Source organism: Macaca nemestrina, chromosome 11 (assembly GCF_043159975.1).
Source record: "Macaca nemestrina isolate mMacNem1 chromosome 11, mMacNem.hap1, whole genome shotgun sequence".
Classification (NCBI taxonomy): Eukaryota; Metazoa; Chordata; class Mammalia; order Primates; family Cercopithecidae; genus Macaca; species Macaca nemestrina.
In genome coordinates, this window is record NC_092135.1 from 130565587 (window position 1) to 130696182 (window position 130596).

At 52.1% G+C, this 130596-nt stretch overlaps 6 protein-coding genes and 1 long non-coding RNA gene across 18 annotated transcripts; 4 read left to right on the plus strand and 3 right to left on the minus strand.

Moving 5' to 3' along the window:
- Window positions 1-2909: 2909 nt before the first annotated feature.
- LOC105473915 (endothelin-converting enzyme-like 1) lies at window positions 2910-9849 on the minus strand. Its single transcript, XM_011728116.2, has 17 exons — window positions 8963-9849; window positions 8286-8354; window positions 8067-8177; window positions 7887-7979; window positions 7557-7681; window positions 7086-7308; window positions 6492-6590; window positions 6186-6260; window positions 5932-6035; window positions 5631-5689; window positions 5499-5550; window positions 4862-4929; window positions 4585-4709; window positions 4171-4236; window positions 3798-3893; window positions 3479-3555; window positions 2910-3335 (listed from the first exon to the last, which is right to left on the minus strand). The coding sequence occupies exons 1-17, from the start codon at window positions 9746-9748 to the stop codon at window positions 3236-3238; spliced, it is 2328 nt and encodes a 775-aa protein (XP_011726418.1). The 5' UTR covers window positions 9749-9849; the 3' UTR covers window positions 2910-3235.
- Window positions 9850-42125: 32276 nt separating this feature from the next.
- LOC139357247 (uncharacterized) lies at window positions 42126-44119 on the minus strand. The gene is made up of 3 exons (XR_011610139.1): window positions 44002-44119; window positions 42783-43160; window positions 42126-42500 (listed from the first exon to the last, which is right to left on the minus strand). It is a non-coding gene; the product is annotated as an uncharacterized lncRNA (long non-coding RNA).
- On the plus strand, window positions 44008-49107 carry LOC105473914 (serine protease 56). Of its 2 annotated transcripts, none has more exons than XM_071073555.1 (13): window positions 44008-44115; window positions 44733-44840; window positions 45217-45267; window positions 45372-45561; window positions 45915-46014; window positions 46102-46261; window positions 46460-46602; window positions 46816-46978; window positions 47169-47345; window positions 47439-47603; window positions 47708-47770; window positions 48138-48244; window positions 48607-49107. In XM_071073555.1, exons 1-13 carry the CDS (start codon window positions 44019-44021, stop codon window positions 48895-48897), a joined length of 1815 nt encoding a protein of 604 aa, XP_070929656.1. In that variant the 5' UTR covers window positions 44008-44018; the 3' UTR covers window positions 48898-49107. The 2 variants fall into 2 exon arrangements, with proteins under 2 accessions (XP_070929656.1, XP_011726417.2); XM_011728115.2 differs by having other exon boundaries at window positions 47172-47345.
- Window positions 49108-49463: 356 nt separating this feature from the next.
- Window positions 49464-58668, plus strand: LOC105473913 (cholinergic receptor nicotinic delta subunit). 2 transcript variants are annotated; one of them, XM_011728114.2, is made up of 12 exons: window positions 49464-49671; window positions 49935-50080; window positions 50802-50846; window positions 51670-51779; window positions 51909-52064; window positions 52270-52379; window positions 53320-53520; window positions 54711-54822; window positions 54902-55016; window positions 57291-57495; window positions 57580-57698; window positions 58486-58668. In XM_011728114.2, exons 1-12 carry the CDS (start codon window positions 49581-49583, stop codon window positions 58666-58668), a joined length of 1593 nt encoding a protein of 530 aa, XP_011726416.2. In that variant the 5' UTR covers window positions 49464-49580. The 2 variants fall into 2 exon arrangements, with proteins under 2 accessions (XP_011726416.2, XP_070929657.1); XM_071073556.1 differs by lacking the exon at window positions 50802-50846.
- A 4477-nt stretch (window positions 58669-63145) lies between these two features.
- On the plus strand, window positions 63146-69605 carry LOC105473912 (cholinergic receptor nicotinic gamma subunit). The gene is made up of 12 exons (XM_024790289.2): window positions 63146-63200; window positions 63390-63529; window positions 63778-63822; window positions 63999-64108; window positions 64754-64909; window positions 65813-65910; window positions 66276-66476; window positions 66669-66783; window positions 66977-67091; window positions 67748-67958; window positions 68150-68280; window positions 68896-69605. Exons 1-12 carry the CDS (start codon window positions 63146-63148, stop codon window positions 69067-69069), a joined length of 1551 nt encoding a protein of 516 aa, XP_024646057.1. The 3' UTR covers window positions 69070-69605.
- A 1818-nt stretch (window positions 69606-71423) lies between these two features.
- On the minus strand, window positions 71424-74535 carry LOC105473910 (tigger transposable element derived 1). Its single transcript, XM_011728105.2, is given in 2 exon segments — window positions 71424-72209; window positions 72212-74535. Coding segments are annotated over 2 exon segments (1761 nt in total). The 5' UTR covers window positions 73865-74535; the 3' UTR covers window positions 71424-72101.
- Window positions 74536-74558: 23 nt separating this feature from the next.
- LOC105473911 (eukaryotic translation initiation factor 4E family member 2) lies at window positions 74559-107456 on the plus strand. 10 transcript variants are annotated; one of them, XM_071073560.1, is made up of 8 exons: window positions 74560-74715; window positions 80421-80535; window positions 81892-82026; window positions 88064-88168; window positions 90311-90463; window positions 90560-90696; window positions 97757-97835; window positions 104817-107456. In XM_071073560.1, exons 1-7 carry the CDS (start codon window positions 74696-74698, stop codon window positions 97800-97802), a joined length of 711 nt encoding a protein of 236 aa, XP_070929661.1. In that variant the 5' UTR covers window positions 74560-74695; the 3' UTR covers window positions 97803-97835; window positions 104817-107456. The 10 variants fall into 10 exon arrangements, with proteins under 10 accessions (XP_011726412.1, XP_011726408.1, XP_011726410.1 ...); XM_011728110.2 differs by lacking the exon at window positions 81892-82026 and having other exon boundaries at window positions 74559-74715; XM_071073561.1 differs by lacking the exon at window positions 97757-97835.
- The last annotated feature ends 23140 nt before the right edge of the window (window positions 107457-130596 follow it).

Below are 130596 nucleotides of genomic sequence, written 5' to 3' on the forward strand. Positions count from 1 at the left end.
CCCCAACATCCTAGGCCCTGAGAACTCTGAGGCAAGCTCGCAGCCAAGGTGGGGGAGCTGTGCAGACCGGGGGAGGAAAGAGGGGGGCAGGCATGCCGATCCTTCATCGTGGCAGCTGCAAGCCAGCGCTTGGGCACCCCTCACCTCTCATCTGCTGATGGCAACACTGGAGACCATAGAGGGCTCCTCCCTTGCCAAGGTCACCTGGCAGTAACCCCTGGGCTCAAGGCCTGATGACAAAGCTTTGGATGACAGAAGCAGGACCCAGTGCAGAGGCCAGCCCCTGAGGAAACTGCTGGGGACAGCATCGCCTGCTCAACTTGGGTACACAGGTGGAATCTGGAAGATTTTTTTTCTCAGGTTTTTTTGTTTGTTTGTTTGTTTGTTTGTTTGTTTGTTTTTTGAGGCAGGGTCTCAGTCTCACCCAAGCTGGAGTGCAGTAGTGCAACCATGGCTCTCTGCAACCTCTGCCTCCCAGGCTCAAGTGATCCTCCCACTTCAGCCTCCCAAGTAGGTGGGACTTCAGGGGCATGCCACCACGCCCAGCTAATTTTTGTATTTTTTGCAGAGATGCGGTTTTGCCCATATTGCCCAGGCTGGTATCTTAACTCCTGGACTCAAGCGATCCACCTGCCTCAGCCTCCCAAAGTCCTGAGATTACAGGCCTGAGCCACCTCGCTCGGCTAGACGCCTGGAAGTTTAAGCACAGCTGTAAACCATCCCAGCTCCTTTATTTCCCTGCTCTTAAGTGCTTGGCCGAAGGCTGCTTTCTGTCATCCCAGTGAGCTGTGCCCGCTGTGTGGGAGAACCCACCCTTGGGGATGGATGGAGCCAGCCCAGCAACAACCCGCCCCTCAGCCACTTCTAGAATCACCCAGGAGGGCCTTCACAGCCGGGCTGATGTCCCCTCACTGAACACAGGGGAAACGGAGGCCAGGCAGGTAGCTATGCTGAGCTCATTCTCATTCCTCGACCCCAGTAGAATCACAGTCTTCGACAGCCCAATGCGGATCCTAGGATGGGGCCTGGTAGACAAATAAATGGCTGGGACTAGGCCACGTGCCTGGTCTCCCAGCGGAACACGTGATGCACCCATGCTGACACCTGCTGACATCCGAGCTCCACAAGACCCTGACATGAGCAGTGTGACCTTGGGGGACATGTGGCCCATCTGTTAAAGGGGCTCCCTGCCGCTCTGTCCATCTCATTGGGGTGCAGTGGGGATGCTCCTAGGGCCTGTCTGAAAAAGCAGTTTGGGAACTAGCAGGTGATGCACAGTGCTGCCGGGCATCAGGCCACTTGCTCTGGACCAGCCTGGAAGCCAGGAACTTCATGTCTTTTCCCAGGCACCTCGCTGCACCCATCCTCACTGCATCCTCAGCAGGGCACAGAGGGAAGGGGCCTGGCCCCAGGAGTGTCCCGGCCTCATTGCATTTCCTGAGCTGGGCAGAAGGGACCCCTGTCTGCTGGTTTTGCTGGCTGCTCACCCTACAGGCTCCCCTGATGCTGAGGCCTCCCCTAAGCTGGTGTGGACACAGGAGGGATTGATCATGGGTAAAGCTGGGAAACTGGAGGAGTCTGGGGTGAGGGCAAGAGGGCTGGGCCTGCAGATTCCAGTTCCAACCAGGATCCCAGGTCAGAGGGACGGGGTGGGTCTCGGGGTATGGAGGGTCCCAGACACCAGGCCCCACCCAGGAGGGTGGCAGGAAGAGGACTGTTTTTCTGCTCCAGCTGCCCAAGGGACACGTGTGTGCCCAGCTCAGGAGGAAAGGTCTGGAAACAGCACCTGCATGGGGCCTGGGGTCCTCCAAGGAGCACGCGGTAAAGGAGCCCTTGACAGGCAGCTCTGAGCCCGGCTTGGTGCCCAGGACTGAGCCTCTGCCGTCTTCCCTGACACATCGGAACCCAGTGTCAGCCTCCTGCAGACTGGGAGGAAGGGCCCTGCCCCATCCCGGATTGGCCACTCCTGTGGGTATCCTTCTCAGTTCCAGCCTCCTCTGCAGGACCACGCATGGCTGTCCTGCCCAAGGCTCAGATGACAAGGACTTCTTAAAGGTGTCTGAAGGCTGGGGACAGGGTGCAGGCAGGCGTTGTCTGAGCAGAACGACAAGAGCTGGGCTGGCAAGAAATTCACCACTTCCATTCAAGAGATGGGGATGGCCACACTGGGTGGTGCCCAGGGACGGGTTAACCCCTCTAGGCCACCCCCGAAGGAAGAAAAGCAGACCTGGGAGGAAGGGCAGGCGCCTGCTGGTCCCCCTCAGTGCAGACTCGGGATCCCTGAGTGGGGCCGCCCGATAGGAGAATTCCCCCTCCCCCTGCCGCCCCTCCACGATCGGGCAGGGCCAGTCGGCAGCCTCCAGCCTGGGCAGCACTCCCTGCCTCTGTCCACCCTCCTCATGCCAGGAGCCTATCATTCCTACCAGTCCTCTGCTTTCTGCGCCCCAGGAGCCTGCCTCCACACTGGAGGAGAGGCTGAGATGTCCTGTGGGCCGGCCCCACCTCCATGTAAGTGTGGGTCACTATCCCCCTTCTAGAGAGGCTGAGGCCAAGGGCCAGGCTGAGACAAGGCAGAAGCTTCTCCTACTTCAGACTTGCAGGGGACATAAGTCCCAGCATCACCCTGGAATGTGGGTCACCAGGCCATGAGACTGAATTAGGGGTGCCCCAGAACTGGGCAGGAAGTCCCAGGCAAGGCTTTGGGGGAGGGCGGCTGGGCCAGGGAAGTATTGCCGGTTGGTGGAAAAGATAGAAGAGTCCAGGAGGGCTAGACACAGGCGGCTGAGCCAGGGCAACCAGTAGACAAGAAGGTCCTCTCCAGGGTCCCAGTTGTGCTAAGTGCCCTAGCCTCCCTGCAGACGGCTATCTCCAGCTCCGCCTGCCCTGGGGACCCGTGAAGAGGCCAAGGCAACCATACAGTGATTTATTGACCAGACTTTGCAGCAAGAACACAGCGAAGGTGGGTCTGTACAATCCAGCCTGGCAGAGGGGTCTGGCCCTCTTAGAGCAGAGTCTGGGGACCCCAGCATATTTCCCCCACAGCCCCCGGAAGTCCAGCCTCATCCCTGCTCCAGGCCCCTCCTGAAGTGAGGGGCAGCGGGAGTCCGGGTCCTGGAGGGGCTGGAAGGCAGGTGGTGCCCAGAGCGGGGCTGGCACCGGGTGCATGCCTGCCCTGGTAGCCGGCAGGAGGTGATTCGTGCGGGGGCAGTGGGGGCGTGCAGGCGGGCAGCCAGGCTCACCACACGGAACACTTGTGGGCAGGGTTCATGGGCGTGTCCTTGGGACAGTGGAAAGCCCGGCCAAACTCCTCAAACTGGGACACGCTGCCCAGAACCCTGGGGTGGGGAGAGACCCACACAGTGAGGGGCCCTGCAACCACCCCAACCCCAGCAAATGAGTGAGTTTTATTCCTTCCCGTGCTCCCGATCCCACCCCAAACACAAGGAGCTGACGAGGCCAGGCGGGCAGCTGGGCATACCTGTAGTGCTCAGGGGCATGCTTGTCGGTCAGCACCTGAAGGTAGATGGACTGAGACCGCCGCTTGATGCACCAGTTCTGGGTCCAGGAGCCGGGTGGAGGGGAGGAGGGGGAGATGAAGCCAGGCATCCAACCCCTAGCCCCCCACCCAGGACGCAAGGCCATAGGCCCCCTCAGCACCACAGGGCCATCACCTCTGAGGGGACAGGTGATGAGAGACAGGCTGGCCATGCGATGCCTGGGCAAGGCAGAGCTGGGACTGACCCCGGATGCTGTGTCCCCACCCCAAGGCTCCCAGTCCAATCCCCCACCCCGTCCACCTGGGCAAAGGCAATGAAGAAGAGCTGGTCGTGTGTGTACTTGAGCCGGGGCAGTGGGTGCTCTGGGCCGTGCTCCCGCACCCACTTCTGATAGGCCTGGGGACAGAGAGAGCATGGACCTGCTATGTCCACCCACCCTGGGCACTGCTTCCTCTCTGTCCTCCATCCAGGTAGCCCTCCCTGCTCTCCCTGTGAAGGCAGGCCTGTGAATCCTTCCTCTTCCAGTGGACCATGTCCCCAGCACATGCCCTGCCCCACCCCAGGCCAGAGCTCAGCAGGGTGGGCAGGGAGAGGCAGCTCTGTCCCTCATCTGGAGTCCTCATCAGCCCCCACCCCTCCCGCAGCTGGGGTGGAGCGCAGGCAGGCGGCTCACGTGGTAGGCCAGCTTGAGGCCACCCATATCTGCGATGTTCTCCCCAAGCGTGTGTTTCCCGTTCACCTGCCGGGAAGGGAAGAGGACAGGGGGCTGCTTGGGGCCCAGCTGGCCTCCCTCGGGCATTGATACCTTGGGCCCCAGCCCCTAATTCCCACCACCCCTCTCCTTCCCTTGCCCAGAGAGTTTGAGGGGGGGCTCCAACTCTACTCCTTCCCCCTAAACCCCTTGTCCTCCGTAAGTCTACAGACACTCATTGTGTGTCCACATGAGTGTGCGGGAACCAAGTGTGTGTGCAGGGACCTGGGCACAGGTTTTGTTTAGACATGTGCATGTGCACAAGGGTATGCGTGATGCTCCCAGCCCGTGCCCCACCAGGCCCGAGGGGCACAAGGGGCAGGTGGGGGGTCTCACCCGCTGGTTGTAGACAGTGAAATTGTCATAGAGACGGACGATGCACTCGGCCTTTCGCAGGAAGTGGGTGTAGGAGGCCTCAGTCCACCAGTGCAGCAGGTTCCCTGAGCGGTCATACTGGCCCCCTGTGGGCAGTGCAGCAGGATGAGACCCACCCTCACCCTGAGCGCCCTCCCCTTCCCACCCACCAGCCCCAGTTAGCCCATCCCCTACCCTGCCTCTCCACTGCCTGTCCTGCCCCCTCCCAGCCATCCCCTCGGGCCCCAGCAGGCCTCACCCCAGTCGTCGTAGCCGTGGGTCAGCTCATGTCCAATGATGGTACCGATGCCCCCGTAGTTGAGAGACCTGGGCCCACAGCAGCAGCATCAGGCCCTAGCCCTCAGCACCCTCTGAGAGCCCCATGCTGCTGCCCAGGCCCCGGATGTCCCCTGGGCAGGCCAGGAGGTGGCCCAGGGAGGCCACAGAGGCATCCGTGTGGTCTAGGGGCACTTGTGCCTCAGCTTCCTCATGGGCTGTGTGAATGCCAGTGGAACCTATCCAGCCGCTTTTAGGAAATCCCATCTAACAGAGCTGGCTGGGCGGTGAAACAGGGCTGGAGGAGACAGGAGGGAAACAGAGGCACCCACGAGGGGGTCTGGCCTCCTACCTCATCGTTAGTGTTGCGCCACCTTTGAAACATTGAAATGAGCCTCAAACAAGTAAGGAAGACCCCAGGAAGTTACAAATAACAAACCTACACATTTTTCTAAATAACCAAGGATGCAGTGGGGAGCCAGGGTCCACAGCTGTCCTGACTCCTGAACCCAGCTGGGTCTGGGGCGATTGGAGCCACAGTACACCGACACACACCTGGTAGACAAGGTCTGCATGCCAGCCCTGCCCTCAGCCACAAACAGGGCAAGCTATGTACTCACTGTGGGAAGTCAGGGTCATACAGGGTGGGCTGCAGGATGCCCGCGGGGAACACTACAAGAAGGGGGTGCTCAGTGGGAGACACACCCACTTTTAGACCCTGCCCCGCCCAGTGTAGGGACACATCCCCTTACCCATTTGGTTCTTGTTGGGTAGATAGTAGGCATTGAGCGCCTGTGGCGGGAGTAGCCACCTGTGGAGGGAGGCTGGGGTGAATGGGGGGCACACACTCCCTCCCCCACTACCCTCACATCACAGCTTCCTCATCAGCCATCTCCTGACAGTCTGGGGGTCACCCTGCCAGCCTCCACCCCATGCTCTGTGCTGGCCTGTGTGCCCCCCCATATCTGCATGGCTGTGAGATGATTTGCCCCACCAGCTCCTGCCCTTTCCCCACAACCTTCTCTGACTCCCAGCTCTGGACCAGGTACCCACGTGGACTTGTCCACCTCCTGCCGAATCTTCTTAACTGAAAGCTGGATGCTGAACCGGATGCTGTTCAAGATGTTCTTGAAGTAGGTCTTCTCGTGGACCTCAAACTGCAGGAGGCATGGGCGGCACTCAGCCACAGACAAGGGCAGGGCTACCTGCAGACTGGGCGACATCCTGGCCATGCAGGCCACCTGCCCTCCTGAGTGCCGTTAGTACAGGGGCTGTGGATGGGCAGGGCAGGCAGGGTCAGGGCCCACCTCATATTCCTTGTCCACAGCATCAGGTTTCAGCAGGAAGTCTGGGTAGCCGACCATCACCATCATGTACTGGAGCTGCAGGCCGAGGGCAGGTGAGGGTGGCACGGGGCTTCAGGAGACAGCCTCCACCCCATCCTACTCACCAAGGAAGGGAACACTAGGCCAGCCTGGGAGTGGGCTTCACAGTTGGGGAGGCAGGCCTAGTCAACTCTATGAAGCCCTTTTTGCCCCTTTTGTTCTCTTTCACTGGCACACAGTAGGTGCTCAATGTATATAGGACCAACCAATGGCACAGGGTCCCCTCACCTTGGCCCGAGCGGCAGCCCTGGTCTCAGCATCCATCCAGTCCAGCTCGTCCAGCCGCTGGCCCAGGATGTACTTGATGTCTTCTACCAGCTGCTGCACCTGCAGGGTCAGAGGTCAGGGAGCAAGGGTCAACCCAGCAGCCTTTCACTCTGGTCCATCACTCCTGGCAGGAGGGGTACCCCTGTCTTTAAGCACCACTTTCTAAGCCCAAACCTCAGTTCTGAACACCAAGAGGATACTTTGGAGGTGGGGATCCAGGCCCTGCACCCCCGAGGGCTCACAAGACAGAAGAGGAAACTGCCCCCGCAATGACCACGGACATCCCTAAGGCCACGCCTCCTGCGTGTGCCTGAGAAGGAGGGCTGGGGCCTGGCAGGGAGGTCCACCTGCAGTTGATAGTCCACATGAGCTTCCTGGAGGAGGAGGCCTGTGGAGGAGTAGCCTGGAGCCTCAGAATCAGCTGAGTACTTAGCAGGGCCTGGTCCCCCTGCCTGCAGGGGGACATGTGGGGCTCCCCATGTTAGGACCATGGCCTCGGGAGGGCTTCACCCTCAGTTCAGCACCATCCTCCCCACCCAAACAAGGGCAGCCCACCTTGGCTTTGCTGGCAGCTGAGAAGTGCTCGTGTACAAAGAGGGCACCAAGCGCCATGCCAAAGTGGCGGTTGGCCTGGCCCAGGCAGACCCGGGCCAGCTCCTGTGGCTTGTCGCTGCCCTCCATCTCCCGTGCCAGCTCATGCAGCGCCTCACGGAATGGCGGGGACAGATGCTCACTCAGGACCACCACCACGCGCCACACCAGGTAGTTGTGCAGGACCCTGGGGGCCAGGTGAAGCCAGTGGGTGTCCAGACGGACATGCATGTGGGCCACCAAGGGCACCACCCCCACCTGTGCCCCCCAACCTGCGGCTGGACCCAGGACCCAGACAACCCCACAAAGAAGGGACAAGGGGTCATCCCAGATATGCAGAGCAGAAAATGTAAAGCCCACCCAGCAGATAGGTCCAGCATGCAGGGCAAGGATCTAGTGGCCGCTGGGCAGAAAATGCCAGATCTGCAGCCATACCGGCGGGGTGTGGAGCGGATGAGCTGGGACACCTGCTGCATGTAGTCTGTCGCCAGCAGCACCACTTCCTCTTCCTCTGAGAAGTCCTCCTGGAAGATCTGGTCTAGCAGCCACTTCCACCGCAACTGTGAGGCCAAGGACAAGGACAGTGAGGCTGGGGGTGGCAGGGGCCACAGAAGACAGGGAGAGGGGCAGAGAGAGGCAGCAAGGGGACATAAGAGTCCATGGCCAAGGAAGGGTTTGCCCATCTCTGGGGAGAGATGACGCTGTAGTCCCAGCAGCAGCATTGCCCCCAACCCTGCCTGCCCACGAGGACTGGGCCACACTCACATGGGGGGTGATCTTCTGCAGCTGCCCCAGCGTCACCTTGTTGTACATGGAGCTGACATCTCGCCGTAGGTCATCATACTCTGACACAGTGATCTGTTGGGAGAGATCACAGCTGACCCAGCCGTGCTCCATGATGCCTTCTCTCAAGTCCAGGGCAGCCGCCAGCCCGGGTCTGCTCACGTTGGCCAGTCGCTGCTCCACCTGCAGGATCTCCTGGGCCTTCTGTTCCACAGCATCCGCACCCAGGAGGCTGAGCACTCGCTCCATGAACACCCTGTATGCTGCCAGAATCTGCACCAGGGGAGGGGGGCTCATCCAGGGACAGAGACAGGCCTAGCCTGGATCCACCCCTCCTGGGGCCCCAGGCCTTCCCTGCCTCCCCATCCCATGCCCCAGCACCTTCTCACTCTCCTCATCCTGAGCTAGGTACAGGGTCCTCTCTGGCAGGGTGAGCCCATCCTGGTCAATCTGGGGAGGGAGACAGGGTCCAGAGGTCAGAGGTCCACACCTCAGGTTCCCTAAACAAAGGGAATTCCCACTCCAATGCCCAGAGAGCAACCAGACATCCATGAGTACAGTCCCAGAAGCACGCAGACCCCAGCCCCTCTTTCCACCAGGACGAGATGGCCAAAGCCCCATCCCTGACTGTCCCAGCCTACGGGCGCCCAATCTTACCCCTGTACGTCTGCACTTTCCTTATCTGTCAGGGGCATTCCTAGTTCCCCCACTGACAGTTGGGACCCCTAGTTTCGGGGCCAGCTCCAGCCCTTGCGGAGATGTCAACCCAGCCCGCCGGCGCGCCCCTCCCTCCTGGTCCTCACAGCCTGCCAGAGGGCTGGGAAATTGCGGCTCCCGCGGCTCCTCTAAACACCGCAATTACCCCCAGGGAAATTACTTGCGCCCTCCTCCCGCGCTCTGCCGCGGTGCGTTCCCCTCCCCTCCCCTCTCCTGCTCGCCTCTCCCCTCCTCTCCTCTCACGCACCCGCCTCCCGCGCACAGGGACCCCTGGGCAAAGCCACTGCGCCCCGGATCCGCGGCCGCCGGCAGGGCGCTCGGGTGGTGGGGAGGGCACTCACGCGGATGACGTAGCGCGAGGAGTTCCTGTCGTCCAGGCTGACCGTGAGCGAGAAGAGCGCGGCGGCGCTGTACACGCCCTGCGCCTTGTACAGCAGCCGGTTGAGGTCCCATCGCGCAGCGACCCCCGGACGCTCCTCTGCGCCGCCCAAGTCCCAGCCCCCGCAGTCCTCGATTACCTCCAGCATGGGCCGCGGGCCCAGTCGCTCGATCTCGTGCATGTCTAGGCAGGAGCGGAAGAAGGCGCGCACCTTGCGCTGGGCCGCGCCGCCGGGCCCACCCCCGGGCCGCGCCAGCAGGCGCCGCAGGCGCTCCTCGTTCTGCTCGCCGATGGCCGCGATGGTGCCATAGGTGAGCTTGTCGTCGGGGATGGCATGGCGCCGCAGCCAGCCACCGCAGGCGAACGAGTAGAAGTCTTGGCATGGGTCGATGCTGGCGTCCAGGTTGGCGGCTAGGAAGCGAGCGGCACGCGCGAAGGCCTTGCGCTCAGGGCAGCCCTCGGGACAGGCGCCGCCGCCGGCAGCGACCGGGCCCAGGTACTTGAGAGCCAGCATAGCCGCCAGGATGGCGCAGAGGCCGGCGGCGAACACCAGCCCCGACAGCAGGCACACCTCGCGCCGGTTCCAGCGCGGCAGTCCGGACCGGGCCCCGGTGGCGCTGCGCGCAGCACCCAACGGGAAGCCCGGGGGCAGGGAGGCCCCACGCGCGCCCCCCGCACCGCAGCGGCTCACGTACTTGACCTCTTGGAACTCATCGTAGTGCGCTGTCAGCGAATACGGGGGCTCCATGGCGCCGAGGCCGCCGCGGTGCAGCCCTGGGCCACCTGGGCTACGGGATGCGCGTGGCCGCCGGCCTCCTCGTGGGCCTCCGCATGGCCCCGGGGCCGCAGCTGCGGGAAGGGCAGAAGCTGGCTCTGGAGGCGCCGCAGCCGGATGGGGCTCAGGGGCACCGCGAGGAGGCACACAGGCCTGGGTGCAGAGGCCCCAGCCTTGGGCCTCATTCACTGCGGAAACCAGGGATTAGGAGGGCTCGGCGGGGCCACCACCCCCGCGTGCACAGTGTAGTCTTCTCCCCTGTCCCCTCCCTGCGCAGGCTTGAGAGCCGCAGGGTTGGGAGGGCTCTTATTGGAAGCAAGAGGCGCCAGGCAAGGGGCCTGGCACGTAGTGGGCCTTCATTGAAAGGTCGTCCCTCTTCCCTTCGCCTTTCTTTCCCACGACCTGCCCCAGCCAAGGTCGGGTGGGGTGGGGGAAGGAGCGGAGGCTGGAGTGAGGAGGTGCAGTCAGGGGCGCGTCTATGCGGCACTTTCAGCTCTCCGCTCTGGACCCAGACGCTCGGCAAAGCGGCCAAAGAACCAAACTTTGTCCTCGTGGAAGTCCGCGGGGTTGACCACGCCAATCCCGCTCGCTGGCTCCTTCTGCTCGGTGGCCCGACGGCCCACTCGCCCCTTCCCTAGAGGCGCGCGCCAACGCCCCAGGGTGGCAAACACACAACCCACCCCTGGACGGCCCTGATGGAGAAGCCGAGACGGGTGCCCTCCCCCCACTCCCACCATCTCTGTCCCCGCCCCGAGCCACTCCTGGCTTCAACAGGTTCTCCCCAGAACCCAAACTTGGGCGAAGTTTCACCCCCGGCGGGGAGCGAGCTGGCCGGCGAGCCCCGAGCCCTGACGCTGTGCCGCGCAGTCCGCTGAGCCCGAGAGCCGAGCCCGGGAGCCGCAGCCGCAGCCGCAGCCGGAGCCGCAGCCGAGAGGACGCAGACAAAGCCGGGAGGCTCCGCGCAGTGGCGGCGGCGGCGACGGAGGTGGCCGCGATGGTGGCCTCAGCGACAGGGACTCGGGCGCCACTTACCCGGCAGGTGCGCGCCCGAGCCGGCGGTGACAGAGCGGGTCGGGCCCGAGCAGGGGCCTGAGCCGGAGCGGAGTGGAGCTGAGCCGGCGTCCGGTGTCTCCCAGCGCCCGCCGCCTCCTCTGCCGCCGCGCCGAGCCCGCCGCGCCGCCCGCCTGCCGGCCCGAGGGAGGGGGCGCGCGGGCGGCTCCACCCTCCTCCGCCCGCCCCGCGCGCCCCTCCTTCCTCCTGCGTCTCTCGGGCCACCTGGCAGCGGGGCCGCAGCGCGGACGTGGGTCGGCGGCCCGCGGAGACGGGTTCCCGGGGGTCGTGCGCGGGCTGCGGTCTGGGACTCCGGGTCCAGCCGCGTTCCAAGACGAGTGAGGGCAGCGAGTACTGCCGTGAGGGGTTCCCTCCGATCCAGTGTCCCCACTCCCAGCCGCCCACTAGCCCCTGGTGAAGGGAGCTCAGTGGGGACCCCTGCAAGAAGAGGGCTTGCAGCCCCCCTTCCCCATCCTCTCCAGCCGTGGCTAGCCCTGGCATCACGGCTCAGGAAGTCCCTGGCCCAGGTAGGAAGAAAAGGAGCTGGAGCTGGAGATGACGGGCCAAGTACTCCTCTGAAGGGCTGGGGGCGGTGTCAGTAGTGCCTGTGTCTGCCGGCACAGTCCCTGGCGCAGAGCGCACCTTCACTACCGGCTTCTTTGTCCTCCTTGGAACCCCTGTCCTGGATCGGCTCTCCACCACGGCTTCTGGTTGGCCTCGCTCCCTTCGCCTAGCCCCTGGTGAAGGGAGCTCAGTGGGGACTCCTGCAAGAAGAGGGTTTGCAGCCCCCTTCCCCATCCTCCCCAGCCGTGGCTGGCCCTGGCACCATGGCTCAGGAAGTCCCTGGCCCAGGTAGGAAGAAAAGGCCAAGAGAAGAATGAGCGAAGTCTCCCTGCTGGAGCCAGGGAGGGCTGGAGCCTGCCTCCTCTGGCCAGCAGCCTCCGGCCTCAGACAAGCCCTGAGCCTCAAGACCCTGGTATGTGGACTGATGGGAGGGCAGGCTGGGTGCCGGGACTCTGAATTTACCCACCCCCTGCCTTCTTCCAGGTGAACTGGCTTTTTCTTTTTCTTTTCTTTTTTTTTTTTTTTTTTTGAGACGGAGTCTCCCTCTGTCACCCAGGCTGGAGTGCAGTGGCCGGATCTCAGCTCACTGCAAGCTCCGCCTCCCGGGTTCACGCCATTCTCCTGCCTCAGCCTCCCGAGTAGCTGGGACTATAGGTGCCCGCCACCTCGCCCGGCTAGTTTTTTGTATTTTTTAGTAGAGACGGGGTTTCACCGTGTTAGCCAGGATGGTCTCGATCGCCTGACCTCGTGATCTGCCCGTCTCGGCCTCCCAAAGTGCTGGGATTACAGGCGTAAGCCACCACACCCGGCCCGAACTGGCTTTTTCAATGCGGGATCTCCCCACTGCCTGGAGGCAGAGCCCTCTTGTACCTGCCTCCCTGCCTTGGTCAGACAGCCTGGCCCTCATGGGACACAGAGAACTTGGGGCTCCTTGGAAGACTGATACTGTTTCTGGAATCTCTGCTTTCTCTACCCTACCGACCTCTGGTGTCTCTAGCAGGGGACCCCACAAAGCATCAGCCCTCCCAGGTCTGCCGACTCCAGCCTGTAGGATTGGCCTAAACAATGTGTGAGAGCCATGGAGAGCCATCTGATAAAAATCACGACAAGGTAGGGACTCTGATAAACTATCCATCATCCTGTTCCCCTCCTTGGGGGCTGTGCATCTGCCCAGCTCCTGAGCCCTGGCCCTGAGTGCCGGCCTCTGCCCCTGTCTTGCCTCTCCCCTGCCTGTTCATCTCTCCATCTCTAAGCCCCCACTCTGGATACCCTGCCTCCATCTCTGGCCACCCCAGGGTCATCCTCTTCCCCAGGCATCCTTCTTGGGTCCTATTAATTCTAAGGAGGAAACATGGAATTACTTATAATGTGGTGATTCCATGAAGGGGGGAGGGGAGGGCAGGGAGGTGGCAAAGTGGCTCTTTGTGCTTTTAATCTGCATTTTTCCCTCAATGTTCCCGTCTCCAGGAGGATAATTTTCCAGCCTTTTCAGGCCCTGATTGGTATCATTTCTCCAGCAATGACAGCTTTTATTTTCCCCGAAATGAATGCCGTGAAATTTCCAAGAAATATAAAAATGGATATTGTCTCAGAGAGCCGACTCTTCCGACAGAAAGGCACAGAGGCAAACATGCTTCCCTAGGGACTCTTCTGCTCCAGTCACGGTGCTGGGGTGGGGGCAGTCCCAGGCTCTCAGTCTCTCCTCCCTCCTTTTTCCCTCCGTTGTCCCTTCCTCTTCCCTCCCAGGTCAGCTCTGGGACCCCCCTTCCAGCCACCCTCTCCCAGACTCAGCTGCTATTGATCTGTTCATGGGCCTCCCGACTCCCTGTCAGGCGACCTGCCTGGCTCCATCTCACCTTTTCTGTTCTCATCTCATCCCCCAGCCCCGGGCTGAGAGTAGCAACCAGGACCTACAGGAGTTGACTTGGAATTGGCCCTCTGACCCCTCAGTCCTGGCCACCCCGCACAGACTGCCAATAAAGAGAGGTCGGAGGCCCACCTCCTTGATTCTCCGGCGCCTTCTCTGTAAGGGAATCTGGTGCTCTAGGGGAGTAGGGCACCAGTGATCTGACCTGTAGCTTGCTCACTCTCTTGGGAGATCTCTTCCTATCCCCATATTACCAAGGTGACCCCATGACTCATGAGCAAGAGAATGACAGGCCACAGCAGTGCCCAGCTAAACCCAGCCAAGCCATGAGTGAGGCAGCTGGGTGCCCAGCTTCAGGGAGCAGTAGAATGCCGCCAGAGCTGCCTTGAAGAGAAAAGGCCTGAGGGGATGCAAGGGGCAGAGATGAGGGGTTCAGAACCTGACTGTCTGTCTCCTCCCTGACCAAGGGTAGATCTCAGCCACGCTGCCGAACAGGGCATCACTTGGTTTAGGTTCTGGGCATGGAGCTCTCCCTGGGGACAGCGTGCTCTCACCAACAGCTTGCATCTGTTGCACATTCACCAAGTGAGCTGGTAAGTGCCTTGATCTGAGGTAGGGCTGCCCACCCAAATGCCAGGCCTGGCCCTGCCTAGAGCCCACTTGTGGTCAGACCCGCTTCTCTCCTGCGGCCTGCATGTGGGTGGGGATGAACCCCTTTCCCTGCCTCAGTGTGCTGCAGCGGGGTGTCAGCTCCAGAACGTGCCCTGCCAGCCTCCACCCTGTGCAACCAGGCCCCACTCCTCCCCTGCAGACCTGTGCTATCTTCTGAGCCCTAAAAACACGCCCCCAACCAGTTTCCTGTCCTCCACCCGGCCTCTCAGGGCTCATTCCATCTATTATTCACAACACAAAATGGATTTTTAATTTGAGAAATGAAATGACTCTCCCAAGTGGCCGGGGTGGGAGGGAGGGGGTGAAGGAAGGCCGGAGCCGCCGCGGCCGCCACAGTGCTGACTCAGGTTCGTCTTGGAAATCTCGGGGCCCACAGCCTAACTGAGAGACCCCCAAAAGCCCAGTACCCCACCACTCTGCCCTGGGCCTCCACTTCTCCCCACTGCTGTGACCAGGTGGGGTGACTGGCTGCCCGTTGGTTCTACCTGAGCCTCCAGTGAGGCCTGCCTCTGGCAGGGCGGTGCGGGGGACAGCTGAACTCTGTTCTCCACTGGCTTTCCTGTGCCTCAAAGGCAGCCCTTGGGCTCCCTGGCCTGGCCTATCACCTCCCCACACTCCCCGGCCCTCCTGGCCTGGCTTCCTCCCTGCTGTCCAGACCTCTGGCTGAGCTACTTTGCTAGGTCCTGACCCCACACTAGGCCCACTCCAGCCTGGACTGCTGCCCTGGCCTCCACTCTGGCCTCCACGCTGGAACCCCTCCTCACCCCTCACGGTGGAGCTCAGGCACCTAGTGTGGCAGGGCCTCCTCCTGGCTCTTCTCTGTCTTTGTCCCTCTCTGCCTGCCTGCCCCCATACCTTCCCCTATACCTCCCTTTTTCACTCTGTTTCCATTTCCCAGGACATGGCTGGCTCTCTCATCCCTCAGGCCTTAGCACTTGCTGTTCCAGCTGCCTGGAACATCCTTCCTCCATCCGCTCTTACAGTGGCCAATTGCCAACCATCCTTCAGGGCCACCTGGGAGTGGCCTCTCCCATCTGGTCAGGTGCTGCCTCCACAGGCCCCTACTCCACTGAATGCAAAGTCTGTCCTATGGCAGCCCCTGTTCTTCACCTCCAGGTAGCCCAAGGTGTCTTCTGGAGCCCAGGACAGGGGATGCATATGATGAACTCAGGTGACGACTGTGATCAGCTCATGGAGATACGCTGCGTGAAGTATCTCTCAGCGCCAGGCCATACACCAGGCACAGCACCCAGGCAAACCTGCCCAGACTCTTGGATCCCGAACACCTTTCCTTTGCTCGGAACCCACCAGATGACAAGAGGGGGCCATTTTTCCACCCTCCTGCACGCCTCACCTCCACTCTGAACCCCGTGGTGGGCTTTGTCCCCGCCAGGCACAGACTCCTCTCGGGGTCACCTCCCAACCTCTAGAGCAATGTTGTTTTTATATAAGAAACGTGTAAATATTCTCTCGTTTTAAAATATTGAAGCCACACAAGTCTGTAGAGGACAAACATGAGAGCCCTCCTTCACGCAGCCCCAGCCCTCCCAAGGTAAGGCCAGGTAGGCTCTGTGACCAGTGCAGGGTGAACATCGAGGCCCACCTGGGTATCTCTTTGTTTTACTGTGTTTTTGTTGTTTTAGAGATGAGGTCTCGTTGTGTTGCCCAGCGAGAGTGCAATGGTACAATCATACCTCACTGCGGCCTGGATCTCCTAGGCTTAAGTGATCCTCCCACCTTGGCCTCCAAAGTAACTGGGACTACAGGTGTTCCCACCATGCCCAGCTAATTTTTTTTATTGTGTAGAGACTGGAGTCTCGCTATATTGCCCAGACTGGTCTTGAACTCCCAGTGATCCACCTGCCTCGGCCTCTCAAAGTGCTGGGATTACAGGTGTGGGCCACTGTGCCCAGCCCTTATTGATTTATTTTTAATAAATAGGACACAATAGGATGGATGGTTGAGTGCCTCTTCTCCCCCTGTGGTCTGTGCTAGTGTTTCCCAGCCAGAGGTCCTCAGGGTCACCCTCCCTGACTGAGGGACACTTAGATAGTCTCACTCACCCCGTCTGGTCTCCAAATCCTAAGGCCTTGGCCCAGAGTTTTTCCTCCCACTTTCCCTCTCTGCCCGCCCTGTCCCACCTTCCCTGCCTCCTGCCCTTCCTCCACCCCCCGATGCTGTGTCCAGGTGTTTGGCTCTGGTCCCAGGTCCTACCCACACCTGCTGGCACTGGAAACTCACTGCATTTCAAACCCAGCCTTGGAAAGACTTCTCACCTCCTCCTCTCATTCCCATCCCTTTCCTGTCTCCAGCTCTGGCCCCTCCTTCTCCCTTTCTTAGTGGAGCAGGGGGTCTCTCTCTCCTTGCCCACCCCAGTGCTGCTGCAGTTCTGCCCGTTCCCGGCCACAGCCTCTGTGTAGCCATGGCCACTGTGGCTTCTGAGGCCTCCTGGGTGTGGTCCCCTGACACTCCCCTGAGTGTCCCTCCTCTACCAGCACGGCATACTCACAGCGCAGCCTTTGTTCGAGCTGTCCCCTCTGCCTGAGTGCTGTGTCCCCAGACTTGTGTCCCTCCTTTAGGTCCATCTCAGGCTTCCAGGATCCCCCTGACAGGCCCCCACCTGAGGAAGCTGCCCAAGGGCCCCTGGCAGGGAGAGATGCACGCCCCCCAGTGCCCAGCCTGGAGCCTGACACGTGACCTCAGAGCAGGGGTGCCCAGAGCCTGGGCTAGGCTGAATGGAGAAGGCCCCAGCTCCAACCTGGAAAGGCTGTCGCAACTGTGGGCGGGACACCCACTGTCACATGCGGAGCGGCTCCTAAGCGCCATGCTCTGTGCCAAGCCCTCTATCTCCTCCACACTGAGCCTCACGCTGAGTTATCCCACGAGGGAGCCCTGTCGTTGGCCCCTGTTTACGGAGGAAGAAACGGATGCATAGAAGGAAAGGAAGATGCCCAGGTTCACACGGAGACTCAGTACTGAAACGGAGACTTGACCCTGTGTCTGCTGCATTCAGTCTCGGGGCCATGCACACTGCGAGCTGGGAGATGGAAGAACAGCTCTGCAGGGGGCAGTAGGGCACTCAGGAACCCAAGCGACGGCAGCCGGGAGCCAGGGGCCCAGCCTGAGACCTCAGGCCCAGAAACTGTGTCAGAGATGCCAAGTGTAGCTTTGCTCAGCGACCTCAGGAGGCATCTCAGGGCCTGCAGCCGGGACTTTGACCTCCTTTCCAGATGTCGCCACCTCCACGGGACCTTCCTGGATTTCCCTAGTTGAAGAGGCCAAGCCGTTTTCTGTCTGTGGCACTGGGTGCATCCCATACTATATTTGTCTCTACCTGACGTTATCTTGTGACTCGGTATTTTCACGACAGCCTCTCTTCCTCAGCTCTGCTGGAACCCTAGATTTTCCTATTGCCTTGTCCTTCCTACCCAACCTTTAAGTGGCAAGGCCTCGGCCACAGGCAGGGGGTCAGGAGTGGAGGTCAGATTTGCAGAGCCAGAGTCTGTGGCTATGGGGGACAAGAAGGAGGGGGCAGTGGAGAGTCTCCGGCCAGTGGCCTCTAGCGCTGACAAGCAGGTCCCTTGGGCTCCCCATCTGATGGGCAGGCCACGACAGGAGCTCAGCTCCTGCTGCAAGAGGGATGCAAACGAGGCTGTGGGGGCTGGGGACACCCCTTCCTGTCAGGATCTCCTTGGCACATTGCCTGGGACTGCAAGGAAGGGCGAGCCTGGGACAGGCAGAGAAGCCTGAATGGCCTGAAGGGCCTCTTCCTTGGCTCCCAGGGTCCCTGGGCCTGCAGTCCCCTCCCCCAGCACTCCATCATCATTTCAAGTGATTGGAGCTGAAGGGGATCGTTAGCTAATTAAAGCTGAGGCCACTAATTGTCCCTTTTGGAGAGACAGCAGGGCTGTGCAGGGAAGGAGATAGAGGGTCTGGGGAGGGGGATATTGGCAGGTGGGGGGCTGGGCACAGGGCCCCGGCCCCTAGTGGGGCCTCCTTCCAGACCGTATGTTTGGGGGTTCAGACATTGTCAGAGGCTCCTTAAAGTGGGTAAAGGACTAGAGAAGCAGATTTGGTGCTCCTGTGATTCACCCTGCATCACTGTGACTATCAGTGCCCACCTCTGCCCACTGCCACCCACCCCGGGGCTGTGGTCTGGACAGCACATGGCAGGGCCTCCCACAGGCCTCCTCCTCTGTTGTGATGATAGATCAGATTGGAGGATGGGCAACCGGGTACAAGGTTCCCCCAACTCCAGGACAGCCAGAGCAGGAAGCTGGGTATCAAGTTTCTGCCTTCCCTTCCACCTGTGACAGCCTCTTGGGCAGGTGCTCAGGCCTGCCAGGAGTAGCCAGCAGCAAGGTGCCTATCCACGTATCACTGGAGAGTGCCAGCTATGCCTGGGGCTGCCCTCAGCCTGGCACCAAGATCCCCTCTTGGCAAGAGGTCCCAGAGCCTGTGACAGAACTACCAAAGAGGGTTATTAGTTTTCTATTGCTGCAAAACAAAGTAGCACAAACATAGCTACTTACAACAGCACACTTTTATGACCTCACAGTTTCTGTAGTCAGCGGTCCAGGCACGGCATGCGATTCTCTGCCCGTGGCCTCACTGGGCCAAATCGAGATGTTGGCTGGAGATGTGGCGCTCATCTGGGGTTCAGGGGCCTTCGCTAAGCTCAGGGTTTGTGGCAGAATTCAGTTCCTTGAAGTGCCAGAATCAAGGTGTCCACTTTGGGGTTCTGCTGTCAGCTCCCAGAGGCCCCCTCCACTTCCAGAGCCAGCAATGGAGAATCCCTCCCACCAGTGAAATCTTCCACGTGCTTCAAGTTTCTGGTTTCCTTACATTGACCAGCCCAGGAAACGCTCTGCTTTTATTTACTTATTTTTTAAGAGATGGGGTCTCGCTGTATTGTTCAGGCTGGTCTCCAACTCCTGGGCTTAAGCAATCCTCCCACCTTGGCCTCCCAAAGTGCTAGGATTACAGGAGTAAGCCACTGCACTTGGCAAAATTCTCTGATTTTGAAGGGCTCATGTGCTTAGGTCGGGCCCACCCCAATAATCTCATCTTAAGGTCAAGTCATTTGGGACCTTAATCACATCTGCAAAATCCCTTCATACCGGTCCCCGGATTTGTGTTCAGTTGAACAGTGGTGGGATGTGCGTGTGCACACCAGGGGCCAGGAATCTTGGGGGCATCTTAGGATTCTGTCTACCACAAGGATGTGGGTCAGAGAACAAAGACAGTGCTGAGAATAGAAGCAGCTGACTTCCAGGCCAGGCCCTGGGCATTAGTGCTGATTTATTTCATTCACTCCTCAGGACAATCGTAGGAGTGACTGCTACTATTATCCCATTTTACAGAGGAAGCAGCTGAGGCCCTGAGAGATTAAGTGACTTTCACAGTCACACAGCTGGTAAGTGACCATGCTGAGAGATTAGGGGTATGTGGGGTCTGATCCAGCCCTGGCTGTGTGTTCTTAGGGAAGTCATGTACCCACTCTGGGCCTCTGGGAAATGGATGCTGAGGTCTGTTCCCCATGGACAAGTGGGTGAGACTTGGGGCCACGTTACAGGGACTCACCAGACTAATCTGTGCCCCCACCACAGGTAGTTGGCATCTGTGACACCCAATGGGCTGGGGTCCCTGCTGTCAGCTGTTCATTCACTGCCAGTCTGACTTTTTTTTTTTTTTTTTTTTTTTTTTTGAGACAGAGTCTCACTCTTGTTGCCCAGGCTGGAGTGCAGTGGTGTGATCTAGGCTCACTGCAACCTCTGCCTCCCAGTTTCAAGAGATTCTTCTGCATTGGCCTCCCGAGTAGCTGGGATTACAGGCACCCACCACCATGCCCGGCTAATTTTTGTGCTTTCAGTAGAGATGGGGTTTCACCATGTTAGCCAGGCTAGTCTCAAACTCCTGACCTCAGGTGATCCACCCTCTTCGGCCTCCCAAAGTGCTGGGATTTCAGGGGTGAGCCACTTCACCTGGCCTGTGACTTCTACAACCCAGCGATGATATTCCCTGACATTGAGGCTGGGAGGCTTCACAGTACAGGAACCTCAAGATGAATGGCCAGGAAACTGCTGCTCCTCCATGGGGGCTGGGCCCCTAGACAACTGAAGTGGAGGCTTGCAGACCTTTGCCCAGGGCTGGTCATGTGTGTCTGTGGGACAGCTCCCTCCTACCCCTGGGGCCTGGCTCTCCCTGCTCCTCTGGCTGCAGCTCTGGAAGGTAGGAGACTGCAGAGGTGTCAGTGGCTGCCCACTCCCCCTCCCATGAGAAAGGCTGTCAGCCCCCCATAGGCAGCCTCCCCCCCAGCCCCACCTCCATGCTCCAGCAGCCTCCCTCAGTAATGGGGCTTTATCATAGCATGCATTAGCTAAGGCCTGCTGCCTGCAATTATCCCTTCAGTCAGCCACCCGCCACCCGCCACCCCCAGCCTCAGGCCACCCATGGGGACACCTCACCCGCCCTCCCTGCCCCATCCCCAAGTACAGCACAGGTGCCCAAGTCTCTGCAGATGGACAGAGCAGTGACCCCTGGCAGCAGGGGCCTGGGGCAGGGGCAGCCAGTAGACAGAGAGCTACTGCTCAGGGTCACAGGCAATTATTTTAAAAGCCTGTTGCAGGAGAATGCACTGCCTGTCCAGCGCAGCCTGCTCATCCTGAGGGTTGCACCACCCCAGGTTGCTGCCAGGCTCACATGAACACACGGTATTCCCACGTGCCAGCCATGCACACAGGGACGGGCACTGCCAGGGCACACGTGGTGTAGAGGCAGAGCCCGGTGGTCTGCACACAGACCCCAGAGAGATGGGGTCATGGCCATCCTCGAGGTGTGTGCAGAAGGAGGCCCCACTTGCCCAAGCAGCCCTCGTCATTTGGGGGCTTTCCCTATGGCCCCTGGCACCCTCCCGCCCCCATCCCCAGCACAGACCACCTCCTGACCTTTGGCTCGCCCACCCCACGCCTGGGGTACAGGGACGGGGCCCTGAGCTAAATGGGAGGACTTCCTGTCACATCCAGCCTCACGCTGGGGTTGCGGGGAGAAAAGGCGAGAAGGCGGACCTGGCTGGGGGAGTGGAGGAGGGGACCGCTGTTGTGCTGTGATTCTCTCTAATTGCTGTTTTGCTGAGAGGTAATTAAAATCTCTTTTTATTTCACACGTCAGAGCCTTCGCCAGCCTGTGGAGAGGGCGCAGGGGGAGGCTGGGGGGTGGGGGCAGTGGAGAGCTGGCGCATGAAGGGGTCAGGGAGGTGAAGCATCTGAGCCCAGCCTGCCTGCCAGGAGCCCCCAGCCCGGCCTGGGCCTGGCCCATGACTGTCCTGGGTGCAGCCCAGGCCAGGGTCTATGCAGCCCGTCAGAGCCAATGAAGGTCATGGTAACGAAGTCAGCAATGTCTCTGGGGTTCCTCCTAGGTGCAGGTGTTCTGCTGACCACCCAACCTGTGAAAAATGCAACCATGACCCCATGTGTCGGGACAGAGATAAAGCTGAGACTCGGGGAGATTACAAAACAGCCAGGGTTTCTTAATCTCTGGCTTGTCAGTGGTGGAACTGGATGTGAACAGGTCTGACTCCAAACTCGGAAGCACTGCAGCCGCCTGCCCATCTAACCCACATAACTGCCTCCTCCTGTGGACCCCACCTGAGGTCCACAGCCCTACCCCGACCCTCCTCAGAGCCCATGGGATGGGCCACAGCCTTGGGACTCCTGCTCAAGACCCACGCACCAGTCCATGCCTGCCACTCTGGACCCCATGACCACCTGCTGACAGGTCCTTTGGGTCCGGAGAACCGGGACTCACACTGGCCACCAGGACTCGTGGATGCTTCCCAAAGACCTAGGTGTGGCCAGGGGGCCATGGCGAGACCAGAGCCCAGACTAATGCGCAGCCAGGTTCAGGCAGGAAAGAAGAGAGACCTCTGCCTTCTCCTGGGCTGGCTGGAGGCAAGGGGGTTAACAGCAGGTGGGGTAGGCACAGGATCCACAGAGAAGCACCCTTCGGCTTCATATCCCTGCATCACCAAGCTTCCTATCTGTCTTGCTGTCTTTCTTCACTGGGCCTGACTTGCAGCACCCCATCCTTGTCATCCTCCCCTTTTCTACCACCATCAGCACCATCACCTTATCTAGATCATCCTTTTCACTGAATTCCCCATCGTCATCACCACCACCATCATCATCATCATCATCCCTTTCAACAAAATCATCACCACCATCATTGCCATCAGGACTCACATTGTACCAGCACTGTTGCATCTCACTGAATCCTTGCAACACCTCCCAAGGGGCAGGTACCATTATTATTCTCCCACTTTGCAGGGTGAGGAGACCACAGCTTACAATGAAGGGGCTTTTCCAAAGTTATGACCAAGAAGTGTCAGAGGTAGGACTTGAACCTAAACTGCTTGACATCAGAGCCCAAAGTCATAACCACTGTACTTTACCACAGTCCATTAAGGGGTTCTAAGGAATCAAGCTGGGGGATGGGGGCAAGGAGGAAGAAAAGTGGGAGAGAGCAACTTGCCACTTGCCACCTGGACTACTCAGGAGCAGCAGCATCAGAGGCAGGCCCTGCCCGCAGCCAGCCTGTGCTCCACCACTGCCGGTGCGTGGCAGTTGTGCCCGAGCCTCCCTGGCTGAGTTTTCCACCCTGCAGAGTTGCAGAGAGGGGATGTTAAAAGGGACTATTTGACTTGAGAAGCTGAATCCTAGTTTTGTCTCCAGCCAGATGGAGGCCGGCTTGCCCCATCTCCCTCAACATCCCCTCACTTTCAGCCATGGCTGGCTCTGGGGGCGCTCATTCACCTCTCGTGGGTGGCAGCCAGGCTGAGGATGGACGGTGCATTCATTCGGGCTGCTATAGCAACATGATGGGCTGGGTGGCTTCGAGAGGGTGTGTGTGTCCTCACAGTCCTGGTGGCTGCGCAGGGTGAGACCAGGGTGCCAGCGTGGCCGGTTTGCAGGTGCTGTCCCCTGGTTGTTTCCTCCCACGGCAGAGAGAAGAGGGAGGAAGCAAGTTCTCTCCCATCTCTTCTCAGAAGGGCACACATCCCATCATGAAGGATCCACCCTCAAGGTCTAATGACCTCCCAGAGGTTCCACCTCCAGATGCCATCCCACTGGGAATTAGGGCTTCAACATGGGAATTTGGGGGACACTAATATGCAGTCCATGATAGACAGTGAGGCCGGGGCCACGCCGTAGCCCAGCCAGACCCTTGGTGGTGTCTCAGGACAGGTTATGGCCAAAAGAAGAATTTCCCCAGCCTGCCAGCCTCCCTCTCTTCAGTCTTCCCTGTCCCCAACCACAGCCCAGAGCATTGGCCTTGAAGTACTGTTCCCTTAGGGTGGCTGGAGTGGGCAGCTACATCCCCAGACATGAGCCATGTCCCTACTACCCATCTGATGGGGGTGCTGGGGTGGGAAATGGGGGGCCCGGGGGACTGCAGAGTAAGAATTGGGGGTCCTGAGGCCCACTAACAGGTGCTCACCTCTTACAGGCAGGGATGGGGACCCGTGTGTGCAGGCAGCTGGGTGGACTGACTCAGAATTAAGCAGATCCGGGAAGCAAGGGACAGAGGGAGAGGGGAAGAGGCGAGGATTGCCGAGCTGCCCCGAGAGGAGACGCAGGGGATTCCTAGGGCTGCAGGAGTCGGGTAGGGGCTGTCTCAGCTGTGTGCAGCAGCCTGGGCCTGGGGATAGCGAAGGAGCTGGTGCATCTCTGTGTCCCCAGTGCACAGTGCTGGCAGTAGGAGGTACTTCATATGTATGGAAGGAAAGAATGAATAAACACATTCTCAGGATTCAAACAGTCCTGATAGGACACGACACCCAGGGAGGTGCTCCCCATCACTGAAGTGAAAGGATTGAAACCCCAGGCTCTGGAGTCAGAGTCATCTGCATTCAATCCCAGCGCCACCCTCCACTAGCTGTGGACATGTTACTTTGCCTCTTTAGGCCTCAATTTCTTTGCCCCTAAACAGGGACAGTAATATCTACCTGGGCTAGACTTCAGTGAGATGACTTCCAAAGAGGGCAGAGAAGAGCCTTGTCCCCGTGATGGGCAGCCAGGGAGTCGTGGGCAGCCCTTGTCCAAGCCCATCCCTCCCTCCAGGAAGGAAGTCTGGGATAGCCAGAAGGCCTGAGCTTCCCTCCCCATCCTCCTCCAGGCACTGATCACTTCCCACACCCATCATTTCTCCCCACAAGGAGAAACTGGGCATGGCTGACCCCAACGAGATGAAGTTCCCCAGCCAGCTGCTCCAGGGCAGTGAGAAGCCCCCAGGGCAGGGCCAGGAGGCAGACAGTGTACACGCATGTATATGAGGGCAGAGACTGCAGGATCAAGGATCATGGGGTGTTTGGGGCCCCTGGGACATCTGGGAAGGGGCCCCACAGAGGCCAGTGGAGTCCCAGAGCAGAGGGTGAGTTCTCTCCCTGACACCTGCTGAGTGACCCTGCTTGAGCCCTTCTGGTCTCTGAGCCTCCATTTCCTCATCTGTAACATGGGAGTAATAATAGGACCAACCTCTCAGGGCTGTCATGGGGTTTATGAGATGATGCTGTGAACGTCCCGAGTGGTAGCATGTCTAGCGCACAGCAGGGCCTCAGCCACACAAACACATACACACACATGCATGCATACACACATGTGCATACACATATATGCGCAGAAACACACACACGGCTGGCTCTGGAGCCCCTTCCCCCTGCCCCTGGCACATCTGTGGTGGTGATGCTCTCCGCTCTCCCCTCCTGTCAATGTTCCCTGACAGCTAATGGACCAATTTTTTAGCATTACGGAGATTTGGCCAATTTTGCGGCCTTGACAGAAAGGCGCATGGAGTGAACTGATGCCTGGGGGCGGGGCGGGTGTGGAAGCCAGGGTGGAAGAGGAGGAGGAAGATGGGAAGGAGAGGGGCTGTGGGCTCCACCACCTTTGGCCTACTGCCAGCCCAGCCCCTCCTAGTCCAGGCAAGGCGGGGTGGAGCCACTGCGGAGATTACAAAGATAATTAGCCCTACTTATGGGCCCCTCCTGTGCACTGGGCCCTGTGCTAAGCACTTTGCATATATTTTCTCTTTTAATCCTCCAATAACCCTATGAAGCTGGTTCTATTATTTGCTCTATCCTTCCTGGTGTGGAAACTTAGACACAGGAGGCTCGGAGCTTGCCCAAGGTCACAGAGCCAGGAAGTGAGGGAGCTGGAATAGAAGCTGAGGCTTGAAGCCAGGCCTCTTAACCATTACTGAGCTCAGTTTTTAACTAAAGGCTGAAAATTAGGGCAGGACACCCTCCACCTATCCACTCAACCCCCACCCCCCACCCACCTATCCATTCCTTGGCCCCAATACACGCAGTCTCCAGGAGCCTTGGCTGTGTCACCAGCCTCTCAGAGCTCCAAGGGCAGGGGATCACAATCAGTGACACATGGGCCTCATTTCCTTCTCGGGCTGAGGATGCTGTCACACCTCAAAGACCCCCAGAGCCAGCTCTTTCTCTGCAGGGGGAGAGCCCTGGGCACCACAATTGCTGGGCATGGGCAGGGTTCCCATCTCCTGGCTGGACTGTCCCCTCCTGCGAAGGCTGTGGACTGGGGTGTCCTGGCCAGCTGTGGCTTTCAGGACCCCTCCTGGGGTCAGTGCCAGGGTGGACGTGGGCATCAGCTGTGCCCTCCATTAAACATTCAGGACCCTTCTGGGAGCAAGGAGGCAGATCGGCCAGGGAAAGGGGGAGGGGGCGAGAGGAGGGGGAGGGGAGGGTCTCTCACGGGCAGGGGGAGGGGCTGCGGAGTTCCGTGCATTAAGCGATCAGAGAGCACAATATTTCATTGCCGGCAATCGCAGCCAAGACATCAACTACTTGGGGAGAGCAGCCTTAAAAGCCTTTTGATTTTATTTCTTCCACTTTATTTTTTTTTTTTTCCTTTCCCTTGCTGGTGTCCTTGACAAGGCTTCCCTTCCCCCATCCTGCCCCTTCTCCAACCCCAGCTGTAATGCTCCTCAAGGGCCCAGAAACCTGGCTGGGGAGGGGCTGAGGCTATGGGCTCGGCTTCTCTAAGGCTGAGAGGGCCCCCCGGGGCCTGCATCACCCCCAGCCAGACCCAGGGCTGTGTGTGCGCACGCGTGTGTGCAGGTGTTGCTTGGAGACTCCTGTGCCCTTGCGTGCATGCATGTGTCCCTGGGCACCACGGTGTCCATGTCTGAAGTATGCTCCGGCTGACACACACCTGTGTGCGCACAGGCCCCCGTGTGTATACGCGTGTGCATGCTTGGGTGACAATGTACACGCATGTATGCGTGCGTCCTCACTGTGCAAGCGCCCACAGAAAGTAACACTGAAGTAAGAGACGGAAGAGACGGGAGGTGGTGGGGAGTGGAGGGGGGTGGTGTTGGGGGCGGAGAGGGAGCGGGGAGGCAAGATCAGACCACAAAGGGAAGGCAGAGGCGGGGGCGGGAGGGAGGTTTATCCGTAGGAGTCAGCCCAGTTGGGTCAAACTAAGGACCCAGTGCAGACCCCGAGGCCCAGAGACACAGGTGTGCGCACAAACACGCACTCTGCGGAAGGACCGGGCGGGCCGGGCCGCTGCGGGACTCCTGGCCCGGCGCCCTTGACGTCAGCGGCTGGGCCGTGACGTCACCTCACCGCCCCCACCGCACTCCCGCCCCCGCCCGCGGGCACTCAGTCTCCGCTAATGGCAGGCGACGGGGAATGGCACATCTGTCTTGCCGGGAATTAGTTCATTGAATCAGGCGGCCCGAGCTGCGGCAGCGACCTCGGCCCTGGCCCCAGGGAGGAGTCTGGGCGGGCGGCTGGGGGAGGTTCAGGCTGGAGGGCTGCGTGCGGGGAGGGGAGGAGGGGACTCACCTGGACTCGGGAGGGGGACTGAGCGCTCTCCAAATATAGATCAATGTCCCGCTCAGCCTCCCTCCCCAGCACCATGAGGACCGAGGCCTGGGGCCTGGCGCCCGCCTGGTGGACCTTGGGGACTGGCTGCGGACCGGGGCCCTGCGGACGCGGCGCGGCAGGACGCTCCCTACGCCCTTCTTTCTGCACCTGCCCCTCGGGGTGGGTCCCCCTCTTCTACCCTCGCTTCCCTCCGCGGGTGTCGAGAAAGGCGGCTAATTCCCGGGCCCGGGGAGGGAGGGGGCGACTGTTCAAGTCAACACTTCCCCGCGCTCTTCCCCGACCCTCCCAGAGCGTTCCCCCTGCTCAGGGCGAGGAGCCCCGCGGGCAGTTTGTCCTAGCGGTTTATGAGACAGAGAGGTTTACTCTAGCCTGGAGCTCTGGATGGGGCTGTCGGGCCCCAACACCTTCCCGCTGAGACCGCGGGATCTGTCCCTGGGTCCCTCTGCCTCCCTTTCCCCCACCTCCATTCTGGTTACCCCTTCTCCCCCACTCTTTCCTTCCTAACTTGAGAGCACTGGAAAGATGCTAGGAAGTTGGGCTCCCAGAGCCCCAGCCCCACCTCTTGTTCCTGCGAGACTGTGGGCAGGTAATTTAGCTTCTCATCCCCTTTCATCTGACACTGGGAAGTAATGAGGAGACCCCACTTCTCTGGGAAGTTCAATGATATGTGCGAGGGGCTTAAAATTCGCAGATTCTGGTAGCCAGTACGTTGAGGTTTTACACTGGGGAGGCAGAGCTGCCGCAGGAGTGTGGCTTCTCTAGAAAGATCCCTGGGCACTTAAGTGATGGAAGTACCACAGTGAGGACTGTGGTGATGCAAAGGGTGAAAGAGTCTGTGGGGCTGCCAGGTGGGCCAGGCTGGGGTCCCTGGAGATAGGGTCCCTTGAAATGGGGAGGCCCACCCACACCAGGGATCCCACCCCAAACCCAGGCTTTGCCTCCCTCTGCTCCTACCAGGTTGCGACAGTGACCCACTGGGCCTTTCACATAACTCCCACACCTTTGCCTGGCCCTTCCCACTTTCACCTTAATTTTGGCAACTTAATTTTGAATGTTTAATCCATGAACAGTATCACCCCCATTTCACAGACAGGAGAAGGTTTAAAAAGGCCGAGTTTCAGAGAGGTTAAGTGACCTGCCAAAGACCTCACAGCTATGACGTGGCATAGCTGGGATTTGAACCCAGGGCTCTGGCCTCAAATGTCAACTACTCTCTAATACTCTGCCTCGCCTCTGAGAACCACTTAGTTGCTAGGAGACAGCAAACTGGCAGTTACTATGGGAACTAGGCTGATGTGGAAAGTGGAGAGTTGGTGTCCAGGCAGCAATAAGGCTCCAGGTAGGTTTCGCACCCCTCCCCTGCCCCTTCTGTGGAAGCAGCCCTTGGTGTTCAGCTCTGGGTTCCAGATGGCACATGTCCTGATGGGACCTGAGGGAGGTTCTATGATGGTGAGTTATGCTGGACACTGCCCTGACAAGCCAAGAGCCCTGGTGGAGGATGTGGTCCCAAAGACGGGTCAGAGGGGCGAGACAGGCCAGAGAGCCTCACCATTCTACTTGCCGGACATTTGCTGCAGTCACACCTGCCCTGCAGACAGCAGTGCAGAGCAGATCCTCTCCTTGCAAAACAAGAAAAAGGGAAGACAGGACCATGGTGGGGCACAGACCCATGCCAGAGAGTTCTGGACCCAGGAGAACACCTCGGTTCTCTCACCTATAAAATGAGGATGATCCAGCCCCTCTCTCATACCGTGCTGAGAAAATTGACAAAGATACAAAAAGCACTATGCCTGACACATAGACTTCACTGGCTCTATGGCCTAGTCACTTAGCCTCTCTGAGCCTCTGTGAAACAGGGATATTTATAGGACCTGCTTTATAGGGTTGCTGTAGGGATTCAATATGTGAATACAGGTAAAGGTCCTCCCAGGCTTTAAGGACTATCTACAGTGTTTGCTGTTCTGTTTTTTTGTTTTGTTTTGTTTTGTTTTTGGTTTTGTTTTGGTTTTTTTTTGTTTTTTTTGTTTTTGTTTTTGTTTTTGAGACAGAGTCTCGCTCTGTCACCCAGGCTGGAGTGCAGTGGCACAATCTCAGCTCACTGCTGCAACCTCCGCCTTACAGGTTCAAGTGATTCTCCTGCCTCAGCCACCTGCATAGCTGAAATTACAGGATCACACCATCATACCCAGCTAATTTTTGTATTTTCAGTAGAGACGGGGTTTCACCACATTGGCCAGGCTGGTCTCAAACTCAGCCTCAAGTGATCCACAAGCCTTGGCCACCCAAAGTGCTGAGATTACAGGCATGAGCCGCCATGCCCGGCTGGCTGTTCTGTTTTTAGAGTAGATCTCCCCAGCCCCAGGAGTCCAGGTCACTCTGAACCCCCATCCTTTTTTCTCTCCGTCTCAGGAGAAAAGCCTCCTGCTGCCTCTAACCTTTTGCCAGGTGCATAAGGAGGAGCTGAAGTGAGAAACAAGACCCTCTGAGGCCCCAGGCCGCCCCTGCTCCAAGGTCTGAGGTCTCTGCCAGGCCACACTTCAGGGACCCGGACACCGGGAGGCTGGGGCAGCAGGGAGTGAGGAATGGAGGCGGCGCTGGCAGCTCCATTTGCTCCTGGCCAGCCTGTCAGTCCCTTAATCTGATCCCCGAGGAGCAGTGCAGAGGCTTCACTCTGGATGACAAACGAGGAGGGGAGAGTCCTGCTCTGCCTGGACTCCGGGTGAATAATGGCCTTGCATTAAGATATTAGGTCTGGGCGACAAGAAATGTGCCCTCCCCAACATGGCTGGGAAGAGCCCAGAGAGGAAGGGAGGCTTCCTGAGGACTGAGCCCCTGAGAAGGGCTGGGGCAGCTGAGGGATTTCTAGAGAGGGCTTGGGAAGGGGGAGGGTGGGGTGAGGGACACGGAGACAGGCCACAGAGATGCCCGGAAACGGAGACACCGCAGGGAGAGAAGCAGCAGAGAGGGAGGGTGATAGGGATAGACAGGCTTCCTGAGATACAGAAAGAGGAGCAGGGGTGTCAGAGGGAGACAGAGGCAGAGGCCCAGATGAAGGTGGTGGGGAGGGAAAGGGAAGGAGAGAGGAAAGAAGGACAAAGAGACAACTTGGAGGGAGGGGGGCAGGTGGACGGGGGAGGCCCTGTGTTCTCACAGGGCAAAGATGCCTCCCTTGGGGGCTTCAGATTCCCACTGGGGGCCGTGTCCCTAACCCTCCAGGGAGGGCCAGGTTGGAGACGGAACTTCAAGGCTGGCCCCCGGACGTCCCTCTACTTGATCCTGAGCCTCCGGGATGGGGAGACACTGGCTGGGAACGACTATTCTCTCATAAGTGGCTCAGGCGAATGTGCTGGGCTTCCAACACAGGGCAGCACCCTTCCATGGGCAGCCTGCTTCTGGAGGAGAGGGGTCCTGGCCCCCAGGGAGGGGGGACACAGGGACCAGCACAGAGGGTGAGCCCCAGCTCTGCGCTCCTGCACTGCTCTGCAAGCCCCAGATCCCCACAGCCTGAGTTCTGAAATGCAGGGCTGCCTGGGTCAGGGACCTCTGGAGAAGATGAGCCAGGCCCAGAGTAAGGCGTGGAGAGAGCGAAGCCTGGAGAGAAGAGGCTGGGAGAGCAACACAGGCAGAGGGGATTCCTGACAGGCTCTGGGGGCAGCCTGCCTCTCTGTCAGCACAGTTCAGCCTCCCTGGCCCCCACAGGCCCAGGTACAAATCCTAGCTCCATCCCTTTTTGTTCTGTGACCCAGTGCGCGTTGTGTGACATACTGTGCCTCACTCAACGGCCCCGTGTGTGAAGGGGTGTGATTAGGATTAGAGCCCCTCCTGCATGCAGCTTCTGTGGGGGTCACTGAGCCTGTACCTGGAGGATTCCTGGAGCCAGGTGCCATGAGCTAATGGTTCAGCGAACCCCACAAGCCATCATTTATCTTATGATTTCTCTAGGCCGTATCTGTGTAAACAAGATGACACTGAGAACAAGTCCCTGCACCTCCTTTTTCTTCCTCCTTTTTCTTCCTTTCTCCCCACCGGCTCTTGCCCAGACCTGAGAATCCTGACTCACCTTGCCAAGCCATCCACCTATCCACATCTCAATTTCCGCATCTGCAAAATGGGCACACTGTGAGACTCCACGGAAGTGGTGTGGGTAAGCACTGAGGGAAGCCCACAGAAGCCTTGTTCAGATGCCCTCTGCTCTTAGGACCCCTCTCCTCCAGGAGCAGGCTGCCCAGGGAAGGGTGCTGCCCCTGTGGTTGGAGGCCCAGCACGTTGGCCTGAGCCACTGTGACAGGACAGCCATCCCCAGCCAGTGTCTCCCCACATGTCCACACAAATGGGGGAAGGACTGGGAGCCTCCCAGGGTGGAGATACTCAGGCACAGCTGTCAGGTGAGGGAGACCCCCAAAACCAGGCCTAGGGCCCCATGTGCTTGGGAGTAGAGGACCCCCTTCCCCTGCAGCCCTAGCCCCTCCTCATCAGGACCCCCTTCCCCTGCAGCCCTAGCCCCTGCCCTGCTCAGCTCTCGGAGCTGCCCGCTGCAGATGGCCCCCGCCCGGTGTCCCGCTGTGCTGTTGCCCCCGTGAATTGCTTAGTAACTGTTGAGTGAGGAGGCTGCAGCTCACTTGGGATTGCACATGTGGGCAAAGCTGCCTGGCGGGCAGCTTGAACAGGGAGGGGGTGATATGGAAACAGGAAAGGCAACTTTGGAGAAGGAGGGGGGCAGAGTGGAAAGATCATGGGGAGTCGGGAAAAGCAGAAGGCTCACCTCCCTGAGCCCCAGAATACTCCAAGGCAGAGAGGCTGTGTCCTGCTGGGTAAGCTGAGGGAGGAAGGTTGGGCTTGTCATGGGGAGATGGGTACTGCGGCATCCACAGCCACTGAGATCTTCCCTCACCTGCCCCAAGGTCTCCCCCTAAATCTCCCGGCTTCGACCCCTTGGTTTTGCTTAGCTCCCAGCCCTTGTGAGGTCCTGGAATTTGGCCCAGGGCTGCCCAGGACTTCCTAGTCCTTCAAGGCCTGTGACTCTCACCTGCTTACCCAGGTGGGCCCTGGGACCCTCCAGCCTGGCAGGTGGGGAGGAGGGACTTCCTCAGGGTAGAGGTGGGGAAGGTCTTTGGGCCTCAGGCCTCGCGGCTCAGAATCAGCGATCACAAGGTGACCGTTTATCTCTCCTGACCTCCCAGCGCTTCTTGCCCTGACCACAGACCCCTGCCCCCCCCACCAGCTCACACACACCCCCATAGCCACGCTAGGTGAGTGACAGGTGTCCCACCAGAGACTCGCGCCCCAGTGCCACTGCAACTCCATCCACGGTCAGCTTTTCTGGTCACTCCCTCAGTCCCCACCCTCTGAGTCCTCCGCCTTAGTGTGGGCAGAGGGCCAAGTCTGGGGCCCAGCAGGGCCACACCTGCTGCACACCCTCTTCTCTCTGAGCCTCCATCGCTTCCTGAAGGTTCCCAGACATGGTTTGTTTGGACTCATCTGGCACTTTGATACTTTGATATTCCTTCGGCACTGCCAGGCCACCCCAGGTTGAGGTAAGGCCTGGAGTCACTGTGTTTATCCCTGAACCAGCTCCCTGCCCCCGCCCCTCCAGTCATGTGCCCTTTGCCCTCCAGAAATAAACAAAGCCCCTGAAATATCTTTACAATTTTTTTTCTGTAGATAATACACCCATATGATTGAAAAATCGAAGCAATTCAAAGTGCCACTCTCATTCCCATGCACCTGGTTTCCTCTTCTACCCCATAACCCCAGGGGGCTACTTTAATTCTGTGTGTAGTCTAAAACAAATTAAAATGTGTGCTTTTCTTTTTGTCCTTTCTCACACAAAAAGTAGAATGCCGTGTACACTGTTCCTCATTTTGTTTTCACTTAATCTATCTTGACATTCTTTCCACAGCAATACATTCCTTATTCCTTTTTCACAGCTATGTAATATTTCATCTTTCTCTGTCACCCAGACTAAAGTGCAGTGGTACAATCATAACTCATTTCAACTTCAAATTCCTGGGTTCAAGTGATACTCCCACTTCAGCCTCATGAGTACATAGAGTACAGCTACATGCCACGATGCCCAGCCAATTTATTTATTTATTTTTATTTTTATTTTTGAGACAGAGTCTTCCTCTTTCACCCAGGCTGGAGTGCAGTGGCACCATCTCAGCTTACTGCAACCTCCGCCTCCTGGGTTCAAGCAATTCTGGTGCCACTGCCTCCTGAGTAGCTGGGATTACAGGCATGCACCACCACACCTGGCTAATTTTTGTATTTTTAGTAGACATGGGGTTTCACCATGTTGGCCAGGCTAGTCTCGAATTCCTGACCTCAAGTGATCCACCTGCCTCAGCCTCCCAAATTTCTGGGATTACAGGTATGAGCCACCGCAGACAGCCAATGCCTAGCTAATTAAAAAAAAAAAAAAAAAAAAAAATTTTTTTTTTTTTTTTTTTTTTTTTTTTTTTTTTTGCAGATACGGGGATCTTGCCATGTTGCCCAGGCCGGTCTCAAAACTCCTGGCCTCAAGCAGTTCCCACTTCAGCCTCCCAAAAGGCTGGGATGACAGGCATGAGTCACCATTCCCAGTCTTGTACATAGTTTATTCAACTCAGTCCTTCCTCCATCACTACCTGAGTTGTTGCTACTTTTCTTTTTTGCGCTTTCTAACAATGTTGCAGTGAACATCTTTCTACATCTGTCATTTTATAACTGTGTTTCTGCACATATCTGTAGGATAAAATGCTCTGAAGTGGGAGTACTAAAGATTAAGAATGCGTGAGACCAGGCACGATGGCTTGACACTTTGGGAGGCCAAGCCATGAGGATTGTTGAACTCAGGAGTTCAAGACCAGCCTGAGCGACACAGCTAGACCTCTTCCTATAAAAAACTTAAAAAATTAGCTGGGTATGGCAGCAAACGCCTGTGGTCCCAGATACTCAGGAGGCTGAGGCAGGAGGATCACTTGAGCCCAGGAGTCCAGGTTACAGTGAGCCGTGGCCACACTATTGCACTCCAGCCTAGGTGGCAGAATGAGACCCTGTCTCATTTAAGAGAAAGTAAAAATTCAAAGGAGAATAAGAGTGTGTGTACTGTGGGTAGGTATTTGTGTAGGCATTGTCAATTCTCATTATGACTCTCCCAAAAGCAGTGAATGAGACTGTTTCTCAACAGACTCACCAAAATCAAACTGTTGGATTTTTGCCATAAATTCACTTGTGTTCAGTGCCCTCTCCTCCAGGAAGCCTGCCTTGACCTCCAGAGTGTAAGCAAGCCTCTTCACCCCATCCCCAGCACTCAAGGCTTCTCCAGTACAGCGCCATGTGCATTTGAGATGACTTACATGGTCCTCGCTAATTTTTTTTTTGGGTGGTTTTTTGTTTTGCTTTTTTTTTTTTTTTTTTTTGAGACGGAGTCTCACTCTGTCGCCCCGGCTGGAGTGCAGTGGCATGAACTCGGTTCACAGCAAGCTCCGCCTCCCAGGTTCACACCATTCTCCTGCCTCAGCTTCCTGCCATTCTCCTGCCTCAGCTTCCTGAGTAGCTGGGGCTACAGGCACCCACCACCACACCCGGCTAATTTTTTTGTGTTTTTAGTAGAGAAGGGGTTTCACCATGTTAGCCAGGATGGTCTTTATCTCCTGACCTCATGATCCGCCCGCCTTGGCCTCCCAAAGTGCTGGGATTACAGGTGCGAGCCAGTCCTTACTATTATTACTTCTTTACCATTTGCCTACCACCAGGCTATAAGCTCCATGAGGGCGGAGACTGTGCCCCAGTCCTCAGCGCAGCATGGGCATGTCATAGATGCTAAGCACACCTTTGTCATCTGGGACAGCCCCCTGTGTGCCCAGGACCCTAGCAGATGCTTTGACTGGGTGGCCTAAGCTGAGCCCCTCAACAACCTTCTGAGGAAGGCCCTGGTATTAGCTCCACTGAGCAAATGAGGAGACAGGAGGTAATTTGCTCAAGAACTCACAGCTGGCCAGCTGGGAAGTCCTTACCCCTCACCCCCACCCCTCCTCCCAACATACTGGCTTGATTTCTTCCCTGCTGTGGTCCGTGGGGTCTCCAATCCCCAGGAGGCATGGTCTGGCCCAGGTCACAGTAGCAAGCCCAGGATCGGCCCCTCCACACCACCTGCAGTGACGCAGAGTCAAGCTGGGAGCTGGCCTGAGTCCCTAGGGGCCTTGTCAGCCTGCATGGTCAGGTTCCCTGTGCAGTGGCAGTGGCAGGGACCACAGTGACCCTGGTAGCCATACAGTTGCTACAGCCATTTCCCGGAGGCCCCGTGGCTGTGCTGGCTTTGTGCCCAACTGTCACTCTGTCCCCAGTGGCTCCTCATGCTGGCTGCCTGCCTCCCTGCCTCCCATTAATCATGTGTGCAGGATTTATTTTCTCCAGCAATTTATTTCAGCAAATGCAATCTGGGTGTGCCCGCAGGTGGGCAGGATGCTCCGTTGCTGCCAGAGTCACAGAGCCCAGCTTTATTGTCAGGCTGACAGGCATGATTCACCAGCGAGCACCCCCACCGCAGATGCCAGGTCTAGCCAAGCCCTGGGGCAGGATGCTAAGGACCCCTGGGACTGTTCCCACCCCGACATCACTGAAAACCTCAAAGCCCCATAGGCCTGGGAGTCCAGCTTGCCCCACTCTCTTTACTTGGGTTTTGCTGCCCCTACCAATGCTAGCTTGCTAAAGGGGTATAGGGGGAGATTAGCCCTCTCTGTCCTTGGCCTAAAACGGGCAGCCAGAAGTCTTTTCTGAAGATCCAGGTGGTGGCTCTTTTCAGTTTCCTGACCTGGGGAAGGAGGAGGTGCTCCCTCCAGAGCCCCCTCCTCCCCAGCACTGCCGGGCAGCCCAGCCCTAATTCCCATGACAGTCACGGAGGGAAACAATCAGCTAATGCAAACCCTGCCATCCCCATCACCACACCCACAACACGCATTCTCCTTTCTGGGGCTCCCTTTCATTCCTTAATCACCCCATGCCCCTCTCCCTAGGCTACCAAGTGTGGCTCCCTGGGGCTAGGGAAAAAGACATGGCTTTCAGGCCAGGACAGGAGCCAGTGGCTGCTCAGCTGTGATTTCAGGTCCTGAGTCACTGCTGCTCCCAGTTATCTGCCCACTTACAGGCCTTGGAAGTAGAAAGGGAAAGAGCTGTGGGCAGGGGTGGGCAGGGACTCACCACTTGTCCTGGCCCTCACCAAGCCCTTTGCAGCCGGCACCCACTCCCCTAAGCCCTGCAGTGTTTCCAGGGGCCCAGACCCTAGCCTGCAGGTCTGGAAGCACCTGCTTCCTCCCTTAGTATCCCCCGGGTCCATCCTGAGGCCCTGCCCCCAGCTTGCCCTGCCTGGCCAGGCTGCCTCTAATGCTGCAGATAATTTCTGCTGTCGCAAAGCCATTACCCTGCAAATAGGCTGGCTCCAGCATGTGTGTGTGTGTATGTGTGTGTGTGTGTGTTCCTGTGTGTGTGCATGCGCACGTGTGTACAGGGGAGGGGTGGCTGCGGCAGGCAAAGCGCCTTGTTTATGCCTCGCTCACCGCTGTAATTGCCTTGGGGGATTTATTGGCTTTGTAAGCTCTCCCTGCACCCTACATGGCCTCCACCTGGCCCTGAGTGATGAGGCTTGGAGCTCTGGGCAGGGGGCCGGACATGCCCAGCAGGAGGGTAAGTGAGGCCTTACAGAGGGCCCCCTGACCTAGGCACCCACCCCTTCCTGCTCCCTGCCTGCTGTCTGGACACAGGAGAGAGTAGCTGGAGCACCCCCATGAGGCCTCCCCAACCTCAGGGGCTCTGAGGAGGTTGCCAGATAGATGCAGAAGGGACACTGGAGGAACTTTGGTGGCACCCGTGTCTCTGGTTTCTCCTCCTCCTCTCCCCTTTAGGTCCCTGGTCTCCCATCATCTGCAGGCCCCAACCCCACTCCTAGGTGTCTTCTCAGCTGTTCTGCCTCACCCACTCCTGCCTCACACAGCTGACTCCCCCGCAAGAGGAGACAAGGCCTCGGCCCCAACCCTTTCATCCATTTCAAGAACCTTCAACCTTTATGTGGATACCTCAGCAAACACCTGCAGGGTTAGCAGTCAGAAGGCACCTGTGGACTCCCGAGGCAGGGCTGGGCAGAGGTTGAGGGTGTGGCCTCTGGCAGTAGGCAGAACAGCCTACTCCAGTTCTCTTCTCCAGTTCCTACCAGTGTGGTCTCAGCTACGTCAATCAACTTCTCTGAGCCTCAGTGGCCTCATCTGTAAAATGGGTCTGACAACGCCTGCCTCAAACAGTTATTGTGAAGGTTTGATACATTGTAATACATCGAACTACATGAAATTCCCTTTACTCAACCAGCTTTTGACATTAATGAATATTTACTCGGTGAAATATTATATCAATAAACTCTGTCTCATTGATAAGATTTCTACTTGATGCCTGTCCTTTTTTTTTTTTTACTCTTGATGTTTCGTATTTGTATAAATGCTACCTGCTGATTTTAAAGAATTCAAATAACACAGGAAAGCACACAGAAGAAGGTAAAAAGCAAAACACAATAAAATAAATCTCCATTTCAGAAATTAAGCCATCATTAATAAATAACCACCATTTCCCAAAATTTATTTTTGCATTGATGCAGATAAAAGCTTGGAGAGCTAGATTGCTAGAAATTTGCTGTAAGGAGGGATCCTATTGAAAATTTTAATATGACTTATTAAATCTAATTTGAGTTTATGTTGGCAGCAGTAAATGACTGGAAGTAACCATGAAGAGAACCCCATGACTCCAGGAAACGTCTTTGCATCAGAGAGATGGTGCTTTCTAAAAAGATCATCTAAGGCCGGGCGCAGTGGCTCAGGCCTGTAATCCCAGCACTTTGGGTGGCTGAGGCAGGCGGATCACTTGAGGTCAGGAATTTGAGACCAGTCTGGCCAACATGGTGAAACCCCGTCTCTACTAAAAATACAAAATTAGCCAGGCATGGTGGCTACACAGGAGTCCCAGCTACTCGGGAGGCTGAGGCACGAGAATCCCTTGAAACTGGGAGGCAGAGTTTGCAGTGAGCTCAGATCATACCACTGCACTCCAGCCTGGGTGACAAGGGTGAAACTCCATCTCAAATAAAAATCATCTAAGTTAACAAAAAGATTTGAAAGCAACAGCAATGGGAAATATTGATCAGGGAGACTCTACTATGTAGGAGGAGGGGAGAATGTTAATAGTAGCATAGAAATTGAAGGTGTTAAATTAGCAGATTTCAAAGAAACACAGCCATCAGCCAGATTGAAAGAAAGGAAAGAAAACTTAAGGAGATCACAAGAAAAAAGACAAAAAAAAAAAAAAAAAAAAAAAGAACGAGAGAGGAAACAAATAAAATTGTGAAATGGTTTGCATTCTTTCATCACAGGATTGAACAGTGGTCTTCAGTGGCATCGGTGGTGGTCTGGATGTGTCCATGCCCAAAATATTGGGTGAGAAGAGACCGGGGAGGCCACGGGTCTCACCTACTGCAGAAAGCCCTGGATACAGATTCCAGGGTCACTCCATTGTCAGAGACCCACAGAGCCTGCAGGCGTCCCAGCTTCAGCAGAGCTCCCTCCTGGGCTAGACAGCACCTCTGCCTCTTCAGAGCCCTCTTAAAGTCAAATACAGGCCAAGCATGGTGGCTCGTGCCTGTAATTCCAACACTTTGGGAGGCTGAAGCAGGAGGATTGCTTGAACCCAGGAGTTCAAGACCAGCATGGGCAATATAGCAACAACTCGTCTCAAAAAAAAAAAAAAGTCAAGTTCAGCCCATGAGGGATAGGGAAGGTCAGAACAGAAAGCAAAGCTGAAAAGCTAAAAGAGACAGGCAATCCATGAGGAAGGCCCCATGGGGTGAAGTGAGCCCCTACTCAGACAAGCTGGGGCCCAGGCCACACACAACCTGGGGAGCCCCTCCCCCTTCTGCAGTTTCGCATCATTCTCTGGGCTCCCACAGCTCCCTTGCTGTCTCCCAAGTTCAGGCCCTCCCTGCCCTCTATTCATGCAGGGAAACAGCATTTATCTATTCCGTCACATTTACAAAGAGCTGATCTAGAGCAATGACCACAATCCCTGGCAGCCCTTTGCAGGAGGCCTAACTGTGTCAGCTCCTTTAATCCCCGCCAACAAGACGGGGATTACTAGCCCATTTCCCAGATGAGGACATGAGGTTGACAGAGGAGAAGTATATTAGTTTCCGAGGGCTGCTGTTACAGGTTACCACAAACCAGGTGGCTTCAGACGACAGAAATTTATTCTTTCACAGTTTTGGAGGCTAGAAGTCTAAACAAGGGGTCAGTGGGGCCCTGCTCTCTTGAAGGCTCTCCAGGAGAACCTGTCCCATGCCCTTGTCATAGCTCCAGTTATTGCTAGCTGTCCTTGGCATTCCCCAGCTTGAATTGCATCTCTCCAGCCTCCGCCTCTCTTGTCACATGACATTCACTTGTGTGTCTCTGTCTCTGTGTCTTCTTGTAAGGACACCAGCCATATTGGATGAAGGGCCCACCCAACTCCATTGTGACCTCATTATTAACTAACTACTACAGCAGCAACCCTATTTCTGAATTAGGTCATAGTCTGAAGTACTGGTTGAACTTCCACATATCTTTTTAGGGACATGATTCCGCCCATAACAGGAAGAGATTCACCCAAAGTCACATGGAGGTGCAATTGAATCTCCATGCCAAGCTCTGAATTGTGGTCTCATGCCAAGAAGAGCCTAACTCAACCTCCCCTCACACCTTCATAGGGCAGCCGCACTGTGGTCAGCAGAGCTGGTCTAGCTGCAGGTCCCACCCTCCCATCTAGGGATAGGCAGCCTGCTCAGCTGCTGCTCCCACTCTGCCTTTTTTATTTATTTATTTTTTTCTTGAGACAATGTCTTGCTCTGTCTCCCATGTTGCAGTGCAGTGGCACATTCTTGGCTCACTGCAACCTCTACCTCCCAGGCTCAAGTGATCCTCCCACCTCAGCCTCCGAAGTAGCTGGGACCACAGGTGCATGTGAACATGCCCAGCCAATGTTTGTATTTTTTTCTTTCTTTTTTTTTTTTTTTTTTTTGTAGAGATGGGGTTTCACCATGTGGCCCAGGCTCCTACTATGCTTTTGTCCACTTCATTGGAGAGGACTAGGAGGTCAGGGGAGTTTGGGAAGGAGGGAAGGACAAGCACCTCCATGACATGGGGGGTCTTCAGGGGCTTGGAAGAGGAAGGCCCTTCCCCAAAGGACAACTGCAGAGATGCTGCATCACAGGCAGGTGCCCTTCCAGGTGCCGGCTCTCTCCTTTCCATTTCCAGAGGCCCAGCCCTTCCCACCTTCATTCCTCCTCTGAGGAGGCTGTGGGACTGACTTGTATCACCTGAGTCCACTGGAACCTCCTGACAGGAGCCTGCTGGGGTTTTCCAGAGATAACAGTGACAAGGTCCAAAGTTCCTTCCCTGTCTCTTCTTGAAATGGGAAGGTTGAGACCAAGGCTTGCCTCTGCCTGTGGGAAGGATGGAGATGGAGCAGCTATGACCTCGGAGGACACCCAGGGGTAGAGAGAGGGCCTGCAAGTGACAGACAGGACCTCTCTCCTCCCAGGGAAGAGATATGGAAGCCTGGAGTGGAGGCAGTGAGGGAGGAAGAGGAGAACTAGGGGCTTTCCTGGTCACCTTTGCATCCTTCCTGCAACCTGGACAGTCACCAGGCTCCGCCCAAAAGGAGAAGAAAGAGGGAGAGCCTGGGACAGCAGGGGTGGGGGCGAGCTCTGCACCTCTCTGAGCCACATTCTCTCCCTGTATCTGGAAATAGCTGCCTTAAGTTCCCCTCAGAAAATGTTGCTTCTCTTTGCCTGACCCAAACTTGAAGGAAGAGGAACTGCTGGGCCTACCAGAGGAGGGCAACCGGGACTGGACAGGCCAGGTGCGGCCGTGAGAGCAAGGGCAGCAGAGCATGGACAGGGAGCTGGCAGGGGAGGGGAGATCCCAGCACTGCTTTGGGCAGGTTAAGATAGAAGTGCCAGGAGGCAAGAGATGCAGCCCTGGAGCAGGGGAGGGGCCAACGCTGATTTTTTTTTTTTTTTTTTTTTTTTTTGATACGGAGTCTTCCCCTGTTGCCCAGGCTGGAGTGCCGTGGTGCAATCTCGGCTCACTGCAACCTCTGCCTCCTGGGTTCAAGCAATTCTCATGCCTCAGCCTCCCAAGTAGCTGGGGTTATAGGCGCCCACCACCACATCAGTTAATTTTTATATTTTTAGTAGAGATGGGGTTTCACCATGTTGGCCGGGCTGGTCTCAAACTCCTGACGTCAAGTGATCCGCCTGCTTCGGCCTCCCAGAGTGCTGCGATTACAAGCATGAGCCACCACATCTGGTCTTCAGGGCTGATCTTTCATTCATTTAGCACATGCATGAGATGCTGGGCCAGCACGGAGCCCGACAAACAAGCCCTGCCCTCCAACTGGGAACTGAAATGCGAGCCTCTCCCTCTTACCAGCTTCCTTGATTCCTGATCAACGAATTCAAATTCCATGATTCCTCCTGAGACCTCACCTGTCCTTTCCAGCTTGGCTGGGGAAGCAAGGGAGGCTGCTGTGCTCCACCAAGGCCCCTCGCCCCTGTCCTGTTTTCCTATTCACTCGGGGAAGGAGCCATAGAGGATGGCATACATTTCGGCAGGTCCCTGGCATCGAGCTGCTCACTGGCAGGAGGTCTGGGGCCAACTGCTGGTACCCTCTTAACTAGACTATGGGAGACTGAGCCCCTTATAACAGCCAAGAACCCCCTTCAACATCCTGCAACACAGGAATAAATAAAGAAAATACGAAGTCCGGGGCCAGGTGCAGTGGCTCATGCCTGTAATCCCAGCACCGTGGGAGGCTGAGGTGGGCAGATCACTTGAGCCCTGGAGTTCCAGACCAGCCCGGGGAATACAGGGAGACGCTGCCTCTACAAAAAATTTAAAAATTAGCCGGCGTAGTGGTGTATGCCTATGGTCCCAGCTACTCAGGCGGCTGAGGCAGGAGGATCACTTGAGCCCAGGAAGTCGAGGCTGCAGTGAGCCGTGATTTGTGCCACTGCACTCCAGCCTGGGTGACAGAGTGAGACCTTGCCTCAAATGTAAAGACAAAAAAATAAAGAAAATAGAAGAGGGTTGTGTTACAGAGAACAAGACTGCGGGATAGAGGCCTGGAAGTCTCTCCATCACATTCCAATGGAGGAAGCAGACAGGGAGTGAGTGCACACTTAATAATAAACAAAGTAATTTTATGAGGTGGGATTTTGATGTGCTTTCTAAGAGGTGACCTGTGGGAGTGGACAAAATTGAGCCAGACTTGGGGGTGGATCCATACAGAAGAGAGGAGAGGGCTCGGGACCCAGCTGTGGGCACAGGAACCAGAGAACAGCAGAACGGGGTTGAGCAGTACGGTCCACGCCGAAATGTCCCTCCGTTTTCTTTGGCAGTGGCTGGATTCTCACCCTGCCTCCCACCTGAAGACCAGAGGCAGGAGGGAGGCCCAGGGACTCTGTGTGGGCTTGCTGTGGCCTGGCCTGCATGACTCGGCAAGAATGGGCAGGACATACCTTCCTGGAGGGATTCCCCAGGGGAAGTGTCCATAGAGCTGCCTGCGGGGCTGGCTCCATCTGCTTATCCCCTCAGCTTGGATGCGGTAACCTGCAGGGCAGAAGCTCTGTCAAAGCTGTGGCCTCTCCATCCAGAGGCCTGTGAGGATTTCCCAACCACCTTCTCTGTTCCTGGGTCCCCTGCCTTGATGGCTCTTACTGGGAACCATAGGCGATCTTCCTTTGGACTCTTTCTCCGTGTATGCTAAAATTCAAGCTGTGTTGAGCTGATGCCCTGTCTGCCAAGATTTTGGAGGTCATTGATAAAAAGATGGATAGATGGATAGATACTCTGGTGAACAGAGTCCTTTCCAACATCACCAAATTCACTCACCAGAATCATCCGCAGACAGTATTTTCAGGGCATTCCCAAAGCAGAGGTATTGTCACGGTGAGGTGCAGTGGTAACTGGGGAAAGGGGTCCTTAGCATGGTGTGCTGGTGACTGTGGAACAGCTGGCTCTCCAGGCGGAAAGAGCCCTGGGTCATAGCATTTGCTGATGAATATTCTCACCAGTTCACCTCACATGAATTGGGGTGCCTGGGCAGCGCAGACGGGTACTACCCTACCCCAGGTGGTAACTCGATCCCAGAAGAGCTGCGTGATCCTGCCCATGAGACTCCAGAGGACTCCAGAAGAATCTCCACTGCCAGATCAGGGTCACGGAACAATGTCGGACAGGCGGAGCGGGCACCGTGCAGGGCCAGGAGGTCTGGGAGAGCGTCAGAAGCTGCTAGGGCCTGTCCTCCCGGAACTGGGCCACTGTGGGCCTTTCATCTCCCGCCTCCCTTTCTGCACCACTCCTGCGGCTGCCTGCCTCTGCCCCTTCCCACCCCACCACCCCCAGTGCGGCAATTACGGCGCTAATTAGGCTGCTTTGATCATCTTTAGAAATGGCCACATTGGGGAGGGACTCTGCCAAGCAATTAGGGGCAGAGGGGTGGGGAGCTCCAGGGCTTCCTCAGGGGGTGGGGCTGCTGAGAAACCCCAGACACCCCCTGCCCTCCTCCCTCCAGGAGTATCTGCCCCCGTCATAGCTGTAAGCTCCTCAGGGGGTAGAGGCAGATGGGGATCCCCCCCCATCTCAGCCCTGAAGCCAGGGCCCGCCCCCACCCAGCAGCCCCCCTCTGCCTGGCCTGCAGCCCAACCGTCAGCTCTTCTTCCCTGTCTTGGCCCCTTTGATGGAGCCGCAGAAACAAGGGCTCCTTTGACAGAAGGGGGGCTCAGAGCTGGGATGATGAGACTTGAAAGGTGAAGGTCAAGCCCACTACTCCACTCCTCCCCCAGTCTTGGCCACCCTCCCATGCACCCCTCCCCCAGGCTGTCCTCTATAAAGACCCCGCAGCCCCGTTCCCCTGTGGGCTCCTAGGAGTTAAGGGCCAGGTGAGGGCTGACCAGGGAGGCGGGTAATTTTGATGTAAGAGAACGGGGTCAGATGATTTGAGGGACAAGAATTCAGTGCCTGGGGGCCGAAAGGCAGCAGAAGGCGGGCACCAAAGGATAGGCACCCGGAAGGTGGACTCCGAGGAGGAGAGAGGACGGGGGTCTCTCACCCCAGCTCCTGGTCACCATGCTGCTGGCTGTGCTGCTACTGCTACCTCTCCCAAGTTCATGGTTTGCTCACGGGCACCCACTGTACACGCGCCTGCCCCCCAGCACCCTGCAAGGTAAGCCCAGGCTGGTCTGAGAGCCGCGGAGTCGGGAAGAACGTAGAGGAAGTGGGACCCTGGGCGGACGGGCACAGAAGAGCTTGTCACCCCTACTCATAAGGACCTTTGGCCCCTTCTGCCCACCCTGCTGCGAGAAGGGGCCAAGAACGGAGATATAGGTGGGAGAGGAGGGGTGTGGCGAGAGAGGGAAGGGGAGCTGTCAAGCATGCCGAAAGGAATGGAGAGAAGGCCCCGTGGAGCAGAGAGAAACAGCCCGGGGCAGTATCACACCCTTGGCTGTCCTGGCCGAAGGTAGGCCACTCAAACACAGCTACTTTCAGTCAATAAGACTGAGTTCTGTGATGTATCTTTGGGGTGGTGTCTTTAAAAAAATTGTTAAGGAAAAGCACCTTTCAAAGATTCCAGTCCAACTCAGTTGAATTAGGGAGATATCTTGGGCTGAGAACCTGGGACCATGGGCTCTGAGTGCTGGGCCCAGCTTCCCAGGGCCTCACTCACCTCATTTTGTCCCAGGCTTGTGGGTCTCCTGAGGCAGGGCTCAGGGCTGGGACCAGGAGGATAAGGCTGAGGCTCTTCCCCAACCACGCATGATTGTGTGCCCCCTGTCCTAGCAGTTCTGTCGGCCCAGGGGACTCAGGCGTTGCAGGCAGCCCAGAGGAGTGCCCAGTGGGCAATAAACCGAGTGGCGATGGAGATCCAGCACAGATCGCACGAGTGCCGAGGTGCCCACCCTGCCCCCCATACCCCACTGAACTTGCTGCCTACCCTGGGCCCATTCTGCTGCCCCTGTCCCTTCCCTTCAGCCTTAACTCCCCTCTTGGGGGCAGAGACTGAGTTGGGCCGCAACCAAGACGATATTTGTGAAGGTCCGTCTCTCCAAGTGGAAGGGACTTGCTAGGCTTGGGGCATGGCCTGTGCAAAGGCAGGGAGGCAGAAACACTCTGTGCTCCTGTGGTGACCAGGAGAAGTTCATGGTTGTTGAAATAGAACCTGTGTGGGCTGGAGGGCCGAGAGACGGGGAGAAAGAGGCTCGGCCCAGCCTGGGGTGAGGACGGGCGAGAGGGCGGCAGTAAGACTCAAAGCCCTGTTTCTCCGCAGGATCTGGGCGCCCCAGGCTTCAAGCTCCCCTCCAGGACCCACCTGAGCCAGGTGAGGCTGGAAAGGCTGGAGAGGGCAGGCCTGAGAGCCCGGTGGGCCTCGAAGGCGAGGATGGCCAGAACATGTCTCTCGTGACACACCTTGCCCCTTTCTAGGGCGGTGCGGCGAGAGGCGCCCGAGCACTGCCAACGTGACGCGGGCCCACGGCCGCATCGTCGGGGGCAGCGCGGCGCCGCCCGGGGCCTGGCCCTGGCTGGTGAGGCTGCAGCTCGGCGGGCAACCTCTGTGCGGCGGCGTCCTGGTAGCGGCGTCCTGGGTGCTCACGGCAGCGCACTGCTTTGTGGGGTAAGTAGGGCCCCCAGGCCCTGCCCAGCCGGGGTCCCCAGCGCTGGGCCCCGCACCTGCCGGGTTGTCCGGCGGGCGACGCGCGGGAAAGGTGGTCTCTGCTGCCCCCTGGCGGCTGCCGGCCCCAGGCTGCCCTGTCTCAAGGGGCAGAGCGCGCCCCGCCAGGATGCCAGCCCGGAGGGGGTGGCACTGACGGGCGCGTTCGCCCCTCTGGGACAGGACCCCTCCCCGGCCCGCCCTCCCTGCCCCCAAGTAGAGAAAGCCCTGCGTGCGGGCGGAGGGGTAGGGTCTCCGAGGGGCCTGCTGCGTGTGCCCCTGTCCTTACTGCGTCTCAGCCACCGCTCGTCCCGCAGCGCCCCGAATGAGCTTCTGTGGACTGTGACGCTGGCCGAGGGGCCCCGGGGGGAGCAAGCGGAGGAGGTGCCAGTGAACCGCATCCTGCCCCACCCCAAGGTAAGAAGGCAGTCTCCAGGCCCCCAAGGCTGGGAACCGCACCCCCACTCGCGCCTCCTTGACCCTGCTCCGCCTCCCCCTCCTCAGTTTGACCCGCAGACCTTCCACAACGACCTGGCCCTGGTGCAGCTGTGGACGCCGGTGAGCCCGGGGGGGCCGGCGCGCCCCGTGTGCCTGCCCCAGGAGCCCCAGGAGCCCCCTGCCGGCACCGCCTGCGCCATCGCGGGCTGGGGGGCCCTCTTCGAAGGTACTGGGCGTGGGTGAGCCGGCGCGTGGTGGGAAGAATTGGAGGTCCGAGGTAATAGAGTGTGGGGAGGCCGGGTTGCCTTGGAAAAATGCTGCCTGCTCTTTCAAAGGGGGAGGAATCAAGGGGGGTGGTGGGAAGGGGACACTCAAGGCAGAGCTCTTGCCCTCCAAACCTGAGCCTTCCACCCCTTCCCTGCAGACGGGCCTGAGGCTGAGGCAGTGAGAGAGGCCCGTGTTCCCCTGCTCAGCGCCGACACCTGCCGAAGGGCCCTGGGGCCCGGACTGCGCCCCAGCACCATGCTCTGCGCCGGGTACCTGGCGGGGGGCGTTGACTCGTGCCAGGTATGAACCTAGTCTGATGAGAAAAGGCCGGCTGAGCCTCCCCAGGGCCACGACGGCCTCCTTTCCTTCCACAACTGGCTGTCACTCGACTTCTCTGAGCCTCTCTGTCCTCATCGCTAAAATGGATACAAGTGGCAAGCTCACGCCTGCCAGGCGTAAGGCGGGCGTCACAGGGGGCAGGTGAAGGCAGCGTCCTCTCTCTTGGCCCCGCAGGGTGACTCGGGAGGCCCCCTGACCTGTTCTGAGCCTGGCCCCCGCCCTAGAGAAGTCCTGTTCGGAGTCACCTCCTGGGGGGACGGCTGCGGGGAGCCAGGGAAGCCTGGAGTCTACACCCGCGTGGCCGTGTTCAAGGACTGGCTCCAGGAGCAGATGAGCTGTGAGCACTCTCTTTCCAATGCCCCGTCCCCAGTGTCCCAACGGACAACCGTGGGACAAGCCCATTTCCACCCGGCCCGTGCCCATTCCCAGCTCCCTTCTGCCTCGGCAAAGCCTGTCTCCCTCCGGGGAAGGAGTGTGGGAGCTAGGGCCCCAAACAGAGGGTGAGCCGACCACTGTCCCGCCCGCAGCAGCCTCCTCCAGCCGCGAGCCCAGCTGCAGGGAGCTTCTGGCCTGGGAACCCCCCCAGGAACTGCAGGCAGACACCGCCCGGCTCTGCGCCTTCTATGCCCGCTTGTGCCCGGGGTCCCAGGGCGCCTGTGCGCGCTTGGCGCACCAGCAGTGCCTGCAGCGCCGGCGGCGATGCGGTCAGTTCTGTTCACCGGGACCGGGAAGGGGGGCGGAGGGAAAGGGGCCTGGCCAGCCTCTGACCGCCGCTCCGACTCCTGTACGGTCTGCAGAGCTGCGCTCGCTGGCGCACACGCTGCTGGGCCTGCTGCGGAACGCCCAGGAGCTGCTCGGCCCGCGCCCGGGACTGCGGCGCCTGGCCCCCGCCCTGGCTCGCCCCGCTCCAGCGCTCCAGGACTCTCCCCGGCACCCTGCCCGCGAGCTGCGGCTGCACTCAGGTACCCCGCGCCCTCCAGCCCAGCCCAGCCCTGGCCCGGCCCCACCCGCGCGGCGGAGCCACTTTCTCCGGCCGAGGAGGTCCCCTAACCCTGTGCCTCCCCAGGATCGCGGGCTGCAGGCACTCGATTCCCGAAGTGGAGGCCGGAGCCGCGCGGAGAAGCCAATGGTAATGACGCCCTCTGCCGACCTTCGGGAGGGGATAGGTCGAGGGCCTGGATGAGGTCGGAAGCGCTTTTAGGCAGCTCCGGGAAGCACTTACCCGGTGGGGCAACAGAGTGAACTCACTCTCCCCTCCCCGCCACAGAGCGTAAGACTCTTTTGGAGGACTTGTGGTTTTAGCTCTCATCAGTGTCAAACAGAGATGCTTTGCCTGGTGTTACTGCTTAACTTCCCCGAGCCTCAGTTTCCCCATCTATATCATAAGAGGCTAAGTGTGTCCCCTGGGAGGCCGTCCTGAAGTGCTGGTGGGAGTGCCACCTCCAGTTCCATACCGCATCCGTTCATCATTCCCGGGGCCTCTCCTCTTCCTCCAGGCTGCCCTGGGCTGGAGCCCCTGCGACAGAAGTTGGCTGCCCTGCAGGGGGCCCATGCCTGGATCCTGCAGGTCCCCTCGGAGCACCTGGCCATGAACTTTCATGAGGTAGGCCCCCAGGCTTCCAGACTCCTTCACGGTGGCCTGGGAAGGCTGAGACCTAGCCCAGGGAAGGTGCAGAGAGCTCAGCCCCGATGCCCTCCCAGGAGCCTGGGGTCGCCTCTGCCCCTGCTCTGGGGGTAGGTAGAGGGAGTAGGGCCCGCGGAGTGTAAGCCAGGCCACTGGGGATGGTGGTGGGGAGAGTGAGTAGAGGGGTGGGTGGGGGTGTCCACAGGAGCGGGAAATGAGCAGGGTTTGGGGGAGAAAGGAAGGAGCATGGGTCTAGGTGAGAGTTTCTGGGGCCCGGGGCAGAGGGGGTGACCTCTGGGATTCCAACTCAGGGCCCCTGATCCCCACTCCTCCCTCTGTAGGTCCTGGCAGATCTGGGCTCCAAGACACTGACCGGGCTCTTCAGAGCCTGGGTGCGGGCAGGCTTGGGGGGTCGGCATGTGGCCTTCAGTGGCCTGGTGGGCCTGGAGCCGGCCACACTGGCTCGCAGCCTCCCCCGACTGCTGGTGCAGGCCCTGCAGGCCTTCCGCGTGGCTGCCCTGGCAGAAGGGGAGCCCGAGGGACACTGGATGGATGTAGGGCAGGGGCCTGGACTGGAGAGGAAGGGGCACCACCCACTCAACCCTCAGGTACCCCCCGCCAGGCAACCCTGAGCCATGTCTGGGCCCCCAGCCCCTGGGGAGGACCTACTGCTCCCAGGAGCTGAGAGCGGCTCGGGAGCATAATCACAAACTGTTGCTGCCATAGTGGCTGGGTGTGTGCGGGAGGGATGGGGTGGGGGTCCTGGGCCCTCCGTGTCTTCCCAGGTTTACAATCAGAGAATCACAGCTGCTTTAATAAATGTTATTTATAATACATGGAAACAACTCTGGAGCTTTCTTGGGACGGGACCTGGTGGGTGGACATTCAGTCTCAGGGGTGGGATCCAGGCAGGGCTGCCTCTGGAAGCAGTTGGCAAGGGTCACAGAGGCTGGAGAGAGGCTGTGAGGTCCCCATCTGAGACTATCTCCTGCCTCCTGAGAAGTGGCAGCAGCTGGCCTGCCTGTCGCCCCACCCCCTTGCATGGCTGCCCAGCGCTGGCCCCAGTGCCCAGCGTCTCCGCTCAGCGCCCTCCCCCTCCCCCCCACCGTCCCCCTCGCTCCGCCCCCTGCCGCTGAGCTGCAGGGAGTCCCAGCCTGGGATCTTTGCCTCACGTCCTTGGGCTCCTGCCCTGGCTGGCCCATCCCCCACCACCATGAGGTGTCAGATTGTGTTTCCGGCTGCCTCTTCCCTTTGACTCCCTCCTCCCCCAACACCTGTCCCCTCTCCCGCCCACCCTCATTCCACAGCCCTGTAGATGGGAGGGGCAGATGCAGGTCCCAGTCAGAGGGATGGGATGGAGGGGCCAGTGCTGACACTGGGGCTGCTGGCCACCCTGGCGGTGTGTGGTAAGGGTAGACATCCTCCCCACCCTGGGGTCCCCCGAGATGCCCACCCAGGCCCCACACGGTATGGCCTCCTCTCACTCCCCACTCCCACTCTGCCATCTCTCCCTGCTGGGGGGCTGCCTTCTGGGGTCCCCACTCCCAGGGAGTGGTTGGATTCCTCCCTGCTCATCCCAACCTCATGGTCCAGCAGGACCTCAGGGCAGCTTCCCTCCTGAGTCCCCTGCCCAGGGCCCCATTCAGTCCTTGTCCCTGACCCTCCCCAGGCATCTGGGGGCTGAACGAGGAGGAGCGGCTGATCCGGCACCTGTTTCAAGAGAAGGGCTACAACAAGGAGCTCCGGCCCGTGGCACACAAAGAGGAGAGTGTGGACGTCACCCTGGCCCTCACGCTCTCCAACCTCATCTCCCTGGTGAGAGGCCCTCTGCTGCTGGGTTGGGAGGGAGAGCAGGGACAGCTTCCCAGGACCAGGATAGCCATGGAGGAAAACAGAAGCCCCGGCCTGGACTATGGCGGCTCCCTTTCTGGGAAATGTGCTGGAGCTGCTCTGTGCCCTGACAGGCTGCTGTCCTGCCCCTCCAGTGTAAGCTCTGGGGTGTCCTCCATCCACACCCATAGCACGACCCATCTGTGACACACTTCAGAGGCCACCGGTCCTCTCTGCTCCCTAGCTGCCCGCCCACTCCTGACTGCGAGTGATCAGGGCCCAGATGCCATGGTGTCCCTGGGTGCCAGTTGAGAGTGGGTGAATGTAGGCTGGGCGTGGTGGATTACGCCTGTAATCTCAGCACTTTGGGAGGCCAAGGTGGGCGGATTACCTGAGGTCAGGAGTTCGAGACCAGCCTGGCCAACATAGTGAAACCCTGTCTCTACTAAAAATATAAAAATTAGCTGGGTGTGATGGCATGCACCTGTAATCCCAGCTACTAGGGAGGCTGAGGCAGGAGAATTCCTTGAACCAAAGAGGCAGAGGTTGCAGGTTGCAGTGAGCCAAGATCGTGCCACTGCACTCCAGCCTGGGCAATTGAACAAGATTCAAAAAAAAAAAAAAAAAAATACAGAGACAGTGGGTGAATGTGTGTGGATAAAAGAATGATATGGCCCTGAAGGATGGCCCTACCGTCTAATTACAGAAAGAAGTTGAGGAGACCCTCACTACCAATGTGTGGATAGAGCACGTAAGAATGCCCCTCCCAGCTGGGCGCGGTGGCTCATGCCTGTAATCCCAGCACTTTGGGAGGTCGAGGCGGGCAGATCACGAGGTCAGGAGATCAAGACCATCCTGGCTAACACGGTGAAACCCCGTCTCTACTAAAAATACAAAAAATTAGCTGTACGTGGTGGTGGGCGCTGGTAGTTCCAGCTACTCGGGAGGCTGAGGCAGGAGAATGGAGAATGGTGTGAACCCAGGAGGCGGAGCTTGCAGTGAGTTGTGATGGTGTCACTGCACTCCAGCCTGGGTGACAGAGCAAGACTCCATCTCAAAAACAAAAAATAATGCCCCTCCCAGAGCTGGTGGGATAGCGGGAATGCAGGGTTCCAGGCTGCTTCCACTTGGAGATCCCATCTGCCTTGGACACTGTCCCCCAGGAGGGGTTGGTGCCTCCCTACAGAGAAGCCCCAGGCCCAACTGTCCTTCCCCCACCTAGTGCCCTCACCAGCCCCTAGTGCCACCTTCAAGTGGATTAGGATTCACATGTTGGAAAACTGCCACTTTATCTTGGTTTTTATTAGAAAACATTCTCCTCCTGTCTGTCAAAAGTCCACAATACAAACACAAATCTCCTATGCTCACAGTGGAAATAATGCTCCTTTAGTTGTGCAGTGAGCATCCTGCACAGCTGTCCATGACAGACCTGAATCCACACTCTGTACCTGCCTTCCCCAAACCTCTTTTGTCACAGCTCTCAGACCCTGTTCAGTCTTCTCTCAGGGAAGTAGGGGGAGCCAGGAGCCTGGACAGCTGCAGAGTGCACTGCTGACATGCCTTTGGGATTCCAGGGCTGGACAGACAACCGGCTGAAGTGGAATGCTGAAGAATTTGGAAACATCAGTGTCCTGCGCCTCCCCCCAGACATGGTGTGGCTCCCAGAGATTGTGCTGGAGAACAAGTTGAGCCAAGCCCTCCCTGACCTCCTCTCTGTCACCCTGCCTCCTTTCCTTAAGCCTCCTCTGCATCCCCCAACTCTGCCAGTCCTGAGTCGCCAGAGCTCACTGTGGTTCTTGTCCCTGTTCCCCAGCAATGATGGCTCCTTCCAGATCTCCTACTCCTGCAACGTGCTTGTCTACAACTACGGCTTTGTGTACTGGCTGCCACCTGCCATCTTCCGCTCCTCCTGCCCCATCTCTGTCACCTATTTCCCCTTCGACTGGCAGAACTGCTCCCTCAAGTTCAGGTGCTCCCATTTATCCAGCCATCCCTCACCCCAAAGCACCCTACCAGGGGCTGAAGGAGGTGACTGAAGCACCCCCAGACAGAGGCCCCTGCCCTGTCCGGATTAGTGCTGCCCTCCCCACAATGGTCCTCCCTTACTAACCTTTCCCTGCTCTGTGGCCCCAGCCAGTGACTGAGTGTCACTCTCTGCCCATTGCCTTCCCCAGTTCCCTCAAGTACACGGCCAAAGAGATCACCCTGAGCCTGAAGCAGGATGCCGAAGAGAACCGCACCTACCCCGTGGAGTGGATCATCATTGACCCTGAAGGCTTCACAGGTGCTGGGAGCAGCCACCAGTGGGTGGGCAGGTCCCTCAGACACACACACACAGACACACTGGCACTGCCCACCCAAGAGATACACACGTGCACACACACATACCTAGAACACCGATACACAGCTCCTCACACACGCAGCTAGACACAGAGGGGCAGACACATGCCCGCCCACAGAGAAGCACACAGACACTCACACTTCCTGAATGCAAAGCTATCCCAAAGGCAGAGAGAGACGGTGCCAGTGCCCTCCCCCGCCCCTGCCCAGGCCCGGAAGTCATGCTTCTCACACATGAGATGCCTGTGGCTGACAGGGGTTTAGTGTTTCCTCTGCCTGGTGAACCCAGGGGTGTGGTTGGCATGAGGGCTGTGTCATCCTGATGGGGGGTGTCTGCCACCCCTCCTGACATCCTCATCCCTGATCTGTACCCAGGCTCGGATTCTCCATGGGGCCTACCGCTCACCCCGTCCATCAGAAGGGACCCTGTCTCACTGTCTCAGGCTGGCACATCATGGCAGGGATAGTTTTACTGTCACTGGCTCGTTATCCCCCAGGCCCAGGCCGAGGAGGAGTGGCTCAATTAATGTCCAGGAGGTTTTTTTTTTTGTTACTCAGGAAGACAGGCTCAATATCTGAGAGCATTTGTTTGACTTGGTCTCTTTAATCTGCAATACCTATTTTTGGCTCGTGTATCTTTTCAGCCAAAAGATACTCCTTATTTGAGCCCTGTATGGCCTCAGCTTCTACTTTTTCCGAAAAGATAAAAAAGAAATCAGTCACAGAGGAAGACGGAAACTTCCATCCCGACGCCCCAGGGAACGACACCCAGCCGGCCGCGTCTCTGGACTGGCTTGCCCCGCCCAGCCCCTCATTCTGTCCCCAGGCCCTGCCTAGCCCCTTTGGCCTGGCCTGACCCTAAGGTGTCCATGTACCGCCCTCAGAGAACGGGGAGTGGGAGATAGTGCACCGGCCGGCCAGGGTCAACGTGGACCCCAGAGCCCCTCTGGACAGCCCCAGCCGCCAGGACGTCACCTTCTACCTCATCATCCGCCGCAAGCCCCTATTCTACATCATCAACATCTTGGTGCCCTGTGTGCTCATCTCCTTCATGGTCAACCTGGTCTTCTACCTACCGGCCGACAGTGAGCCTCCAGGCCCTGTTCCCTGCTCCCCCTCCCCATGCCCACCTGAACAGGGCCAGCCCCAGCCCTGCCCCCTCACTTCCTCCTGGGAGCCACCTGAGATTTCCATTCCTGGAGCTCCCTGCCTGGGCCAGGTGTGAGGGCCAGGTGGACACCCAGAGGGAGGGCTGTATGATTCTGGGCGACATCCCCAAATGGACAGGGCAGGGCATCTCCAAGATGCTACTTCCCATGGACTCGCAGAAGAACTGCTAAACTGTCCCTCTGTCAGAGCAGAGACTAAGTCCCTCACGGTCACCAGTATGTGGCCTTGAGCCTGGCACACAGGAGGCCCTCAACTACTGAACCAGTGGGTGAATAACAGGGTCTCTGGGACAGTAGGGTGTGAGGCAGAAAACCTGTCTATGCTCACCTGACTCTAGGAGGCAGTGGTTTACAAGTTCAGAATATTTACTATGAGCAGGGCATAGTGAGTCCCAGGGTCAAAGGCCACCCAGCCCCTGCCCCTGGCGGGACTTCAGGAGGGAGAAGGGGGGCACCTTCCATCTGCAGTGGGGTTGGGAGAGCTCCTAGAGGAGGTGGAGAGGAGGTGGAGTTGGAATGGACTTGAGCAGGATTGGGTGGGGCTACCCTCGGCAGGAGGAGCAATGCTGATGAGGAGGCGGGCCAGGCAGGGGCTGAGGGGGCCTCAGCAGGGGAGCCCCCCGTCCTGCCCTTGCAGGAGCTCAGGTGGGAAGAGCAAGACAGCACTGGGCTGGGGTGTCTGAGTGAGGGGCTGGGAGTTGGGGTGTTATCCTGGTGCTATGAGGACACCCTGGTGCTTTCTGAGCAGGGAGTAATGCACACAGATCTGCGCTCCAGAAGGGTTCAGTGGCATGGGTGGGTTGTGACAGCTGATTTTCATGAGCACTTACCCAGTGCCAGGCAGAGCGATGTGTGTTAAACACACTCTCACCATATTCAACAGTTGAGAAAACTGATGCACAGAGAGGTTGGGCTACTTGCCCAAGGTCACCCAGCTAGTAAGTGGCAGAGCTGAGATTTGCACCCAGGGCCTGTAGCTCCATAACCCATGATTTTCATCAGGGCACCATGGTACTACAGAGGTGCCAGGGGCCACAGCAGGACCCTCTAGGACTAGGGCCCCAAGGTCCTAGTTTCCCCAAAGAAGCTAAGTCTGGCTTCCCCAGGTGGTGAGAAGACATCAGTGGCCATTTCTGTGCTCCTGGCTCAGTCCGTCTTCCTGCTGCTCATCTCCAAGCGGCTGCCCGCCACATCCATGGCCATCCCCCTTATCGGCAAGTGAGTGATGCCCAAGCCCGGCCCCACCCTGCTTGCCCAGCCCAGCCCTGGGGGCTCCAAGCTGAGTGTGTGCCCACAGGTTCCTGCTCTTCGGCATGGTGCTGGTCACCATGGTTGTGGTGATCTGTGTCATCGTGCTCAACATCCACTTCCGAACACCCAGCACCCATGTGCTGTCTGAGGGGGTCAAGAAGGTGAGTACTTGGCCCGGCGCCATGGCTCACCACTGTAATCCCAGTATTTTGGGAGGCTGAGGCGGGAGAATCTCTTGAGCCCAGGAGTTGGAGACTAGCCTGGGCAACATAGTGACACTCCCATCTCTACAAAAAAATCAAACAAAAAATTAGCCAGGTGTGGTGGCGCATGCTTGTAGTCCTAGCTACTCAAGAGGCTGAGGTGGATCACTTGAGCCTGGGAGGTCAAAGTTGCAGTGAGCTGTAATCGCCCCAGGGCACTCCAGCCTGGGCAACAGAGTGAGACCTTGTCTCAAAAAAAAAAAGGAAATGAGCACTCTCAATAGCCAAAAGCTGGAGATTGAGCCAGGTACAGTAGTTCACACCTAGAGTCTCAGCTACTCAGGAGGCTGAGGTGGGAGGATCCCTGGAACCCAGGAGTTGGAGGTTGCAATGTGCTATGATCACATCACTGCACCCCAGTCTGGGCAACAGATTGAGACCCCATCTCTAAAAAAAAAAAAAAAAAAAAAAAAGCAGGGGCCGGCCGTGGTAGCTCACACCTGTAATCCCAGCACTTTGGGAGGCTGAGGCGGGTGGATCACCTGAGGTCAGGAGTTTGAGACCACCCTGGCCAACATGGTGAAACCCCATCTCTACTAAAAATACAAAAATTAGCCAGGCATGATAGCATGTGTTTGTAATCCCAGCTACTCGGGGGGCTGAGGTACGAGAATTGCTTGAACCTGGGAGGTGGAGGTTGCAGTGAGCCAAGATCCCACCACTGCACTCCAGCCTGGGCCACAAGAGCGAAACTCTGTCTCCAAAACAAAAAAAAATCTGGAAGTTGTCCAAAGGCCATCTGTAGAATGGATAAAGACACTGGACACATACTCCCACAGGAGTGCTGCTCAGCAGTGCAGAAGCACCGCGGCTACTGCACCCCTGCATGCGTGAACCTCCTGGCAGATTGATCCGTGAAAGAAACCAGACGCAGCGGCACATGCTGCAGGCCTCACTTTGTAAGAAGTTCAAGAACAGGCCAAATCAATGTTTGGTGATAGAAGTCAGAATGGTGGCTATCTCTGGGGCTGGGAGGGAACTGAGCGGGGGCAGGTATGAGGTAGATTTTTGGGGATCATGCTCACTATCTCATCACTGGGGATTTACCCAGTGGAATGCATCTGTAAAAATTCATCTAGCTGTATACTTAATGTGTTCATTCCACTGTATGCTGCAACTCAGAAGGAAGAAGGGGAGGACTGAGTGGGCAGGGTGCCGGGAGAGGGATGCCCTTGCCTCTCGGCTACTGCAGGGCTGGCTGGCTGTTCTGGGACAGCTGAAGTCAGTTTAGCAACTCTTTTTTTTTTTTTTTTTTTTTTGAGATGGAGTCTCCCTCTGTCGCCCAGGCTGGAGTACCATGGTTCGATCTCAGCTCACTGCAACCTCTGCCTCCCAGGTTCAAATGATTCTCATGCCTCACCCTCCTGAGTAGCTGGGATTACAGGCACCTGCCACCATGCCCAGCTAATTTTTGCATTTTTAGTAGAGATGGGGTTTTGCCATGTTGGCCAGGCTGGTCTCGAACTCCTGACCTCAAGTGATCCACCTGCCTTGGCTTTCCAAACAGTTGGGAGTATAGGCGTGAGCCACCATGACCGGCCTTAGCAACTCTTTTCTTTTCAGCATTTGATGGGGGAGACTGTAGCATTTGGAGCATTTACCTTAGTTTTTGGTCTTTAATTAATCATTTTTAGTGAATGGGTTCTCCTCCGCACCATGGGTGATGTGGTCTCGAGAGCCGGAAGCAACCTACATATGCATCAGTAGGAGATCAGGGAATCAATGACAGAGTCAGATGGGCGAGCACTTTGTGGCAGCCAGGAATGAAGTCACGTATGTTAGGACGTATAAAGGTCACCCCATGCTTGTAAAATGGCCTTTCTTGGCTAGGCGCAGTGCCTCACGCCTGTAATTCCAGCACTTTGGGAGGCCGAGTTGGGCGGATCACGAGGTCAAGAGAGCAAGACCATCCTGGCCAACATGGTGAAACCCCATCTCTGCTAAAAATACAAAAATTAGCTAGGCATGGTGGCATGTGCCTGTAGTCCCAACTACTTGGGAGGCTGAGACAGGGGAATCACTTGAACCCGGGAGGTGGAAGTTGCAGTGAGCCGAGATCACGCCACTGCACTCCAGCCTGGCGACAGTGAGACTCCATCTCAAAACAAAACAAAACAAAACAAAACAACAACAACAAAACGCCTTTCTTGTGGCCCCTTGACACGGCCCCAGCTCTTCCTGGAGACCCTGCCAGAGCTCCTGCACATGTCCCGCCCAGCAGAGGATGGACCCAGCCCTGGGGCCCTGGTGCGGAGGAGCAGCTCCCTGGGATACATCTCCAAGGCTGAGGAGTACTTCTTGCTCAAGTCCCGCAGCGACCTCATGTTTGAGAAGCAGTCAGAGCGGCACGGGCTGGCCAGGCGCCTCACCACTGCACGTGGGTTCCTGCTGGTCTTGGTTTTCAGCCCATCTGTGGGAGGTGGGGGCAGGCCTCACACCCACTCTGGCCCCTTGTCCATAGGCCGGCCCCCAGCAAGCTCTGAGCAGGCCCAGCAGGAACTCTTCAATGAGCTGAAGCCAGCTGTGGATGGGGCAAACTTCATTATTAACCACATGAGGGACCAGAACAATTACAATGAGGTAAGGGACCACAGGATTGCCATGTACAGGTGTTCAAGTAGGGCACTGATTAAGTGTATTCTATCTTAAGAGGGCAGGGTTCCCCTTAGAGACACACACCAACTTAGATGAGGGAGTTAAGGTGATACAGATTCCAGGCCCCTCCCAGGGAGAGGGAACTCCTGCCTGGCACCCTATAGCAGCACTGGGGCCAGGCACACACACAGAGGCATACAGCTCCACCCTGTCCAGGCCACACTCTGAGCACCCCTTAGGGTCCCTTCTTTCTCCCAGCTGCCAATCATTTTCTGTCCCTACTCAGTTTCAAGCCTGATACTCCAGACAGAACCAGATGTTTTAAAGGTAGCCATATACGGTTATTCAACATTGTACAACTTCTAAAAATTCTCTCTTGAGAAAAGGCATCTTTTCCCAGTTCACATATGGGCTGGCAGCAGCCCTGACTTGCTGGATTGGGGAGAAAGAGGAGAGGGGTCTATCCACCTTCCTTAGCCCCTAGGAGAGACCCCTGGGCCTCAGTTCCTCTCTAGCCCCAGAACCCTGTGCTACAGCAGAGAGGGAGGCTATGGTCTGTTCTCTGCCTCCTCAACAGAGTGATCAGCCCTGCCTGTGGCCAGAGGCGCCTGGGACCTTGCTGGGGACAAGCCGGCAGTATCCTGCAAGCCAGAGGCAGCCTCTGCAGGCACACTGAGCCGGGCCTCTGCCTCCATGGCTGGGCCTCAGCTTGGGGGTGGGGCTCTGTGGCCTGAGGCCCTTCTCACCCCACTCTCTCTGCCCCTACCCACAGGAGAAAGACAGCTGGAACCGAGTGGCCCGCACAGTGGACCGCCTCTGCCTGTTTGTGGTGACGCCTGTTATGGTGGTGGGCACAGCCTGGATCTTCCTGCAGGGCGTTTACAACCAGCCACCGCCCCAGCCTTTTCCCGGGGACCCCTACTCCTACGACGTGCAGGACAAGCGCTTCATCTAGGGTGGGCCTGTGGGGGAGCCAGGAGACAGCAGGGTCTGAGAGAGGAGCCATGGTCCCTAATGAGACCCACTCATAGCCCTGAGGCTCACGCCCCTCAGACTGGGGAAGAGTCCAAGGAAGGAAGGGAGCAGCCACTCCTCAATGCTCAATGGCTCCCCTGAAATCAAGACAGGGCCACCTGAGATGGTCTGAGGGTGGACACCGGCTACAGCAGGTGGGCAGGACGATCTGTGGGGAAGTAGGAGGCTGGCTCAGGGGCCAGGGAGGAGGCCACTCAGGGTGGCCTCACAGGGAGAACTCTGATAGGGGTGAGACAGATAGGGCCCCTTCTCTGCTCCTCCTCTCGCAAGGTGTGGGGTAGAGCAGGCAGGAATCTGCGCCTTCACTCCCTGGCTCCTCCAGCCTCCCTCTTCCCACCTACCCTTCAACCTCAGGCTTCTGAGGCCTCACCTGGGACTGAGGTTGAGGACACCTCCCTCCCTCCAGACCCCAGAGTCTCCTTTCCTAGCTCTTTCTGCCTTGACCACTCTGCCTAGGTCCCTTTGGGAAGTTGAGGACTGGAGTGGAAAGGTCAGGATTGACATCCACAAAGACTTGGGGTCAACCTGAGGTTGCACACACAATCCTAGAGGACCGGAATGCAGCACCTCTCCCCAAAGGGCCCCTGCCCCCCAGCATCTACTCCTCCCCAAAGTAGGGTTGTCATGCATTATTTGGGGCATATTCTAAAAAAATCATTCGTTGTTTCTCTGAAATTTGTCCTGTATTTTTATTTGCTAAATCTAGCAACCCTATCCCAAAGACAGCCTCCATTCAATCCTATCCTGAGGGCCAAAGGCCAATACTGCAGGAATTGGGAGACAAGGGTCTGTTTGTATGGCAGCCCACCTCCAAGATGGCCCCGGTGATACCCAGTATTCACACTCTTGTGCAGTCCCCTCACTCTGTACCAGGGTGGGTCTGGGTAACCAACAGAATGAGGCAGAAGTGATGGTACCTCACTTCCCAGATTCAGTTAGGAAAGACACTAGGGCCTCTTTCTGGCTCATTCACCCTCATTCTCACAGCAGTTGGATCTCTCACTTTGGGGAAGCCAGCTGGCACGTTGAGGAGCCCTATGGAGAGGCCCACACGGCAAGGAAATAAGGCCTCCTGCCATCAGCCACGTGAGCGAAGGTGGAAGTGGATCCTCTGCCCCAGTAGGGCCTTTGGATGAGATCACAGCCCAGTAGACATCTTACGTGCAGCACCATGAAAGTCCCTAAGCCAGAACCACCAGCTAAGTGGCTCCTGGATTCCTGATCCCCCAGAAACTGTGTGAGATAATAAATGTGTGTTGTTTTAAGTAACAAAGTTTTGGTGTCATTTGTTATACCAGCAATGTGACCTTGAGTGAGCTGCTCTTCATCTCTTATCTTCCATTTTCTAATCTGCAAAATGTGTGTCTAGTGAGTCCTAGTCATGGGGTGTTGTGAAAATTGAATTTCTAGTAGTAGTATTTTCATGTGACCTGCACATTTAATGGGTGGTGATTTAACCCATTTCCCTCAGTGGGGAATTGGTGACCTCATTAACTCAGATATATAGAAGGTGAGATTTTTAATGTTTAGATGTAACCAAGGAAAAAGAAAAACCATTTAAAACCAAAACTGACCCCAGTAACTTCTGCCTTCCAGCATGAACTATATTCACAAAATTCAAGGTACAAATCTTTTATTTTCCTGTCTAAATAGGAAAGCCAGTTTGTTCTCACACCCGTCAGGTGAGCAGGAAGTCTGAGACTTCGCCAGGAATAGTACATCAACTCAGGGAGGGTCCGTCTTAAGTACAGGGATGAGAGTGAGTCTAGGGCTCTCAGCCAGTCTTTGCTTCTCTCTGCCTCATGGTGGCGCTGCTGGCAACAGGTCTTGGTTCAACCACCAGCTGAGTCCTCAGTTCTATTAGGCCCTGCTCAAGTGGCTGTGGACTTCCAGAGAAGACAACCCCAAAATGTCACACAAAACTGGGGGGGTGCCTCTTGCACAGGCTCCCAGGGAAACCACGGTTTCCACCAGCAGCACCCACTCCCCCAGCACCGTGGTGCTCTCAGGACTGGTCCACTCTGACTGACATGGAACTCCATATTCTGTCCCCAGGAAGTCATGCTCATGGGCACAGCTTTCCGGGAAGCCAGAGGGTGTTCCTTACTCTCTCCAGACCAACAGGGCTACCTGCTCTCTTTCAATGGACAGTGAATCAGTAATACACTGGGATGCAAGGAACAGAAAGCTCAAGGAATTGTAGTTTAAACACAAAAGGTTTCCTTTTTCTCACATAATAATAGGGAGGCGGAGGTGATCACATCGCCTCAGCTGTCTAACAAAGCTATCAGGGACCCAGGCACTTTGCCATCTGCCCAGCCCTGCCTCCATGGCAAGCTGGCTTCTGTCCTCAGACCTGTTGGCCCCAGGTTGCGAGCTGACAGCAACAGCTGCACAATTAGCACCTATGTTCAGGCAGAAAAGGGCCAGCCATTTCTGACCCCTTTCATCAAGAAGCAAAACTTTTCCAGAGGCCGGACATAGTGGCTCACGCCTGTAATCACAGCACTTTGGGAGGCCAAGGCGGCTGGATCACCTGAGGTAAAGAGTTCAAGACCAGGCTGGCCAACATAGTGAAATCCCCTCTCTACTAAAAACACAAAAATTAGATGGGCGTGGTGGTGCCCGCCTGTAATCCCAGCTACTCAGGAGGCTGAGGCAAGAGAATCGCTTGAACCCAGGAGGCAGAGGTTGCAGTGAGCCGAGATCAAGCCATCGTACTACAGCCTTGGCAACAAGAGTGAAACTCCATCTCAAAAAACAAACAAACAAACAAAAAATAACTTTTACATAAAGTCCCTGCAGACATCCCACAGGTCAAAACATCACATGGCTAGCCTATCTGAAGGGAGACTAGGAAATGAGTATTTTGCTCTACCAGCCATTATAACAGAGGGTGTCAAAGGAGTAGTGTTAGACAATTCTACAGATGATTTTCTCTGAATGGTCCTGTCCCTGCACACGTAACCCCTCCAAGAAACTGCCATTCCTCATTGATGATTTACCCTTCGGAGAACACCAAGAAGGCTTCTAGGCCATCTCTCCCAGAGCAGGGAGAGGGAGAAAACAGGAGGGTCGGGGGCAGGGAATGCAGGGACAGGTGGTCCACTGTTTGGCAGTGCTTCCTGATCTTGGAGGCCATTGATGAATTTGGTAAAGTGTGGGCATAAAGGAGAGTAAAGAGGTGGAGAGAAAATGGTCTGCAAAAGAGGATAAGAAAATTGCATCTAGGGGGACCAGAGGGCAAAATGGAAAGGCAAGGGTCTCAGAAGTGAGAAGGACACAAGGGCTTTGTAAATTCCAGGAAAAGTGGGCCACACAGAGAGAAGCTCAGTGGCGGGGGAGGGGTGAGCTTCCCCCCCCCCCCCACTGAGGGGAAGCTCAGGGAGGGGGAAGCTCAGGGAGGAGGAAGCTGGGGTAAGGGAAACCCAGTGAGGGGGAAGCTTAGGGAGGGGGAAGTTCAGGGAGAGGGATGCTGAGTGAGGGTGATACCGAGTGAGGGCGATGCCGAGTGAGGGGGATGCAGAGTGAGGGCGATGCCGAGTGAGGGGGATGCCGAGTGAGGGCGATGCCGAGTGAGGGGGATGCCGAGTGAGGGGGATGCCGAGTGAGGGGGATGCCGAGTGAGGGCGATGCCGAGTGAGGGGGATGCCGAGTGAGGGGGATGCCGAGTGAGGGGGATGCGCAGTGAGGGAGATGCCCAGTGGCAGGCCAAGATGGGCGGATCACTTGAGTTCAGGAATTCAAGACTGGCCTGGCCAACATGGTGAAACCCCGTCTCTACTAAAAATACAAAAAAAAAAAATAGCCAGGCATGTTGGCACGTGCCAGTAGTCCCAGCTACTCAGAAGGCTGAAGTAGGAGAATCAAGGTGGAGGTTGTAGTGAGCCAAGATCGCACCACTGCACTCCAGCAAAAAACAAACAAAATCCTCACATGCCTACCCAACAGCCTTCACACACACCGAAATCCTGACTCCCTAGAGGGAGCAGGAGGGAGTCCACCTCAGCCCTCTCTGGAGCTGCCATCAGGTTCCTTGGCAACCTGCCTTCCCTACCACACCCAGCTGGCCCTGGCTGTGTCCTTGGCCCCCATGTGGAACACAGAGGTGGGGCTGGGACAACTGAGCCCGAGTTGGGGCTGGAAGGTGGATGTCTCTTTTGGGGTAGACGGGGCCCCTGTCTCCCCTCTCCAGCCCAGGTAATCTGAGCCCAGCATTGTGTCCATCCTGGAACAGCTGACAAGGCTGTGGTCAGACAGCTGGTGGGGCTGGGCCGGGTTGGCTGGGCTGACTGGGGTGGGAGTGTAGGCTGTTATATGACACCCAGAGCCCATCTCTCTCTGCCCCAGACCTTGGAGCTGTTGTCCCACCCATCACTGCAGAGAGCTGAGGCGCCATGCATGGGGGCCAGGGGCTGCTGCTCCTCCTGCCGCTGCTGGCTGTCTGCCTGGGTAGGACACAAAGGAATCTCAGCCTAAGGAGTCCCAGAGCTGGGGTCCACGGCCTCAGGGGATGGAGAGCCTGAGGGCTATTGGGGCCTGCCCTGGATCCAGTTCCCTGAGTCTCCACTTCACACCCCCAGGGCCTCCCCAATCTTTCCGCTTCCAAGCTCCTGCTAGGCTCACGCCTGTCTATTGCAGGGGTCCAGGGCCGGAATCAGGAGGAGCGCCTGCTCGCAGACCTGATGCAAAACTACGACCCCAACCTGCGACCTGCGGAACGAGACTCGGATGTGGTCAACGTCAGCCTGAAGCTAACCCTCACCAACCTCATCTCCCTGGTAAGCCGCAGGATGGAGGAGGGGTCAGTGCACCAGGCCCTGGGACCCGCTGGGGATAGCATGGGGTGACTCCAGCCACCAAGAGGTTGGAGGGCCCCACAGGGGACAGGCTGGGGTCTGGAAAACCCCCATGATTGTGGGGGGTGTACTGTCAAGAGGCTGGGGGATGCTTGGCCCCATCGGTGGCCTGTGGGACTGGCATTGAAGTTGGGGGCTGAGCCCTCCATACTGCACCCTTGCACCCCCAGAACGAGCGAGAGGAAGCCCTCACCACCAACGTCTGGATAGAGATGGTAAGAGGCCACCCTGCTACCCTCCTTCCATCAGGGGCCCCACCTCACCACCCCAAGGCCTCCTGAGAGTTGCCTGCCCCCTTCCTGCCTCTTCTGTCCTCTTGGGCTGGATGCCCACTCCTAGGGGTGTGGTGCAGCAGAGGGCAGAGGCCTAGCAACTGCCCCTCCCCCTGCAGCAGTGGTGCGACTATCGCCTGCGCTGGGATCCGCGAGACTACGAAGGCCTGTGGGTGCTGAGGGTGCCGTCCACCATGGTGTGGCGGCCGGATATCGTGCTGGAGAACAAGTGAGGAGGGGGCGCAGGCAGGGGTGTGGGGGACAAAGAACACAGGGTCTGGGCCCAGCAGAACAAGGGGGCTCTGGGAAAAGAGAAAGATGAGCAGGGGGTACAAATTGGGCACCTGTGTGGCTAGGGAAGAACTGGAAGGAGCAGGTGCCAAGGGCAGGGCCCTGGGTATGGCCTCTGACCCCAGGGCCAGCAGACCAGACCCTATGCCAGGCTCCATCCCCTCTGGGCTGGGCCACCTGGTGGGCTGCTCCCTTCCCCGTAACGTGGGGCCACGGACGGGTCCTACGGAAGCTGGTGGGAGTCAACAAGACAGGCATGAAAAGTGCATCACTTGGGGGCTGGCACATGGTGTGGGCTTAACACGTTAATCGTTATTATATTATTATTATTATTAAAACAAGAGAGAGAAAGAGAAGCAGAAATTAGGAGGTGGTGCCTGAGGAAGTCTGTCTGGGGCAGGGGTGGCAGGAGGATTGCTGGGGGGACCTAGTGGTCCAGGTGGGAACCACTCAGGGGGTGACAGGCTGGTAGGGACTTGCGTCCCCAGGCCCCTATCCACATGGGGCAGAGGGGCTGGTCTGGGGCTGGGGTGTCGGGGGCTGAGCCCACAGCCTCGTGGCCTGGCCTGTTCTGTGCACACAGCGTGGACGGTGTCTTCGAGGTGGCCCTCTACTGCAATGTGCTCGTGTCCCCTGACGGCTGTATCTACTGGCTGCCGCCTGCCATCTTCCGTTCCGCCTGCTCTATCTCAGTCACCTACTTCCCCTTCGACTGGCAGAACTGCTCCCTTATCTTCCAGTGAGGCCATTTATGGGGGAGGATTAAGAGAGCTGCTCTCAGAGGGCCCTGGGCAGGGGTGGGGCAAGGCCTGGGCAAGACTTCTGGCCTTGGCTCCGGCAGCACCTAGAGGCCAAGGGCCTGGCTCCATCTCCCCTGGGCCTCTGTGCCCATCTCAGGCTAAGACGCCTGAAGGTGCCCGAGCTCTCCCTGCTAAGCCCGAGTCCCCTCACTCATCCTCCTTCACTGCCTCAGTTTCCTCGCCAGTGCCCCAAGGGGAGACATTCACACCTGGGGTGCATGGGTGAGAAGGCACACATGCACACAACATGCATGTCTGCGCACACACGAAACCACTGCACACTCCAGGCCCACGGGGAGGCGGGGCTGTTCTGTGAGAGAGGGGCCCTGGCAGGGAACCCAGCGGAAGCATGTGTGCAACCAAGCCACCCCTGGGCGTCTCTGGGTCTGTTTCCTCAAACCTAAGTGTGGGGAGGAGGGCCTGAGGGAGGGTTCTCCTGTATCTTAGAGGAGCAGTCTTTCCACAAGCAAAACCTGGCAGGGGCACTCCCCTCCACAGACACAAGGGTCCTCCTTAGCTAGGCATGTATATTCTACATTGCCATCATCAGCCCCTCCTGCCAGACAGCAGTGGGAGGGACACATGCAGAGTGGCCCTGGGCCCATCAGCCAGGTGAGGGCCCTGCAGCCTCCTGGGCCGTCAACTCAATCTTCCTGACCCCAAAGAGCCCTAGGTCCCCTGCTCTCCATATCTCACCACTGGGGTTTTATGGAGAACTCAGAAGCACGGGGCTGCATCTTGCTGAAGCAAAGCTGCCCACACTTGTCCCCAGATGGTCATCCCCATGCAGTCATGGCAGGTCTACCCACTCACATTTAGCCTCTTTCCTCGGTGACTCCCAGGTCCCAGACTTACAGCACCAATGAGATTGATCTGCAGCTGAGTCAGGAAGATGGCCAGACCATCGAGTGGATTTTCATTGACCCTGAGGCCTTCACAGGTAACCCCCACCCAAGGGCTCCCCAGGCAGCCTCATCCAGGGCTCCTGCTGGACCAAGCTGTGGTCAAGGCTGGACCAAGGTCAAATCCCTCCCATGTAACTCAAAATGAAAACTACAGCAAACCATAAAATACGCTTTTTAAAACGTCCAACAAAGCTCTGACTTTCCTCATGATAATGACTCCAATTTTAGAAGGAGAGGCTCAAGTATCCAATCTCCCACCCCACTTCTGCCCTGCAAGGGTGCCTCCCCTGCTGGTGCTCCTTAGGGCACATGCTGCCCTTGCAGCTGGGTCACTCAGGCCGCAGGGATCTGCCTAGCCCACACTTCCTGTGCCTACTCCTGCCTGCTTGCCTGCCCGCAGAGAATGGGGAGTGGGCCATCCAGCACCGACCAGCCAAGATGCTCCTGGACCCAGCGGCACCAGCCCAGGAGGCAGGCCACCAGAAGGTGGTGTTCTACCTGCTCATCCAGCGCAAGCCCCTCTTCTACGTCATCAACATCATCGCCCCCTGCGTGCTCATCTCCTCCGTCGCCATCCTCATCTACTTCCTTCCTGCCAAGGGTACCTGGAGCCTATGGGAGAGAGCCGTCCAGTAGCACAGGGGATACCTGGGAGGCCGGGGCGGGCCCTGCCTGGGGCACAGAGTGGCATTACGACCCAGGACAGAGGAAGCGGGCTACTTCTGGGGTAAGGGTTTCCTCTGTGGGTGGGGAAGGTAGGGACCTGCTCTGAGAGCCTCTTGGTCACTGGCAGCTGGGGGCCAGAAGTGTACCGTCGCCATCAACGTGCTCCTGGCCCAGACTGTCTTCCTTTTCCTTGTGGCCAAGAAGGTGCCTGAAACCTCCCAGGCGGTGCCACTCATTAGCAAGTAAGGCTGGTCTTCATGCCCACCCGCCTACCCGTCTCTCCTTTCTTGGGAGCACAATGGCCTCCTGCATTGCCCTTTTGCCCTCCATCCACCCCAGCATCCTCAATTCAGGAGGCCTGAGGGGGGCAGCCACTAAGGGTGGGGGTAGCATCATGGTATGGGCTGCCAGCTCCTGCCCACCCCACCCTGACAGGTACCTGACCTTCCTCCTGGTGGTGACCATCCTCATTGTCGTGAATGCTGTGGTCGTGCTCAACGTGTCCTTGCGGTCCCCACACACACACTCCATGGCCCAAGGGGTCCGCAAGGCAAGGACCTTCCCTGCCCACTTCAACATCCTGCTGCCCACTCCCCTACACCTCCCTCTCGCACGCCCCGGCCATATTCCTCACCTGCGACATTCCACAGCACACCTATCCTGGGTGTATCTTGAAGCATGGGCCAAAATCGATTACAGTAATACAGTAATGAAATTGCTTCCTAGGTGCCAGGGATATTACAAATGTTAATGTATTTCATCTTCATAAAATCCGTTATCATCTCCAATTACAGATGAGGACATTTAGGCGCAGAGAGGTTAAGTAACTTGCCCAAGAAAGTGCACTACGAAGTCAAAAAAGCAAGAGTCTCCCAGGGTAGTCTGATTCTAGTCTGTGATCTATAGCCCACCTGCAGCCTTCAGCTTGGGCCCTTGTTGCACATGCAGATTCCCAGGCCTGCCCCAGGCATTCTAGGCCAGAATAGCATGAGGGTTGGGGGCAGGAATCTGTGTTTGTAAAAAGTGCCCTGGTGATTCTGATGTGCACTGAAGTTTGGGGACCCAGGCTCATGTCCAGTACAGAGCTTTACCAAGGCCACATCACTGCCCTGGTATGTGCCTAGCAGCACAAGCCCTTAACGCCAACTTCCTGCTTCTGCTCTGAAGCTTGGCCTGGCTGCCCTAGTGAAGCCACCCCCTCTCTAGGTGTTCCTGAGGCTCTTGCCCCAGCTGCTGAGGATGCACGTTCGCCCGCTGGCCCCGGCAGCTGTGCAGGACACCCAGCCCCGGCTACAGAATGGCTCCTCGGGATGGTCGATCACAACTGGGGAGGTGGCCCTCTGCCTGCCTCGCAGTGAACTCCTCTTCCAGCAGTGGCAGCAGCAAGGGCTGGTGGCAGCAGCGCTGGAGAAGCTAGGTGAGACATTGCAAGTGTGCCTGGGGACACTCCTCCCCTGGGACTCCAGCTGGGGAGCCAGACACAGCAGATGAGTGCTGGAGAAGTGTCCAGGTCAGGGAGAGAGCAGCTGGGGTCCCTAAGGAGAGGCCATCTTCTCTGCCTGTTTCTCCTCCATTTTACTCCCAAACCTTATCCTTTCTCTTTATCAGAGAAAGGCCCGGAGTTAGAGCCGAGCCAGTTCTGTGGCAGCCTGAAGCAGGCTGCGCCAGCCATCCAGGCCTGCGTGGAAGCCTGCAACCTCATTGCCCGTGCCCGGCACCAGCAGAGTCACTTTGACAATGTAAGCTGAGTCAGGGTGGGGTGGAGGTGGAGTGAGTACCTGGGCTTGGACCTGTGATGGAGACAGGATGAGTGGGGTGGCCAAGATAGGGCAGTGGGATGGAAAAAGAGGCGTTTGGGAGCAGTGGCTCACATCTGTAATCCCAGCACTTTGGGAGGCCGAGGCAGGTGGATTCACCTGATGTCAGCAGTTTGAGACCAGCCTGCCAACATGGCAAAATCCTATCTCTACCAAAAATTAGCTGGGCGTGGTGGTGGGCACCTGTATTCCCAGCTACTCAGGAGGCTGAGGCAGGAGAATCGCTTCAACCTGGGAGGTGGAGGTTGCAGTGAGCCGAGCCGAGATCGCACCACTGCACTCTGTCCTGGGTGAAAGAGTGAGACGTGAGATTCTGTCTCAAAAAAAAAAAAAAAAGAATGAAAAAGGAACAGGGGCAGCGGGGACATCTCAGGGCCAGGGGACCATGGAATTAGCCACCAGTTGGGACCTGGACATAGGTAAGAAGGGCCCCAGGAAATGGAGACATGGGCCTGCTGGAAGCCCAAGGATGAGAACGGGACCCAGGGAAGACCTGGTGCCGCCGCAGGCCATCCGACACCTGACTCCCATCCTCAGGGGAATGAGGAGTGGTTCCTGGTGGGCCGAGTGCTGGACCGCGTCTGCTTCCTGGCCATGCTCTCGCTCTTCGTCTGTGGCACGGCTGGCATCTTCCTCATGGCCCACTACAACCGGGTGCCAGCCCTGCCATTCCCTGGAGATCCACGCTCCTACCTGCCCTCACCAGACTGAGCCAACCAACCACCGCGGGGCATGTGGGAGTCACACACATGGGTCACACTGAGTCTTATCAGCCACGTTCTCCAACCGAGGTCCTAAGTGTACTCTTTGGGAAGTGCCCTTCAGGGCTGTGTGAGCCAAACAGCCCTAAGAAAAGCTGGGGAAAGAGTCTGAGCTGGAGTCCGGGAGTGGTTGGGGGTGGGCTGTGGTTAGTGTGCTGCTGCGGTCAGCATGCATGCAGGACTGGCTAGCTTGTCCTGGCAATAGCTGCTCCTCCACTCAGCGCACTCCCCTCACTTAGGCCAAGCATTATTCATTCCCATCAATCTGAAGTCCAAAGGACTGTTTTGTGTAATACCTTCGGGCTTGGGACTGGCTCCCTTTTTACAAGTTCTCCCTGAAAGAGGGCAGTCAAGAGAGGTGTGAAGAGTAGCAGCCAATGATCTCTCCAAAGCAGGGCAGCAGCCCATGCCAGCTGGCATCTCCCCACTGTGCCTTCTGGGTACAATAAGCACCCAATTCTCAAAAGCCCCAGTGGCCTTTCCATTCATGTGCATTTTTCTACCACTGACCACAAGACAATTTCCTGAGTTTTGTAATCTTTTTTTTTTTTAGTTTTTGATGTGTTGTTGTTGTTTTGTTTAGTTTTGAGACAGAGCCTCACTCTTGTCATGTAAGCTAGAGTGGAGTGGCATGATCAAAGCTCACTGCAGCCTCAACTTCTGGGGCTCAAGCGATCCTCCTGCCTCAGTCTCCCAAGTCGCTGGCACCACAGGCATGCACCACTACACCCAACTACTTTTAAATTTTTAGTACAGATGAGGTTTTGCTATGTTGCCTAGGTTGGTCTTGAACTCCTGAGCTCAAGTGATCCTCCCACTTGAGCCTTGGGATTACAGGCATAAGCCACTGTACCTGGCCTCCTTCTTTTTTTTTTTTTTTTTTTTGAGATGGAGTCTTGCTCTGTCCTCCAGGCTGGAGTGCAGTGGCACAATCTTGGCTCACTGCAACTTCCGCCTCCTGGGTTCAAGTGATTCTCCTGCCTCAGCCTCCTGAGTAGCTGGAATTACAGGCGCACATCACCACGCCCAGCTGATTTTTTTTTTTTTTTTGTATTTTTAGTAGAAATGGGGTTTCACCATGTTGGCCAGGCTGGTCTCGAACTCCTGACCTTGTGATCCGCCCACCTCAGCCTCCCAAAAAGTGCTGGGATTACAGGCGTGAGCCACCGTGCCAGGTCACCTGGCCTCCATTTTAATTAAGAGCTCCTCACAGCAGTATGGACAAGCAAGAATCATTATTCCCCGTGTTATACTGGCAAATTGAGCCTAGAGTAAGAGGGACTCCATACAACACTGGTGGCTAAACAAGGTTTGAAGTCCAGAATTCCTGACTCTGACCCAATCTGACATTCTAAGATTCTATGGCCTGAAAAACAGGCCCTTCTTCCCAAAGGATGGTTGAGACAAGGAAGAGCCAGGCAAGAAGAGTGTGGAATTAACAGAAAGCCACTGAGCTCTTCATTCCAGGAGGAGACTTTGGCCTCCCTTGACCCCACTAATCAGGTAGTAAGGCAATAAGCTGGGGTCTTCCTGTGGGAGAGGCGAGGTCCTGCTCTAAGATTACAGCTGGCACAAGAGTTCGGCTGGTAACCAGGGGACACCCTTGGGCAAGTCACCTATGCTCCCTGAGCCTGTTCCCTCATCGGTAAATAAGGTGCAAAAAATAATCCTTTCCCGACCAGGTGTGGTGGCTCACACCTGTAATCCCAGCACCTTGAGAGGACAAGGTGGTGGACTGCTTGAGCTCAGGAGCCCAGGAACCCAGGAACCCAGCCTGGGCAACATGGGGACACCCGGTCTCTACCAAAAAATAAAAACTTAGCTGGGCGTGGTGATGCATACCTGTAGTCCCAGTTACTCGGGAGGCTGAGGTGGGGGGATTGCTTGAGCCCAGGAGGTCTAGGCTGCAGTGAGCTGTGATCATGTGACTGCACTCCAGCCTGATGACACAGTAAGAGCCTGTCTCAAAAAAAAAAAAAAAAAAAAAAAAAAAAAAAAAAAAAAAGGCCGGGCGCGGTGGCTCAAGCCTGTAATCCCAGCACTTTGGGAGGCCGAGACGGGCGGATCACGAGGTCAGGAGATCGAGACCATCCTGGCTAATACGGTGAAACCCCGTCTCTACTAAAAATACAAAAAAACTAGCCGGGCGAGGTGGCGGGCGCCTGTGGTCCCAGCTACTCGGGAGGCTGAGGCAGGAGAATGGCGGGAACCCGGGAGGCGAAGCTTGCAGTGAGCTGAGGTCCGGCCACTGCACTCCAGCCCGGGCGACAGAGCGAGACTCCGTCTTAAAAAAAAAAAAAAAAAAATTACAAAACTAAAAAAAAAAGTGAAAGTGCCACATAAAGGCCTGACAACAGGATATGATGGCAGGAGGGGACCTTGGAAATATGCCCTCCCTCCAAGCACAGGATTGCTGTCTTTGGGGTTCAATCACCAGCAAGTTCATTTTATTTACTCCAGTGTGTGTCTGTGCTTGTGCATGCGTAGTGTGTTTGAAGCAAGAGCAGAGTCAGAGCCCTAGAGTCCTAGAGGAGTTAGGGAGAGTGGGGGAGAACTTTGATCAGGGAGGGAATCTGGTGACAGTGGGGTCATTTCAGCTTCCCATAAGCCCCTTACTAGCTGTGTATCTGGCACAAGTCTCTCAACCTCTCTGAAAGCCTCAGAAGGCAGAGGATTAGCTCCTTGTACACAGTAAGCACTCAAATTGGCTGCCATTACTATAGGTTACTGTCTCATGGGATCCATATAGTAACCTGAGGAGGTAGGAAGACGTATACCTCAAAGATATTCCAGGTTCAGTTCCAGACCAACACAAGAAAGCAAGTCACATGAATGTTTTTGGTTTCCCAATGCACATAAAAGTTATGTTTACACTATACTGTAGACTAGCAAGAGTGCAATAGCATTTTCTAATAAAACAATATACATACCTAAATTTAAAAATACTTTATTGCTAAAAATGCTAATGATCAATCTGAGCCTTCAGTGAGTCGTACTCTTTTTGCTGGTGGAGGGTCTTGCCTCGAGGTTGATGGCTGCTGACTGGTCAGGGTGGTGGCTGCTGAAGGTTGGGGTGGCTGTGGCAATTTCTTAAAATAAGACATCAGTGCAGTTTGTCTCATCAATTGACTCTTCCTTTCATGAAAGATTTCTCTGTAGCATGCGATGCTGTTTGATAGCATTTTGCCCACAGTAGAACTTCTTTCAAAATTGGAGTCAATCCTCTCAAACCCTGCTGCTGCTTTGTCAATTAAGTTTATGTAATATTCTAAATCCTTTGTTGTCATTTCAACAATGTTCACAGCATCTTCACCAGGTGTAGATTCCATCTCAAGAAACCACTTTCTTTGTGCATCCATAAGAAACAGCTCCTTATCTGTTACAGTTTTATCATGAGACTGCAGCAATTCAGTTACATCTCTAGGCTCTACTTCTAATTCTAGTTCTCTTGCTATTTCCACCACATCTGCACTTACTTCCTCCACTGAAGTCTTGAACCCATCATAGTCATCAATGAGGGTGGGAATCAACTTCTTCCAAACTCCTGTTAATGTTGACATTTTGACCTCCTCCCATGAATCACGAATGTTTTTAATGGCATCTAAAATGGGGAATCCTTTCCAGAAGGTTTTCAATTTGCTTTGCCCAGATCCATCAGAGACATCTCTATCCATGGCAGCTAGAGCCTTATGAAACGTATTTCTCAAATAATAAGACTTGAAGGTCGAAATTACTCCTTGATCCATGGGCTGCAGAATGGATGTTGTGTTAGCGGGCATGAAAACAACATTAATCTCCTTGTATATCTCCATCAGAGCTCTTGGATGACTAGGGGCATTGTCAATGAGCAGTAATATTTTGAAAGGAATCTTCTTTTCTGAGCAGTAGGTCTCAACAGTGGGTTTAAAGTATTCAGTAAACCACACTGTAAACAGATGTGCTGTCATCCGGGCTTTGCTGTTCCATTTATATAGCACAGGTAGAGTAGATTTAGTATAATTCTTAAGGGCCCTAGGATTTTCAGAATGGTAAACAAGCATTGGCTTCAACTTAAAGTCACCAGCTGCATTAGCCCCCAACAAGAGAGTCAGCCTGTCCTTTGAAGCTTTGAAGCCAGGCACTGACTTCTCCTCTCTAGCTATGAAAGTCCTAGATGGCATCTTCTTCCAACAGAAGGCTGTTTCATCTACATTGAAAATCTGTTGTTTAGTGTAGCCACCTTCATCAATGATCTTAGCTAAAGCTTCTGGATAACTTGCTGCAGCTTCTACATCAGCACTAGCTGCTTCACCCTGTGCTTTTATGTTGTGGAAACGGCTTCTTTCCTTAAACCTCATGAACCAACCTCTGCTAGCTTCAAACTTTTCTTCTGCGGCTTCCACACCTCTCTCAGCTTTCATAGAGTTGAAGAGAGTTAGGGCCTTGTTCTGGATTAGGCTTTGGCTTAAGGGAATGTTGTGGCTGGTCTGATCTTCTATCCAGACCACTAAAACTTTCTCCATATCAGCAATAAGGCTGTTTCGCTTTCTTATCATTCGTGTGTTCATTGGAGTAGCACTTTTAACTTCCTTCAAGAACTTTTCCTTTGCATTTACAACTTGGCTAACTGTTTGCCGCAGGAGGCCTAGCCTTCGGCCTATATCGGCTTTTGACATACCTTCCTCACTGAGTTTAATCATTTCTAGTTTTTGATTTAAAGTGAGAGACGTGCGACTCTTCCTTTCACTTGAGCACTTAGAGGCCATTGCAGAGTTATTAATTCGCCTAATCTCAATATTGTTGTGTCTCAGGGAATAGAGAGGCCCAAGAAGAGGGAGAAAGATGGGGAACAATCTGTGGGTGGAGCAGTCAGAACACACACAACATTAAGTTCGCGGTCTTATAAAAGACGCTGTATGTGGCACCCCAAAACAATAGCAACATCAAAGATCACTGATCATAGATCACCATAACAGACACAGAAATCATGAAAAGTTTGAAATATTTTGAGAATTACCAAAATGTAACACAGAGACACGAAGTGAACACATGCTGTTGGAAAAATGGCGCTAATACAATTGCTGGACTCAGGGCTGCCACAAACCCTCAATTTGTTTTTAGAAAGTCCTATCTGCGAAGCGCAATAAAACGAGGTATGCCATAGTATAGTGGCGCTGCCGCCAAAGGAAAGCCTCGGGAAGGTTAAGAGAGATACCGGAGAGTGCGTCCGGCACTGGAGGAGGAGGAGGGTTTTTACCAGGCAGCGAGTCCAGAGCCCGCGCTGTCAACGACGCGGTGCTGCCTTTTTTCGGAGGCGCTGCAGGAGGGCGCCTGGACACGCTCCCTTAGGAGAGCGGGCAGGTCACAGGACCTGGACGGCGACAAAGCTGAGACCTGAAGCCAGATCCGCCGCTGAGGCCAACCCTCTGCGCAGCCGCCCTGGGTTGGCGTCCCGAGATAGACGCCCCCAAACCGGGCCTGCGCGTGGACGTTCCGCTGTGCCCCGCGCAAAACCGGAAGTACCCGGGCCTAAGGCTGAGGGACCCGGTGGAGCGGAAGTCACTCCCTGAGGCAGTGGCGACAGCCGCGGCGAGAGGATGAACAACAAGTTCGACGCGTGAGTGGCTCGTGGCCGCCCCCGGGGCCCCTTCCCCCAACAGTTCCCCCGCGCCCGCCCCCACTGGGGCTAGGGCGGCGCAAACCCGGCGGCCCCGGCTTCCCTGCCGGGATCAGGCTGCGGCCGGACCTGGCCTGGGCTGGCGGGGAGGAGGGGGCTGGGGAGCGATGGATCCCGGGGTCCCGGAGACCCCAGGGCCGTCCGAACCGAGGGCGAAGAGCTGAGCCCGGGGGAGGGGTGGCTGTGCCGCCCGGTAGGGGGAGATTTTCGGACGCCCCGCCCCGGTGGATGCGGATTGCCGACGACGTGGAGGGGTGGGGACCTCGGCGGTTTGGGTGTTTCCGCAGTCTGGCCGCGCTGTCTCTGAATCCAGCTTTCCCCACACACTCCCTCTCCCCTCTGAGCCTCAGTTTTCTCATCTGCAGAGTGGGGACGGTAACACCCTTTGTCGTAGAGTTTGGAGGATGCAATGAGGTAATGTGGCGGCTGCCCTCGACGCGGTGGAAGGCTGGCTTAGGAATTAGCATCTTCCTGAGACTCTTCCTACTTTCTTTCTCCTCCTACTCCCGTTCCCGTCTTCCAACACACTCGCCAAGACTTGGGTATACTTGTCGCCCTCTCTTGCCCGCTCCGGTTTCTAGTTTCAGCATCAAACAGTTTGGAGGTACAGAGGGAAAATGCAGAAGTATTTTTACTTATTCCCCTCCAAGGATTGTATCTTGAGGTAGAATATGTTCCTACCTCTGTTCCAGTAGTCTAGTAAATCTGGCTCTTCATCTGAAAGCCTGGATTTGTAGTCCCAGATTCACCACTTACCAGCTGTTTGACTGTAGAAAAGTTACCCAGTCTCTGAGCCATTGTTGCTCAAACCACGTTAGTGGTTAGTACCCTGCTGCCACAGCGGGGTGTGATAAGGGTCAAATCACACTCAGCAATGCTTAAAGATATTTGTGAAACATTGCTAACTACTGAGATATAAACGTAAAGTGGAATTACTATTAGTTTAGGTTGTGACCTTGTGCTTTTGATGGGAAATTAGGGTTTTTCCAATGCAGAGAGTACTGTGCAAATTCAAAGAGTACTGGATTTCCAACACTCCAGGCAGGTAGGTCCTCAGGCATGTTTGCTGGTTGCTGAGAGGTCTCTGCTACTTGAGAAAGTCTTTGCCCGACCTCTTCTCTATCCTTAGGTTTAACTGAGCCTATCCCTCTACGAACCTCTCCCACACTGCCGTCCCATTTCATCTCTATCGTAAACCCTGCAACACCTAGTTCCAGATCCACATCCTGCCTCAGTGGAGCTTTCTGGAACCTTTATACCCCTTCCTCCACTGATTTGCACAAACCAAATTTCATCCTAAGAAGACATCTTATGGGTCATCTAGCTCAGGCCTACCTAAATCATTTGGGGGACTGCAGTAAGAATGGTAATAATGGACTTCCACAGGGATCTTGCTAGGTACTTTTCATATATATATGTTTTTTGAGCCAGGGTCTCACTGTGTCACCCTGGCTGGAGTGCAGTGGTGTGATCACAGCTCACTGCCCACTCAACCTCCCGGGCACCAGCAATCCTACCATCTCAGCCTCCAGAGTAGCTGGGACTACAAGCATGTGCCACCCTGCCTGGCTAATTTTTTTGTATTTTTTGTAGAGACAGGGTTTCACCATGTTGCCCAGGCTGATGTCCAATTCCTGGACTCAAGAGATCCACCCACCTTGGCCTCCCAAAGTGCTGAGATTACAGGCGGGAGCCACCACCCCCAGCCTCATATGTTATTTCTACTCTAACAACTCTGTGAAGGGGATCTTGTTATCTCCTTTTACAGATAAGGAAAAGGAGACTCTGAGATTAAGTAATACCCAAGACAACAGGAAAGGAAGGGCTATCCCAGGTTTGTTGTGTAACCTTGGTTCAAGCACCTTGTGAGAAAAATTAAACTTGTCCACTTTTTTATCTTAGCTCTTCTATGATTGAAGAACCTGGGTCATTTTAATCACTTTGAATTATTAACTATTATATTGAGCCAGAATCTTTTAACATCTACCCTCTAGCATTGCAGGAAGAAGAAAAACAAGCTTTCTTTCATTTGAAATTAGCAATTGAAAACAGCACTCCTGCCCCTAGTTTTATTTTTTTATGTTGTTTTTCATTCGGAAATTCTGCAGTTTTTAGGCCATTGCTGCATATTTGGAGTCTTTATCACATTGCTCTCTTTACTAATCTGCACTCTTTACCACATTGCTCTTAAGGACATGTTCCAGTTTGCCAGAATTCTTCCAGAAGTCCAGTGGCTGGAGCTGAGTACAGTAGTATATAATCTAATGGGCTCATATTAAAGATTAGCTTTAATCTCCATTACTGTATGGACTCAACTTCTCTGAATGAAACCTTTGATTATAATTGCTTTTGTGGAGAGGGGGTAGACCTATCAAGTCCTTAGATCGCATTGCCAGTGATCCTATTGATATGTAAAACCCTAAGATGCTTTCACAAAAACTGCAGTCCTGACGTAGTTAAACATGGTTTTCAGATCTAGACCACTGTACTTGATTTTGTCCGTATTCTACATCATTTGCTTTTTATTCTGTATCGTTAACTTTGGGCCCATTCCTAACTATTGTCTAAACCACGTATTTGGCACTCATTGCTTTGATTCTATAGACCCATTCATTAAATGGAAATTTGTTTTATGCCACTGTCTGATGGTGGGGGTATAAAGATGAATTGAACCAAGGTCTTGCCCACAAGGAATTGGTCTAGTTCAGAGGGTGAGGAAATACCTGGGCAGAAGCTTAGCAAGCTAACTAAAGTTCCTCTCAGTCTGGACAGCCTCAGAGTTGCTACCTGACTGCCCGAGTTTACAGAGCACTGATTTTTCAGGCTGAGTGGTATCTTGACTCAAATCCAGCTTGAAGCTGGGAAGAGTAGCTTATAAGATTTGCCTTAAATGTAGGCTTAGAGGGCAGAGTAGTTGGTTAGTTCCACCCTCAGGTAATAAAAGCACTAGGTGTAGGTCCATTAGGGTTCCCATTTACTGTCTTAGAAAGGAATCCAAAGTGGTCCAGGGATCACAGGAACATTGTTTCTTCTCTGACAATTATTTTTGTTAGTTTTTTCTCTGTTTCCTGGTAGTGATCAGCAGCAAAACCACTAAAAAGAAAGGAAGGTATATGCTTTTCTTGGGACTAGCAAAAACAAGATGCTGGGATGACTATACCCCTCTTCAACCAAGATCTAAATGCAAGGGACCCCAGAGGCTATAGTGGGAGTTGGAAGCTAAGAAGAGAGAAATAGGGTTTGCATCCCAGGGGTGTGCCCTAAAGAAGAGAGTTGAGAGCTGTCCTGGGCCTAAGCAGAAGAACCCTTGAGATGTTCTTGATCAGGAGACAGAACTGGCCATGAGAGTATAGCTGGAACAAGTGCAAACATTTATATGGGGAAGTTCAGAAGAGGAGAGCCCAACTTAGCCTAGGTCGGGAGAGGTTAGGAAATGTTTCCAAGAGAAAGTGGCCCTCGATCTGAGTCCTGTAGGACAAGTTAACTAGGCAAAGAAGGACTTCTTGAGGAGAGACCACATGATGAGCACAGCAGAAGGATAAAATTGGGGCATCAAAATTAGGATGATACAACTGGAGTGAAAAGAGTTCGTTGGGACCAGGAAGGAGATGATATTGGGACATGTGAGCAGAGCAGGGGCCTTTGCACCATGCTGAGGCATGGATATATCTGTGAACCTTTTCTCCTCAGCTGGGTCCTTGGGGACAAGCACTCTGGTAGCTCATACACACCATAGATGCTTGGTAGATGTTGGTAATTTTTAATCCATAGATCTTGTGTGCTAGACAGGCTCCTTTTGAAAAGGAAACCAAATGTTTAATAAAGGGGAAGGGAATATCATAAGCGCAGATGATGGTCTCCTGAAAGTCCAGGGAGGCTGAATAAAAGCCAGAGAGATGGTAGCACCAGCAACAAAATGAAAGTCCCCTGCATTTTCTCTGCTCATCTGCCCCATTCTCTTATCTCCTGGCTTTCTTATCTCTTATCTCCTGGCTTTCTCTGCTTTTGCTCATTGTCTTAATTCTTTCAGGGCTTTTCTTGCATGGGGCGCATATGGCTGCCGCAACTCCTAAGTCTATGATCTTTCTCCTCCTAGATGAATGCTGAGGGGAGGAATCTGCTTATATATTTGAGCAAGGCCCTGGGGCATAGGTTATTGCCCGGGCTGGACTGCCCTTTGGTCAGGTGCCCTTCCTAGTTGTGTCTTGACCAGGGTAGGGATGGGAAGGTTCACGGCACAGGGCATAACCTCCTGAGATTATCCTACAGCTAGGCCTGTGAAATGGGGAGAGCAGGGACCCCAACATGTGACTAGTGCATTCATTCTAATATTTATTGTGTGCTTTTAATGTATCAGGCACTGGGGATTCATGGGCAAAAAAAAAAAAAAAACACAAAGTACCCTGCAACATGTTTATGTATCTGCATAGGATAGTATCTGAATTATAATTGGAGCATTTCTTGTACCATTCTTGAGAACTGCCTAATTTCATTTGACCACATACATAGTTATTGGGGCAAGAAAGATGATTGGAGAGATCTCTGATGAGTTAATGGTCCAACCCTAGAATAAATGGTTTTCTTATTGTCTTTGCAAACTCACCTTCCATTTATCTTTTTGTCTGGATCCATTGATTTTTAGGTGTACCTGAAAACCTTGGGGTAGTTTCGCTGCTCATGAAAGGGAGGGTAATCCCTAAAGTACGTTTGTGCTTATGAAGCAAGAACACATTTATTCTTTCAGTCATTTATTTTTCCTTTTGGTTTACCATTTATGCAGCATCTTCTAGTGCTGCATGTTAAGGCAACATCTTGCCGTGGGTGCAGGAGATACCAAGATGAAATAAGACACTGCTCTAAGGGAACTCTCTCTCTAGTAGGAAAAACAGACATGGGAGGAATGGTGTGGCAGACTGAAGGGGTGGTGTTTGCAAATGGCACCGATACGGGAATATAGATTGCTAGAGGTGGAGGATCCTGGCTGGCAGGAGTCAGATTCTAGAGGATTTTACATTTTGCTGTACTTTATCTTAGAGGGTAGGCATCAAAAAGCGAGGGACCGTTGAAAGTTTAAACATGAAAGTTAAATGTCAGATTTGCACTTAAAAAGATAATGCTGGTGAAAGGGTGGATAGAGAGTGAGAGATTTGTGTCAGGAAGACCACTGAGGAATTTATTGTATGATTGAGATGTCAGGTGAAGAGGGCCTAAACTAAAGTAGTGACAGTGGGGAAGTGTAGAAGAGGTGGTAAGGAGAAGTGGCAAAGCAGATAGTACGTTTTTAACCTTCATTTGAAATGCCAAAGCATTAGAGACTCTTTTCATTTTTTACTCCATTTTTGGCAGGGAAAACAATTCCTTAAACTGTATACCTTAAACAGTCCCTTTAACTGGTTCTTTTTGTGCCTTTTTAGAAAACTGAAAGACAGTGCTTTCTGGAGTTCACAAGTTAGCTGATGGGCATTTCGTTTTTGTTTAATCCTCCTAATTTGCCTGTCTGTATTATTTTGCCCTTCTCACATCTCAGGGCCTGAATTTGAGTGACTTTGGGTTGGTTACATGTAGTTCATATGACTTGGTGGCTTTGTTAGGTGAGCAAGAATTGACTTCATCACAGAATAGTATTATGTTGCCTTTCCATTCAGTTTGAAAGATGATGACAGTGGGGACCATGATCAGAATGAAGAAAACAGCACACAGAAAGATGGTGAGAAGGAAAAAACGGAACGAGACAAGAATCAGAGCAGTAGCAAGAGAAAGGTGAGTTTTGCGCTGCACAGTTGTAGTTGCCTTTGAACTTGAGACTTTATTGTCTTGTGGAATCTGTTTATCTAGAAGATACCAGATTAACTTGATGGCATCCTGTGTTGGAATATCTGACTTTGTTCTCAGAAAAACATTGTGCAATCATTGACGTTCATTTTGGGACCTAGAACTTTTCTCTTGCCGCAAAATCTTGAGATGCTGCCTTGCTTTCAGCATTCTCCTAGCCTGAGATGGAGGAGATTAGCCCTGGAGCTTAACAAGGCTGTTAGCTACTTCTTAGGCCACTGCTGAGTGTTTCAAATGCTACACACCCTTTTAAATTTTAGACAGTTTAGTCAACAATAGTCTAAGGTGAAAGTGACTTGGAAAAGGGAAAACTTAGGGAATGAGAGAGAGAGAGAGATCAGTTTTTTCCTTGAAATGTCAAAACAGGCTGGGTGCAGTGGCTCATGCCTGTAATTCCAGCACTTTGAAAGGCCAAGGTGGGCAGATCCCTAGATCAAGAGATCAGGACCATCCTGGCCAACATGGTGAAATCCCATCTCTACTAAAAATACAAAAATTAGCTGGGTGCTGTGGCGTATGCCTGTAGTCCCAGCTACTGGGGAGGCTGAGGCAAGAGAATCGCTTGAACCCGGGAGGCGGAGGCTGCGGTGAGCCAAGATCATACCACTGCACTCCAGCCTGGCAACAGACTCCATTTCAAAAAAAAAACAAACAAAAGAAGAAATATCAAAGCAATCACTAATTCATTTATTCTGCAATATTGAGTAGCACTCCAAGGGCAAGCCACTTTATGCTAGATGCTAAGAGGACACAAAGGGGAATGAGACTGTGGAAGGGGCTTACATTTAATAGTACCAATAATAACAATACTGACATCTGTTGTGCACGTACTCTCTGCCAGTTGCTCAGCATTGTATATCCACTAATTCATTTGATCCTCTCGGCAGTATTATGAGATAGTTGTTATTATTTTCCTCATTTTGCAGGTAAGAAGATGAGGCAGAAACAGGTTAAGTAACTTGACAGTGATGAATCTCATAGAGAAAGCAGTGCTTGGACTGGGCATAGGCTGAGATAAGATACAAACGTGAATACCTGTTATTATATGAGGCAGAAAGTTACAAAGGCCATAAGAACACAGGTAAAGTGTTAGAGGAATTTGGAATCGGTTAACCACTGAGGAAATGTACTGTGTAAGCAGAATCTTGGGCACATTGCGGGTAGTTGAGGTTGTATATCCTTTTTTAATTGTGGAGGTGGTAAAGATTGACACTGTAAAATGTTCTCTCAGTCTCAGACCATATGACAAATGCCCAGGACTAACACACGTTCTTTACTTCCCAGGCTGTTGTTCCTGGACCAGCAGAGCATCCCCTGCAGTACAACTACACTTTTTGGTACTCCAGGAGAACCCCCGGCCGTCCCACCAGCTCACAGAGCTATGAACAGAATATCAAACAGATTGGCACCTTTGCCTCTGTGAGTTCTTGGTGATTTAATGGAGTGTGCCTTGATAGTTCATTCATGCCTGTATCGATATGATGTTTATTTACCTTCCTAGTAACCTATTTAAGATTCTGGTTTTCTTAATTGACTGACCTGAGCCTCCGGAGTCAGATTTGTTCATTTTTAGGTTTCTCACTAGATATCCATGGTTAGCATGTAGGTATCAACATATAGGAGAATTGTAGAGTTGATCAGAAGGGCATAATACAAAAGAACAGGTTTGGGTTTTTTTTTTTTTTTTTTAATTGAGACAGAGTCTCTTGCTCTGTCACCCAGGCTGGAGTGCAGTGGTGTAATCCCGGCTCATTGCAACCTCCACTTCCTGGGTTCAAGCAATTCGCTTGCCTCAGCCTCCTGAGTAGCTGAGATTATAGGCATGTGCCACCACAACCAGCTAATTTTTGTATTTTTAGTAGAGACGGGATTCCACCATGTTGGCCAGGCTGGTCTCGAACTCCTGACCTTAGGTGATCTACCCGCCTTGGCCTCCCAAAGTGCTGGATTACAGGAGTGACCCGCTGTACCTGGCCCTATTTTTTGTTTTGTTTTGTTTTGTTTGTTTAAGTAGATATTTATGGAGTCCTTACTAAGTTCAAAGTGTCATAAATACAAAGGTTTATAATACATGTTGTCTATCCTCATGAAGTTTAACAGTAAACTGAAAAATTTTGAAAGTTTTGTATTTAAGAAGCTCCCATTAGGGTTCTGGCTGTGTTAACGATTATGCATAAAATATCTTTTTCCTGTGTTCAGAAAGAAAATGAAATGTCTAATAATTGCTTTTGTGGGTACTGTCAGTCAGAGAGCCCAGACCGTCTCATCTCTCTCCCAGGTGACTTGGTTTGTGTACCCCAAGAATCCATCTGCAACTAACACCACTCTAGTTGAACAAAGGTTATTATGTACCCAGTGTGTGCTGTACATTCAATCTCTGGGCAGAGTCAAATGTGGGGTTTGTCATTTTCTTGAGATTGGTAAAGTATTAGTCCGTTTAAAATGCAGAAACTGGAAAAGAATACTCCAGTAGGAAATACTACAACAAACTGCTAAGGAGGAAGGACGTATAACACATACTTTATTTGTGTCATTTCCTTCCATCATTTCGATAGCCCTATGAGGTCAGTGATATTATCCATATTTTACAAATGAGGAAAGGAAAACTTGGGTTAAGTATCTGATCTAAAGTCTCAAGTTACGGTGGGGCATGGTAGCTCATGCCTATAATTCCACCACTTTGGGAGGCTGAGGTAGGAAGATTGTTTGAGCCCAGGAGTTTGAGACCAGCCTAGGTAACGTAAAATTAGCTGATTTGGAGAAAAGGGGAACACTAAAAAAAAAAAAAAAAAAAAAATCCTGGCCATGTTGGTGTGTACCTGTGGCCCCAACTACTCAGGAGGCTGAGGCAGGAAGATCACTTGAACCCAGGAGGTTAAGACTACAGTGAGCCATGTTTATGCCACTGCACTCTAGCCTGGGCAACAGAGATAGACCCTGTCTTAAAAATTTTTTTAAATTCTCAAGTCAGTCATAATTCACTGGATTAAATGGGGGAGCCAGTGTAATTGAAGCTCAGGTACAGAAGTTTCCGGATAGCTGAACACATGGAGGTACCTGGAGGGTGGTGCACCTAGAGGGGACATAGAAGCTCCCTGAACCTTCCTCCATACCTTCCCTCATACCTTGCCCTACACATCTCTTCATCTGTGTCCTTTGTTTATAATAAACCGGTAACGTAAGGTACCAAGACAATAACTGGGGAAAGAATCTTCTTTTCTTTTTTTTTTTTTTTTTTTTTTGAGACGGAGTCTCGCTTTGTCGCCCAGGCTGGAGTGCAGTGGCCGGATCTCAGCTCACTGCAAGCTCCGCCTCCCGGGTTTACGCCATTCTCCTGCCTCAGCCTCCCGAGTAGCTGGGACTACAGGCGCCCACCACCTCGCCCGGCTACTTTTTTGTGTATTTTTTAGTAGAGACGGGGTTTCACCATATTAGCCAGGATGGTCTCGATCTCCTGACCTCGTGATCCGCCCGTCTCGGCCTCCCAAAGTGCTGGGATTACAGGCTTGAGCCACCGCGCCCGGCCAAGAATCTTCTTTTCAACAAACAGTGCTGAGACAACTGGATTTCCAGGTGCAGAAGAATGAATTTGCATTCCTTCCTGATACCATGTACAAAAAGTAACGAAAAATGGATCATAGACCTAAATGTAAGAGCTAAAATTATAAAATTCTTAGAAGAAAAATGTTAGTACATCTTAATGAACTTAGGTTAGGCAAAGCCTTCTTAAATAACACACTAAATGCATAAGCAGCAAAAGATTAAATACTTGGCTGGGCGTGGTGGCTCACACCTGTAATCCTAGTACTTTGGGAGGCTGAGGCAGGAGGATCACTTGAGCTCGGGAGTTTGAGACCAGCCTGGGCAACATAGTGAGACCCTATCTCTATAGGATTTTGTCAGAATTCAAAACTTTTCTGCTTCAAAGGACACTATCAAGAAAGTGAAAAGATAGCCTACAAAATGGGAGAAAATATTGCAAATCATATCTAATACTTGTATCTAGAATACTCTTACAACTCAATTATAATCTGCTTGATATGAAATCAGTATCATTACTATGCCGAGCTGATAAAATTTCAGCCTAAAGCAAAGATCTTGTTTAGTTCGCCAGTGCTATCTTAGAATCGGCTAACTTAGAAGAGGTTTTTGAAATAATATAACTAGCTTGTGTACTGGTTCATATTTGATTCAAGAAATGCTTGTTGAAGGAATTCAAGGCCCTAGTAGGCTTCTAAAAGGAATGAAGGCACAGATCCTGTCCTTGGGGAAATAAGATGTGCCCAGGAATTTCTAATACAGGATAGACAATAAGTGGTACTATGGGAAAGGCATGTAGAGTGCTCTTGGAGTTTGGAGGAAAGAAGGAATTGATTCCAGTTTGGGGAATACTGCCATTGAAGAGATGGGTTTAAGATCGATTTTAAAGAACTTGGCCAGACCTGGTGGCTCATTCCTGTAATCCTAGTACTTTGGGAGGCCAAGGTGGGAGGATTGCTTGAAGCCAGGAGTTCAAAATCAGCCTGGGCAACATAGTGAGATCTTATCTGAAAAAAAAAAAAAATTTGGAGTAATTATGCATACTTCTTGCATTTTTATTTCCCTCTTGTGGGAAAAAAAAAAGCATATAAAAATTTACCCAAATTGTACAAGGAGAGTTTTTCTTTTCTTTCAGCGTATATGTTAAGGAATGATTTATCATCAGGACTATCTCGGGTTAAGGCTTCTTCAGTGCTCACTGGATGTGTGATAGTATTTAAAGTCTGTCATTTTGACTTCATAGGTCTGAACCTGAAAAATAGAAATAAAGTCTATTATGTAATTCAGGTCATTAGGAAATGGCTCACAATATTAAATTCATCACAGATAAATAATTACATTATTAATCCTTTTATCGAATTCAAAGCAGTGTTTCCCAGTGATTCTTAGCCTAATCATTAACAACATTCAAAAGTTCTTAAAGTCAGGGTAACTAGGAAGGCATCATCTTGAAATGGAAAGAGCACTGGACTCGGTAATCAGAGCTCACCTATTCTGATGCTTGACTCTCAGCTAGAGCAACTCAGTCCTGAAACTTTTCTCAACTATAAAACAAGTTGTTGAGATGATTTCTGAAGTCCTTTCTGCACCTCATATTCTGAGTCTGTGAACGCTTATTTTTTTGGTTTCAATTAGAACTGTCAAATCTTTTAAAGTTTAATAATATTTCTCAGGCCAGGCACAGTAGCTAATGCCTGTAGTCCAGCACTCTGGGAGGCCAAGGAGGGAGGATCAATCTAGGACTTCAAGACTAGCCTGGGCAACAGGGTTAGACTTCATCTCTACAAAAAATAAAAATAAAAAAATAGCTGGGCATGGTGGTGCCCACTTGTGGTCCCAGCTACTCAGGAGGCTGAGCCAGGAGTATTGCTTGAGCCTGGGAGGTCGAGGCTGCAGTGAGCCGTGATCACACTGCTGCACTCCAGCCTGGGTAACAGAGCAAGACCCCATCTCAAATGATAAATGAATGAATGAATGAATGGTGGTCTCGAGCTGTTTAACTTCACCTCTTTGCATATAAGATTGTGTAGTGGAGCTAGGCGTGTTGGCTAACGCCTGTAATCCCAGCACTTTGGGAAGCCAAGGCAGGTGGATCACCTGAGGTCAGGAGTTCGAGACCAGCCTGGCCAACATGGTGAAACCCCATCTACTAAAAATACAAAAATGAGCCAGGCGTGGCAGCATGTGCCTGTAGTCCCAGCTACTTGGGAGGCTGAGGCAGGAGAATTACTTGAACCCAGAAGATGGAGGTTGCAGTGAGCTGAGGCAAGGCTGCACCATTGCACTCCAGCCTGGGCAAAAAGAGTGAAACTCCGTCTCAAAAAAACAAAACAAAAACAAAAAAAAGAAGATTGTGCAGTGTAGTTGTAAGATTGGAGGAGACCAAACTATTAAAGTGATTATTGACTGGGGAACTGGAGATGGTTGCCATACTTTCTCCTCACCAAGCCTCTTTCAGTTCCTTATTCACAATGAGCCATTTGGGGGTGTACTTAGTTCTCTTCAACTATGTTAGGGTGGATAAAGGTTTAGATTATTGCCGATTGTATTCATATGACCATTTACTATTCCAAGTCACTATATGCAGCTAAGCTTAGCAGTTGCTGAATATGAAGCACTGCCTTGAAGCCCTATAGATGGCGTTAGTTCCTGACTTCTTTTTAACATGTAAGATGCATCACATGTTCTTGTGCCAGAGAGGAACTAAAGGGGCAGCCATTTCACCCAGTGTAAGGTTGATTTCTCCTTAGGTGCTCCTGAAATCTAGAAGTATGACCTGAATCTTTGTCTACTCAGTACCCATTGTCAGCTCCATAGTTGTGGTATCTTGCTGTATGTTGATTTAGAGCCTGCTCAGCAAGTTGGCAAATACCAGCTATTTCTCATCAGAGTGTTCATGTTTTTTCTTTCCTCCTAAAGTGTGCCTCTTCACTGGCCAGTACTTACTAGGTATCCTCTGTGAATAAGGAAATAATCTGTCCTATCAAGACACTAATGAGCCTGTAGTCCCAGCTACTTGGGAGGCTGAGATAGGAGGATCCCTTGACACCAGGAGTTAGAAGCTATAATGAGCTATGATCATACTGCTGCACAGATCCTGTCTCTTTTTTTTTTCTTTTTCTTTTTTTTTTAAGGGGGGAGGTGACACTAATGAGAAAAATGGGACTACTGTGATGAATACAAATAAGCATATACTTGACAGAAAAATATAAATCTAGTTTTCTCATGGGATTGTGAAGGAGCAGCAAGGAGAAACATAATTTTTCTAGCTAAGAAGAAGGCCTTAAACCCTAGCTATGAGAAGCTAAGTCCTGTACGATTTTGGATGGGCCTGGACTTTAGCAACAGCACCATGGTGTAGAGTAGTATGTGTGGTACAAGTGGTTGATTCTATCACTTATGCTTAGTAACTAAACAGGTCTAAGAAGTATTTCATTCAGCAAATGCTATATTTGCCAGTGAAACAATCTTTGATCAGTAAGTGATTTGGTTCTAAAAAATGCATTCAGGCTGAGGCTGTGTGGCACTTAATATACCTCAAGGCTAAAGAGTTTCCATTGTGCAAACACCTGGTCCTCTTACTGCATGTGATGACTGTCCTGCGGCTTGAGTGGGAGAGTGCGTATTAACATGGTTTCACCAACTAAAGCTCCTGGCTCAGGCTTGCATTTCTCACCAAAGATTTTATTCTTGTATTGCTAATGTTACATTTTTTCTTTCGTGAAACTAGATGATACACTTTTCTTCTAATATGTCTTCCCTCACAGTGCCACACATGAAAATGAGTCCTCTGAAAAGGACAGCCTGTAGTATAGTGTCTTCCATGCTTATGTTCTTAACTAAATTTCAACTTCGGGATGCATTCAAAGGAAAATACAAGACACATCTTTTTTACTGTGGGGTCTTCTCTCTGCAGGTGGAGCAGTTCTGGAGGTTTTATAGCCACATGGTACGTCCCGGGGACCTGACAGGCCACAGTGACTTCCATCTCTTTAAAGAAGGAATTAAACCCATGTGGGAGGTAAGGACTAATGGTCTCTGACTGCTTTTTTGAGCAAGTTTGGGTTTTTTTGTTTTGTCTCTTAGCCTACCAAGGTTAAAAGTATTTTAAAGTCTTCTCTCAAAACTGCATCACTCTCCAGTATATCCTTGGAACCTGAGCCTCTAGAGAAATGCACTGATGCCATTTTTTTGTCTGTGTGGGTTGGTGCTGGGTGTTTTTTAAAGACTGTTTTATGACTAAAATGGTATTAGAACGTTAAAGGATTTTTGTTTTCAGTTACCTTTATCCCTATAGAACTTGTTTGTGTATGCGTGTAATATTTTTACATAGTACACATATGATTAAAGTGGGTAGGAAAATAAGCTTAAAGGCAGTAACTGAAGACCTAGAACTGTTTGCAGAGCCAGTATTCGACTGCACCCTGGTGTAATGCATCTTCTATTCTGATGCCATGGCATTTTTTGAGTAGACACATGTGGTCACATCCACGCCGCCCAACTTACACAGCTCCTCATTGCTCACATGATCTTGCATCTCATTTACCTTTCAAGCCTCATCTCCCATTATCTCTAAATCTTCCCTTCCTTGCAGGTGGACCCTCCTGTCAGTTTTTGCGCAGACATGTTCTTTCCAGTGCCCGCAGTGCCCTTTGCCTGCTTTTCCTGACTCACTCCTATTGCCCTTAAGACCCACTTCTTGGCAGGCCTTGGTGGCTCATGCCTGTAATCCCAGTACTTTGGGAGGTCAAGGTGGACAGATTACCTGAGGTCAGGAGTTTGAGACCAGCCTGGCCAACATGGTGAAACCCCGTCTCTACTAAAAATACAAAAATTAGCCAGGTGTGGTGGCAGGCACCTGTAATCCCAGCTACTCGGGAGACTGAGACAGGAGAATCACTTGAACCCAGGAGGTGGAGGTTGCACTGAGCCGAGATTGCACCACTGCACTTCAGCCTGGGTGACACAGCAAGACTCCATCTCAAAAAAAAAAAAGACCCACTTCTTGACTGTTTCCAACTGTCTTGTTCTTCCTTAACATAGTGTGTATATTTGTTAACAGCAGCACTTATAATTACAGTAGCATTGCTGTAATTAATATCCTTGCCTGTCTGTTCTACTAGACTGGATCTAAGTAGCGACTGGGGCTTCAGCCAGGCACAGTGGCTCACTCCTGTAATCCCAGCACTTTGGGAGGCCGAGGCGGGCAGATCACGAGGTCAGGAGTTCGAGACTACCCTGCCCAATATGGTGAAACCCTGTCTCTACTAAAAATACAACAATTAGCAGGGTATGGTGGCATGTGCCTGTAGTCCCAGCTACTCAGAAGACAGAGACTAGAGAATCACTTGAACCCGAGAGGCAGAAGTTGCAGTGAGCCGGTATCATGCCACTGCACTCCAGACTGGGTGACAGAGGGAGACTCCGTCTCAAAAAAAAAAAAAAAAAAAACTAGATTGGGGCTTCATGACTGTGTACTTGGTATGTAGTTACACTCAGTATTTTTTTTTTTTTTTTTTTTTTTTTTTTTTTTTTGAGACAAAGTCTTGTTCTGTTGCCCAGGCTGGAGTGCAGTGGTGCCATCTCAGCTCACTGCAAGCTCTGCCTCCAAAGTTTACGCCATTCTCCCGCCTCAGCCTCCTGAGTACCTGGGACTACAGACACCCGCCACCACGCCCGGCTAATTTTGTTTCTGTATTTTTAGTAGAGATGCGATTTCACCATGTCAGCCTGGCTAGTCTAGATCTCCTGACCTCGTGATTCGCTTGCCTAGGCCTCCCAAAGTGCTGGTATTACAGGCGTGAGCCACCACGCCCAGCAGACACTCAGTACTTTTAGCAAGTGAAGGGATGATCCGTGCTTGAAATATGACATCATTTCATTTTGATTCCTAAAGTATTTCCAGTAAAGGGGATTATTTTTAAAAGGTCTGTTAAGCCATTTTAATATATGGCTTATGCCAAGGATCCCAGCCATGTTTTTCTTTTTTTCCCCATTTCTTCTCTCCGTAGTCCTACCATCAGTTTTTCTATAGAGTTGAATAATTGGAAAATGATATGACTTATTAGTGTTTAAGAGATTATTGGCTTTTTACTGCCTTCATACAAAAAAAAAAACACTGTGAAACCGTATTTTAACTTCAGTGCTTTCTGTCTTTTTACAGGATGATGCAAATAAAAATGGTGGCAAGTGGATTATTCGGCTGCGGAAGGGCTTGGCCTCCCGTTGCTGGGAGAATCTCATTTTGGCCATGCTGGGGGAACAGTTCATGGTTGGGGAGGAGATCTGTGGGGCTGTGGTGTCTGTCCGCTTTCAGGTAAGCCACCCATGGGCCAGTCTGGTTTCTTGTGTTGCCTTTGCTCTCCTCGCTGCCTCTGATTTGCTTTGATGATTCCTTGTGTTCCTCTGATAGGAGGACATTATTTCAATATGGAATAAGACTGCCAGTGACCAAGCAACCACAGCCCGAATCCGGGACACACTTCGGCGAGTGCTTAACCTACCTCCCAACACCATTATGGAATACAAAACTCACACCGACAGCATCAAGTACGTGTTGGGGGGTTATGGGAGGATGTGTCCCTAAGCTTAGCAGAAGTAGATCTGTAGTTGGGCCCAGAGGAATATGACCGGACAGGAGACTTACTTGTGGAGAAGGGACAGACCAGGCCTTCCCTCCAGGGCTTCTGGCTACTTGCTGCAGTTCTTTGTCAGCGAGGCTCCCTGCCACCTATACTACCAGGTGCTTTGTAGCAGAGAGAGCCTGTCTGCAGAAACCCAGTTGCACTGCCTGGGCTTGCTTAATTTCTACAGGCTGTCCTGTCTTTCATATTCTAACCACTATCTTAAAATGAAAGACAAGTGCTTTTCTTTTTCTTGCTGTTTTTTAAGATAATTTCACCCTGCCCACCCTCACCCCACTTCTGCATGTCTTTTTAACTTGTTAGCTTCAGTCTGTTTTCTTTGTCCTGGGATACTGACTACTTATCAGGAATGACTCCATTTCCTTGTGTATAGAGCTGACTCATAGAAGAAGGGGGATAGTGTGTGTGTGAGAGAGCAGAATCAAAGGGAAGCATGATGGCCACAGGGAAAATAAGCTTTGCAGTCTCCCTAGGACTCAGGGAAATAGAGCTTTCTGTCTACAGTGAGAATCACTGTTAGGCTTGCTCCTTCAGTGATTGAGTGTCAGAAGTAAGCTCAGGCTATTGTGAAAAAGTGTGGGGAGTGGCTGTCAGATTGTCTCAAAGCTGGAGGGAGAGCTAGCCAGCTAAGAGTTAGGACTCTTAGGTTTAGTTCTGTCCTATGGCCCCGTACCAATATGTGCCTTTGACAAGCGTCTTTGCAACTTTGCTTCAGTTTCTCCATCTGTAAAGTGGGAGACAGTACTTTATCTAACAAGGCTATTGTGAGGCTGATTTAATCTTTAACTGAGGGTCCTCAGATGGAGAATGCTCTTACAGGGCCACGTAGTAGTATTGCTATCATCATCATCATCATTAGTAAGAATATCATCATGTTGTTATTATTGAAGACTAGTAGTGAGCCCAGCGATTATGTTCAGCAGACAGACCGTTTGGGAATCTCTTTCCCATGCATTCACAGATAATGTTATGAGTGGAGTTGGCTTAAACCAGCTAAGTACCAGTTTTTAAGTGGGAACACTGCTATGGGAGTTGGTCCGTGATCAAACGGCTGGCATGACTCATCATAGTCACCAACAGTTATTAGCCAGCCTTGGCCCTGGTTGCTTGCCTTAGCAGTCCTGTGTTAGCATTGTTTTTCTCTAGGCACATTTTTCTTATTCTCTGTTCTGGGATAGAAGTAGTTTCTGACCTCTAGCCTCATTCAGTCCAGGCTGGAGAGATCTATACCTTTTTCTAGGATTCTTGTTTTCAAGGTTTCTAAATATCCCCCACTCCCACTCACCCCCAAAATAAGTTTTCCACCTGGATAAGAGAGGGAAAGAGGTATTTTTCATCAGTTCTCCCCTTCTCTGCTGTTCTCCCTTTCTAATACCATAAGGCAGTTCTTTGTGACTTTTATAGATATATATGTACATGTCCTGACAGAGTTTAGGAGAGCCTGTGGGCTTTTTGCCTTAGTCTGCTAGAAAGACTGGCCTGCTGCTCCCTGCTTTATCCAGAGGTCTGCCTCTGGGACTTCAGCCCTATAGCTGTAGAGACCAGAAAACCAGCCCTCTTTGAGACCCAGATGCTACTTTCCCTTGCGTCCCCCTCTCTTTCCTTTCCCAATGAGCCAACCTTTTGCACTTCCACTAGAATGCCAGGCAGGCTGGGCCCCCAAAGGCTCCTTTTTCAAAACCTCTGGAAGCCGCGGTTGAATGTGCCATGACCCTCTCCCTCTCTGGATGGCACCATCATTGAAGCTGGCGTCATCGGAGTCTCTTGTTCTGTTGGCGTGCTACCTGGAAGATCCTTCTGTCCTGGACAAGAGGAATTGGAAGAGCATTTTATGTTTTAAGAACAGGCTGACACACAGCAGCTACAACAACAGCTGAGATCACTTAATAAATGGTGCTAAACTAGCTTGTCTCATGCTCTTGCTCTTTATGGTGCATCAAAGATGTGGCCTTTCGGACTGACTGTCACCATATTAAGGGATGGCACAGACTTTTCCATGGAGGGCCATCCGGGGAATGCAGCCTCATTTCCATAAGCCCATTGTATAGTGTCATGTGGTATTTTGTTCCAGGACTGCTGAGGCCTGACATAATAAGGTGACATCTAGCTTTCAAAATAAGACCCTATTTTCTGGTACTTAAATTTGAGGTCCCATCTAGTCACGCCGATGACCAGAACAGAGTGATTTCTGATATAGAATTCAGCTTGAAAGTCTGTTCAGGTTGGAAAGGGGGATCCTTGGCCTTTGCTTCGCTGACTTCCATTCGCCTTTACTTCAAAGAAATTTCTTGCTTGGAGGTAAATCCCTGCTTCCGTCTGTGTGGCTGTATGTATATAGCTTCCTTGCTTTGTGCTAATGGGGTTTTCTTGCTGGTGCCAAAGCTGCCCAAGCCACAGCTCTTTTCTAGCCTTCTCCCTTCTGCTTTCCCTTTAGAGCCAGGTCATCTTCCTCTTTGAGTTAGCCCTGCTTGCAAGATCTCAGGGTTATAGCCCTTCCCTTTCTCCTGGGCCCGGTGTTACTGCACATCAGGATCTGGGGTAGGGAAACGTCTTCATCCCGTGTGAGTTTGCTCTGTAGGATATCTGACCGTAGCACATACGGACCCCTTGTGTGCTTTGTGGCTTTGGCTTGTATGTGCTGCAGCTTGGCCTTTAGGCCCCTAACCTGCATGTAGAGTTTCAGCAAGCCTCATGCTACTTCAGGTTTTCTTAGGAGCTACCACCAAAAACATAATAAAGAATCTTTTTTTTTGCAAACACTGGGTCAGTTGGCCTGAGAGGATCTGTGAAAGTGGCTGTGGATTTAAGGTTGAGTTTTCCAGAGTGGCTGTTCCACTTTGGCAGTGATACCCTGTGCTTGTACCATCCTGACTTACCCCTGATCTCCCTGTGGCCCAAGATCCTGCATAACACCTATTAGGATTAGCACTGTGGGCTCAATATTCTAGGGGTGTTTGTGTCATTGCATCTTTGTTTATTACCTATCCAAAATTGGTTGAAGTACCTATAAAATGAGAGATTTGCTGGAATATGGAAAGGCCCGTTCTCTACGTTTTTAGTATTTGTCAAATAATTACCTTCTCTTGCCTTCAAAAAGTGTTACATGTATTAACCTTAATTTCGGCTGTATTGTAACTTTTCCGGGAGGGAGGCTTGATGTCACCTCCCAGAGTCAATGTTGATTAGAAAGCACCAAACTGACCTCGAGACCCTTCTGATCCTTGTCAGTATGAACAAAAGTCAGAAGTACTTCTGCTTTCTTCTATTCCTTGTGGCTCTTCCATGGATATGGCTTTGTTTGAGCCAAGGAACAGCAGCTACTGAGACTCAAGAATTCCAAGGAGGCTGGGCGAGGTGGCTCATGCCTGTAATCCTAGCACTTTGGGAGGCTGAGCCGGGCAGATCACGAGGTCAGGAGACCAGCCTGGCCAACATGGTGAAACCCCATCTTTCCCAAAAATATAAAATTAGCCGGGCATAGTGGCCAGCGCCTATAATCTCAGCTACTCGGGGAGGCTGAGGCAGGAGGATTGCTTGAACCCAGGAGGCGAAGGTTGCAGGGAGCCGAGATTGCACCACTGTACTCCAGCCTGGGCATCAAGAGCAAAACTCCATCTCAAAAAAAAAAAAAAAAGAATTCCAGGGAAAACGAAGGAAGAAGGAGCCAACATTCATTTTCCTGCGAGTACTCTGAAGATAGGGCTGCTGGTGGTGAGGGGAGTTTTTTTAGGAGTGGCTTAGATCTTTCAGTCAGGTGTTCCTGATTCCTGCTTGCTATTTTTGGCCCAGTTTCCAATGTCCTTCTTCAACTGTTGGGTTTTTCCAGCCTTTCCCTAATCACACTGCTTATGGCCTTTTCCTGCTGCTCCCCTCAGTGTGCTACAAGGCACTGCCTGCCACACAGAGCAGGCAGGTGATGAGCTGCTGTGCTGCAGAGGGCTCCTGCTCTTGTTTATAGCTGACAGTTCACCCCTAAGAAGCGGACAACTTGTTAAACTGAGTTTTTGCTCAGGTCGTAGCTCCTTTTAATGAGGCCAACTTGTAGTCGAGTTTTCATAGATGTGGGTTCCCCATATTCTCTGCTTTGAGGAGAAATCTCATAATGCAGTGAGAATCATGGGGCTACCAGGATAAAACTGGGCTCAGAACCATATGAAACACCAATGTCTTTTGTGAAGAAACTCCTCTTTGGATAAGTCCCACTGATTCCTTTTGTGCATCTAGCCTGGAATGGAAAAGGAAAACAGGCCAACTTCCCATAGTGGACTACAGCACTGGAAAAGACTGGCCCAGCTTCTCTGCAGGAGTGGAGGGTGGGTGATTCTCTTTATTCCTTTATCTTAGAGGGGAGACAGGTCAAATTGTGGGGACTTTCCCACGTCTAAATATCATTGTATTTCAACACTGAACTTTAATATATAGGCAAGGACTAGCCCATTCCCTTCTCCTGGCATGGCTAAATCATAGGCCAGTAGCACCAGGTTACCCCAGCTTAATTGCTGGCCTGGCTTTGCATCTGTGATATGTACCACCAAACTGGTAGTCAAAGCAAAGAGCCCAGATTAGCAAGAGGCTGAGCCCCTCCCTAAGTATAGAGAGCTAGTGAGTGCAAGACTGCGAACCTTGCAGGCTTTGGGTAGAGGTAGGGGAAAGTGTAGAATTGCACAGGATTTGCTTTCTGGTATGTGAGATGGGACAAGAGTGGTCTTAAAAGAACTCTTTGTTGCTCTGTCTTTTGAATCTGTTCAGAATTCCCTGTTGGCTATATTAATCTCAGTGATTTCTGTTTTTAGAAACTCCAGTCATATGACACTTTTTACATTTAACTTGTTCTTTCTTTACCTTTAAAAGAAGAAAGTTGTAATATTACCCAGTATGCCTGGAATGCCAGATGGAAAATAGCTGGACTATTCACACCTAGCTTTAGGTAGTAGATTTGCCTTTTGGCCGAGCTCTGGGCCTATGAGAATAAGAGTGATTATACCAAAGATTATGGCCCAGTATTTTATTTCTGCTGAATCCATGTGAAGAAATTTCTTTCTTTTTTTTTTTTTTTTTCTGAGATGGAGTCTTGCTCTGTCACCCAGACTGGAGTGCAGTAACGTGATCTCTGCTCACTGCAACCTCTGCCTCCTGGGTTCAAGGGATTCTCCTGCTGGGAGAATCCCAGTAGCTGGGATTCTCTCCAGTAGCTGGGATTACAGGTGCCCGCCACCACACTCAGCTAATTTTTTTGTATTTTTATCAGAGACGGGGTTTCACCGTGTTTGCCAGGCTGGTCTTGAACTCCTGACCTCAGGTGATCCGCCTGCCTCAGCCTCCCAAAGTGTTGGAATTACAGGCATGAGCCGTGGTGCCCGGCCGTGAGGAAATTTCTTAACCCAGATTCTTCATGTTGAGGTTTAACATATAGTGAAGATACTAATGAAGAAACTGGGAGGGGAATATAATACTGGAATGGAGTAGGACAGAGCCATGAAGTCCGTATTTCTTCAGGTTCTTGACAGAGAACTGCTCAGTGTAGGCTAGTGTAAGGATGGCCCTTCCTGGAAACAAAAGGGTAAATGACATGAAGTTTCAACACAGCCATGTAATTTCTTATTGACACCTAAGTGGTTTTAAAAGGAATTTAAATTTCACTATTACAGTGAGGGGTTTCCCTGGGTCATTGCTGAAGCATTGGATTTTGCTTTGCCCTTGTCTTCATTTGGAGTAAAGAGTGAGATTGCCTTCTGATGTCACTCAGGGATTCACAAAGTGCATCACATCACCATCTTTCCAGAAAGAGCTCTGAAACAGGTGTCTTGCTGTGGACACTGAGTTTGGGAATTGACAAAGACTGGCATACTTGTTTGGCAGTCTTACATTTTTCCTTAATTTAGTTAGCACATACACTAGGAGCTTTCGTAATAATTCTCTGAAGAAAACATGAACTGCAGATCTACCTCCTCTAAGAGGTAGATGGTTAACTTATAAATGTAGTGTATTGTCACCCTGGGTACTATGTCACCAAATTAAACCAAGAATGGAGTAACAATAATGAGGAACTTCAGACTTAGAAGCACCATATTTTATTTATAATTCCCAAGGAACTCATCAGTTTGGGGCTGAAAAGTGGCTAGGGCTTAGGGAGGAAATCAGCTCCCCTGAGAAAACTTGAGTTTGAGCCTCCAGAAGCATAGGGGATCTGGTTTTCTCCTGTGACTAGTCCAGCAGTCACCAAGAGTCTTTTCTCTGTGGAGCACCATTCTGAAAGGCCACGTACCCCCTCTGTCACATTTCTTATCCCTTCCCAACCTAATTTCAGAATTAAGCTAATCAGCATGAAAATTGTAATGGGCGTTGTTCCCTGGAAATTTTGAACTACCGTGACTTGAAATTTTCAGATAGTAGTTACATAAGCACTTAAGAAAGGTGGAAACTGACACATTGAAAGTCTGAGTGTAGAAGGGTAGAAGGTTGGAAATATGAAAGCAGAGAAAGTGTATACTTTCCTCCTTGCATCTTTAGACATAATGCTGTCGGGAACTGGCCTTTACCCTCAGTGAGGCCTGATGAAGAAAAATTGTTTCTGCCACCTGTGCACACATACCCAAGGCAGAAAGGACAGGGAGTGTCACTGTAAATTGGAAGTGTTTTTGGTGACAGTTGAGCGTCAGCTCTGACCTTACTGGCCTCCCCTGGAGCCTTGTTGAAGGAACACTGGTGCAAATCCTTGAGGGAACAGGGGCAGACTTCTCAAGTGAAGCAAGCAGAAGTGCCCGCTGGCCCTGAAAGGGTAGGCTGCACTGCTCCTCGGAAAGGAATGTCCAGTGGGACCTCGCTGCTCTGCTCCCAGGTACCTGTGGCTCCACTCGACTTGGAGGGCATCTGAAGGGGGATGTGGGGTTATTGTGTCTGCTCTCTGTGTTCAAAAGCTTTTGATCTGAATGTGCTATTGTGTTTTTTTGTCTCTGGTTTGCCAGGGCCTGGGAGGAGTTTCATGGCCTGGTGAACAGCAGCGGCCGCTGATCGGACGCTCCCCCTCTGTCTCTCACACTCAGGGTAGGGCCTTGTCTATCTTCTCTGTAACCCTGTGACATACCTCTCATTCGTAGGACCCCTCTTCCCATTTACCCCCAAACTTGCCGCTGTCAACATTGAGCCTCAGAGAAAAACATAAGTCCTAAACCACTGGATTCTCATCCTCCCTGGGTCCCATGTCTCCTGGTGAACCCCTGAGCAGGCCACTTCACCTTATTATGCCCCTATTTTCTCATCTGAAAAGTGAGGCTCCATGGATGAAAAAGTCTCTGAGATCTCTTTTGATGCTAACATTTCATGATGGTAAACGTGCCACAGATGCTTTTTCTTTTTTGCTCAAATGCCATTTTTAAGCCATCTGGCAATGTCCTATGACTAAAAGGGCATTTCCACAGGCCCCAACATGAGTTACATGAGAGGTATGTCTCCTGTTTGCTGGTGTCATGTGTCAGTTGTGAGGAAACGGTAATATAAATTCAGGGTTTCCGCAATGTCAGTAGTGGGGCTGGATTTCAGGGCTGTGTGCGTAGCAGTTGTTCCAAGCTGTACTTTCACTAGACCAACGCAACTGTACTAGCAGGGAGAGGCACTGAGATACAAAGACTGAGGCAACTAAAGCATTGACTTTGGGAATATTTGTATTTCAGTTAAGAGAGTATCAAGTCCATGTTTGTCGCTGTAGCAGAGGGAGCTGGGTGAATTTATTCTGAATGAGAGGAATGGATGAAAGGCCAGTATCTGCATGTGCTGGAGATGACAGCCTTTTCCTGGATATCAAACTGTCCCTGCCACTAACATCCCTAAGAAATAGAGTATTTCTGAAATTGGAACAGAACATGTCAATTGTAATAGCTACCTCAGAATTCCCCCTTCCCAAGAAGGAGATGAGTGCTTTCCAGAAAAGGAGACCTGCATCCCTCACGTGGACTAGAAGAGACAAGATGACACTCTGAGGGATAGCAGCAGGTGGCCAGGGGCCTGAGACATGGGCTGGAAGAGACAAGATGACACTCTGAGGGATAGCAGCAGGTGGCCAGGCCTGAGAGCTCGGGGGTGTAGGTATGATATACAGATAAAACTAGTTGCAGAGTTCCTGCACACACAAGTGATGCCACCCATACCTTTTTTGTCTTGATAGTTTGATTTCTTTATTATAAATTCAGTCTTCTGGTGGTTCAAAATTTAAAAGGATTCTCTTTAAGATGTAGTCAACATTCGTGCCTGGTATCATGGCACATGTCTCTTGTCCCAGCTACTTGGAGGCTGTAGTGGGAGGATCACTTGAGTCCAGAAGTTCAAGGCCAGCCTGGGCAACATAGTAAGACCTTGTTTTTAAATATATGTCTGTGTATTTGTGCATATATATAAGTGTCTGTATATATAGTCAACATGGAATTCCAAGAGGTCTGCTAGTATACACAAAGAGGGAGGAAAAAGGTACCAGCTCTAATAGTAGATAAATCATTGATTTGTAAGGTAAAAAATAGTAAATATTTGAAATAAGATATTAAGTTAAATTTTCAGAAGCCAGGTACTATAATGGAGCTATTTTAAAAATACTACCATATTTAATTATTTCTAAGGTTTTTTTTGGCTTTTAATATTTTTTTCAATCCTGTTTCTTCTGTAAGGCTTTTAATATTCTTAAAATTGGGTTGCTTGGCTGGGCGCAGTGGCTCACGCCTATAATCCCAGCACTTTGGGAGGCCAAGGCGGGTGGATCACGAGGTCAAGAGATCAAGACTATCCTGGCCAACATGGTGAAACCCCATCTCTACTAAAAATACAAAAATTAGCTGGGCGTGGTGGCACGCACCTGTTGTCCCAGCTACTCGGGAGGCTGAGGCAGGAGAATCACTTGAACTCAGGAGGCGGAGATTGCAGTGAGCCGAGATCGTGCCACTGTACTCCAGCCTGGCAACAGAGCGAGACTCTTATCTCAAAAAAAAAAAAAATTGGGGATGCTTACAGTGAATGTGATTTAAAAGGGTTTTGTCACTGTTTAATGGGCAGTGTTTATTTCTTTTTTTTTTTTTTTTTTTTTTTTTTTGAGACGGAGTCTCGCTCTGTCACCCAGGCTGGAGTGCAGTGGCCGGATCTCAGCTCACTGCAAGCTCCGCCCCCCGGGTTCACGCCATTCTCCTGCCTCAGCCTCCTGAGTAGCTGGGACTATAGGCGCTCGCCACCTCGCCCGGCTAGTTTTTTTTTTTTTTGTATTTTTTAGTAGAGACGGGGTTTCACCGTGTTAGCCAGGATGGTCTCGATCTCCTGACCTCGTGATCCGCCTGTCTCGGCCTCCCAAAGTGCTGGGATTACAGGCGTGAGCCACCGCGCCCGGCCTATTTCTTAAAGTACATAAAATGATGTACCTTTAAAAATTGATGGCATCTGAGGTTCAGTGAAAAGTCTTTAAAATGAAAGTGGAATAGTCAGAATGGAAGAAAACTCAAAATGACTCCCACCCCTCTTGGCAGACACTAATCCCCCAGGAAAAATATCTTTGAATTGCTATAAAAAGTCATATATTTGCATAATTGCCATTTTGTGGTCTCTTTGTGGCCCCTGTGTCTTTTTTATACAGTGTGGGAGGCAGACGAAGAGAACACTCATGGTTCAGGTATTTTCCTTAAAGCACGGGCTTGGAAGTCCGTGAGGAGTGTTTGAATTTAAACCAAAAATTATTCTGAAAGTGGGGGAGAAAATGAATTCACACAGCAACAACAAAAAATCCACTCACTTCGTTGTCTTAATAGACTTGAAAAGGACTTCATGTTGCATCGCTATTGATTTAACCTCGCTGTAAGTGAAAGAGATGTTCTGAGAAGATATGCATCCCTAGCTTATGTTTGTTGGGACTGCCATTTTAGAGGCCCCTTAACATTTTAGCCCTCTTTCCCTCTCTCCCTTTTCTTTTTCCTCCACACAGATCGGGATCTATAAAGAAATTTGGTAGAAAAACTGCTATTTAAATAATTCTTAATGAATCATAAATACTTTTTCTCAATTTATCTGCTATTTTATGTCATTACATGTGACTGCTAGTATTTTAGGACAATTTCATTTGACTTCCGTTCAAATAAGTATTGTCCTTTTAACTATGACTTCAGTAAAAGTGTCAGTGAGCTGCTAGGAAAGGATTCTGATTACTTAGCTGTCTGGGCTGGTATACACAGAACAGTGAGTCTATATTGTTGGGAAATGAAGTTGGAATAAAATAAAGTTGAAGATGAGAGACTGGAATTTGCCTCACTGAAACTAGAAAAGAGTTTGCAGCTTTACTGAATATGCAGGGAGAGAAGAGGAAGCCAGAACTGGCCTGGGGTGGACAGCTAATGGCCAAAGAATGTTCTCCTGAAGACTGTGTGCGCTTAGGTCTACGGTACCACTCAGAGCCACCCCTCAGAGCCACTCTTCAGAGCAGAGACATAGGTAGCCTTCCTCCTTGGATGACTCCCAGCTTTCACTTGAGAACCCAGAATCACTTAGGTACCCTTGCCAGGCACCAGCACAGTGGCAGGTAACTCCAAAGAGGCAGGGGCATTCTGAATGACCAATTTGCCCCTCTGTCATCTATTTTCAGGAGTTAATCTCTGCCGTAGCTCATTGTTTTCAGAGTTGGAACTTGTCCATTTCTCTAAAAGTACTAAAAGATGACCATTTTAAGGTAGAGCAGATTGGAAAGCTATTTCAGAGTATTTGGACAACTATTTTCCCCAAGATACCTGGGAATGTGAAGTTGGAAGCCATTCTGAATGGGGCTCTCGGATATTTCTGAGACATCATCAGGACAAAGGAATATCCGGTAGAGAAAGAATTCTATTTTTTTCTTCCAGCATTGTGGGACTGTCAGCTTCTATGTCCTCTTTGGTGTCCTAAGCATAGCCCATGCGCTATCACAGCTTTGCCAGATTACTAGAGGTCCAGCTTTCAGGAGCTCACTGTGGATTTGCTAAATTTTAGTTTGCTTTTAAAAGAACAGAAGCACGTTGTTTTTTAAAGGGTCATCTGTGGCCTCTGCCCCTTCCTGTCTACTTCTCCCTTTCCTGCCTCCTAATCTCTCTGTGCACTGAGCCCAGGGTGAGGGATGTAATGGAGTATCACTTCCCAGCTGGCTTGAGGTGAACACATTCCTCAGACCAAATTTGGCATCAAGCTGTTCTCAACCCACTTTTTTAAAGAAGGCTGGACCAAAGCCATAGGGCCTCACTGCCACCAACCTGTGTTAGTCTGTCACTGTCAGGATCAGGCTACCCCCACTTGCTGTTCTGTTTTCCTCTTAAATCAAATTGGAAAAGCACAGCTGGATTCTCCTGGCTTTTCCTTTACTCTTCTCCTCCCCTTTTTCACTTTGCAAATAGACCTTAGAATATGATTTCTTAGGTTTTCTGACAATAAAGTGGTCTCTAATAACAAAAATATTAAATATCTGAATGAGGCTGGGCGCAGTGGCTCACGCCTGTAATCCCAGCACTTTGGAAGGCCGAGGCGGGCGGATCACGAGGTCAAGAGATCGAGACCATCCTGGCCAACATGGTGAAACCCCGTCTCTACTAAATATACAAAACTTAGCCAGGCGTGGTGGTGCGCGCCTGTAGTTCCAGCTACTCGGGAGGCTGAGGCAGGAGCATTGCTTGAACCCAGGAGGCGGAGGATGCAATGAGCCGAGATTGTACCACTGCACTCCAGCGTGGTGACAGAGTGACACTGCATCTCAAAAAAAAAAAAAAAAACCAAAATCTGAATGAGAAAGTGTTTTTAAAGCTCTCCAGTTTATCTGCTACAGAGAAAGAATTTATTTCTGCCCCACCTAGCATAATAGAGGAATTCTTCCAAAAGATAAGATGACCTGCTTATGGTAATGATTACCCTGAAAATCCTCTTTCCATCACTAAACAGCTGAAAGAGTTGGGGCCAGACACTTGCTTACCATCTCCTTCATTCCAAGATAGATAATTCTCCAAGTCAGCAAATTCTCTGCTCCTACCTTCCCATACCCCTGACTTTCTAGTCTCTCTTTTAATAAGAAGAGCAGAATCCCTACTGATAGACTTCTGGTGTTCAATGATTAGATGGGCATAGAGGTGCCAGTAAAAGGGAAGAAATGGAACACAGCCATCTGTTCCTGTGTAATCACTTTCTTTAGTATTAACTGTAGGTACAAAAAAAAGTGTCTTTTATAATGCATCTCTGTAACACAGCACATTGTCCCTAAGAGAACTCAGAAATAACACACAAACACACAAACACACACACACAGCAGTTGTGCTTGCTTTTCTCTGTGTTATGATCAGGTATGTTCCTTATCCTTTGCTAGCTACTTGTAGCATCTCAGAGGGATCTATCCTTTTGAAAGGAGTTTTTTTAAAATACCATTGGCCTTTTAAAAAGATGACCACCCTATTAACTTGGTTTTCAACCTTCAGCTCTTTAGTTGAAGATAGTTGAAGTGCTAAGTAGCCATTGATAAATGAACCACACGGTTGTCATGCCAGCTATAAAATACCAGCGAACTTTTGAGATAGCATCAGTTTATTCCCAGCCTGAGTTCACCTATCCCAGCTCCAGTTTCCCTTCTCAGTTCTTGTCTGCAGTCATTCTCTTTGTGTAGTGGGGGCTGTTGGTCACTGTCAGCTGACCACCGTCATGGAGGAGGATCTGTTAGCCAGTAACAGAAAGAAACTGCTGTTTGGCTGGGCTGAGCATATTCTTTCCTTAGCACATATTTACTCTGAACCAATTGCCATATGTCCTGTTAATTATAACAATTTTAAGATAGGTCAGGCTGGGGTTGTAATCTCAGCGCTTTGGGAGACCATGGCCAGAGGGTCACTTGAGCCCAAGAGTTCAAGACCAACCTGGGCAACATAGTGAGATACTATCTCAAAAAAACAAAACAAAACAAAACAAAGGTCAAAGCCAGAGCTTCTAGAATGTCCCTTTAAAATGAAAGAGAAATAATGACTCCAAAATCCAGGTAAAATTTTCTGACAAATTGAAGTCCAAAGCACTGGGCAAGGGCAGCAACTGGTTGCCTTTAAAGTCCCTGCCAGCCTGAAATGTTGAGACTCAGATGGTGATGGACCTGCTAAGATGTCATTAGATTTCTAGGGTGGGACAGGAAAGGTCACTAGTGGCTGTCCAAGCCTGTCTATATCCAATAAAAGGCAACTAAAAGGACACATATTGGGATCCCCCACATACATAACACGCGCACACACACACACACGCACACACACACATTGAATAATTAGAACCATGTTTGTAAAGTGAAAGGTACCCAGATTTTACTTCCTGGAATATCCTTTCCTTCTGTAAGCAGCTCTGAGTTTTAAACTGAGGATTCTTATTTGGTTGGTTGTTTTTTTTTTTTTTTTTTGTTCACATAAGACCAGGTGAATCACACAGTGTTTTCAAAAGTGTGTTGTTAGATTAAAAGAAGAAGGGGAGAGAGACAGAATGTCTCCTTCTCAGGCTTCCTCCATCTGCCCAGTTTCTAGTGTGCCCCTTCCACCTCCACTGCCCCAGGTAACCACTGTTGTTGGTCTCCTGTGTAGCCTTGCAAAGTTTGATAATGCATATATGAGCAAATATGAACCTATAACCTTGTTTCCCTACCCCCACTTACACAGAAGGTAGCATACCATGTATACACACTCTACTTTAAGCTATCAGTTTATCTTGGAACCCTTTCCACAGCAGTAGAGAGCTTCCTGTTTTATTTCTATGAATGTGCCCTAGCATTAATATTTAACCAGTCCTCTCTTGATCTGCATTTGAATTGTTTCTAATCTTTTGCTGTTGCAAAAAAATTGAATGGAAGTTTTACAAGGGACTTGGGAGGTGGGTTGCTGTTTTGGCATTAGATTGGCAAGTGAAGAAGGCCCCGGGATATGTCATGGAGACCCCAAGGGCTGATGAGTCAGCTTCCCCCTGTATATATGTGCTTCTATATAGATGATCCTTGTATTGAACACTCTATTTTCTCCCATTTTTTTCTTTCAGGGACAATTCAAGCTTTCGAAATACAAAAATCACATTGTGAAAGTACACAAGCTGGCAATAATCCTTTTCTGTATGTGTGTGTTTGTCCGAAATGGATGGGAGGCCTCCAGCCAGTCCTTCCATTGCTCACTGAAGGGACGTCCCTGAGCCGTGCGCTCCCCTTTTGCACTCATTCCTGGAGGACGGATTCCGCTAGACACCCTCCAGCATCGCTGACTTTATAAGGCGGAAAAACGGAAAACGTGACTTTGTAATAGACAAACATTGTTTTTTAATGGGGTTCCGTGGGGGGCGTTCAGCCTTTCTGTTTGCTGTGTCCTGTCCAGATGCCTCTTGGGCATCCTGTTGTTCTCTTCCCGTGCTGTACGAAGGGTACCATGGCCACGTGTAGATGCCAGAGCTGTTGATGAGAGTTACCAGTATTATGAATGTCTGTGCATCCAGGAAAAGCTTTCTGTTGGAGAGTCCCAGAATAGCTGTAAATGCTCTCTTCTAGCTATGCCATTAAATTATTGGGACACTTTGTTTCTTTCTCTCCCCTCCTCCAAGCCCACCACTTTCTGAAGCTGTGTTACTGATGCGATGACTGTCCAGGATTTTGTATCATCCCCTGCCTTATGCCCTCCAGTCTCCTCTCCTGTGGGACTCTCTCTTTCTTAGGCACAGCTACACTTAGAATTGTAATCCAGTGACTCTTACTGATTTCACTGAGGCAGCTTAGAGGGAATGCCTTAGTAAACTGAACTGGAGCAGAATCTAGTTTGATTAGGAGCTAGATTATAATCTAGGTTCCAAGTACAGAATTTGGAGCTGAGGACAGTGACTGAAATCTTTTCCCATATGAGCAGAGCCTGGGTGTCAGGCCTGTTTCCCGTATGAGCAGAGCCTGTGTGCAAGCCTATTTCTGGCATGTCCCTCATTGAGGAAGGGAAGCAAAAGCTGGTTATTTGCCAGGCCTATTAACACTTAGTATGCAAATTCTATCATCCTGAAACTGGGGCATCTGAGGAAAAGGCGACCTTGCTGGATGGCTTTATTTGCATGGCTCTGCCTGTCTGCAGTGGTTGAGTCCTTATCACCTGGTATGTGTATGAGCAAATGTGTGCTGATCGTGATGCCCAGGCAGAAACCTCTTGAAGACTACTGCAGGTATGCTTTAAAAATGACCAGTCACTCATCAGAGAAGCTGGGTGATCTGACTCCCGAAGGACTGAAGTCAGAGAGGTCAAAAGAGCACCTAGGATTCAAATAAATTGAGTCAGAGTCCTATAGCAACCTCCAAGTAGCACTGTCTTATTTGGCTCTTGTGAGCAAAGACTGCAGTACCTTAAATTAAGGCCTCTCTTTAAAACATATCCTTGAAGACTAGGGGATCCTTGGCCACCTGGTCTCAGAGAAATTATATGAGATTAACAGGCATTTCCTTATTGTATTTATATTACTCTCCTCCTACTTTTCCTTTCCTGAACACCCTCTAATTACCACTGTTTTGGGGATGCTTTTTTCCTGAAAGAATGGGGAGTACAGGGGCCAAAAGGGAGGTGCTTCTATTACAGGTCAAGTTAGATAAGATCTAGCAGTGATTTAAACTCCAGGAATATGAAGAGTGCATTCTAGTGTCCAGACAGTTGTGAAGGGCTCGGCAAATGTAAGAGCACCATTGGCTACATGGGGAGCAAAGGCTGTCTTTGAAAACCCCAGGGAGGTCTTCACTTTTGCCTAAACTCAGATTTGCCATGAAAATTCCAAAGAGATCTGATATTTGGATTTGCCCTCCTTTGGGCATCTACCTGACTGTTGTGTGTGTGGGGAAGTCAGTGTGTATGTGTACGGCATGCTTAGGAGTGAGTGAGTGGTCAAGCCTACTGGTTAGGTGTGTTGTCCATAGTTTTTCTTTTTTTCTTTTTTTTTTTTTCAGAGTTTTGAATCTTATGTTTTCTAGAGCTGCTTATGTTTCCCCTTCCTCTTTGTCGTTGTAGTATTTGACAGTTGTCTTTTCCATCCAAAACATACTGCCCTTAGGCTGGTTAGAGCAAGGGGTTATGTCTGTTAGGCAGCATCTTACCCCCAGTGTTCTCCCAGATGTTCTGCCTAACAGGTTTAAGTGGGAGATTAAATAGTCAGTTTATCTAAACCCTCTATTTTTCCAAACTAGCTTGAGAGGTCTTTTCATCTATTTTTACTCCATGGGCTTCTGATATGCTGAGATGTGACATGGTTATGATTATGGTATCACCTGTTATAGAGACAAAGGGAGAAAGGTCTACCAGGGCCAACGTAACCAGAATGTGAGGAGAGTGGAGAGTCGGTCTCCACTTTGCACAGTTGGGGCTGTTCTCCTCTAACCCCTTTGCTGGGTTTTCTGTTTGAAATTGGCCCCTACTCCTCTCCAGAGCTCTGCTTTTTGAATCCTCCTGTTCGTGTGTGTGTGTGTGTGTGTGTGTGTGTGTTTTCCCTGTGATACTGGCAGTGGCAATAATTTTCCATCCAGAGAGAAGCTTGTGGTCCACAATGCTCGAAGAATGAATTTCCAAGTATTTGCCAGTGGAAATGGAGCAGAGGCTATGACAAGAGTGATTTAGTGTTGCACTTTCAGAGCAATTATCTACTGCAGTAATAAATGGAAAATATCAGCAAGAACCAGGTTGTGGACTTGTTAATACAAGGGAACCGGGGGTATTGTTACTAATTCTACCCTTCAGTGTATGAGTCTCAAGCTTAACTGCATCCCAAAACGAAATATGTGGAATAGTCCAGGCAATGTCAATCTCAATGACACAAATGTATTGTGGAAATATTCTCTAATTGATATTAATCATTGCCACAACTCAATTTACATTTTTATTATCAAAATATAGTTGGTAACTCTCCTTAACTTGGGGTAAGGAATATTGGAATAGAAGAAAGTTTAAAGAATTTGATTTTGATGTAAAAAATCACTCAGCCTAAGCTTGGAATGTTTTTGTTATATTAAGTAGCTTAGCCTAAAGAGGGACACATGGGCATGCCAATGGCTGGTGCCCACGGGAAACACTGAGGGAGAAAAAGGCTTTGCTGAGCCTCAGTTATTGTTGACAAAAGATTTAAAACAATACAGTCTTGAGACTTAGTTTCTGTAGATAGAAATCTCCTCTCTGTGTCTATCAGTCATGGTCCAAATACGAGATAGAAACCATGCCAGTTCAACAATGTGATAAAAAGAATTACTGACACACTAACCAAAAAAGCAAAAAACCCACACAAGAATGAAGTAGCAATTTCCAGAAGTGCTCTGAGGATGGGTGTTGCTCACCTGGTCCTGGGTCTTTGAGCCCATCATGAAGCTGGTTCTGAGCAGGTCAGAAATGACAACTGGGATCACCTGCAGCATCTACTGGAAAAATCCAACAGGATGCCAGCTGGCAAAGCAGAGATGTTTGTGGAGTTCTATCCCTGGTATCACAAAAGCAGAGCTAAAAAGAGCGGGTGTGGAACTGAGAGACAAGAGCTTCCTAACTGGCACAGCCCCTGTTAGCTACTCAGCATCTGCGCACAGCCTTCTACACCTTTGAACTTCTGTCCCACCAGAAAAGTAATTATTTGTGCCCAAGAAGATGTAATTAATTGGAAGCTGTTACCCTCTCTCAAAAATGAGGACATGTAAAGCCCACCAGTCACTGTCAATCTCAGAGCTGTGTTGACTCTTCTAATTCAGTTTCAATCCCTTCTGAATAGAATACAGAACAAGAGAATGGTACCCAAACACTAAAGGGTAAAGTTTACTTCCAGAAAAATTTGCATGAAATGATGAGAGAAGAAAATTTGTGCACATAACAAGCAAGAATATGTACATCAGCCGGGCTCGGTGGCTCATGCCTGTAATCCCAGCACTTTGGGAGGCCGAGGTGGGTGGATCATGAGGTCAGGAGTTCGAGACCAGCCTGGATGATATGGTGAAACCCCGTCTCGACTAAAAATACAAAAATTAGGTGGGTGTGGTGGCGTGCTCCGGTAGCCCCAGCTGCTCAGGAGGCTGAAGCAGGACAATCGCCTGAACCTGGGAGGCAGAGGTTGCAGTGAGCCGAGATAGCGCCACTATACTCCAGCCTGGGCGACAGAGTGAGACTCCATCTCAAAAAAAAAAAAAAAAAAAAAGAATATGTACATCATCTATAATGATCTTGAGGCTGTCGGTTATGTATCACTTCCTTTTCCACTGCCTATTCTGTATTTCCTTTGCCCTCAGCCAGGATCTCCTCTGGTCAGGATTCTTTTTTGGGTATGATTGATCCAAACCTTTATTCCTAAGGTGTCTGAATTAGTTGTCCTTCCTTTGTTACAGTCTTTTGTTTTTGCTATTTGTAAGAGGGACCCCAGAAAATTATGGGTTCTAGACAGTTCTCCCTGGCCCTGGAATGTAGCAGCGTTTGTTTTCCCTTGGTAATACACCCGAGTCACTAAACCCCTTGTTTGCTTGTTGGTTCAGTGCCTAGAAGGGCCCAAAACAGCAGGTGAGCCTCAGGGTATGATTCAGTGAGCCGTTGTTCCCTGGAAGCGTTCCTCCTTTAAAAACCAAGCCCTCCAAACCAGCAGAACTCCAGCTGAGGGGACAGGTGAGAGGAACCACTCCTACTTCTAGCCCTTGATTCCCGGACCCACGAATCCTGGTTATGGGAGAGACAATCCATGCAAAGCAGAACCTTTGGGGCAGCACCCAAAGGTGGTCTCCCAAGTGGTGCTGTAACAGAGTCTTCACGAGGCTATTTCGCTCTAATGTTTGTCCAGCTGCTTCCTCCTGCTGAGATGTGGTATGACTGATTACCTGGTCACAAGCCCATTGCCTCATTTTCTTTGCTGTGAAATTTGTTTCTTGATTAAAAGCAATATGGAATACTATGCTGGTGAGTAAGGCATTCCATTAGTCCACGGGTGATCATGCTGGGAGAAGCAGGAAACGCAAATTCACATCTAGAATATGCATCTATTTACATGGTTTGCCAAAGGGCAATGGAACTAATCCAGCACCATCCAGTGGAACCTCCAGTTCCTCCAATGGAGCTAATCCAGCATCACCATCACTTTTTTGGAGCTGTGTCCCCCAGCTACCTGGACGGTCCACATTTTTGGTATTTCTCATCTCATGTGATTGCCCATAGGCCCCAGGTCTGCTTTCCCTTGATTGCAGTCTTGTCTGATGTCACTTGAAAGCCTCAGCCAAATCTTGTCCCCCAGGCCTATTTCCATTAGACCTGTAACAGTGAGCTCCCCGTCAAGATCATTTTGTGCAGGCAGGATGAGTGGGAGATGAATAGGAAGCTATAGGCTGTTCTCTTGAGGAGCTCGCAGTCCAAAGGGGAGAAGAAGGAATGCAGCAAATAAAGGCAAGAAAGCCTCCAAGAGGATGGGTGGCTCAGGTGTACTCCATGTGGGCCAAGTCCAGTGGGCACGTGACCATCACTCATCTGGACTCCAGAAGTGCAGACATGAGGCCAGTGGGCTTCATGCTGGAGATGTTGCCTATGGATGAGATTAGTATATTTGTAAAGTGTACCATTTATTGAAAACTGCTAGACACTAAAATTACATGCATATTTCATTTAAATCTCACAAGAGCCCTGTGGGTTCCCCATTTCACAAATGAAGAAACAGGCAGAGGTTAAGTAACGCAAAAAGTCACTCCATGTAAGGGCGGAGATGGGATTTGATTTAGAATTCCAGAGCTCTTAAGCCTGTCACACTGATAGGTTATAGCTCACCTAGTCTGCAAGTCATTATTTTGATTGCTGGGAAAGAGGGCTTTGAATCGGATGTAGCTCCAAAATGACTCCTGCTGCCGCAGAGTGATCCTAGTAGATCAGAGGCCCCACCCCACTGGCCAAGGAGCATCAAGAGCCATGAGCAAGGCAGCCTCCCCTGGGGCCCTGGGAACGGCCAAGAGGGCACAGGAGTTTGCCAGCAAGGTGACATTTCTGTCCTTTCCCCTAATCCCACACCCTCCTCCTGACCTGAGTATTGGCCTTACCCTAAATCCATGGCATGTAGATTCCAGGCATCTCTGTTCCCTATTTCCACAACCAGACCATAAATACTCCCTTAAAGTCCCTCTGCCCTCTCCCCCCGCCCCCACCGGGTTTTTTTGTTTGTTTTTTTGCATTGTTTATGGAGGTCCCTTGTGGGGTTTTGCATCGTTCCCCAGACTGGTCTTGAACTCCTGGCCTCAAGTGATTCTCCTGCCTCAAGCTCCCAAAGCTAGGGTTACAGGCATGAGGCACTGTGCCTGGCCTTATTTTAAAAAAAAATAAATTGAAGGTGAGGTCTTGGTATGTAGCCCAGGCTGTATTTGAGTGATACTCCGGCATCAGCCTCCTGAGTCACGGGGGTTATAGGCACATGCTGCCATGCCTGGCTCTGCCCAAATTATTCTCTCCACATTTGTCCAGCGGGCCCTGTCAGACCCTCTCCGTGAACTGTATGGGAAGTAAAATTCCCACCCTGAGAGCAAAACTTCCCTTTCTCCATCTCACCCCACCTCTTCCTTGTAGTAAACATAGACAATAGTATTTCACACCAGGGCCTGCCCTCTGTCTTGACGTCTCTGTGAGGCGGCAGGGGAGGAATGCTCAGAGCACCCTCTACCTGCCATCCTCCACCCTCTCAGGACTCCGAACGGACAGAGAAAGGGGCATCAAGGTCTTCTCCCCTGTGAGCCCAAGAAGGCAGGTAGGTCAATCCAATGTCCCCCTCCAGGTGACCTTCCTCCTGTCCCTGACAAGAGGACTGTTAACATTGATGCCCCAAGAGCCAGAGCCCTGTCCTGTGGCCTCGTGTGTTCTTCTTCGCAGGGTCCCAGCCCCCCAACCCCCCTCAGGATGTTTCCCAGAACGTGGTGAGAGCCCCTGCAGAGGCTGAGCTCATCTGTGGCCGGGCTGGCTGGGTACCACCTAGCACCAGGCTCCTGGAAGGGCTCGGGGGTCCGGCCTCCAACCCCATGCTCTCTGGCTCACAGTGCCCACCATGCCCTGGCTGCAGCCACCCTGGCTGACTCACTGCCAGGCTCCTTTGCTGTCACCAGTTCCACCACAGGTTCACCTCAGCTCACTCCTGCCCCACCCATGGGCAGCACGCACACCTCTGTCTCCTGACCAGTTCTCACTTTATCTCCGAGTGATTTCCAAGACCCTTTTACAGAGGACAGGTGGCTGGTCCCTCCTGTGTGACAGAATGGCCAGAGGCCCTGGGAGGAGACCCTGCTCCTCATCTTAGCGCAGTGCTTTGTGGGAGGCTCAGATGGGCAGCCCAGGTCAGGACTATGACCTTGGAGGGACCCTCCTTCCTTACCACCCCTGGACCTATGCCCTGGCCTCCTTGGACAACTTTACACACACACATCCCCAGTATCTCCCCCGCATCTAATCGATGTGCTCCTGCCCCCTGCAACAGCCTTGGCCAGCCCCAGCCCATGTCGTGCTCATGCCATTGAGCCTGGCACTGTTGAAGGACCTCACATGCTGCTTCATTGAAAGCCCTGCCATATCAGTTTCGACCAGAGTTCCCGGGGTTCCGCAGATACATCCTTGTTCCCTGCTCTCATGCCATTCATTCCCTGCTGTAGAAGGCCCTCGCTCCACCCTTCACCCTGCCCACCTCCTCCACCCTTCACATACTGCCTCTTCCAGAGAGCCCCTGGTCCCCTCCCGCCCTAATCATGGGCACCTCCTATGTTCCCACAGCACTGGGCCCAAGAGATTGGAACCGCAGGTGTCCTTGTCTGTTCTGGCTGCTGGGGTAGGTTCCAAGAAGTTAGGGAGCACACCTTCCTCATCTCTGAACAGGCCTGGCATGGATGCTGGCTGCTGAGAAATTCCTGCCAAACAGATTTATAATATGCCTTAGTCATCGTGTGCTGTTCCACCTAGCACTGCTTCTCACCGAATAACTCATCTCACAGCAAATGAAGTGCAGCAGTGGGCTTGAAGGAAACCTAAATATTTCTCTCTAAAATACTGAGTATTACATAAGCGTAAAACACTACATAAATATACTAATTAAAATACTGCCGGTCGGGCGCAGTGGCTCACACCTGTAATCCTGGTACTTTGGGAGGCCGAGGCAGGCAGATCACCTGAGCTCAGGCATTTAAAACCAGCCTGGCCAACATAGCCAGGCTCTACTAAAATACCAAAATTAGCCGGACATGGTGGCTCACGCCTGTAATCCCAGCTACTTGGGAGGCTGAGGCAGAAGAATCACCTGAACCCAGGAGGTGGAAGTTGCAATAGCCGAGATCGTGCCACTGCACTCCAGCCTGGGCTACAGAGTGAGACTCCACCTCTAAATAAATAAATAAATAAATAAATAAATAAATAAATAAATAAATAAATAAAATAACAAATAAATAAATAATAAAACGCTGTGATTGTTGGGCTGAAGAAGGCTAAATGCAGGGGGGCACTCAGCCTTTCCCTCTGCTTCCCTGATGGCAGGACAGCAACTCACAAAGACAAGAGATCCTTCTACCTCCCCTCCAGCTTTCCTGTGTAAAAGCAGAGATGGAAAATTTCCTCAAACAACTCACTCATCAACTCAGAGATGGTGCCAATGGGACCAGGGAAATTTGGGAGCTAACTTTACTCTCTTCCCAGAGTTTTCCTGCTTTTGCAAGACTCTCCTTTGTCATGTCAACACTCTACGATTTATGGCTGATTTATGGCTTTTCGCCGGGCGCGGTGGCTCACGCCTGTAATCCCAGCACTTTGGGAGGCCGAGGTGGGTGGATCATGAGGTCAGGAGATCGCGATGTCTCTACTAAAAATACAAAAAATCAGCCAGGCGTGGTGGCGGGCGTCTGTAGTCCCAGCTACTCTGTAGTCCCAGGCAGAGGCAAGAGAATGGCGTGAACCCCGGAGGCAGAGCTTGCAGTGAGCTGAGATCACGCCACTGCACTCCAGCCTGGGTGACAGAGCAAGACTCCATCTCAAAAATAAAATAAAATAAAATAATAAAATTAAAATAAAATAAAATATTTATGGCTTTTTGATAAAATACTATGTCAGGCAGAGCTTCAAGCCACTGCCTTGAGAGCTACACCTTTCAACTGAGGTTCCTCCCATGTGATGTAAACTGTGCACATTAACATAAAAATGGCTTTTCTCTTGTTAATCTATCTTTTGTTACAGAAGGCTTGTTCCAGCTATCAACTTATGAAGGTAGAGGGAAATTACATGTTCTTCCCTCAGGCTCATGTTTATGGAGGTCCCTGGTCTTACTGGTACCCCATCATCCTAAAGCGGGAATGTGAGAGCTGCTGACCTCTATGATTGAGGTTTGTTCACTGATAATAAATTATTGCTATTTGTAGCATTTCACAGATCATTTGCTTGCATTTGCCAGGGGTGTGTGTGTGTGTGTGTGTATATATATATATATATATATATTTTTTTTTTTTTTTTTTTTAACATAGCCTTGCTCTGTCCCCCAGGCTGCAGTACAGTGGTACCACCTTGGCCCACTGCAGTCTCCACCTCTTGGGTTTAAGGGATCCTCCCACTTCAGCCTCTGGAGCAGCTGGGATTACAAGCGCACACCACCACACTCAGCTAATTTTGTATTTTTTGTAGAGATGAGTCCTCACTACGTTGCCCAGGCTGGTCTTGAACCTCCTGCGCTCAAGTAATCCTCCCACCTCAGCCTCCCCAAGAGCTGGGATTACGGGTGTGAGCCACCATGCCTGGCTTTATAATCTTATTATCTTCAAATTATGAAGGTTTTACTTTCTCCTTTCCAACTTTCCTATCTGTTTTCTTTGCCTTACTTCATTGTGTTGGTTAGCACCTCCAGTACATTGTTGATTCACGCTGGTAACAGTGGTCGTGCTGTCTTGTTCCTAACTTGATGGGAATGCCTCTAGGATTAAATTAAATCCCATTAAATATGATGCTGGTTTTGGAGCTGAAATGTATTCTGTCCTGTTAAAGAAGAGAAGAGCCAGGCATGGTGGCTCACACCTGTAATCCCAGCACTTTAGGAGGCCGAGGTGGGCAGATCACGAGGTCAGGAGTTCGAGACCAGCCTGGCCAACATGGTGAAACCCCATCTCTACTAAAAAAATACAAAAATTAGCTGGGCATGGTGGCGCATGCCTGTAATCCTAGCTACTCGGGAGACTGAGGCAGGAGAATCGCTTGAACCCGGGAGGTGGAGGTTGCGGTGAGCCGAGGTCCCGCCATTACACTCCAGCCTGGGCAACAAGACAGAAACTCTGTCTCAAAAAAAAAAAAAGGGAAGAAGAAGAAGAAGAAGAGAAGGTTTAAAAGTTGTATGGGAGAGTATATGGATGTACCATCTTTTTGTAACCTAATTTTTCTTAAGAGCTGAGGTTGAGGTCTCTCTAATGTTGCCCAGGCTGGAGTACAGTGGCTATTCACAGACATGATCACCGTGCACTACAGCATTGAACTCCCAGGCTCTAGCAATATTCCTACCTCAGTCTCCCAAGTAACTAGGATTACATGGGTTCCCCTTCGTGCTTGGTCCCGTCTACTGATTTCATGAACATTTCGATTATTTCCAGTATTTTGCTGAAAGAAGTGAATAGCTTTGTATATATACCCATTATTTTGCATGTGTGGAACCATATTTGTAGGATCAGTTCTAGAACTTGAATTGTTGGCCTGTGTGGTGGTTAATTTCGTGTGTTAACTTGACTGGGCCAAGGGATGACCACATAGCTGGTAAAACATGATTTCTGGGTGTGTCTGTGAGGATGTTTCTGGAGGAGATGAAGATTAGAGTTGATACACTAAGTAAAGATTCACCCTCACCAGTGTAGGTGGGCATCATCCATCCATTGAGAGCTGAACAGAACAAAAAGGCAGAGTAGGGGCAAACTTGCTTTCTCTTCTTGAACTGGGACATCCATCTTCTCCTGCCCTCCAACATTGGAGCTCCTGGTTCTCAGGCTTTAAGACTCAGACTGCATTTCCCAGGCCCTTCAGCTTGCAGATGGTAGATGGTACGATTTCTCATCCTCCATAATCACCTGAACCAATTCCCATAATAAGTCTTCTCATATATATACATATAGGTTGGGTCAAAGAGTACATGATATTTGATTTGATAAATATTGTGAAATTGCTCCCCAGGTTACACCCTCACCAGCAATGCATGTGTTTTGTCTCAGCCCCACAGATAGAATATATTATAAAATTTAGATTTTTGCTAATCTGATAGGTAAAAAATGGTATTTCAATGTCATTCTTTGTGTGAGTGAGATTGAGTTTCTTTTCATATATTTAAGGAGAATTTGTGTTGGGTTTTCTGTTCATAACTTGACCATTTTTCTATTGAGTTGATGGTCTTTTTCTTATTGACTAACAGGGGTTTTTTATATATTAAGGAGATTATCCCTTTGTTTGTAATATTAGCTTGACCAGAGCAGGAACCAACACAATTGAATGAGGAGTCCAGGATGGCTTACCCAGTATTGTAGGATGAGGCCTTTACCGTGCTGGTGGCTAAGGGTGGGCAAGAGAGTCAAAGATGAGTTGTATCTGAACAGGAAAACCTGTTGTTACGCAGACAAGCTTGACTCTAAAGTGGCTGCCTAGATAACTTATTTTGGAGCCTCCAGGATATAAGCAGCCCAGGTACCAAGAGGGTGATGCAAGCATTTTGCCTCTCCTCCTAGTGGGAGGAGTTCCAGCTGCCTTCTACTGGTGGGGACTGCTGACCTGTCCAGCTCCACTGTCTCTTGTCCCTCTGGACTGGGTGAATGAGGATTCTGGACGTGAATTGTTGATTTGCTTAGTTCTTTCCTCTGTTTAATGGTCATTGTCTTCTACAGACAGTCCTTTGCTCTGGTCTATTGGGGTGTTGGGTGATTTTATTTGCTCTCCTTGAAATCTCTGACCAGCAGCACTGCAGGTGTTCTTTCCAAGCTTGTCTTGTTTCGCCCAACGTGTTTTTACATCCAAAGTCTTGTTGCTGTGTATTTGAATGAATCAGTCTTTCTTTTTATGACTTCTGGAGATTGACTCATACTTGAAACCCCTTTCCTATAAAACCTCGATCTATTTATAGAGAAGACTAAAGGTTTGAAAGAGCCGTAGGGCAGGGGGTGGGGAGATGGAAACCCACGACACCTGCACACGAGGATGCTCGGGGAGTGCCGAGGACATGGATTCATGGCTCAAACCAGGAAGGAACTAATCCAGTCTGGATCCCCAGGTTCAGGAATTGGCAGAGCTGGTGGGCTGGAGACAGGGCACAAGCTGAAGAAGGCCCCAGTCACGGTACCTGAAGTGATTGACCAAGGGGCCTCAGCAGGCGAGGGAGGTGAGTTATGGCAGAGTAACAGGGAGGGTTAGGGGTTCTGGGGGCCCTAGTGAGGCAAACAGCAGGTAGCATAAGAGTCAGAGAAGAAGACAAGTAGAAGGAAAGTCATTCCAGAAAGAGCAATTTCAGGTGATGGCAAAGGCCAGAGGGCAAACACGGGAGAGGGCGGCTGGTAGGCCGGATGCTTTGGACCAAGGAACCACGAAGGCGGGGAGGTGTGGGTCTGGGATGTCTCCTGGGATGATGACATGTTGAAGATCAAAGAAAGACCAAAGCCAGAGTTAAAGCCTGCCTTCACCATCCCTTAGCTCAGTACATCTTAGTCCTGATTGTGCCTTATAATCAGCAGGGTCTGGACCCGGCCCCCATGATTCCAGTGTCAGCTGCAGTTATAAATTGCTGTCCTAACTTATGTCGCTGTTAAACTTTCCACTGAAGTAAGGAGCATGAATTAAATGCAAGAGACCCTGTCAGTTCATCGTAGGCCTAACCACATGGACTTCCTAGCCTTTTCCTGGTGCCTCAATAATGACAGGGCAGCACAGTGCAGGTGTGGTGCTAACAGCCCAGACCCGATTTCCTAGTCCTGGCTCTGTTTCTGCTTCGTTAAGATCACTTGCAGCCTCAGGGCAGATCCAGGATGAGCTTGGGTGCAGAAGGGTCCTTCTGGCAGCACATCAGCTCATCTTGATGAGTCCAATGTCAAGCAGCAAAATGTCTGCCAGGTCAAGGGTACATGGAGATGAAAGACTCTGAAGTCATCAGGGATAATTGCCATTTACTGTAGCCTCCCAGCAACCTACAACATTTACTACCACCACCACAGAGCCTTCAAAATTACACGAGACTAGAATGAACCATGTAATGCTGGATCAGAGTAGGACATAGCCTACAATCATGTTTAATAGACACACAGACAGATAGATACAGACATATAGATATGTGTGTATATGTGGGTTAATATAGGTAGACGTATTCCCTAGATTTGTCCTCTGAGACAGACTGGAGGCAGTGACACCCAGTAGCAATGAGTACACCTTACACCCAGATCTTGAGACGGGGTCTCTCTCGCTCTGTCACCCAGGCTGGAGTGCAGTGGCGTCACTGCAACCTCTGCTTCCTGGACTCAAGTGATTCTCCTGCCGCAGCCTCCCAAGTAGCTGAAACTACAAGCACACGCCACCGTGCCTGGCTAATTTTTGTATTTTTTTGTAGAGACGGTGTTTTGCCATGCTACCCTGGCTGGTCTTGAACTCCTGAGCTCAGGTGATCTGCCTGCCTCAGCTTCCCAAAGCGCTGGGATTACAGGCATGAGCCACTGCACCTGGCCCTAGATCTTGATTTCTAAATACAGTTATCCAGAACAAGGAACCAGCCTCCTTGGTGAAACAGCTGATTATAGGGCTGGGCAGGAAAAATATAAGATAAGCCTGGAACAGTTTATAGAGCCGGAAAGTTAAGGAGTACTAAAAACAAGGCCCAGTGCAGTGGCTCACGCCTGTAATCCCAGCACTTTGGGAGCCCAAAATGGGCAGATCACTTGAGGTGAGGAGTTCGAGACCAGCCTGGTCAACATGGTGAAACCCTGTCTCTACTAAAAATACAAAAATGAGCTCGGTGTAGGTGGCATGCGCCTGTAATCCCAGCTACTCCAGAGGCTGAGGCAGAAGAATCGCTTGAACCCGGGAGGCAGAGAGGTTACAGTGACCGAGATTGCGCCGCTGCACTCCAGCCTGGGCGACAGAGTGAGACTGTGTCTCAAAAAGAAGAAGAAGAAGGAGAAGGAGAAGAAGAAGGAGGAAGAGGAGGAAGAGAAAGAGGCAGAGGAAGAGGCAGAGGCAGAGGAAGAGCTAAAAACAAAAACAAACCAGCAAAGAAACCACATCAATGGGACACAGGAACCAACTGAAAGTGCTGAACGGCCAAAGTTGAAACAATTGAGCAACAAAATAAAAGGTGGTATTGGATTGTAGCCCAAAGCATAAAATAAATGTCTTTGAATATATACTGATATAAAATAAATAAACAAAGAGGAAGAGTAGACAAATCGTCTGTGGAGAATTCTAAATACTGTGTGGAGTAACTTCATTCCTTCAGTGTTGGCTGCATTCAGTGACTCCCTTCCAGCGAGTGCAGTGTGGAAAGGAGATCCCCAGTTTAAAGCTGAGAATGGAGAAATCCGAGCAATCCTGCCTCAGCCAGATGGCCAGGTCAGCAGTGACAGGGAAAAGTCATGTCGTGGTGTGTACCCTTGACACGGTGTGATGAGGGGAGCACTTGACTTTCATGGTCTTCTTTCTAAACACGCCCAACCCCAGTCTAATCATGAGAAAAACATTAGATGAATTCCAGCAGCGAGAAAGACGTTCTATAGAACACTGACTGTACTCCTCAAAGCTCGAGCAGCCATTGCAAACAAGGAAAGTCTGAGAAACTGTCCCAGCCAGGAAGAGCCTCCGAAGACAGGACAACTGGGTGTCATGTGGTATCTGGATGGGACCCTGGAGCAGAAAAAGGACATCAGGTAATAACTAAGGAAATCTGAATGAAGTATGGACTTTTTTTTTTTTTTTTAAGAGACAGGGGTCTCACTATGTTGCTCAGGCTGGAGTGCAGTGGCTATTCCAGGCGTGATTATAGCACACTATAGTCTCAGATTGTTGGTCTAATGGGATCCTCCAGCCTCAGCCTCCTGAGTAGCTGGGACTACAGATGCATGCCACCACACCTGGCTCAGAACACTTATTTTATTTATTTATTTATGAGAGGGAGTCTCACTCTGTCGCCCAGGCTGGAGTGCAGTGGCGTGATGTTGGCTCACTGCAACTCTCGCCTCCCAGGCTCAAGCGATTCTCCTGCCTCAGCCTTCCGAGTAGTTGGGATTACAGATGCACGCCATCATGCCTGGCTAATTTGTGTGTTTTTTAGTAAAGACTGGGTTTCACCATGTTGGCCAGGCTGGTCTCAAACTCCCGATCTCAGGTGATACCCCGGCTTTGGCCTCCCAAAATGCTGGGATTACAGGCCTGAGCCACTGTGCCCGGCCAGAACACCTTATTAATGTTACAGGCAAGATCTGCAAATGAATGCTAAAAATAGTGAGCAAAACTTCAAGGAGAAACAGGATATTTCCCATAACCCCCAAGTATCTCTCCTGAAAATATTTCTAATTACAGTGATGGTTTGAATGTATGTTTACAAATATTTGATATTCCTCATTCCAGGAGAGGGAGCTTAGTTCCCCTCCCCTTAAATATGTGCTTCTGGATTAGTGACTTGCTTCTAATGAATGAGAGCAGAAAGAGAAAAGCAGTAATTTAATAGTGGAGGAAACTGGCAGACACCACCTTCGCCAAGTGGTCAAAGTCAACAGCGTCAATGAGGCATGTTGACATGGCATGCCTTGGGAGGATGTGCCGAGAGAGGCAGTCACCTGTGAAGTCTTCTTCCCCCAAATCCATCACCTTAGTCTACTCATGAGACAATGTCAGACAAACCCGCACCAAGGGACATTCTACAAAACACCAAAATACCTGACCAGCACTATTCAAAAGTGTGAACATCATAAAAGACAAGGAAAGACCTGGAAACTGTCACAGATGAGTGAGGAGAACTGATGACTATCATCTGGAATCTTGGATAGGATTCTGGAACAGAAGAAGCTCAACCAGGGAAATCGGAATAAAGTCTGAAGTTTAGTTAGCAGTAGTGTACCAAAGCTAATTTCTTAGTTTTGATCAATGTGCCATATTTAGGCAAAGTGTTAACATTAGGGGAAGCAGGGTGAAGGGTACATGGGAACTCTGTGTACTGTCTTAGCAACTCTTGTGTAAATCTAAAATTATTATTATTATTATTATTATTATTATTATTATTATTATTTTGAGACGGAGTCTTGCTCTGTCGCCGAGACTGGAGTGCAGTGGCCGGATCTCGGCTCACTGCAAGCTCCGCCTCCTGGGTTTACGCCATTCTCCTGCCTCAGCCTCCCGAGTAGCTGGGACTACAGGCACCCGCCACCTCGCCCGGCTATTTTTTTGTATTTTTTACTAGAGACAGGGTTTCACTGGGTTAGCCAGGATGGTCTCGATCTCCTGACCTCGTGATCTGCCCGTCTCGGCCTCCCAAAGTGCTGGGATTACAGGCTTGAGCCACCGCGCCCGGCCCTAAAATTATTTTAAAATAAAAGTTCAAGTTAGACCCCTTGGCTCCTGCCTGTAATCCCAGCTCCTCTGGAGGCCAAGACAGGAGGATCACTTGAGCCCAGGAGTTTGAGACCACCCTGGGCAACATAGCAAGACCTCATCTCTTAGAAATTTTATTAAAATTAGCCAGGCATAGTGGTGTGTGGCTCTAGTCCCAGCTACTCAGGAGGCTGAGGTGGGAGGGTTGTTTGAGCCCAGGAATTTGAGGCTGCAGTGAGCTATGATCATGCCCCTGCACTCCAGCCTAGGCAACAGATCAAGACCCCATCTCTAAACAAATAAATGAATTACATTAAATTAAAGTACAGCCAGGCGCAGTGGCTCACGCCTGTAATCCCAGCACTTTGGGAGGCCAAGGTGGGTGGATCATGAGGTCAGAAGATTGAGACCATCCTGGCTAACATGGTGAAACCCTGTCTCTACTAAAAATACAAAAAATTAGCCGGGCATGGTGGCACGTACCTGTAGTCCCAGCTACTAGGGAGGCTGAGGCAGGAGAATCGCTTGAACCTAGGAGGCAGAGGCTGCAGTGAGCCGAGATCATGCCACTGCACTCCAGCCTGGGTGACAGAGCAAGACTCAGTCTCAAAAAAATAAAAAATAAAAAAGTACATTCCTATGAGGCCTGATAGGATCCCCCATTCCCTGATCTGTGGCAGGGTGCACACCAAGCAGGAGGAGAAGCGGTGGGATCCAAAGTGTCAGGTGGTGAAGAGAGGGACCCCACAGAGGAGGTGGGCAGTCCCACGAGTGGAAGGCATGGCCTACTTTGCCCATAGGGAACCCCTCTCAACCCCCCACCTTGGGTGTGCTCTGGGTGGTCCACACATGACAGGTGGTAAGAGTCCAAAATAAGGCGGGAACTGCCTCCAGCTGTGGGTCACTGGTGAGCCACAGCTAATGGTCAGACTGTCCCCTCTCAGGTTAAGGACATGCTAAGGTGGTGACAGGTCAACCAAATCATGGAAAAAAAGTTCGAAAAAAGGCACCACACCAAGCCTAGGCTGACTCTCTAGGACAAGTATTGTTAAGATGCCAGTCCAGAATGAGCTGAGGCTTGCAAACACCACCAAGAGCAGTACTGTATCTTTTAATTGATGATCAGAGCATAAAAGAACAAGAGGCAATTGATGGGAGATTACCACAAGCAGAGAGATTGCCTTCCCTGTTGGAAAATGGGTCATCAGTGTGGAAAGGGTGGGCTGCTCAGCATGGGTGCAGACGAGAAGCCATGCCTGGGAAATCATGGGTCCCAGCACTAACCCAGGTGGGAAAAGCTACACCCAATTCTCCAGAAGCAGGGAGGGGGTATCAGCTGCCTCTCCAGGGGCTGCTGCTCAGTGTGCTCCAGAGGAAGAGCTGAGGTCTCGGAGGCGCCCCCCAGTACCGCCCACAGCACGGCTGAGGCCCTGAAACCCTCCAGCCCTGAGAAGGGAACACTGCCAGAGGAATAGTTTCAAATATCTAAATGATCAATCATGGAAAATGGCCTTGTGTGTGGAACTAGCACCTCTGGGTAGAAGTTACAGTGATGAGGCTTTAGGTTTAAGAAAAGCTCCCTGACCATTTGAGCTGTCTAAAAATGGAGTGGCTGGCTCAGCCGCTGCAGGTGAAGAAGCAGAGCCCGGAAGGCCACCTGTTCGGGGGTTTGCTGAGATGCCAGTGGTAGACCCAAGGGTAGGTCAGATGACCTTTAAGGCCCCATTCAGTCAGGAGATCTGAGGGTCTCAGAACTGAGCCTGGAGGGAGCTTAACAGCCCCTCTCCAGCAGCCACCCCAGCCCTGGGAATGCAGTGGTGTCAAAGGGGCTACTGCAGCTGGTGAATGAGGCCCTGGCACCAGTGGCAACCTGGCAGACTGCCGGTTTGGCCCGGAAGGTGCTAAAGATCCCAGCTCTGAGCCCCTGGCCTCCTGGGAAATGTGAGCAGCTTATGGATAAAAGGATAGCTCTGTCTGGCTTCCCAGATCGCAGCTGCCAGGATGGGGCCGAAAGGGGTGATTTGACCCTCCACAAGCTAGACAGGAAATCCCTCAAGACCCTGGTCAACATGAAGGGACATCAGATCCCAGCAGCTCCTGCACCTATCACGCCCCCGCCCTCTCTCCCAGGACCCAGGACTCCAGCTAAGCACCTCCTGCGGCTGCCATCCTTCTGCAGCCCCCTCCCCCAGGCTGCCCCATGCCTTGCCCCCTCCCATGGAATGTCCTGCTCTACTCACTTTCCCACCTCACCAGGTCGCCCCAGCGCCGGCGTTCAATGCCGCCTCTCCCTGCAAAACTTTTTTTTTTAAGATGGAGTCTTGCTCTGTTGCCTAGGCTGGAGTGCAGTGGGGCAATCTTGGCTCACTGCAACCTCCACCTCCCAATTCAAGTGATTCTCCTGTCTCAGCCTCCTGAGTAGCTGTGATTACAGGCGCGCACCACAACGCCCAGCTAATTTTTTTTATTTTTAGTAGAGATGGGGTTTCGCCATGTTGGCCAGGCTGGTCTCAAACTCCTGACCTCAGGTGATCTGCCCACCTCAGCCTCCCGAAGTGCTAGGATTACAGGCATGAGCCACCGCACCTGGCCAACTTTTTTTTTCTTTCTAAATGAAGGACGTTTTTCCTATTTCAAAAACAAGACAAAAATTAGACAAACTAAAAATTAGACAAACTATGATACATTCATACAATGGAATATTATTCAGTGATTAAAAAGAAATGAGCTATCAAGCTATAAGAGGATGGGGAGGAAATGTAAATGCATAATGCTAAGTAAAAAAAGCCAATCTGAAACAGCCCCATACTGTATAACTCCAACTGTGACATTCTGGAAAAGGCAAAACTACGGAGACACTATGATCAAGTGGTTGCTGGAAATTGGGGAGAGGGAAAAAGAGAGATGAATAGGTAAAGCACCAGATTTTTAGGGCAGTGAAACTATTCTGTATGCGACTGTAAGGGTGGGTACATGGCATTGTCCATTTCTCAAAACTTACAGAATGTACAACGCAAGCAGTGAAGCCTCATGTAAACTAGGGGCTTTACTTAGTGATTGAGCATCAGTACTGGCGAACCTGGAGAGGAGGTGGAGGTTCCGCGTTTCTTCCCACGTGCCTCGCCCTGTGCATCTCTTCATCCTTTGTAACATCCTTTAGAATAAATCAGCAAACTGATTTCCTGGAATTCTGTGAGCTGCTCTAGCAAATTTTTTTTTTTTTTTTTTTTTTTTTTTTTTTTTGAGACAGAGTCTCACTCTGTCACCCAGTCTGGAGTGCAGTGGCACGATCTCAGCTCACTGCAACCTCTGCCTCCCAGGTTCAAGTGATTCTCCTGCCTCAGCCTCCTGAGTAGCTGGGATTACAGACACATGCTACCGCGCCCTACTAATTTTGTATTTTTATTTATTTATTTATTTGAGATGGAGTTTTGCTTTTGTCGCCCAGGCTAGAGTGCAATAGTTCAATCTTGGCTCACTGCAACCTCTACCTCCCAGTTCAAGGAATTTTCCTGCCTCAGCCACCCAAGCGGCTGGGATTACAGGCATGCGCCACCACGCCCGGCTAATTTTGTATTTTCAGTAGAGACAGAGTTTCTCCATGTTGGTCAGGCTAGTTTCAAACTCCTTACCTCAGGTGATCCACCCGCCTCAGCCTACCAAAGTGCTGGGATTACAGGTGTGAGCCACTGCGCCTGGCCAATTTTTGTATTTTTAGTAGAGATGGGGTTTCACCATGTTGGCCAGGCTGGTCTTGAACTCCTGACCTCAGGTGAGCCGCCCGCGTTGGTCTCCCAAAATGCTGGGATTACAGGCCTGAGCTACTGCACCCAGCCTACTCTAAAAATTAATCAAACCTAAGGAGGGGTTGATGGGAACCCCGATTTATACCCAGACGTTCAGAATCAAAGGTAAAAGAACCATGAGTTTGCAACTAGCGTCGGAAGTGAGGGACAATCCTATGAGACTGAGCCCTCAACCTGTAGGATCTGAAACTGTCTCCAGATAGTGTCAGAATTTCATTGAATTAGGGGCCTCGTGCGGTGGCTCACACCTGTAATCTCAGCACTTCGGGAGACCAAGGCAGGCGGATCACTTGAGGTCAGGAGTTCAAGACCAGCCTGGCTAACATGGAGAAACCTCGTCTCTATTTTTTATTTATTTTTTATTTATTTTTTTTTTTTTTTGAGACGGAGTCTTGCTCTGTAGCCCGGGCTGGAGTGCAGTGGCCGGATCTCAGCTCACTGCAAGCTCCGCCTCCCGGGTTCCCGCCATTCTCCTGCCTCAGCCTCCCGAGTAGCTGGGACTACAGGCGCCCGCCACTTCGCCCGGCTAGTTTTTTGTATTTTTAGTAGAGACGGGGTTTCACCGTGTTAGCCAGGATGGTCTCGATCTCCTGACCTCGTGATCCGCCCGTCTCGGCCTCCCAAAGTGCTGGGATTACAGGCTTGAGCCACCGCGCCCGGCTATTTTTTATTTTTTTTTAAATGTTAGAAAAACAGGAAGAATGTAATCGATTTAGAGGACACCCAGTTGGTGTTTGCTGCAAAATTGATTGATTGGTTTTTGTGTTAGTTTGAGACAGGATCTCGCTCTGGCACCCAGGCTGGAGTGTAGTGGCTCATTGCAGCCTCAACTTACTGGGATGAAGCAATCTTCCTGCCTCAGCCTCCCAACTGGCTAGGACTGACTACAGGTGTGTGCCACCATACCTGGCTAGTTTTGTTGTTGTTGTTGTTGTTGCTGTTTTTGAGATGGAGTCTTGCACTGTCCCCCAGGCTGGAGTGCAGTGGCACGATCTTGGCTCACTGCAACCTCTGCCTCCCAGGTTCAAGTGATTCTCCTGCCTCAGCCTCCCAGGTAGCTGTGACTACAGGTGCCCGCCGCCACACTTGGCTAATTTTTTGTATTTGTAGTAGAGACAGGGTTTCACCGTGTTAGCCAGGATGGTCTCGAACTCTTGACCTCGTGGTCTGCCCACCTTGGCCTCCTAAAGTGCTGGGATTACAGGCATGAGCCACCGTGGCTTACCACGCGGTTTAAAAAAAAAAAAATTTGTAGAGATGGGGTCTTACTTTGTGGCTCAGGATGGTCTGGGAACTCCTGGGTCAAGAGCTCCTCCCACCTCAGCCTCCCAAAGTGCTGGAATTACAGCCGTGAGTCACTGCAACTGGAATAGTTTCTTCCTACTGTACTCTCAACAACACAAAATCTTCTATGACCTCGGGTTATCAAGAAATGTGTGAGAATTTCTCCCCACCAAAAACCGATCAATTGACTGGGTGTGGCAACTCACCCCTGTAATCCCAGCACTTTGGGAGGCTGAGGTGGGAGGATCGCCTGAACCCAGAAGCTTGAGACCAGCCTGGGCAACAAAGTGAAACCCCATTTCTATAAGAGAAGAAGAAGAAAGAAGAAAGATCAAAAGACGAAAGACGGAAGAGGAGGAGGAGGAAGGAAGGAAGAAAAAGAAGAGGAAGAAAGAGGAGGAAGGAGGAGGAGGAGGAAGAAAGAAAGAAGAGGAAGAAGAAAAGAAAAGAAGAAAAAGAAGGAAGAGGAGGAAGTGGAGGAGGAGGAGAAGGAGGAAGAAAGGAGAAAAAAACACTAAGTTTTCTCCCCCTCGCTGTCCTCAGATGATGGTGTTGTGGGTTTGGTAAGGTTTTGTTTTATTTCGTTTTGTGAAGAGGGTGGTGGCTTTTCGGTTTTTCAGCTTTCAATCATGATAATTGTTGTCTCTCCCTTTCCCAATAATTATACTACTTTATTTTTGTGTGTCATTGTGTTGGCCACAATATCCAGAAAAAAATACCAAATGATTGCAGTGCCACTGGGATTTATTCCTTGTTCTGATTGAACTTGAGTGCTTCTGGGATTTCCTACGGCCCCCTAGAGAGGATTCTTCTTCACATTCACTCAAGGAATCATTCTACTGCTAAGTTACCAAACGTTTCCATCAGGGGTTGATGTTGACTTTCATCAAATGCTTCTTCATAGGTACCAAACAATCTTTTCCTTTAAAAAGACCAAGGTTTCCTGTACCCTTCTATCTTTTATTCATCTTCCCCTTCACTGGTTTCTCCTTTCTCAGCTAAAAATAGCTGCTCATGGCCACCTCCTTCCTTTTTGATTTTCTTCCCTCTCCAGCCTCTGAAATGAATGCCCTGGGCCAGCAGACACCACTCTTTTGCCACTGCTGTCTCCTGGAGCCCCCAGCCCACCCTACCCGGTTCTGCATCCTCCCTGGCCTGGAGAACGCCCTTCTCACTCTCATTTCAGGGTGGGTCTCTTGATCTCCCACTCAGGCCGTGAATCAGATCTTCCCCTCTCTGCTCCTCCATCCCATGCCAACAAGACCTCAGGTGGGCGTCCTCTGCAGTGCCCAGGCTCTTATCTCTCTCCCTACCTGCTCAGTAGACACGAGACTTCACTGTCACCCCACACTCAACATTCGGAGTCTGAAACAGGGCTCATCCTCTTCCCTTCTCTTCCAGCTTCCCACTTCCCACAGCTCAGCAATACAGGAAAACACATAAGCCTGGGACCAGGAGCCTGTGGCCTCTTTCTCTCACTAAGTCCAGGTGCTGGGGCCACACTTCCCACAGCGTCCTTCCCCTTCGGGCCCAGCATGCTCTTCCGAGTACATAAGCTCATTCAAGCTTTCCCAACCCTGATAGCCAGATCATTGTGGTCCCATTTTACAGATAAGGAAGCACCTTACCAGCCTAAGCGTCTAGTAGGCACAGAGGCCAGGAAGGAGGTGCCCCAGCTGACCCCGCCTCCAGGGCTGGCCGGTTCCAGCACCTTCTCCCCAGCGGTGTTGGAGTCGGACACCCAGATGCTACGCCAGAGCCCCCTGTCTTGGTGGGATGTTAAAGAATTAGGGACCAGGCCACGTGCGGTGGCTCACATCTGTAATCCCAGCATTTTTGGGGATCAGGCCATGTGCAGTGGCTCACACCTGTAATCCCAGCATTTTGGGAGACCAAGGTGGGTGAATCACCTGAGGTCAGGAGTTCAAGACCAGCCTGGCCAATATAGTGAAACCCTGTCTCTACTAAAAATACAAAAAAAATTAGCTGGGGGTGGTGGCATGCACCTGTAATTCCAGCTACTCAGGAGGCTAAGGCAGGAGAATCTCTTGAACCTGGGAGGCGGAGGTTGCAACTGAGCCGAGATTATGCCACTGCACTCCCGCCTGGGTGACACAGTGAGACTCTTCAAAAAAAAGAAAAGAAAAAAGGAAAGAAAGAAAAAGGGAGAAAGAGAGAGAGAAAGAAAGAAAAAGAAAAGAGAAATAATTCAAAACGAAGTGTCCAGTTTGCTCTGTGGCCCCCCAGCTTCCTCTCGCCATAGGACGTGGCTTTACTGTTGTGACTCCTCAGTACCACAAAAACACCCTCAGCCGGGAAGGTGGGGACCTGCGGGCAGCAGCGCAGAGCGGGTGGCGCGGGCGCAGGCTCTGGAGCAGGCTCGCCTGGCTGCTTGTCCCAGCCCACAGGCTCGTCACCGGGCTGCGCCAAGCCTCAGGTCCACGTCTGGGAAAGTCAGGACTCCCCACCCGTGAGTCTCTGTTAGCATCGAGCGAACCAAAGCGCAGAAGAGCACGGTCCCGCGCGGGGCACGTGGTGGACATCCGTGAGCGCTGTGACTGCCGGCCGCGCGGTGCTTGGTCCCTGTGGAGGAGGCGGCCGGGGCGCGGGGCCCGGGGGCGCCGCCTGCTGAGCGCTGCCTCCGTTGCTACGTGTCAGCCCCTCCAGGCGAAGGCATCGAGAGTTGAGGGCCAGAGACCCCAGGGACCCTGACCAGCGGTGCCGGACTCAAGCGGTGTCTTGGAGCTGCTGAGGGCGTGGGCAGGGCTTGAGCTACACGGTCATCACCCGGGGTGTCTCCTTGTCCACCTGCCCGCTGGACACGAGACCTCACTCCCACCCCACAATCTGCAGGTCTGAACCAGAGATCTCCCCTCCCCACTTTGCTCTGGACACCTGTTCCCCTCCCCCGAGTCTGAGGCTGCCCCGCAACAGAGGAGAAATCAGTTGACCAACTGCTCAATGCGTTATTTCACTTCTAAATGATTCTTCAAGAAGCAAACCTCCAAACAGACCTTATGTACATATTAAAATTAATATATGATACAGCGATATCTCAAATCACTGAAAAAAGTATTATTCAATAAAGGGCCTGGAATGATTAATCAACAGTTAAAAATAAATAATCTCGACTGAGCACAATGGCTCACACCTGTAATCCCAGTACTTTGGGAGACCTAGGTGGGAGGAGCTTGACCCTGGATTTCAAGACCACCCTGGGCAACATAGGGAGACTCAATCTCTAGGAGAGAAAAAAAAAAGTAATTAGCTGGGCATGGTGGCACATGCCTGTGGTCCAAGCTATTGGGAAGGCTGAGGCAGGAGGACAGCTTGAGTTCAGGCGATCAAGGCTGGTGTAAGCCATGATCATGCCACTGCACTCCAGCCCGGGTGACAGAGTGAGACACCGATTCAAAAAAAGAAATGCAGAAAAGTCAACATTAAGTAGCCAAATCTGGGACAATTTGAGGATCAAAATAACTAATGAGGCCAGATGCGACAGCTCATGCCTGTAATCCCAACACTTTGGGAGGTAGAGGCTGGTGGATCACCTGAGGTTGGGAGATCGAGACCAGCCTGGCCAACCCAGTGAAACTCCATCTCTACGAAAAATACAAAAATTAGCTGGGCGTGGTGGCACACTCCTGTAATCCCAGCTACTCAGGAGGCTGGACGGGAGGATCTCTTGAACCCAGGAGGCAGAGGTTGCAGTGAACCAAGATCGTGCCACTGCACTCCAGCCTGGGTAACAGATCAAAGAAAAAACAAACAAAAAATTAATGATAGTAACAAATTATAATCCATTAAATAACATAAGAACCTAGGGCCGGGTGCAGTGGCTCACGCCTGTAATCCCAACACTTTGGGAGGCCAAGGCAGGTGGATCACATGAAGTCAGGAGTTCGAGACCAGTCTGACCAACATGGTGAAACCCCATCTCTACTAAAAATACAAAAATTAGCTGGGCATGTTGGCGGGCACCTGTAATCCCAGCTATCAGGAGGCTGAGGCAGGACAATCGCTTGAACCCAGGAGGCGGAGTTTGCAATGAGCTGAGATTGCACCACTGCACTCCAGCATGGGCGACAGAGCAAGACTCTGTATAAAAAAAAAAAAAAAAAAAAAAAAATTAGCCAGGTGTGGCGGCACACGCCTGTAATCCCAGCTACTCAGGAGGCTGAAGCAGGACAATGG

Bases quoted from the DNA above. Each gene is read 5' to 3' on its own strand.
- LOC105473913 (XM_011728114.2), top strand. From the start codon at position 49,581: ATGGGAGGGGCAGATGCAGGTCCCAGTCAGAGGGATGGGATGGAGGGG. The intron at 50,081-50,801 runs GTGAGAGGCCCT...GTCTAATTACAG, and splicing joins TCTCCAACCTCATCTCCCTG to AAAGAAGTTGAGGAGACCCT. The intron at 57,699-58,485 runs GTAAGGGACCAC...CCCTACCCACAG, and splicing joins ACCAGAACAATTACAATGAG to GAGAAAGACAGCTGGAACCG.
- LOC105473915 (XM_011728116.2), bottom strand. From the start codon at position 9,748: ATGGAGCCCCCGTATTCGCTGACAGCGCACTACGATGAGTTCCAAGAG. The intron at 7,309-7,556 runs GTATGGCTGCAG...CCTGGCCCCCAG, and splicing joins ATCCGCTCCACACCCCGCCG to GGTCCTGCACAACTACCTGG. The intron at 6,261-6,491 runs GTGAGGGGACCC...CTCGGCCTGCAG, and splicing joins GGGCTGCCGCTCGGGCCAAG to CTCCAGTACATGATGGTGAT.
- LOC105473914 (XM_071073555.1), top strand. From the start codon at position 44,019: ATGCTGCTGGCTGTGCTGCTACTGCTACCTCTCCCAAGTTCATGGTTT. The intron at 47,346-47,438 runs GTCAGTTCTGTT...TACGGTCTGCAG, and splicing joins GCAGCGCCGGCGGCGATGCG to AGCTGCGCTCGCTGGCGCAC. The intron at 48,245-48,606 runs GTAGGCCCCCAG...CTCCCTCTGTAG, and splicing joins TGGCCATGAACTTTCATGAG to GTCCTGGCAGATCTGGGCTC.
- LOC105473911 (XM_071073563.1), top strand. From the start codon at position 74,696: ATGAACAACAAGTTCGACGC. The intron at 82,027-88,063 runs GTGAGTTCTTGG...TTCTCTCTGCAG, and splicing joins AGATTGGCACCTTTGCCTCT to GTGGAGCAGTTCTGGAGGTT. The intron at 90,464-90,559 runs GTAAGCCACCCA...TTCCTCTGATAG, and splicing joins TGGTGTCTGTCCGCTTTCAG to GAGGACATTATTTCAATATG.
- LOC105473912 (XM_024790289.2), top strand. From the start codon at position 63,146: ATGCATGGGGGCCAGGGGCTGCTGCTCCTCCTGCCGCTGCTGGCTGTC. The intron at 63,201-63,389 runs GTAGGACACAAA...TGTCTATTGCAG, and splicing joins GCTGCTGGCTGTCTGCCTGG to GGGTCCAGGGCCGGAATCAG. The intron at 63,530-63,777 runs GTAAGCCGCAGG...TTGCACCCCCAG, and splicing joins TCACCAACCTCATCTCCCTG to AACGAGCGAGAGGAAGCCCT.